Source organism: Myxine glutinosa, chromosome 13 (genome assembly GCF_964187855.1).
Source record: "Myxine glutinosa chromosome 13, kmMyxGlut1.1, whole genome shotgun sequence".
Classification (NCBI taxonomy): domain Eukaryota; kingdom Metazoa; phylum Chordata; class Myxini; order Myxiniformes; family Myxinidae; genus Myxine; species Myxine glutinosa.
This window is the reverse complement of record NC_136273.1, coordinates 14,831,573-14,955,293: the sequence shown is the minus strand read 5'-3', so window position 1 is coordinate 14,955,293 and position 123,721 is coordinate 14,831,573. Positions and strand designations below refer to the sequence as shown.

At 44.0% G+C, this 123,721-nt stretch overlaps 4 protein-coding genes and 1 long non-coding RNA gene across 10 annotated transcripts; 2 read left to right on the top strand and 3 right to left on the bottom strand.

Annotated features, from left to right (window-relative positions):
- Positions 1-2,406: 2,406 nt before the first annotated feature.
- On the bottom strand, positions 2,407-35,743 carry LOC137438619 (troponin I, fast skeletal muscle). The gene is made up of 7 exons (XM_078767115.1): positions 35,509-35,743; positions 31,059-31,087; positions 29,156-29,364; positions 28,827-28,958; positions 28,506-28,595; positions 2,971-3,147; positions 2,407-2,715 (listed from the first exon to the last, which is right to left on the bottom strand). The coding sequence occupies exons 3-7, from the start codon at positions 29,165-29,167 to the stop codon at positions 2,629-2,631; spliced, it is 498 nt and encodes a 165-aa protein (XP_078623241.1). The 5' UTR covers positions 29,168-29,364; positions 31,059-31,087; positions 35,509-35,743; the 3' UTR covers positions 2,407-2,628.
- Positions 35,664-39,489, top strand: LOC137438618 (uncharacterized). The gene is made up of 3 exons (XR_013621157.1): positions 35,664-35,825; positions 35,928-36,675; positions 38,848-39,489. It is a non-coding gene; the product is annotated as an uncharacterized LOC137438618 (long non-coding RNA).
- A 13-nt stretch (positions 39,490-39,502) lies between these two features.
- On the bottom strand, positions 39,503-58,879 carry LOC137438617 (uncharacterized). 2 transcript variants are annotated; one of them, XM_068133830.2, is made up of 3 exons: positions 58,772-58,879; positions 49,544-50,243; positions 39,503-40,245 (listed from the first exon to the last, which is right to left on the bottom strand). In XM_068133830.2, the coding sequence occupies exons 2-3, from the start codon at positions 50,234-50,236 to the stop codon at positions 39,928-39,930; spliced, it is 1,011 nt and encodes a 336-aa protein (XP_067989931.2). In that variant the 5' UTR covers positions 50,237-50,243; positions 58,772-58,879; the 3' UTR covers positions 39,503-39,927. The 2 variants fall into 2 exon arrangements, with proteins under 2 accessions (XP_067989931.2, XP_067989932.2); XM_068133831.2 differs by lacking the exon at positions 58,772-58,879.
- Positions 58,880-80,258: 21,379 nt separating this feature from the next.
- Positions 80,259-110,757, top strand: CNOT2 (CCR4-NOT transcription complex subunit 2). 4 transcript variants are annotated; one of them, XM_068133823.2, is made up of 16 exons: positions 80,319-80,521; positions 82,458-82,580; positions 82,692-82,758; positions 84,291-84,392; positions 86,129-86,255; positions 86,371-86,544; positions 86,820-86,896; positions 87,020-87,142; positions 89,385-89,491; positions 95,832-95,949; positions 96,072-96,228; positions 102,244-102,305; positions 102,527-102,576; positions 108,959-109,059; positions 109,331-109,475; positions 109,558-110,757. In XM_068133823.2, exons 2-16 carry the CDS (start codon positions 82,476-82,478, stop codon positions 109,642-109,644), a joined length of 1,602 nt encoding a protein of 533 aa, XP_067989924.1. In that variant the 5' UTR covers positions 80,319-80,521; positions 82,458-82,475; the 3' UTR covers positions 109,645-110,757. The 4 variants fall into 4 exon arrangements, with proteins under 4 accessions (XP_067989926.1, XP_067989928.1, XP_067989924.1 ...); XM_068133825.2 differs by lacking the exon at positions 86,371-86,544 and having other exon boundaries at positions 80,259-80,521; XM_068133824.2 differs by lacking the exon at positions 84,291-84,392.
- Positions 110,615-113,903, bottom strand: SDHAF2 (succinate dehydrogenase complex assembly factor 2). Of its 2 annotated transcripts, none has more exons than XM_068133828.2 (4): positions 113,841-113,897; positions 113,351-113,562; positions 113,149-113,258; positions 110,615-111,708 (listed from the first exon to the last, which is right to left on the bottom strand). In XM_068133828.2, the coding sequence occupies exons 1-4, from the start codon at positions 113,859-113,861 to the stop codon at positions 111,527-111,529; spliced, it is 525 nt and encodes a 174-aa protein (XP_067989929.2). In that variant the 5' UTR covers positions 113,862-113,897; the 3' UTR covers positions 110,615-111,526. The 2 variants fall into 2 exon arrangements, with proteins under 2 accessions (XP_067989929.2, XP_067989930.2); XM_068133829.2 differs by having other exon boundaries at positions 110,741-111,708; positions 113,834-113,903.
- Positions 113,904-123,721: the final 9,818 nt, after the last annotated feature.

Here is a 123,721-nt window from a genome sequence, read left to right as displayed (position 1 = left end):
AAGAGGTTCGAGGATGCAAGGCGAGGTTTATTAATAAATTATCCGTATAACATATGTTACTCTTGGTGTCAGAGATGGCAACTTGTTTTCTTATTCCTCTTTTTTAATGGCCACAATTATTCTCACTTTATTGTGGGGTTGACCTGGGGAAGCTTTGCCAACGTCTCTCATGATATGTTCGACTGAGGCAAGAATTTGGAATTTATTCAGGGTGCCGGAGATGGCTTGCCTCCTATATGCGGACACCGTGGGATCTTTAGCGTCCGCCAGCTAATTCTGGTAGACGGACCGCCGGTATCGCCCATCCGAGGGACAGACGGACCGCCGGTATCGCCCATCCGAGGGACAGACGGACCGCCGGTATCACCCATCCGAGGGACAGCACACACATTCATGGATCACCAGGATGGCGGTTTATAGCCGAGTCGGGAAGTAAATTGTGTTCCCTGTTTTTTTCAATTATTTGCACTAAAGCGCCCTCTGCTGTTTGATTCCCGACATTACATTTAATAGTTGCATGCCCCCATTGCCCCACATTGCTGCTGATGGCTTCTATATCACCGAAATTTGCATCTTGAATCACATGACTGTTGGTAATTTAATTCGGGAACATTATCAACTTTAAGATTAAAGTACCATCATGGTCTTTTTGGAGCGATTAAAAAAGACCTGCACTGGTACCCCAAGGAATTGTGGGTTTTAAATTTGGATAAAGGCAACAGTTTAACAATTTGAATTATGAACTTCTGAAAATTTAGCTGTTCTAATGGAAATTACCATTTGCTCATTAATACCCTTTGGAGAGCGTTAATCTGCCTGCCCCACCTGTTCTCATCAATATGTGATGCCAGTTCACACAGGTTTGGTTGACTCTTAATGCCCTCAGGGACAAGTGGGCGGCTGTGCCAGTTATAGGCCGGATCCTAAAACCGGGCAGCAGGTTTGGAATTTCTCCAGGGTGCCCACCCGAGAGGCCGACTCCATTGAGAGATACCACATGATTTTTGATATCCACCCAATTGCAGATGGTACAGCCAATTTAATATTCCCTCTGATGGATATAAGACTTTATGATGAAATGCCTCTTTTTGTCCTCCGTCGCACCGCGGAGCGAAAGGGGGACTATGGTTTTCCCCTCCGTCCGTGTGTGCGTCCGTCCGTCCGTGCGTGCGTGCGTCCGTCCGTCCGTGCGTGCGTGCGTCCGTCCGTCCGTGCGTGCAGACGTGCGTGCGTGCGTAAGCGAAGAACCGAATTCTAATTTCGCGTGGGTGCAACGAGGCATAAGGAAGAGCGCTATTGAAAATTGGGTCGCCACGTCAAACGCCAAGATGGCCGCCACCATATATATGTCTGAACCTTGTGAGCGAAATATCTTGAAAAATAAACGAACTACTAACTTCTAATCTGGTGTGTGGGTGTATCTCCGCATAAGGGAGAACGCTATTGAAAATTGGGTCGCCACGTCAAAATCCAAGATGGCCGCCACCATATATATGTCTGAACCTTGTGAGCGAAATATCTTGAAAAATAAATGAACTACTAACTTCTAATCTGGTGTGTGGGTGTGTCTCCGCATAAGGGAGAACGCTATTGAAAATTGGGTCGCCACGTCAAAATCCAAGATGGCTGCCACCATGTATGTCTGAACCTTGTGAGCGAAATATCATGAAATATAAATGAACTACTAACTTCTAATCTGGTGTGTGGGTGTATCTACGCATAAAGAAGAACCCTATTGAAAATTGGGTCGCCACGTCAAAATCCAAGATGGCCGCCTTGCGTCTTCCACTTTGTCAACTCACATCACTTCACCGACGGGGGACCGAGGCGTAATGCTTGTTAAGTTTAATTTTCACACCTGACTCCATTGTCTGTACAAGGTATAAACTTGGCTGCCCTACTTTTTACCTGTGCGTGTGGCAGGTCTGCAAGAGCTCCACATGGTTGTTGTTGTTGTTGCTTTTGGAGTTCTTGTTGAGGGTCGATTTTTGAAACGTGCACCCATTGGTCGACCAGCTGCCAGACCCCACCCACAACTGTTGCTTGACTCCACCCACCATGGCACCCAGACAAAATAATATGGCCGCCATCTTGGTTTTCTGGGGGGCTTAAGACATCAGGCCTGTCAGCTTCTGCTGAACTAAAACTCTTTCCATAGGCTTTGTTTGGGTCGAGTGTTACTCACGATAGTTTACTCACGATACATCATTGTTAACATTGTTGTTTACTCCCACATATTGGGGTTAAACAAATTGACCGTGTGACGAACCAGCTCGTTCTAAAATCGCCGGATTGAGGAGAATGCGGAAGTTGGTTACACAGGAAGGGGAGGGGAGGAAAAGGAGGAATGATTTTCTGTCTAAATGTGGACACATCACAAACAGCAGACAATTCCAAATCAAGTGGTAGTTTCGGAGCAGGAAGAGCTTTATTTTGCATCGTCACCGGGACACGAAGCACACAGGTGATCCAAAGTACAGGGGATACACCAGTACATGGTGATGGAGATGAGGGAGATGAAGGTTGAAGGATACCATTTTATATTCCATTTCAACCTGTAGCCGATGGTGACCGCTGCTTGCATATAGTCAGACGAGGGCCTTGCAACGCAGGCTTTGATTTAGATGTTTATGCACCCGCGTTAAACAGCTTCTTGCGGCCTTCCATCCCAGAAAGAGCCTCCACGTTCTTACGCCAGTCTCCAATTTCATCTTTCTGCAAAAGTGGAGGTGGCGGAGAGGGATAAATGTGGATGAGAAAAAGGGTTTGCAATCCAAGAATCTTTTAAATAGTCTTCCATGATTAAATCAGTAAGATGGTCGGCAGATTGAAATGCAAGCCTAGGCCTTTTCATTCCCTCAATCACCACCCCTTATTAGATGTGGGCATTAAGCCTAACATCCTGCATACTTACCTGCATTAACCATGTTTGCCCACTCGTATTAATGTTTCCTCTCCCACTATTTGTACCTTCTCTGGATCTTCCTTCTTCACCGACTTCAGGTTAGCACGAAGGTCCATGGACACCTTGTGCTTGGAGCCGAGCAAAGCGCGCAACATGGCGTCGGCGGACATGCGTACACGTTTCAGTGGTGGACGCTTGAACTTGCCCTTCAGGTCAAATATCTTCTGGTTCAGGTTTTCTATCTGCAGTGGGGTGAAATGAGTGAGGATGGAGTTAAAACCTCCTTTATTTCCCCCAAAACGACGGGGATTCAACTCGAAACCATCCTGATGTATCAGAGGCGGTCTGACACATCATGGAGTATGCAATCTGCCAGATAAACGGTTAAGCCGGTTATCTTGTATACTTGTAATAGTTTGTGGATGTTTCAGATCTCAAAGTGCATTTCTGCTTTCATGCTCTGTTCATTCTTTAGAACCGCTAGGATCTTACTTGCTGTACTATTACATTTATCCACCAATATTACATATATATATATATATATATACTAGCTTGGCTCGGCTCGCTCCGCTCGCCTCATCACGGGTCGTTACTGTGGAACGGGCCTATTTTAGCTGAGGATAATGACTGTACCTGAGTTGCTGTGTTGTCATGATTTACACCAATCATAATACAAACAATTACTTTGCACAAATGTATTTGTTGTGGTTGTGATATTACATTTTTATAGCAATTTAGGTTGAATGTTTTTTTTTCAAGAAAGAACCGCCCAGCACATACATAGGGGAGGGGTAGGTGCAGACTGGAAGTTTGGGACGATTACACCTCACCACCACGTAATTCAAAACATCTCACCACCAAGTAATTCAAAACACCTCACCACCACGTAATTCAAAACATCTCACCACCACGTAATTCAAAACATCTCACCAGCAAGTAATTCAAAATACCTCACCACCAAGTAATTCAAAACACCTCACCACCAAGTAATTCAAAATACCTCACCAGCAAGTAATTCAAAATACCTCACCACCAAGTAATTCAAAATACCTCACCACCAAGTAATTCAAAACACCTCACCACCAAGTAATTCAAAATACCTCACCAGCAAGTAATTCAAAATACCTCACCACCAAGTAATTCAAAACACCTCACCACCACGTAATTCAAAACACCTCACCACCAAGTAATTCAAAACACCTCACCACCACGTAATTAAAAACACCTCACCACCAAGTAATTCAAAATACCTCACCACCAAGTAATTCAAAACACCTCACCAGCAAGTAATTCAAAATACCTCACCACCAAGTAATTCAAAACACCTCACCACCACGTAATTCAAAACACCTCACCACCAAGTAATTCAAAACACCTCACCACCACGTAATTCAAAACACCTCACCACCAAGTAATTCAAAACACCTCACCACCACGTAATTCAAAACACCTCACCACCAAGTAATTCAAAATACCTCACCACCAAGTAATTCAAAACACCTCACCAGCAAGTAATTCAAAATACCTCACCACCAAGTAATTCAAAACACCTCACCACCACGTAATTCAAAACACCTCACCACCAAGTAATTCAAAACACCTCACCACCAAGTAATTCAAAACACCTCACCACCAAGTAATTCAAAACACCTCACCACCAAGTAATTCAAAACACCTCACCACCAAGTAATTCAAAACACCTCACCACCAAGTAATTCAAAACACCTCACCACCAAATAATTCAAAACACCTCACCACCACATAATTTAAAACACCCCACCACCAAGTAATTCAAAACACCTCACCACCACGTAATTCAAAACACCTCACCACCACATAATTTAAAACACCCCACCACCAAGTAATTCTGAACACCTCACCACCACGTAATTCAAAACACCTCACCACCACGTAATTCAAAACACCTCACAACCACGTAATTTAAAACACCTCACCACCACGTAATTCAAAACACCTCACCACCACATAATTCAAAACACCCCACCACCAAGTAATTCAAAACACCTCACAACCACGTAATTTAAAACACCTCACCACCACGTAATTCAAAACACCTCACCACCACATAATTCAAAACACCTCACCACCAAGTAATTCAAAACACCTCACCACCACGTAATTCAAAACACCTCACCACCACATAATTCAAAACACCTCACCACCAAGTAATTCAAAACACCTCACCACCACATAATTCAAAACACCTCACCACCAAGTAATTCAAAACACCTCACCACCACGTAATTCAAAACACCTCACCACCACGTAATTCAAAACACCTCACCACCAAGTAATTCAAAACACCTCACCACCACATAATTCAAAACACCTCACCACCACATAATTCAAAACACCCCACCACCAAGTAATTCAAAACACCCCACCACCAAGTAATTCAAAACACCTCACCACCACGTAATTCAAAACACCTCACCACCAAGTAATTCAAAACACCCCACCACCACGTAATTCAAAACACCTCACCACCACATAATTTAAAACACCCCACCACCAAGTAATTCAAAACACCCCACCACCAAGTAATTCAAAACACCTCACCACCACGTAATTCAAAACACCTCACCACCAAGTAATTCAAAACACCCCACCACCACGTAATTCAAAACACCTCACCACCACATAATTTAAAACACCCCACCACCAAGTAATTCAAAACACCTTACCACCACGTAATTCAAAACACCTCACCACCACATAATTCAAAACACCCCACCACCAAGTAATTCAAAACACCTCACAACCACGTAATTTAAAACACCTCACCACCACATAATTCAAAACACCTCACCACCAAGTAATTCAAAACACCGCACCACCACGTAATTCAAAACACCTCACCACCACATAATTCAAAACACCTCACCACCACGTAATTCAAAACACCTCACCACCACATAATTCAAAACACCTCACCACCACGTAATTCAAAACACCTCACCACCACATAATTCAAAACACCCCACCACCAAGTAATTCAAAACACCTCACCACCACATAATTCAAAACACCTCACCACCAAGTAATTCAAAACACCTCACCACCACGTAATTCAAAACACCTCACCACCACATAATTCAAAACACCTCACCACCAAGTAATTCAAAACACCTCACCACCACATAATTCAAAACACCTCACCACCAAGTAATTCAAAACACCTCACCACCAAGTAATTCAAAACACCTCACCACCACGTAATTCAAAACACCTCACCACCACGTAATTCAAAACACCTCACCACCACGTAATTCAAAACACCTCACCACCAAGTAATTCAAAACACCTCACCACCACATAATTCAAAACACCTCACCACCACATAATTCAAAACACCCCACCACCAAGTAATTCAAAACACCCCACCACCAAGTAATTCAAAACACCTCACCACCACGTAATTCAAAACACCTCACCACCAAGTAATTCAAAACACCCCACCACCACGTAATTCAAAACACCTCACCACCAAGTAATTCAAAACACCCCACCACCAAGTAATTCAAAACACCTCACCACCACGTAATTCAAAACACCTCACCACCAAGTAATTCAAAACACCCCACCACCACGTAATTCAAAACACCTCACCACCACATAATTTAAAACACCCCACCACCAAGTAATTCAAAACACCTTACCACCACGTAATTCAAAACACCTCACCACCACATAATTCAAAACACCCCACCACCAAGTAATTCAAAACACCTCACAACCACGTAATTTAAAACACCTCACCACCACATAATTCAAAACACCTCACCACCAAGTAATTCAAAACACCGCACCACCACGTAATTCAAAACACCTCACCACCACATAATTCAAAACACCTCACCACCACGTAATTCAAAACACCTTACAACCACGTAATTTAAAACACCTCACCACCACGTAATTCAAAACACCTCACCACCACATAATTCAAAACACCCCACCACCAAGTAATTCAAAACACCTCACAACCACGTAATTTAAAACACCTCACCACCACGTAATTCAAAACACCTCACCACCACATAATTCAAAACACCTCACCACCAAGTAATTCAAAACACCTCACCACCACGTAATTCAAAACACCTCACCACCACATAATTCAAAACACCTCACCACCAAGTAATTCAAAACACCTCACCACCACATAATTTAAAACACCACACCACCAAGTAATTCAAAACACCCCACCACCAAGTAATTCAAAACACCTCACCACCACGTAATTCAAAACACCTCACCACCACGTAATTCAAAACACCTCACCACCAAGTAATTCAAAACACCTCACCACCACATAATTCAAAACACCTCACCACCACATAATTCAAAACACCCCACCACCAAGTAATTCAAAACACCCCACCACCAAGTAATTCAAAACACCTCACCACCACGTAATTCAAAGCACCTCACCACCAAGTAATTCAAAACACCCCACCACCACGTAATTCAAAACACCTCACCACCACATAATTTAAAACACCCCACCACCAAGTAATTCAAAACACCCCACCACCAAGTAATTCAAAACACCTCACCACCACGTAATTCAAAACACCTCACCACCAAGTAATTCAAAACACCCCACCACCACGTAATTCAAAACACCTCACCACCACATAATTTAAAACACCCCACCACCAAGTAATTCAAAACACCTCACCACCACGTAATTCAAAACACCTCACCACCACGTAATTCAAAACACCTCACCACCACATAATTCAAAACACCCCACCACCAAGTAATTCAAAACACCTCACAACCACATAATTTAAAACACCTCACCACCACATAATTCAAAACACCTCACCACCAAGTAATTCAAAACACCTCACCACCACGTAATTCAAAACACCTCACCACCACATAATTCAAAACACCTCACCACCACGTAATTCAAAACACCTCACAACCACGTAATTTAAAACACCTCACCACCACGTAATTCAAAACACCTCACCACCACATAATTCAAAACACCCCACCACCAAGTAATTCAAAACACCTCACAACCACATAATTTAAAACACCTCACCACCACGTAATTCAAAACACCTCACCACCACATAATTCAAAACACCTCACCACCAAGTAATTCAAAACACCTCACCACCACGTAATTCAAAACACCTCACCACCACATAATTCAAAACACCTCACCACCAAGTAATTCAAAACACCTCACCACCACATAATTTAAAACACCACACCACCAAGTAATTCAAAACACCCCACCACCAAGTAATTCAAAACACCTCACCACCACGTAATTCAAAACACCTCACCACCACGTAATTCAAAACACCTCACCACCAAGTAATTCAAAACACCTCACCACCACATAATTCAAAACACCTCACCACCACATAATTCAAAACACCCCACCACCAAGTAATTCAAAACACCCCACCACCAAGTAATTCAAAACACCTCACCACCACGTAATTCAAAACACCTCACCACCACATAATTCAAAACACCTCACCACCACATAATTCAAAACACCTCACCACCACATAATTCAAAACACCTCACAACCACGTAATTCAAAACACCTCACCACCAAATAATTCAAAACACCTCACCACCACGTAATTCAAAACACCTCACCACCAAGTAATTCAAAACACCTCACAACCACGTAATTCAAAACACCTCACCACCACATAATTTAAAACACCCCACCACCAAGTAATTCAAAACACCTCACCACCACGTAATTCAAAACACCTCACCACCAAGTAATTCAAAACACCTCACCACCAAGTAATTCAAAACACCTCACCAGCACGTAATTCAAAACACCTCACCACCAAGTAATTCAAAACACCTCACCACCACGTAATTCAAAACACCTCACCACCACGTAATTCAAAACACCTCACCACCACGTAATACAAAACACCTCACCACCACGTAATTCAAAACACCTCACCACCACATAATTCAAAACACCTCACCACCAAGTAATTCAAAACACCTCACCACCACGAAATTAAAAACACCTCACCACCACATAATTCAAAGCATCTCACAGCCATAAAACACGTAACAAAAACACCTCACCACCACGAAATTAAAAACACCTCACCACCAAGTAATTCAAAACACCTCACCACCACATAATTCAAAACACCTCACCACAACGTAATTCAAAACACCTCACCACCACGTAATTCGAAAACACCTCACCACCACGTAATTCAAAACACCTCACCACCACGTAATTCAAAACACCTCACCACCACGTAATTCAAAACACCTCACCACCAAGTAATTCAAAACACCTCACCACCACATAATTCAAAACACCTCACCACCAAGTAATTCAAAACACCTCACCACCACGAAATTAAAAACACCTCACCACCACATAATTCAAAGCACCTCACAGCCATAAAACACGTAACAAAAACACCTCACCACCACGAAATTAAAAACACCTCACCACCACGTAATTCAAAACACCTCACAGCCATAAAACACGTAATAAAAACACCTCACCACCATGAAATTAAAAACACCTCACAGCCATAATACATGTAATAAAAACACCTCACCACCACAAAATTAAAAACACCTCACAGCCATAAAACACGTAATAAAAACACCTCACCACCACGAAATTAAAAACACCTCACAGCCATAAAACACGTAATAAAAACACCTCACCACCATGAAATTAAAAACACCTCACCACCAAGTAATTCAAAACACCTCACCACCAAGTAATTTAAAACACCTCACCACCAAGTAATTCAAAACACCTCACCACCACATAATTAAAAACACCTCACCACCACGCTATTATAAATACCTCACCACCACGCAATTATAAATACCTCACCACCATGTAATTCAAAACACCTCACCACCACATAATTAAAGCACCTCACCACCAAGTAATTCAAAACACCTCACCACCATGAAATTCAAAACCCCTCATCACCAACTAATTCAAAACACCTCACCACCACATAATTCAAAACACCCCACCACCAAGTAATTCAAAACACCCCACCACCAAGTAATTCAAAACACCTCACCACCACGTAATTCAAAACACCTCACCACCACATAATTCAAAACACCTCACCACCACATAATTCAAAACACCTCACCACCACATAATTCAAAACACCTCACAACCACATAATTCAAAACACTTCACCACCAAATAATTCAAAACACCTCACCACCACGTAATTCAAAACACCTCACCACCAAGTAATTCAAAACACCTCACAACCACGTAATTCAAAACACCTCACCACCACATAATTTAAAACACCCCACCACCAAGTAATTCAAAACACCTCACCACCACGTAATTCAAAACACCTCACCACCAAGTAATTCAAAACACCTCACCACCAAGTAATTCAAAACACCTCACCAGCACGTAATTCAAAACACCTCACCATCACATAATTCAAAACACCTCACCACCACATAATTCAAAACACCTCACCACCAAGTAATTCAAAACACCTCACCACCACGTAATTCAAAACACCTCACCACCACGTAATTCAAAACACCTCACCACCACGTAATACAAAACACCTCACCACCACGTAATTCAAAACACCTCACCACCACATAATTCAAAACACCTCACCACCAAGTAATTCAAAACACCTCACCACCACGAAATTAAAAACACCTCACCACCACATAATTCAAAGCATCTCACAGCCATAAAACACGTAACAAAAACACCTCACCACCACGAAATTAAAAACACCTCACCACCAAGTAATTCAAAACACCTCACCACCACATAATTCAAAACACCTCACCACAACGTAATTCAAAACACCTCACCACCACGTAATTCGAAAACACCTCACCACCACGTAATTCAAAACACCTCACCACCACGTAATTCAAAACACCTCACCACCACGTAATTCAAAACACCTCACCACCAAGTAATTCAAAACACCTCACCACCACATAATTCAAAACACCTCACCACCAAGTAATTCAAAACACCTCACCACCACGAAATTAAAAACACCTCACCACCAAGTAATTCAAAACACCTCACCACCACGAAATTAAAAACACCTCACAGCCATAAAACACGTAATAAAAACACCTCAACACCATGAAATTAAAAACACCTCACCACCAAGTAATTCAAAACACCTCACCACCAAGTAATTTAAAACACCTCACCACCAAGTAATTCAAAACACCTCACCACCACATAATTAAAAACACCTCACCACCACGCAATTATAAATACCTCACCACCACGCAATTATAAATACCTCACCACCATGTAATTCAAACCACCTCACCACCACATAATTAAAGCACCTCACCACCAAGTAATTCAAAACACCTCACCACCATGAAATTCAAAACACCTCATCACCAACTAATTCAAAACACCTCACCACCACATAATTAAAAACACCTCACCACCACGCAATTATAAATACCTCACCACCACGCAATTATAAATACCTCACCACCACGTAATTCAAAACACCTCACCACCATGTGATTTAAAAACACCTCAATACCAACTAATTCAAAACACCTCACCACCACGTCATTTAAAAACACCTCACCACCACATAATTAAAAACACCTCACCACCACGTAATTAAAAACACCTCACCACCACGTAATTATAAATACCTCACCACCACTTAATTATAAATACCTCACCACCACGTAATTCAAAACTCCGCACCACCACGTAATTCAAAACACCCCCACCACGTCATTTAAAAACTCCTCACCACCACATCATTAAAAACACCTCACCACCACGTAATTAAAAACACCTCACCACCACGTAATTATAAATACCTCACCACCACTTAATTATAAATACCTCACCACCACGTAATTCAAAACTCCGCACCACCACATAATTCAAAACACCCCCACCACGTCATTTAAAAACTCCTCACCACCACATCATTAAAAACACCTCACCACCACATAATTAAAAACACCTCACCACCACATAATTATAAATAGCTCACCCCACTTAATTCAAAACACCTCACCACCACATAATTTAAAACACCTCACCACCATGTGATTTAAAAACACCTCAATACCAACTAATTCAAAACACCTCACCACCACGTCATTTAAAAACACCTCACCACCACATAATTAAAAACACCTCACCACCACGTAATTAAAAACACCTCACCACCACGTAATTATAAATACCTCACCACCACTTAATTATAAATACCTCACCACCACGTAATTCAAAACTCCGCACCACCACGTAATTCAAAACACCCCCACCACGTCATTTAAAAACTCCTCACCACCACATCATTAAAAACACCTCACCACCACATAATTAAAAACACCTCACCACCACATAATTATAAATAGCTCACCCCACTTAATTCAAAACACCTCACCACCACGTGATTTAAAAACACCTCATCACCAACTAATTCAAAACACCTCACCACCACGTCATTTAAAAACACCTCACCACTACATCATTCAAAATACCTCACCACCACGTAATTCAAAACACCTCACCACCACGTGATTTAAAAACACCTCACCACCATGTGATTTAAAAACACCTCACCACCACATAATTGAAAATACCTCACCACCACGTGATTCAAAACCACCACATCGTTATTAAAAACACTTCACAACCACGGAAACAAAAGTTTGACGGAGTCGTTAAGTGACAACACAGACACTGCTCAGATGTGTAGATATATAGATAAATGACTGCATCCGAGTTGCCGTTTTGTCATGGTTTAAACCAATCACAATTCAAACAATTATTTTGCACAAATGTATTTGTAATATACGTGATATCACATTTTATAAACAATTGAAGTTGAAAAGTTAAGTTAAAAAAAAAAATTCCCCAAAAAATTCCTGTAAAAAAAAAAATTGGAAAATTGAAAATTGAAAAATTGGAAAAAAAAAATTTGGTTTATATATATCTATTTATCTATATAGCTATCTATATATATATATATATATATATATATATATATATATATATAAACCCCTATAAAAATATATGTATCAAATCTTTCATCCAGAGGAAGGTCGGGGGCTATATTTGGATAAAAAATTTTTTACCCCAGATAAAAACCAGATAATTGGCCTTCAGGCCTCAATCGTGTCTTGTGTTTATACACTGCTTGGATTTTTTCCCCGGAATGAACGAGTATAATGTACGAATAGAATGTGAAGATCACATGTTGAGGTTGTATATTGTGTTTGTTTTTTTGTATACAAAGTCGGGACTTGTGTGAGAGCGAAGAACAACAACAAATTTGTCAACAACTCGACTCTGATTCTGCAACTGGACCTGATGGCATCAGCCTACGGGTCCTAAAATTCTGTTCTTCCGCTCTTTCACTCCCTCTCTCTGTTCTCTTCACCCTCTCTTTTGCTCAAGGTCATCTGCCATCTGCTTGGAAATCAGCCAACATCACCGCTTTGCACAAAAAGGTGCAAAAACAGATCCTAGCAACTACAGACCAATCAGCCTTCTCCCAATTATCAGCAAAGTCATGGAATCCATCATTGCTTCGGATATGAAATCTTTCCTCTTCTCCAATGGCTTACTCTCTGATCATCAATTTGGTTTCAGACCAGGTCACTCTACTCTGGACATGCTGCTTCTGCTCTCTCAACAATGGATGGAGGTCCTCAATGCCAAACAGGAAATTACAGCTGTGTCCCTCGACATATCACCTGCCTTCGATATGGTCTGGCACCCCGCTCTGCTCACCAAACGCTCCTCCTTTGGTATCCTTGGAAATCTCCACGCATGGCTGGCGGACTTCCTCTCTAGTCGTAGTCAACGTGTGGCCCTGACTGGGTTTCTCTCATTTCCTCTTCCTGTTCAGGCTGGAGTTCCCCAAGGCAGTATTCTGGGCCCTGTGCTTTTTCTGGTCTTCATCAATGATCTCTCCGACTCTCTTGAAAATCCTCTCTATCTCTTTGCTGATGACTCCACTCTCTGTCACTCCATTCCTCATCCCTCAGATCGGCAGTCTGCAGCTTTCTCGCCCTCTGCAGACCTGGACAAAATCATTGCCTGGGCAAACAAGTGGAACATGTCTTTCATTCCTGACAAATCTCACACTCTTACTATGTCTCTCCGAAAACACCGACTGGACAACCTCCCATGCACTTTCTGAATAATCCTCCCCAAGAAGTTCTGTCACTCAAGCTTTTGGGTCTCACTATCTGCCATGATCTTTCTTGGGAAAACCACATTTCAAATATGGCCTCCAAAGCCAGTTGCCGACCGGGCATCCTCCGTCGTGCGAAGACCTTCCTTGGCACACCTGAGCTCCTCACCACATACAAGGCTTTCATCCACAGCTCAATGGAATACTGTTCTCCCCTCTGGCCTGGTGCTCTTGACTCACACCTAGCTCGTCTTCACGCTGTTGAAACCAAAGCGTTCAGAATCATTGGAATCTCCCGCGATGAAGCTAACTCCAAGGGGCCTTTCACTCACTCACCGCAGGCAGGTTGGTGGTCTTTCTGTCTTCTACCGACTCCTCTCCGGCCTTGCACCCCCAGCTCTCTCTGTGCTCTGTCCCCCAAATATTCCTACAGGTCGCACAAGATCTGCCAGGAACCCTCTGATGGTTAAACTGCCGAAATCTCGGCTCTCTGCTCCTTCACTCTTTCATTCCTCTTTTCTCCCACCTCTGGAACAAACTCCCCCATTCCCTTCAATCCCACTCCTTCCTCCAGGTCTTTAAAACAGCTGTTCACCACCATCTCTTATCTTCCCCCATCCAAAATCTTGATCTTTTCTACTCCCGCTAATTTCACCCCAAATCCACTTTTTTGAAATACCAACTTCTTTCCTGGAAGTCCTTGGTGTCCTTGTGTTTATACTTCTCCCACCCCCTGCCCCTTTCCCATGCCTCCTCCACGATGTCCCTCACAAATGTTGTGTTTGTGTGCTTCCCCTTCTCTCCCCATCTTGTCTACCGCTTCCCTTTTTATATACTTTGTTTGTTTGTCTGTTTGGTTTGTTTGTGTGATAAATGTTAGCTCTTTCACGAGCCTCGATTATGTATACAAAAAAGAAAAAAAAACAAAAAAAAAAACACAAATTTCCGTAGGAAACACCGGGTACTTCAGCTGTAGTTCCATGTATTATTAAAATCCCAAGATACTTTAACATCAATTGATGGTAATTTAAATTAGGGCCGGTACGTCTGACACGAATTTTTTGTGTTTGTCACAATTTTATACCCCATAATATCATCAAGTTATCGATTTAACCAATCACCCTATAAAATCGTTTAACTCGTACCCCCTCACTGTGGCCTTCCAGATGAAAACGAGCTAAAATGTAAACAAATTAAAACATGACGATATGGATTTATGGATTTATGGACTTCGAACTATTCCTTGTATAAACGAACAAAGATGCAATTCCAAGTATGATATGAAATTGTTTGAGGACACTCAAATAATTATTTATATGGAAGTGACTGCAGTTATTCGATACTTCGTGTCTGGTTGGTGTTCCCATCTGAGCACTTGGCTCATGCTGTGATCACGGTTTCAAATCCCATATGCTGTGTTGCTTTGTCCATCGTCTCCTTATGTCTTATATTGGTGGTGGTTCGTGTGCAGCCTGTGGCTGATTGGCTGCATCATTTTCTGGGTGCGGCTGTACCGCTGATGCAGTGCCCCCTATCACCAGTAAGCTGGTGCTCAATTTGCTGACCACGGAAGGATGACAGGCTGAGTCAACCCACCTGGTGTTAATTCAACGGATTTGACGGGGACTCGAACTCAGGGCCTTAAGATGTCAAATCTTGGCTTGTCCTATGTTGATTCGTACAATACAAGGCACTCGTATATGATTACATGAATGACCAGGTGAATACCAATATATAAGAGAACGAACGAAGAGACGATTAACAAATGAATAGAATACTGTATATAAAATATTTTTTGAACATGTTTGGATATTTTTGATTTAAAAAAAAAAAGTTTTATGGTTTTGTCTGAAGACTTGGACATGAGAACGCTCCCAAATGAGAGTTTTGAAAGTGTTAAATTCTCCGATTCTTTGTCCCTATTATCAGGATTTTAATGCTCGGGTGCAGGTGATTATGAGGAATTTCTAACTTTTATTATAACAAGAGATGTGATATGGAAGGAAAACCATTAGGGATAAAACCTCTTCCCTTTGCAATCTTCGTATTATGGATCTGACCTCTCATTTCATGACACCGATTCCCATTCCAATTCCTTATTACCTTGTTCATTGTGTTTCACAGACTGTTTGCCCTTTCTCCTTCATCTTACATATCCGCTCTGGTGTTGTCCATTTAAATCCTGAAACGTAACTGCTCGATTATAGAAGGTCCTTTAAAGAATTGAAGGAGGCAGTCTTCTTTAAGTAACATGTTTGATGAAAAATGTTCGTAACACTAATTTAGTCCCCCCCCCCCCCCCCCCGCTATCTCTTATTTACATTATTTTTATTTTTGTAACATGTTTACCAGATTTGGTGGAGTAATCGTTAGAGCATTAGCTCTGAGTCTAGAGGGTCAGTGGTTCGAACCTCACCCTGGCGTAGTCGTAGCAAAGACTTTTAAAATGGTATGTGCTGCTTGTCAAGTAGTAGATTTGTTATTGCCTAAAGTTCAGTTATAGACGTTGGGTGCTAATGTGTTGTGATTTGTATGATGTCTAAAAGTGCTGTTTCATAAAGTGGATAAAGGGTTTTTGCTTCGTTTTGGTTTTGGATGAGGAGGGGCTTGGAGTGAGGTCATGCTGAACGGGTTGTATACGTGTGCTTTTTTCGAGGCTGGTCGTAAAACCACGCCCACATGCGCTTGTTTTAGCGTAATGCAAGTAGAATGACATGAACCTATCGTTAACTATATATATTTTGTTTTAATCTCAGCAAACGCATGACTCTGTATAAACATGCTTTGGATTACTCATGTACACAAACCCATAAAATATATGGGTTTGTTTGGCTAAGCATACACTCTTCTCTTTGTGAGTTACAGTTCTGTTTTCTCGGAGCCCAGAAAAACAATTGATAAGGACGGGCTGACTCCCCCGAATGATAACGGTGGGAGGAACCTCCCCCAGTGTTGTTTGTTCCCTCGGAGATTTCCTGATAAAACGTGTCCCTATATAAATGGACTGGGAATCAATGTGTTTTCAGGAAGGCTTGACGTGGCATGTTCTTGCTGTAGATTGCTGTAGACGTCGGTCTCCTCCGGATCCGTATAAGTTGGTTATTAATAAAGCTGCGCCATTTTTCAGGCTATTTGTGGACTTCTTTTGCAAACGAAGAGCTGATTCTTCACAGATGGTACCAGGAGTGGGGTGTCAACAGACGCGGAGGACGGGAAACGGAGCCCGAGGGACAGGAGGAAGGCTGACCTGAGGCCGGCGCCGGCACGTTGATTTGAGTAAAGGTGGGAGTTGTTTTATATCAGAGGGCTATTATTCCAAATTCGTACCTTCCTCCCTCGCGCGGGTTCAGTCTCCTTGTCTTCCCCGCTGTCTGCACTCGAACAGAAATTGTAAGTAGAGGCTCATTTAGGCCTCAGAATGGCGTAGCTTTGTTAAAGCCAGGATAAACAAGTAAGGATAGTAAGAGTAACGTTACAATATTTGCGCTGGATAAACATTAAGGGTAAAAAGCTAAGGATAGATTTTGCGCAGGATATCAGTAAGGATTTAACAGGAAGCTTAAAGTTACAGTTAGCACCAGGAGGGGAAAATGAGGTCGGACAGCCATATAGGCTGAAACCAGGTGGCCAAGATTTTTCCAGGAAGGAACAGCCCAGAGACAAGATGGGGTATGCCATTGCATGCCAGGGAACGAAGGGCTGTGGCTAAACTTAGATAAAAGGCCATAGGTTAACTTAGAAGGCCAAAGGGACATGGCCAGGAAAAGGGAAATGCGCAGGTACCATAGGTTTGACAAGAAGGTAGTGACAACTACGAGGTCAAGCCAGGAAGTTCTAGACAAGAGGTCCAGATAAAGCAGGCCAGGACCTGGTGGACAAGAGAAAATAAATAAGCTCACAGGAAATGGGCCAGGTGAAACAATTAAGGAGGTAGTTAAGCAAGCAAATCAGCGGCTAATGCCGCTCGTCCATAATCCGGACCAAGACCCCGCGAAAGGGGAGGTAGCCACCATGCCCCCAACCCCCCCCCAAGACCTGAGCTCAGCCCCGGGGCTCTAGGCAACACCCCAACACCCCCCGCCCTGCCTCCCCTTTCCACCTCAACCCACCCCCCGTCCAAACCCGTCCCAAAAAATCCTTTTCCTTGAATGAGAGATGTAACATGAATGAGGAATGAATGTATATTGGGATGTTAATTGACGCGTGTGTCTGGCCAATGTGTTTGTCTGTGTGTCATGTGCAAAGCAGAGGGTTTCGGTGTGAAACTTTGTAAGCGATCTGCTCGACTTGGGGGAAATTCAGGCCGGGAATGTCCATTTTAACGTCTATCCGAGAGAACAGGCGAGGTCCTGAACTGAGTCCGGATTTTCATCTGTTTGGGAGTTGTTTGGGAAGCGAATTGATATAAATCGGGTCAGGAAAGCACCCGGAGTGCCCTTGTCGATCTACTGTTGATATGAAGCGGTTTATTGGAGATGGTTGCAGGATGGGCTGTTTTTTTTCGCTAAATGCAGAATTCGAATCAATATGTGTTCCGGACTCATTATGTGTTCCGGACTTCCGCACTCAATATGTGTCCTTCATCCTTCATCTTCTTGTCAGAATTAGACATGAGTCATGAGCCATGTCGGAATAGTGGCCGGCTGCGACATATATGCCAGGCAATGTCACAGGACGAATACGTTATTTAAGATGGATTTATAAGATGGATAGATGGATGGATTTATTTAGGATGGTTAAATTAAACGATTTCAAGACAGAGTAATTAATTTCCGGAGCCAAATTCCAACAGGAAGTCTTGTTCATACAGTAAGGTACAGTGCGGAGTGGCGGCTGGAAGATGCATCGAAGCATTTGGGATGATCGATGCGCCGGACAAAGGGTATGCTGGCGAACGATGCTGATAAGGTTAAGTTATTAAAACGCATATGGGTCTGGAGGCAGATAATGTGGGACAAGCTGCCTCACGGGCGCTGCAGGGAGAGTATTTGGAAATTCAATAATTTGAGCAGAAATGTCACGTTTTCAACAGAACGCTGATCCGAGGAAAGAGGAATATCGAGGTTTCAACTGTCGGTATGTGGTGTGGCTTGTGCCAAGGTGTGGGCGCGAGGAGGTGTGTTGATGAAGCGTTGTGCGAACGAGGAAGGATGTGCGAAAGGTGTGCACCAGGTAGAGAGGTGCTGCATTGTAGAGCACGTACGGAAGTCCCTGGACGGATTGTGACGGTTGTTGGATTCGTAGGAGCTAGCATTTTGCGATGTAGAGCCTCAATAAGGGTCATTTGTCTGTCTGGATGTGGTTCCTGCAGGGAATGACGCCGGACTTGTATTATTTGCGGAAAAATAAAGCGCTGGTTACCCCAATTCGAAGTTTGACCTTTTAAAGTTTAGTTGACCTTTGTTCGAGATATGCAAGGGAAAGGTCAGAGGTAATTCACTAACCTTGGAAGAACGACAGGCGGAGTCAGTCTACAGGGTGTTGCTTTAACGACAGGATATAGAACCTAAATCTGGGGAGAATATCGGGACATTATATTGTGGGTAAAACCAAAATCATGTACATAATTAGTGGACAGAGAATACAGTACGCTTGGAATTTAATTTAACCGGGCCGAGCGGTGAGGATGAAGAGATGCAAGTAACGTGGATTAAATTGTGGTATCACGAGTTGGGTGCCAGAGATATTGTGGTTATTATAACTCACTGATTATAGGGGGCGCCGGGCGCACCGAGTACAGATCGGGTTGCATGATGGAGCACGCAGGCATGGATTTTGGCTTTGCGAGGCCCCGGATAGAAATTGGCATTTCGATGCTGTGGATTATATTGTACCTGCCCGGAAAGGGGATGTCCTGTGCTGGGGCTGGCGACATGCCTCTGTTATTTGTCTGTCTGTCGGTCTGATTGTAAGTCTTTGGTACTGGGAGGGCTAATTGAGTGCTCAGGCGTCATTGTTCCATGGAGGCAGGTCCGGGGGTTTTGGTCCAGCCTGCAAGGAGTCCAGGGGCTTGTTTTAGGGCTGGGTCGCCAAAAATGGGATGCTGTGCCCATCTGGATGTAAAATTATCCATCAAGGACGGGGAATAATGTGCAGTGTGATTGGGTAAGAGGTAAAGGCCATAAAACACCAACCCCATGAGGAACGAAATAAATGGAGAGATGTTGGGATCACATGATGGTTGGGATTGAAGAACAACCTACTGGGATTTCAAACCTGTGTTTGGGTCTGGGGCAACTGGGTGATGGGCAATAGTGTATGAGTGAGTAATTATGATCTGTTTAAGTGTAAGAGGCGGTGGAGAAGAAAGGGGTGATGAAAAGTTATTTGTTTTAGATAAGTTATTTTATTATTTATTTGGTTTCTGTTTTATTTTATTTGGTTTGGTATTTATTTATTTGGTTTGGTTTTATTATTAATTTATTTATTATTATTTATTAAAAGTTATTTTATTTGTGAAGTAGGTTGGTTGCTTATTTGTCACAGTAAGATGAGAGTTGTGTTTTTAAGCTTGGTCTTTGAATGAATTGTTGCTTGGAATGTGTTGATTGGAAAAGTGATTTCTGATCGCTGATCCGATCTGGTTTTGAATTGGTTTGATTTAATTTTGAATTGATTGGAGGTAATAAGGATTTGTGTTGATTTCCTGATTTGAGTTCATCTGGAAACGAAGACAGATGGGATTAATGTGTATATCAGGAACAATTTGGAAAAGAAATATGGATATATGACATTACTAAAATATAACCAAGCAATTGAGAGTTCTTGGGTTAATGGGATATAAATAAATGCATCTACAAGTTGATGGTTTATAAAAATTTAGGTCTGGATGATACTTAAACGATGAACAATGTTGGCAATATACAAAGAATGTGACTTGTTTTTTGGGGGGAAAACATGTGGTTTAAATTTGGTTGGCTAAGTTTTAAAGATGGAGATGTTTCGCAGAACTCTTATGATTATTTACATGAGTGGTGGACTATTCCATGGCGAAGCATTTTTCAGTTTTTATGATTAAGGTTTAAGGTCTTTATGATCTGTTTAGTGTATTTTTCAAAGGAGAGGGTTTTGGTCAATGATGATGCCAAGATTCCGGATGTGGATACTGGGAAACCATCGATGTTGGGGGGAATGAAGATTAATTCAGATTTAGCGTAGTTAAGTTCGAGGAAGCTGATCTGAAGCTAGAATTTTATTTCAGTTAGGCAGTTTGTCAGGATAGAGTGGGTGGTGGTGGAGCACGATTTGGTGGAGATGAAAAAGCTGGATGTCATCGGTGAAGCAGTGGAATTGGAGACCATGGTGCATTGGCTATGGTGCATGACGGATTAAGTGACCAAGGGGGGATAGGTACAGGACGAAGAGGAGGGGGCCAAGAACTGAACCTTGGGGGACACCTTAAGGGGGAGTGAATTGTGGTGATTAAGCTGTTGTAGATGCTGTCAATTTTGCTTTGGATGAATGGTCCAGGAAGGAAGGAGGGTGCAGGTGGCACCAGGTGTGAGTGCACAGGTGTGCACCAACAGGTGTGTGGAGCAAGGTGGTGGTATCCAGGGAGCTGAGGAGTTTGTTCACGTTGTAAAGGTTGTTTATTTAGTTTGTTTATTGTAGAGAAGAGTGCTTTTGGGATTCCGGAGCCAGAGTGGATAATTTGAGGGTAGTAGGTGGAGTAGAGGACATCTTTGCAGTGCTGTAGGTGGTCCATGTGAAGCTTGGGAGTGAACTGATTTGGGTTTAATAGGCACAAGCTGGTCTAAACAGGGTGAGGAGGATGGTGTGATTGATGATGTCAAAGGAGGCGTTGAGGTGAGGAGGATGAAAATGTTGAGGTTGCCGGCGTCAGAGGAGAGAGAAGGTCGCTGGTGATTTTGAGGAGAGCAGTTTCAGTACTGTGGCTGGAGCAGAATCCGGATTGGGATGTTTCATACAGGTTATTGGCAGAGTGGTGATGTTTGAGTTGAGTGGCCACAGCACGTTCCAAAACTTTTGACAGAAAGGGTAGATTGGAGATGGGTCTGAAGTTATTTAGGGTGTCAGGGTTTAGTCTAGGGTTTTTCCAGAATGGGGGTGAAGTTTCACGAGTTTTTGGGGAAATCGGTATGTGAAGCTGGATTAAGTTGGAACTGCTTGATGAGCCATGGAGATGGATTGGGTTTTGTTGTTGGTTGTCTGGGAGTTCGGTTGTTGCATTGCCAAAGGTTTCTGTGTGGTGGACACACTCGTTGGCTGTTGTCTTGTGTGACGTGGATGGAGATGTATGTGGCTGTGTGTGGCTGCCTGGAGGGGAAGGCGGCTACAGTGGTTGATATTGGTTGTGGTTGTCCGGGGTGCTTCGATTTGCATAAAGGGTGAAGATTGGGATATTACATTATTTTAAGTAAGTATTAGTTATGAGTTCCAGGTGTTGAGCTAGTTATGCTAGTTATCCAGCTAGTTATGAGTAAGTGATTATTTTAGTAAATTTACATGTTTCGCTGTGTTGTGGATCTGGGGACAAGCTAGTTTGATGGGTACCCTGGGGTCTTCGGCGTGTCTATGTGTTTGGCTGTCTGTCACACCGGACTCTTGAATGGGTTTTCATGAGACGAATTTCAGACATAACAGTGAGAATCTATTTTGAGCGAATCACAGTGGGTGAGGAAAACATTGTGTGTGACCAGACACCAGAACTGACCAGAATTGAAATTGGAAGTAGACCAGGTTATTTCTATTATTTGTTTATTCGTGAAAATAAATAAATAATAGGGGGAGGTTCACGGAGGTTAATGGTGGTTTGTTTGTATTAATCGAGGTTAATGGTGGTTTGTGTTTGTGTTAATGGAGGTTAAAGGTGGTTTGTTTGTGTTAATTCTAGTGGAAACTCTCGCTGAAGTAATTTTCGTTTATTTTTATTTTTTGATTCGATTTGAGAGTTGAGATGATTGATTTTTTATTAATTTTATAATTTTATTTTTATTGATGTTGGAAACAGGTAATGGGATGCTGAGAGAAGGATGGAATTTAATTTGAATTGGACTGGATTAAATGGGATTGAATTTAAAAATTGAATATTGAATAAAATTGGATCCACTGGGAAAAAAAAGTGGATTAGGAAATTGGAGACCTGTAGACCAGGCGCTCCCAGGAGACTTGTGGATCAGGTGTTCCACCAGAGGAAAAAGACCAGGTGTTCGTGGAGCACTTCACCTGCAAGAACGCCTTGGAACCAAGGTGGAAGGGACCAGTCCAGGTGTTGCTGACTACACCAACGGCAGTCTTTTGCAAGGGCAAGACTTCGTGGATCCACGCCACGCACTGTAAGTTGGCCATACAAGCACCAGACACCACACCCCCAGAACACAGTAAGGATGGGCCTAATCATAGGTACAATACTATTGATAGCGACAGCAGCTAGGGGAAACTCCGATTCCAATAGATGCGAAAACGAAACCCGACACCTCACCGTAACATGGGGACAAAGAGTATCACTACCATGTTTCGAACAGAAAGCCCTGCACACAAATTGGGTGAACATAAATTGGCTAGCACTGTCGGCAGGGCCTGGACGCGTTGGCATGGTACTACAAAAGCAACGAGAGTTCCGGGAAGACGGGCAAGCTAGCATTAAGACCTTGGCCCAACCAGGATACAAATGGGGAACCCCTGATTTTAAGCTACAAACACGCACGCGCCTAGAGAAAGGCATGACTATGCAGGTCCGGTGCAGCGTCTGGACCCCTGGCGCGGCCGGTGGCGAAAGGAACTACATACCATGCATCGAATACATACTCACGCCACAACCCCAGGATAAGGCCCCAAAGAGGGGGGAAAACACATATTGGAAAGTGGCCAGGGAGGTGGCAACAATTCAAAATAGGACACACTGCTGGTCGTGCATGCGCTTTCCCCAAGCAGGCACCACAGGAATACACATGATAGTGCTACCTCTGTCCCTCAATGACCTCTGCTCACAACCTATCGATTCCCCATGTTTAGTCACCACGCTGGAAAGAGAAGGGGTTGACAACGGCAAGAGTTGCAATCGACAATTTAATTATCGCCCGTCAATGATTGCCCATGTGGCCGAGAGGCCTGCCCCCGTCTGGGTCAAACCACAGAAAGGGAGGGTCTGCCTCCAGGGTTCCGGCCACTTGCGTATGGGAGAATCAGAATGCGCCTACACTCTCCCCGGGAAGCTGGGACAAGGGAGCTCGGGGATTACATTACGAATAGTACTGCAAGATAAACACAACCACAACATAACGGCTATAACATTCTCTAGGGGGGTTAGTAGGATTAATGGGGTGGTAAAGGGACTCCAGTGCTTATCCACCCACCTGGTCCCACCCCATGGGACAATGTTTATATGCGGCGACAAGGCTTACCCCTATTTACCAAATAATTGGGGGGGCACATGTTATCTGGGTTCAGTCCTTCCTGACGTTGAGATACTGGATGAGCTAGACCCAAAGTCCTTGGACAGGCGTTATAAGAGGTCAGTCATGAACGAAGATGGAACCACTAAACTACACGGGAGCCTAGGGGAAAAGGTGTTTGGTTTCTTCTTCCCAGGAGCGGGCACAGTCATGGATAGTTTCCGGATAGACAAATTGGCTTTGGCCCTAGAAAAGGTGGCAAACGACACCGCTACGGCTCATGACATACTATTGGACACGGTAATTCACATGCGTACAATGGTGATGCAGAATCGGGTGGCTTTGGACATGCTCCTGGCAGAGAAAGGAGGGGTATGCGGAATTATAGAGGGAAAATGTTGCACTTACATACCCGATCCATCTGAAGGAGTGTCAGCCGCAATAGTGAGACTAAGGGAAACTAGCCACGCCCTGACGATCGATCGGATCGCGCGCGAAAATTCTTATACATTTAGCTGGCTCACTGACTGGTTCCAGGGATGGACGGGCACCATAGTGAAGTGGTTATTGACCGCACTGGCTGTGATAATCGGGGTAGTAATTTGGGGGGCACTAATGAAATCTCTAGTCCTCCTCTGTATGAGAAAGTATTTTACAGGATGGAAAGTGAAGAAGCCGCCGACAACAACTATGGCTCTGACCACAGAGGCCGTCGACCTGAACGGGTCCTTCAACAAGGCAGTTGCGACCGGCGCTCCAGAAAATTGCATTGAATTTTGTGGCAACTGTGATACTTGTGTGGATCCCATGTGGGAACTGGCTGCTGCCTGTAACGGTGTATGTGATGACTGTGATACTTGTGCTATAAACCCCTTGCGTGTACTGGCTAACGCTGCTTATGTATTACAAGCTGACAGCTGCACGCCCCCTTCTGACCCAACTATGGATCTGATTGCGACACTGGGTCTGGCGGTTGAGGGACCCGACGCGGATGTCCTAGACCCGCAAGCCGACCAGGCGCCCATGGGAGACTTTGACATAAAGGAAGTCCCTCTCTTTTCTTCAAATGTTTCGGATCTCTTTGATCCAAATGTTTCGGATCTCTTTGATCCACATGTTGCGGATCTCTTTGCTTCAAGTGATTCGGATTCGGATTTTTACGCTCTGTACCCTGACCAGGAAATTGAGACACAAGATACTGACGACATTTTGTATTCCCCAGAACAGCAACACGTGAGGGACCTCATGGGCATGACCGTTGATTAACTTCGAAGATCTGCAAGGACTGCGTCTGCAAAGGGTGGGGGGAGCCAGTTCCGCAGGGGAAGTGATGCACCCTCTGGCGGAGCAGAACCTCATCTGGACCAGACGTCTTCGTTGTGGATCCGAAACGTTAATGAACTTTCATGTTTTGAGCCCTCAGGCTCCAAGCACGCACCACACGACACGTTCGCCAAATGCACGGGCGAGGCGCTTTGGGCGCACGATATGCCCTTGGGAGATACCCGCATTACACAATTATTTTTTCAATACCCGCATTACACAATTATTTTTCAATAAAGCCCGATGTGGCACGTTGTCTCTTAAGATACTTTGTCTCGACGAGACAAGAGGAAGGAATGTCAAGTAGTAGATTTGTTATTGCCTAAAGTTCAGTTATAGACGTTGGGTGCTAATGTGTTGTGATTTGTATGATGTCTAAAAGTGCTGTTTCATAAAGTGGATAAAGGGTTTTTGCTTCGTTTTGGTTTTGGATGAGGAGGGGCTTGGAGTGAGGTCATGCTGAACGGGTTGTATACGTGTGCTTTTTTCGAGGCTGGTCGTAAAACCACGCCCACATGCGCTTGTTTTAGCGTAATGCAAGTAGAATGACATGAACCTATCGTTAACTATATATATTTTGTTTTAATCTCAGCAAACGCATGACTCTGTATAAACATGCTTTGGATTACTCATGTACACAAACCCATAAAATATATGGGTTTGTTTGGCTAAGCATACACTCTTCTCTTTGTGAGTTACAGTTCTGTTTTCTCGGAGCCCAGAAAAACAATTGATAAGGACGGGCTGACTCCCCCGAATGATAACGGTGGGAGGAACCTCCCCCAGTGTTGTTTGTTCCCTCGGAGATTTCCTGATAAAACGTGTCCCTATATAAATGGACTGGGAATCAATGTGTTTTCAGGAAGGCTTGACGTGGCATGTTCTTGCTGTAGATTGCTGTAGACGTCGGTCTCCTCCGGATCCGTATAAGTTGGTTATTAATAAAGCTGCGCCATTTTTCAGGCTATTTGTGGACTTCTTTTGCAAACGAAGAGCTGATTCTTCACACTGCTTACTTGCTTGAGGCTGAGTATTTAAAATGGATACAGCACGGAAAAACAACCATAGGTTGGCAATACTAGCGCATGCTTCAACGGACCCAATGGCCTTCTCCTGCATCGAAATTCCTTTTTAGGGAACTCGTATTATTGTAACAGGGAAGGGAGGTTTAGTATGTGCTAAGAATAGCTTCGTCCGTGTGTTCGAGTAGGGTAGAATTACGCCTGTATTAGGGATCTGTCAGAGGTAAGCCATATGTAATATGTGCACTGATGGACCAGTGACTGGAACCTTAGAAAAGAATAGGGTGAGGTTGAATTGTATAAAACCACCTGTACAGGTGAGGTTGTTCGGTGGAGGACCTGAGCGCAAAAGGACATGACAAGTGCTTCACCTGATAAATGGACATAATCATGAGCTGTTTGGCCAAATACAGCAGGCCATGGCAGTGCAGTGAGCTGCAGAGGGCCCTAGTTGAGGGCAGAACACTTTGACGAGGGGCTGCCCCGCATTGCGGGGCGGCCCAAAAGATTGCGCCCCTTACAGGCAATGGGCGGCCAATTGCGGGATGAGCCGCCTGCATGAAGGCGATCCCAGAGGAGGTGAAAGCCATGTCCGCACATGCGGCTGAAGATATCTGAGCTCTCTCCTTCTCTCTGCTCCCTTGCTCCCCAAGAGAAGGACCGCTTCAATTACAAATGCATTACCCCTCATTACTCCCAGCCAGAGCCACACTTCACCCTGTGCCTCACAAACCTGCATGTCATCGTTGTCCTGCAACCACGACCAACTCCGGCCCACTCTAGTCGTCACCTGTGATCCCCGTTGTTTGGTTTGAATCTGGTATTGTTGGCGCCCTAGTAAGGTATAGTTTTCTTATACTTAAGTGTGTGCGCTTCCCTTTTTCTTCCCTATCTGTGTCTGTTGACCTCCAGATCTGTTCCGTTATCTATCGTCCTGTTCTTCGTTATTCCCAATGTGTATTTTAATAAACCATTTCAGTTATAAGAAACGTTTTCTCGCCTTCCCGCCTTCGCATGTGAACACTTGCCAAATTCGGGTTATTTATCGAACAATCCTTGGGGGCTCATAAGTTGTTAATTCTGAACACTGTATATTCAAACATCGTTTCGGTCATTCGCGGACGTCTTTAGACTTTTGACACAGAGCATCTGCGTTCGCCGGACCTCTGACGCAACATTATTATATTAAGGCAAAGAATGTGTGGTTTCTGAATTGATTCAACAGTGTCTGACGATTGGCACCTTCAATTCCCAACCTCATAGGGAATGCAATGGCAAACTACCCAGTGCATTTCATTGCCCAGGAAGCTCATTTGGCAATGCTACATTCCTAAATGGTAGCCATGGCCCAAACAACTGTTTGTGGAAAGAATGGGAAATTATTGTACATGCAGGATGTCCATGGAAGTCCATGTATACATTGTCCATGTATATATATATATATGTTTTTTTGTTTGTTTAAAAAAAAAGTAATTAAATGATTTACAAATTCACATCATCTTGACATTGTTAAAGCAACAGGTCCTTTTTCTTTGACCCATTAAGAACTATCTCATGCTGAATAATGATTTAAGAAGAAGGCAACAGTTGTGTGTCCATTTTGAGCAAAATGGTGATGCATGACCGACGGTAATAGTGGAAAGGTACTGACGAAGCACGAGGAGTCAGCAAGAGGCAGGTGGGTCGTTACCTCAAGGGTTTGCTTGTGGACCTTCATGTTAGTGTCGTAACGTTCCTCATCAGCCACGTCGATGTTGTGGTAGAGATGCTTGCACTTCTCCTGAAGGAAGAAACTCGTTTATTTTTCTTTTCCATTTCACACTCAATTAACCCCTCGTTTGCTAGAGGCACAGGATTGGGGGTAAATTCGGAAAAGAAAAGTGAGGGGAAGAATATTTGTGACATACCGGGGGACGGGGATTTTTTTGGTGGGGTGCGAGGTTATGGGGGGCTGGGGAGGGGGCTAACATTCTACAGTTTTGTCTCTGTGTGCAGAAGGAAAACAAAAGACCTGTAGGTCTTGCATAGACATTCCTGAAAGCTCCAATGGAGGAACTCTCTCGCTCAACGCGTTCTGCTTGTCTTCTTGTTTCTGCCTCGTTTCCTGGTCCAACTCCTCCTTAGCTTTCTGAAGAATCATGCTCTGTGGCGCGCAAGGATCGGGGTGGGAAGGAAAGTGAGAGATAACATTTTCCACAAGGTATCTTTTTGGTTTGGCACAGGAAATGGATGTTCATCCTGGAATACTGAACAATATTTGTAAAAAAAGCCAGCACAATGTGGCTCTAGAAATGGGAAAACGTAGCCGTTGCTGGTCAGTGATTGTCGTGCAGCGTTTACCTTGAGATGCATCCTCCGTGAGGCCGTCACTTTGGACTTTTTCTGCAAAGCAAAATGAAATCGGTATTAGTATGAGTGTATCGGATTTAGAGAGCTGACAAACAGTTTGAGAAGGTGGTGGTTTTGGGGGTGGGAAGGTGTGAAGGTGGGAAGGTCCACGTGAGGTAGCTCGAGCAGCCCAGCAGGCCCATGACAAACTCACTTCAACGCTGAAACAGAGATAGGCGGGGCAGGTGTTAGAGCTCATGTCGAGGGCCAAAAATATGGTTCATATCATTAAATCACTTGATTGTATAAAAGTTTTGATTTTTAAAACCATAACACCTCGGATGCACCTTTAGCTTTAAATCATCTCCGCACCCAACTTTGGGTCCATGATCATGACTTGTGGAGATCCCTTAACTGCCAAAAATAATTTTCTTAGGAAGAAATGTGTTTCGTAAAATAAGAAAAGTTTTCTTGAAAAAAGAAAATCATGAGATAATAACAACAAGAAACATTTTTTCATTGTTTTCTTTTTTCAAGAAAACTTTTCTTACCCTTGAGAAATACATTTCTTACTAAGAAAATCATTTTTGGCAGTGGGTGTGTGTCATGGTTATGTAATCTGTATTTTAAAGGTATAGTCAGAATTATATTTTCTTATTTCTTCGTTGGAACATTGGCTGTATATAAAAATAAATATATCATAGAAATATGGGAAGAGCTCAAGGAAGACATTTTGATATTGATATGATTGTTGATGCTTGACCGAACATGAGTTGTCATTTACTATTTAAACGAGAGAGATGTGATCGAAGATCGCTGATCGTTCCCGGTATAGCAAACTCATAATATTTGCCAAACTCATAATGAAAACAAACGGGTATTTTCTTCTTCCAAAAACCAGGACACCACCGACACCAAAACTAATTAAATATAAAATAATGGAAAAATTAAGTAATTTAAAATATTTAAATAATTGAAGAAAAGAAAAGAATTGAAAATTGGAAAAAATTAAATAACTGAATAATTAAAACTTAAATAATCCCATAAATAAAATAATTGCAAGTTTAACAATTAAACAATCGAAATAATTGAAAATTATGGGGAAATAAATAAGTTAATACTTACAAAATGAAAATTAAATCATTTTAAAATAACAAAATAATTGAAACAATAAATAAATGAAAAATTAAATAATTGAAAATCGGAAGAAAAAAATAATTGAAAATTGGGGGTGTAATATTTTGAAACCGTAATTGAATAATTAAATAATTAATAAAAATTAAATCATGAAAAATATCTCAAACGCAGGGACACCACGGAAACCAAGACTAATTAAAATAAAATAATGGAAAAATTAAGCAATTGAAAAGATTTAAATAATTGGAAATTGTTCAAAAATATAATTGAAATTTGGGAAAATTAAATAATTGCAAATTTAATAATTAAACAATCGAAATAATTGAAAATTGGGGGGAAATAAATAATTTAATAATTGAAAAGGAAAATTAAATAATTTAATAATAACGAAATAATTGAAAAAATAAATAAATGAAAAATTAAATAATTTAAAATAAGATAATTAAAAATTGGGGGGAAAATCAAATACCGTAATTGAATAATTAAATAATTAAGAAAATATTAGGTAATGAAAAAAATCTTCAAAACACGGGGTAGGGGGGGGGGCACACCACGGACACCAAGATTAAACATTTAATGCCTCACTCTGGGATCCATAACAACCCTAGAGTAACAATTTAGCTGTAACTGGTCATACTTAGGATAGAAAAGTATTTTTCCACCCTTTGAACAGAATATTCAAAACATTTCAATAATACGCTTCCTTATTTTTGAGTGTCCTCAGATTTGCAAAGTATAAGCGACAACATTGTAAAACATATTGCGATCAGAAACTCACTCCGCCATGGTGTCTTCTTGTCTTGGGCCCTACGACATCAAAAACGAAACAAACGTCAGCTGACGCTTAGATATTCATTAAAAATCACGAAAAGCAATCTCTCAGAAACCTGGGCCTTCTGCGGTGAGCTCACGAACAACCCACAACTAACATCTCCAAACAGGCTTCAAGAACAGAAATATATGAGGAATACTGCTGGTGTTCTGTTGTTGTACCAGCATCGTTATAAAAGGTAATATTCTATCGAGTTTGATTACCTTACGATGATGTGGTTATCATCTTGTTAAATGAAGTCAGACCGATGGAGAAAAGGCTGATGTGGCTATCATATTAAAAGTCTGGATCTGGAAGTTCACCTAACTACGAAGCGACAGTAGGTCAAGAATAACATTTCTTGGACACAATAAGCAAGGCACTGAAAGAACAGGAAAAGAGAGAGGAGGAAAGTTAAAGTGTTGGTTAAGGAAGGGTTAATGGGGTAATAAAGGTTGTGGGTAATGATGGAGATTGACATGAGATTGCAATGCACAACCTGCTTTTGAAGCCCTGGAGGGAAGAGTGGGATATAGAGCAGTGTTTGGAAGGTGGTTCCATAGATGGGAGAAGCGAGGAATCAAGGAGTCGAGTTGTACCGTCAGCCGGGATTTTGAGAGTTTAACAAAGAGAGGTTTACTGTAAGAACAAGTACCGTACATACATCCTGGAATTGATGGGTAGGGTCCGAGAGCCGAGAGAGCAAGGGGACAGAAACCGGAGGTGGTTTCAAGAAAGAAAGAAAAAAAAGAGGCCACCAAATGCCTGCAACATGGGAGCAGCAAACCATGTGCTTCGGAGTCATTGCGAAATATTCCAATAAGTGTCCTACATTCCAGAGAAAACTGGTTTGATACTGGGGTGCCAGCCCACAATGGAAAGCAATACTCCATTGAGCTTCAATCAAATGCCTTATTGACCGAGTTGTTCTGATTTTTTGGAATGTCGGACAACGTCCAATCTGCAACTGGCTTTGGAAGCCATCTTTGCTAAATGGTCGGCCAAGTGGAGTCTTCCAGCGGCTGACCATGAAAATGTATAGTTGGGTTTGTTTGGCGATTCTTCCAGAGTGACGGGAGAATGGTCGGGACGGGTGCCTTAAGTGAGAGATTTGGGTGCTTGGGCCCTTAAGCACCTCCTATTAGTGAGAACCTTCGCTGCAAATGCCGCTGTGAGACGAGGGTTCATGGTCACCATTCCGGTGAAGAGGTACTGTTTGATAGTTATGTCATATGGTACAGCTTGCCAGTTCAATCTTGATCCATGCTGATGAAGGCCAGGGGTTCTCAAAGTTAAAGGATCCTTTGAAAGTTCCCACAAACGTAAGTGACAAAGTGGAAATCCAAAATTGTATAATGAATGGGTTTCCACTTGGGTGAACCTCTACACGCTCAGATGGACCCTTCCTGGTCTATAATTTCCACTTCTGCCCTCTGAGGTTCCATGAATTTGATGAGTCCAAAATGGGGTAGAAGAGAAAGTCACACGCTTGTTGTGTCGACATATTAGGATGATAATGTTGTGTAACAGGAACATGATGTGAACTCTTCAAAGTGCATATCCTACTGATTTATGTATTCACCAGCAGAAATACCTGGCATTGCCGGGCGGGGAGAGGAGGAGAGGGGGGTTGGAGGGGGTGAGGGGAGGAGGGGAGGGGGGAAGGGATGCAGGAGAGGAAGGGGGTTTATATATATGCTGGTGGGTGAATGTGGCGTTCATCACGTTTCTGGGTTAAGTTGTTGCCAATCAGGAAGAAGAAGAAGCCATACTACCAACTTTGTACACTTCCGGAATTGTTTGATTTATTTGTATTCAAATGTCTGGTGATTATTTTGTATTTATTTATGCGAATGTGTACTTGTATATAACTGTCATTAATTTTTAAAAGGTTTCGGCACTATCGAGCGATTAATTTTTTTTTTTAACTCCAAAAAAATGAACTTTTTTTTTCTTCAAATATATATATATATATATTGCCTAAAACACTCCCAGGCACTCACTGATGAACCTCTGAAAGTTTGATGAATATCCGTTCAGCCATCCCTGAATAAAACGCGGACACAAAAACTGGACACACACACAGACAACTCGGTTTATATATAAAGATTCAAAAATTGATCCAGACGTCTATTCTCTTTCAAACATTCAAACCGACAGAGGTAGTTATTTATCACAGCATCTGTAGAATTTTCACCCTTTTACTCAACTCCGTTTCGCTGTTATTTGGTGGAACAAAAAGTCAACTGAGCTTTATAGATATTTAGATTAAGCTGAACTTTTCTGCCAGCTTTTTGTCCAGTGCCTTGAATTCCTGTTCTCAAACTTCTTGCGCATCAGAAGAGTTAACGAGACTGCCCATAGCTCTTGATTAGGAATTTTATAAATGAGAAAGAACATAGAAGCGCTGATTATGGACGCCAAAACCAATGAGACCGAACACCATCCGTGGCAGGAGGCCAGAGCCAAGAGCTCATCCGACACTGCAACACGCCGAGAAGAGATGCTCGTCACTTGAGACTTCTTAAAAATATTCCCTGGACATGTTCTAGCATTCCCGAGCCACACAAGGCCACGCGGGTTTTAGACACAGCTGTCGTTGCTCGTCAGTTGACGCACCAGAACAGAATCTTACAGGGCACACCACTTTTCTGGAACAACTGCAAAAGTGACTCTCCACTTTTCCCAAACTCCTTTGTGGATTTATTTATTTATTTATCCCAAGCTTACTTCATCAAAATAGGATACCTTGTGTATTGAAGTCTTGAAGAAATTCCAACTGTCCTGGGAAATACTGTGCTGTTGGCAATGTCCTTCGAGACTCCCTGTTGCTGGGTAGAAGAAACAACCTTCGATGAAACTGTTCTGTGGGAGTTTTTTTTTGAAGGTTGTCGGATTTATTTTTGTTTTTAAGACTCGCATGTCCGGCTATTGTAAGCGAGTCCTGGGATCTGGCTTAGTCGCTGGTCGTACCACAGTGGGACCAAGGCAGGATGTCCAATCAACGGATGTTGTAAACATTTGTGACTTTGAACAAATTCGCTAAATTAAAGGGAAATCCCTTTACAATGGAGGAATGCACATCCAGGAGGAAAGAGGTGTCGAGATGTGTTATTGAAGAGGTTTAGAAAAGAAGAGATGAAAAGCAAATGAGGATTCGTTTTGGAGATGGCAGAAGGAATCGTGACCAAATAAGTGCCACAAGAAAACATTTCAACTGTTTGGAAACCCCACCTGCATCAATTTCCCTGAAATGGGGGATTGATTGGGGGATTGATTGGGGGATTGATTGGGGGAATGGCGAAATCGAATTATACAGAATTTCAACAGAGTGGGAAGAATGTGGACGGAGCAGGACATCATGTTGAGACGATGTCTAATTTAGAACGCAGGGCTCAGTTTCACATTTTTCCTCGTCGAGAGAAGTCATTTTCTCAGCTGTTCTTCCCCCCGAGCCCCTTTCTCCTCCCCCCCTTTTTTTCCCACTTCCACTCCCTAATCGAAGCATTGTTCAAGAAAAAAAATTATTGTACGATCTCTGTTCTTTCCCCCTTCTCCCATCACCACACACACTCTCTGTTCTCACACTCTACTCATCATCATCAATGTCTACCATATTCTTTAAGGAGCGTCGGTGCTGCCCAACGGTCTCCTGGCAAGGATTATGCTTTGTTGGTTGCCATTTTCTTCCCAGCAGTCAATTGGGGCAGGAAGTTGTAATTTGTTCAGGCAGTCGGAGATAACTCGCCGACTCTTTGCGAAAGACGTGGGATCTTCAACGTTCAACAACGACCGGTGCTTGCAGACTGGTCCTCCATCTTAACGTCCATCCGAGGGACGGAGCGCACACTGATGCATCACACTGCAGGTGAAACACCAGGACGCTGGGTCGAGCTGGGTCGGGATTTCGAACCCAGGTCTTACATCCAACAGGTGGTTGCTCACACCTCTTAGTTACCCTGTCAACCCTCCTCTACTCTCCAAAGTAGAAATTAAAGCTTTTCTTCAATAAACATCCATTCCTGATGTATTTACTTTTCCAACACAGAGTCAGTTCTTATCTGTAAACAACATCAATATTTGTTGAGATTTCCATTTTGAGCTTTGCTCTTGTCTTCAAGATTCCTCTGTCATTGATCTTTTCAATTTCATTAAAGAAAATCAAATTTTTCCAGAACCTTTGGCTACACAACACACAAAGATATTTGTTGAGCAATCTTCTTTTCCATTGGTCCATCAGCACATACCCCCCCCCCCCCCCCCAAAAAGACCCGCAACATGATCCTTCCTTTCCGATTCTACAGTCACTGCCCAGTTCAAATCAGGAATTTCCTGTAAAGTTCCTTAAATCCCAACAACACGATTTCCCACACAATCAAGTACTCCAAGTGCTATTCCGTATGCGGTACAACCTTACCTGGGCAGGATCAGGGAACAGGGAGACGCAAGATGATGGCTCGGGAGGGATTTTGGGGCTTATTATACCCAGGGGGAAAGGAGGAGGAGATGGATTGTGGAGGGGCAGAGGATGGGTGAAACGAGCTGTATTTGCTCCATCGGCAGAAATTGATTCACACACACACACACACACACACACACACACACACACACACACACACACACACACACACACACACACACACTCTGTGACTGTCACACTTTGATTTCAGGTTGGAATTCCCTAGAAACCAGATGGAAAAGATGGCTTCCGATACCACGATGGCATCTCTGATGGTGAGATGAGTTCTGCTTCAAGTGTATCGGAATAAACTTTGTTGATATGACGACTTCGAGGTACGGTGTGTCTGAAGATTTTTCATGTTTCCCCAAATCTAGATGGACCGGTACCTTCTACAAAAGCAACCGATGCCACAACAGTTGCACAGCACTTCCCTAGTTTAGCCGTTTCTGGCATATCATGTTTTGCCAATGACAGTCCCAACTGCAAACCTTGCAAGTCCAGACAAGTAATATGTCCACCCTATAATGCAAGGCCAGTTTTGAACAGGGTTGGCTGGATGTACCCAAACTCACCTCTAAGCTGTCAATCCTGGATTTTCATCCCAAACCTGCTATAAACTGCCATCCTGGTGTTTCACATGCAGGGTGGATTCATCGATGGACAGAAAACTGGACGTACTGTCTGCTAGCATTAGTTGGTGGACGTTAAAGATCCCTAGAGTAGGTGAGCTATCTCCGGCACCATGGACAAATTCCAAATTCCTTTTCTAACTACTGCTGGGAAGGCAATGGCAAACCACCATGTATAACCCTGCTCAGGAAGCTGTATGGCACATCAGAATTAGAATCTTTGCCCACTTAGAAGCTTCTTCTTCGTTGGTTTCTGGTGTAATTGCATCATTGTGACGTCATGCTCGGGGAAGGGTAAACAGGTATTCTCTCGGAGGCTCGGTGCTCATCAGCACCTGGGCTTCAAGCGGGACCAACTCAATATAGTTGGTTCGGGCACGCTGTTTGTACAAGACTTGTGGCCTCCTTCCAGGATTTTCATTCCGTCAATGATTTCCAGCAGCAAGGTGCAAGGCAGTGCTCCCAATGGCGGGGCTGACTGAAATCCAAAAAGGTATGTTTTGTGCAGGTACGCTAAACAAAGCACGGTTTCTTGTTCTTGTCATCACTGCGCGACATGGAACTTACAACGTTTATTTTTACTACTGCTTCATTTTAACGTCGTTACAATTGCCTCTACTGCTCACTGTACCGTCAGGTTAACCAAACACTGCTTCATTTGAGATGCAAATGCCTCAAGTGCTCTGCTCCATCAAATCGATCATCACGTGCTTGATATGTCTAAACGTGTTCATATACTGTCATTGATACCCTTGTTTCAGAATTTAGAGATTTTGTGGAACTGTTGCTTTTGTGAATTTGCTTAGGTTTAAACTTCAAAAGTAATTTTGGTAAAGTACAAAAAAACCAACAGTTACATAGTGTGTGTGTGTGTGTGTGTGTGCGTGCATGTGTGTGCGTCCCCCCCATAACTCCAAAACCATGAAACCTAGTGGCCCCAAACTTTGCATGCATACTTATCGAACTCTTAAAGGAGTGCATGAATGAAAACTGGGTGTTTGGGTTTGTTAAAACACCCCTTTTGATAATCATTAAACAGCTTATTTAATTAAGATAAAAACAGGCTTCATCCTTGGCCAGCCCGCTGTCCCTCGCAGAGGTCTTCAGCCTGTTCGGCCTGCTCAAAATGGCTTGCCTTGAAACAGTCAGCAACGGTTTCTGCATGATTAAGTGCTCGGCGTTTTTTTTCCCCCTTTCCTCACTCATCATCGAATGTCTGATCTTCACATCTACGAATCGATGTATCCATCACTTTTGCAGAAATCACGTTAGATAACTTTGTGGAGCATTTCATTCAGTGAAAAATGTAGTTTTTCTTCCTGATGGCGTCACACCCTCATTTTAACTCCAATTCAATTTTTGTTTTCATTTATGGGAGTCGCCAAAGTAGCTTTTTGGGTAAAATGCCAGGGGCATAGAAAAGGCACCTTTATATGGAATGTGCCATGTGGGAAAGTATAGAAAAGAAGGGACATTCCATAACTTGTAGAAAATTCCGAACAATACAAAATAAGGGACATTTAAATAATCTCGTGTGCATGCTGGACTACCCTTGTGTTCTTAGGAGGAACCAAGTAATGCTCTAGAAAAGTTCATATAAAGAGGCGCCAATTTGATTCAGACAGCTGCATGAAGTAGTAAATGTATTTTATTTGCCAGATGTCGGGCGTCCCTTTATATGAACTTTTCTAGAGCATTACTTGGTTCCTCCTCAGAACACAAGGGTAGTCCAGCATGCACACGAGATTATTTAAATGTCCCTTATATCAATATAACTCAATAATGCATGAATGAACGTTGCTGAAATTTGGAACATATTAGCTCAACGTATAAAGCATTTACTTCTGAAATTTGCAGTCGATTTCATCCAGTAGAAGCCGAGACACATATTTTCAGTCCCCATGTTAAAGTTGCAAACAGGGAAATGATCCCTTATATACAGGAGGGGCGCTTTGCGCCTCCCTTTGATTAAGAGCCGGTGTAGAAAAACTAGTTCTGTGAAAGTCCGTTCAGTTTTGATTAATTTCTGTCATGGTGATATCTTACAAGGTGCATGTTGTAGGCCTTGGCCACTGCTAGGCCGTGCCGTTTTGTGCTCATGAAGGTATGAAAATGATTTTTGTTTAAAGTAGTGTGAATCATCACATGCTTGAAGTTATAAGCTGTTGGATTATTTAAAGATTGTACATGCGTGGCTAAGAAATCTCATTATATCACTTTGTCAAGGAAAGCATATTTTTTGCTTTGAACGGCATCACAACCTCATTTTAACTCTGATTTGATTTCTGTTTTCATTTCCAGTAGTCGCTATGACAGACAAACCCTCGGTGAAAACAAATTTCGTGAAAATCCATTCACTTTTGATTGATTTACCATGTCGAATGACTATACATGGTGCAATGTTTAAATGTTCCTCATGCTTTTTGTATAGGCCTTGCCTCTTACCCTTCCCCTCTTTTCCCTTCCTCCCCCCCCCTCTCTCCTACTCTTCCCCCTTCCCTTCCCTCCCTTCACTCCCCCTTCCCTCCCTTCTCTCCCCCTTCCCTCCCTTCTCTCCCCCTTCCCTCCCCCTCTCCCCTCCCCCTTCCCCCCCCTCTCCCCTCCCCCGTCCCCCCTTCTCCCCTCCCCCTTCCCTCCCTTCTCTCACCCTCACCTTCTGGGTCAGGTCAGTCTTTTGAGACTGCCACTGGTAACATGTACCTGCCGCATGGTCGGGTTGTCGGAGACTAAATCGACACACCTCACTGGCTTTGCTAGTTTGGAGTGTGACTGTGACACCTTGCCAGGACTAAAATCAACACCTGGCAAAGGTCAGTTGAGCTCCATTTACGAGCTCCATCCAGGACAGAAATGGTGTCCCATAAAAACACACCATTGGGGTAGGAGAATGTATTTTCCTGCCTGACCTAGTTACCCCCTCATGCACACTGGTCCTGGGGAGAGGTTTCCTTGTTTCAACAGTCGATGAAGGTTTCGCCAGTTTTTCCTTTTCTTCTTTTTCTTTGTAGCCCTTATAAAATCAGTGGTTTTCATCCTTGTTTTGGGTGAATTTCAATGAAATAATAATTAAATAACTACCACGTTTTTTGATGAAACCCGGAAGTAAGAAACCACCGTTGCGTTTATTCCATGTTCATTGCCATGACATACGACTCGTATTACGAAGTGCGGTTTCTAAGAATGGGAGGTTTCCATGTTCCAAACATGTATTGATTTCTTGTTTTGAGAAAAAGGAAGTAATGTCTGAGCGAAACAGCGTCAGACATTTCAGAACCCCAGGTGACAGTAAATTTCCCACCTGTGCTGATGACAGTTTTGAGTGGTTTCTGAAACTCCTTTATTGCAGTGACAACAATGACAACAGACTTTCTGAAGTCAAACACAAAACATCAAATGGTGCAGGTTCACAGTTAGTGCATAATATGTATTAAACACTCCTGATCATGCAACAACGAAAAGCGAGCACGCTAAGTTTGGCAGAGGTCGGAAGAGTAGTTGTTTTTACGCCATGTTGCAACAGACCAGAACATGGCGGTAAAAACAACGTCTACTTACCATCCAGTCCAACTTCAGCCACATAACAAAAGCATTGGGACAATGGCTACCATTGGGTCTGCAATGGCGGTGCATTGATGTTGAGGTGACGTCGAGCCAGCGTTACAGCACCGCCAGCCAGCCGACATGATGCCATCTTTGGGGGCGATGGACTAAATTACATTAGGCCAACTACGGTGCTGGTGCAACGTCAAACGAATGTCAGTGACGTAGCTGGGACAAGCATCAAGAACCACCAAATCATGATGTTGGGCCTTTCTGCATGGTTTCGGAAGGAAGGTTGCTGCGATGGTTGTTCTTTCTTCTTTTGTTCTTCTTCTTTGTGTTGATGTGGTTCTTCTTCTTGATTTGGTTCTTCTTTTTGTTGACGTGGTGCTTCTTCTTCTTGCACTGATTGTTGCGGTACGGATTGAGTTGCTAACTTGCAAAAAGACTCATTGGTATCATTGATGGAAAGCTTGGAGATGGGTTTCAGAAGGTCAAAGCAGGTCAGAAATAGTGCATCAACCTGGTAGGCAGAGGTTTGGGGGGGGGGGGGGGGGGAAGTGGTTAAATATTATCGCCCATTGGTCATTAATATCCACAATTCCTCAATTTTCATATTGTGCTAGCGACTTGTATTCAACAATCTGCGCTTATAAAGTCTTGTAATCCCGACTGGGCATCCTCATTTACATCTGAGCCAGATGTAAAGAATAGAAAGCAGCTAGCCGACAGTCTGCCATCTTTGGGCGTCAAACATGTGTCGATGTTTACACATCACCTTTTGTTGGTCAGCCTTGATCATGTTTCAATTTGAACCTTGATCCTGTTCTTACATAAAATTTCCACCAACTGTAGATTGAGTAAAAATCATCATCATACTAAAATACGCAATTTGGTGTCTGTCTGTCTGTCTGGCTGTCTGATGATTTTTGACCGCGATACATTCGGTCGTTCATTTTCCAATCTCAACCAAACTTGACAGGAGGACTAAGGGTCAAACGATGGAGGTTGTAGCGAATTAATTTGCTCCCCCCCCCCCTCCCCAAGGGGTTTTCCCCGCCAATGGGGATGCGTGTTGAGGTGTATATCCGTGTTAAGCTAGCTTTATCGTGGCGTTTTACCAAAGCTGCTTATAACAACAAACGAAACAACAACACTTAATATGATAGCATAATATGAAAGTTATTACAAAACAATATTTATACTTATGATACCCCGTCTCCCCAAGGGTTTTTTCCTTCTTGAATTTACGGCGGGCATTTTTTCATCAATTTCTTGAAATGAAAAATGAAATTTTTCATCAATTTCTTGAAATGAAATTTCTTTAAAATTTTCATCAATTTCTTGAAACGGCGGGCATTTTAACGTGTATAAACGTTATCGTGCCGTTTTGGTAGGCTAGTATGGCAGATAGGTGAAATATTTGGGAGAATTGTGCCTTTGATGATGCAAGCACCAGAGTTGGCACACAGTTAGAGTATGCCCTAAGGAAGATATTTGGCTATGGGGCCATCGCAGATTTGTCCTGTGACAACAATGGCGGCCATTTTTCAAAAAAGGACAAATCTGCGATGGCCCTATACCCAAATAACTTTCTTAGGACATACTATGGCTGTGTGCCAAATGCCATGATGGCATCATCAAAGGCACAATTCCTGCACCTATCTGCCATACTAGGAGTACCCCCTACCAAAAGTAAAAAGTTTATAAACCACAAACACATTTGATTGCCTTTTTAAACAGTCACTAATGCTGTTTAACACTAAACTGAAAGGGAGGAAACCCGGGGTATGTTCAGTTACCGAGTAGCTTGCCAAGCCAGCCGTTCCTTATCAACGGTTTTGAATGGATGCTTTCTCGAATGCTTAAACCACATGGCGAGCGCTCTATAGGAAACTTGATAAATAAACACACCTTCGATGTTCTTGAGGTCTGACCCTAGATCTACTGTGATCTATATACACCAGAGAGGAATGACCTTCCTGCCGCTCCCATAGGGAACTGGTGTACTAGTACATTTAAACACAGGAAGTTAAAGGAGTGGATATATAGAGAGAAGGGAGAGTAGAAGACTTTTGGAGTAGTTGGGATGGGGAAAGGGAAAATATTTCTGTGGAATATAGGAGTAAGGGAAAGGTAGGGAAAGAAGATGTGTATGATATGTACAAAAAGGATTTTGGTACATCACGGGTGATGAAGGTTGTGGTAAAGTTTCATCAAAATTGAGTGTGTAGTTTCAGAGGAAAAAGCAAATTCCTATTTTGTGGGGTCAAATCTGGAACCACTTTGACCCCGGTAAACCCCCTTAGACCCCGATTTTTTTAAATGCCGTGAACAAACTTGTCACAACACAACAAGTATCATTTTTGCCAAATTTTTGCCAACACAACAACAACAACAACAACAACAACAACACAAACACACAACACAACAAGATACAACACAACAAGTATCATTTTTGCCAAATTTGATCGCAATCCCATCAGCGGTTTCGGAGAAGAAGTTTCAAGTGTTTATGGACGGATGGACAATGCGCCATCACATAAGCTCCCCTGAACTTCGTTCCAGGTGAGCGAAAAATAGGAACATGGGTCCTGAAGCTCACCTGAATCAGGAGCGAGTCGATGACCTCATAAAATATCGAAATTTTGTTCATGGGTAGAATCTGGTCACGTGATTGGGTGAATGGAAGCCCTCTCGATGCCAATTACAGCGATACATGCCGTTTTTTTTGCAGGTTACAGGTCATGTTTTTACAGGTTACAGGTCATGTTTTTACAGTTTACAGGTCATGTTGTTACAAGTTACAGGGAGTGTTTTTTTACAGGCCATGTTTTTTTTACAGGTTAGAGGTCATGTTTATTTACAGGTTAGAGGTCATGGTTTTTTTTACAGGTTAGAGGTCGTTTTTACAGGTTAGAGGTCATGTTTTTTTTACAGGTTGCAGGTCATGTTTTTAAAGGTTACAGGTCATGTTGTTACAAGTTACAGGGTGTGTTTTTTTACAGGTCATGTTTTTTACAGGTTAGAGGTCATGTTTATTTTACAGGTTAGAGGTCATGTTTTTACAAGTTACAGGTCATGGTTTTTACAGGTTATATGTCATGTTTTTTACAGGTTAGACATCATGTTTTATACAGGTTAGAGGTCTTGTTTTTTTTACAGGTTAGAGGTCGTTTTTTTACAGGTTACAGGTCATGTTTTTACAGGTTACAGTTCATGTTGTTACAGGTTACAGGTCATGTTGTTACAGGTTACAGGGCGTGTTTTTTTACAGGTCATGTTTTTTACAGGTTAGAGGTCATGTTTTTACAGGTCATGTTTTTTACAGGTTAGAGGTCGTTTTTTACAGGTCATGTTTTTTACAGGTTAGAGGTCATGTTTTTTTTCAGGTTACAGGTCATATTTTTAGAGGTTATAGGTGATGTTACAGGTTACAGGGCATATTTTTTTAAAGGTCATGTTTTTTTACAGGTTAGAGGTCATGTTTTTTTTACAGGTTGGAGGTCATGTTTTTTTTACAGGTTATAGGCCATGTTTTTTACAGGTTAGAGGTCATGTTTTTTACAGGTTAGAGGTCATGTTTTTTTACAGGTTAGACGTCATGTTTTTTTTACAGGTTAGAGGTCATGTTTTTTTTACAGGTTAGAGGTCGTTTTTTTACAGGTTAGAGGTCATGTTTTTTTTACAGGTTAGAGGTCATGTTTTTTTTACAGGTTAGAGGTCATGTTTTTTACAGGTTCCAGGTCATGTTTTTTTTAGGTTACAGGTCATGTTTTATACAGGTTACAGGTCATGTTTTTACAGGTTACAGGTCATGGTTTTTACAGGTTATAGGTCATGTTTTTACAGGTTATAGGTCATGTTTTTACAGGTTATAGGTCATGGTTTTTACAGGTTATAGGTCGTGTTTTTTTTTACAGGTTATAGGTCATGTTTTTACAAGTTACAGGTCATGTTTTTACAGGTTATAGGTCATGGTTTTTACAGGTTATAGGTCATGTTTTTTTATAGGTACCAGGTCGTTTTTTACAGGTTATAGGTCATGTTTTTACAAGTTACAGGCCATGTTTTTACAGGTTACAGATCATGTTTTTTTTACAGGTTCCAGGTCATGTTTTTACAGGTTCCAGGTCATGTTATTTTTTTACAAGTTAGAGGTCGTTTTTACAGGTTCGAGGTCTTTTTTTTTTTACAGGTTATAGGTCATGTTTTTACAAGTTACCGGTCATGTTTTTACAGGTTATAGGTCATGGTTTTTACAGGTTATAGGTCATGTTTTTTTTACAGGTTAGAGGTCATGTTTTTTTACAGGTTCCTATTCATGTTTTTTTCAGGTTACAGGTCATAGTTTTTACAGGTTCCAGGTGATGTTTTTTTACAGGTTCCAGGTCCTGTTTTTTTTACAGGTTACAGGTCATGGTTTTTACAGGTTCGAGGTCGTCTTTTTTACAGGTTAGAGGTCATGTTTTTTTTACAGGTTAGAGGTCATGTTTTTACAGGTTAGAGGGCATGTTTTTTTTACAGGTTAGAGGTCATGTTTTTACAGGTTAGAGGTCATGTTTTTTTACAGGTTGCAGGTCATGTTTTTAAAGGTTACAGGTCATGTTGTTACAAGTTACAGGGTGTGTTTTTTTTACAGGTCATGTTTTTTACAGGTTAGAGGTCATGTTTATTTTACAGGTTAGAGGTCATGTTTTTACAAGTTACAGGTCATGGTTTTTACAGGTTATATGTCATGTTTTTTTACAGGTTAGACATCATGTTTTATACAGGTTAGAGGTCTTGTTTTTTTTACAGGTTAGAGGTCGTTTTTTTACAGGTTACAGGTCATGTTTTTACAGGTTACAGTTCATGTTGTTACAGGTTACAGGTCATGTTGTTACAGGTTACAGGGCGTGTTTTTTTACAGGTCATGTTTTTTACAGGTTAGAGGTCATGTTTTTACAGGTCATGTTTTTTACAGGTTAGAGGTCGTTTTTTACAGGTCATGTTTTTTACAGGTTAGAGGTCATGTTTTTTTTCAGGTTACAGGTCATATTTTTAGAGGTTATAGGTGATGTTACAGGTTACAGGGCATATTTTTTTAAACGTCATGTTTTTTTACAGGTTAGAGGTCATGTTTTTTTTACAGGTTGGAGGTCATGTTTTTTTTACAGGTTATAGGCCATGTTTTTTACAGGTTAGAGGTCATGTTTTTTACAGGTTAGAGGTCATGTTTTTTTACAGGTTAGACGTCATGTTTTTTTTACAGGTTAGAGGTCATGTTTTTTTTACAGGTTAGAGGTCGTTTTTTTACAGGTTAGAGGTCATGTTTTTTTTACAGGTTAGAGGTCATGTTTTTTTTACAGGTTAGAGGTCATGTTTTTTACAGGTTCCAGGTCATGTTTTTTTGAGGTTACAGGTCATGTTTTATACAGGTTACAGGTCATGTTTTTACAGGTTACAGGTCATGGTTTTTACAGGTTATAGGTCATGTTTTTACAGGTTATAGGTCATGTTTTTACAGGTTATAGGTCATGGTTTTTACAGGTTATAGGTCGTGTTTTTTTACAGGTTATAGGTCATGTTTTTACAAGTTACAGGTCATGTTTTTACAGGTTATAGGTCATGGTTTTTACAGGTTATAGGTCATGTTTTTTTATAGGTACCAGGTCGTTTTTTACAGGTTATAGGTCATGTTTTTACAAGTTACAGGCCATGTTTTTACAGGTTACAGATCATGTTTTTTTTACAGGTTCCAGGTCATGTTTTTACAGGTTCCAGGTCATGTTATTTTTTTACAGGTTAGAGGTCGTTTTTACAGGTTCGAGGTCTTTTTTTTTTTACAGGTTATAGGTCATGTTTTTACAAGTTACCGGTCATGTTTTTACAGGTTATAGGTCATGGTTTTTACAGGTTATAGGTCATGTTTTTTTTACAGGTTAGAGGTCATGTTTTTTTACAGGTTCCTATTCATGTTTTTTTCAGGTTACAGGTCATAGTTTTTACAGGTTCCAGGTGATGCTTTTTTACAGGTTCCAGGTCCTGTTTTTTTTACAGGTTACAGGTCATGGTTTTTACAGGTTCGAGGTCGTCTTTTTTACAGGTTAGAGGTCATGTTTTTTTTACAGGTTAGAGGTCATGTTTTTACAGGTTAGAGGGCATGTTTTTTTTACAGGTTAGAGGTCATGTTTTTACAGGTTAGATGTCATGTTTTTTTACAGGTTCCACGTCATTTTTTATCAGGTTACAGGTCATGGTTTTTACAGGTTACAGATCATGGTTTTTACAGGTTCCAGGTCATGTTTTTTTTACAGGTTACAGGTCATGTTTTTTACAGGTTAGAGGTCATGTTTTTTTCTGCAGGTTACAGGTCATGGTTTTTACAGGTTTGAGGTCATGTTTTTTTTACAGGTTAGAGGTCATTTTTTTTACAGGTTAGATGTCATGTTTTTTTCAGGTTACAGGTCATAGTTTTTACAGGTTCCAGGTGATGTTTTTTTACAGGTTCCAGGTCCTGTTTTTTTTTACAGGTTACAGGTCATGGTTTTTACAGGTTCGAGGTCGTCTTTTTTACAGGTTAGAGGTCATGTTTTTTTTACAGGTTAGAGGTCATGTTTTTACAGGTTAGAGGGCATGTTTTTTTTTACAGGTTAGAGGTCATGTTTTTACAGGTTAGATGTCATGTTTTTTTACAGGTTCCACGTCATTTTTTATCAGGTTACAGGTCATGGTTTTTACAGGTTACAGATCATGGTTTTTACAGGTTCCAGGTCATGTTGTTTTTTACAGGTTACAGGTCATGTTTTTTACAGGTTAGAGGTCATGTTTTTTTCTGCAGGTTACAGGTCATGGTTTTTACAGGTTTGAGGTCATGTTTTTTTACAGGTTAGAGGTCATGTTTTTACAGGTTAGATGTCATGTTTTTTTACAGGTTCCACGTCATTTTTTATCAGGTTACAGGTCATGGTTTTTACAGGTTACAGATCATGGTTTTTACAGGTTCCAGGTCATGTTTTTTTTACAGGTTACAGGTCATGTTTTTAAAGGTTAGAGGTCATGTTTTTTTTTTGCAGGTTACAGGTCATGGTTTTTACAGGTTTGAGGTCATGTTTTTTTTACAGGTTAGAGGTCATGTTTCAAGTTACAGGTCATGGTCATGGTTTTTACAGGTTACAGATCATGTTTTTTTTACAGGTTCCAGGTCATGTTTTTTTGAGGTTACAGGTCATGTTTTTACAGGTTACAGGTTACAGGCCATGTTTTATACAGGTTACAGGCCATGTTTTTACAGGTTACAGATCATGTTTTTTTTTACAGGTTCCAGGTCATGTTTTTACAGGTTCCAGGTCATGTTTTTTAAAGGTTACAGGTCATGGTTTTTACAGGTTCCAGGTCATGTTTTTTTACAGGTCACAGGTCGTTTTTTTGTACAGGTTAGAGGTCATGTTATTATATAGGTTATGGGTCATGGTTTTTAGAGGTTACAGGTCATGTTTTTTTTACAGGTTAGAGGTCATGTTTTTTTTGCAGGTTACGGGTCATGGTTTTTACAGGTTAGAGGTCGTTTTTTTTACAGGTTAGAGGTCATGTTTTTTACAGATTAGAGGTCATGTTTTTACAGGTTAGAGGTCATGTTTTTTACAGGTTCTACGTCATGTTTTTTTACAGGTTCCATGTCATTTTTTATCAGGTTACAAGTCATGGTTTTTACAGGTTACCGATCATGGTTTTTACAGGTTCCAGGTCATGTTTTTTACTGGTTACAGGTCATGTTTTTTACAGGTTAGAGGTAATGTTTTTTTGCAGGTTACAGGTCATGGTTTTTACAGGTTCAAGGTCATGTTTTTTTACAGGTTAGAGGTCATGTTTTTACAAGTTACAGGTCATGGTCATGGTTTTTACAGGTTACAGATCATGTTTTTTTTTCCAGGTTACAGGTCATGTTTTTACAGGTTACAGGTCATGTTTTTTACAGGTTACAGGTCATGTTTTTTTGCACATTACAGGTCATGGTTTTTACAGGTTCGAGGTCATGTTTTTTTACAGGTTAGAGGTCATGTTTTTACAAGTTACAGGTCATGGTCATGGTTTTTACAGGTTACAGATCATGTTTTTTACAGGTTCCAGGTCATGTTTTTTTGAGGTTACAGGTCATGTTTTATACAGGTTCCAGGTCATGTTTTTACAGGTTCCAGGTCATGTTTTTTTTACAGGTTACAGGTCATGTTTTTTTTTACAGGTTAGAGGTCGTTTTTACAGGTTAGAGGTCATGTTTTTTTTACAGGTTAGAGGTTGTTTTTACAGGTTAGAGGTCATGTTTTTTTTACAGGTTACAGGTCATGTTTTTAAAGGTTCCAGGTCATGTTTTTACAGGTTACAGATCATGTTTTTTTACAGGTTCCAGGTCATGTTTTTACAGGTTCCAGGTCATGTTTTTTTTACAGGTCATGTTTTTTTTTACAGGTTAGAGGTCGTTTTTACAGGCTACAAATCATGTTTTTTTACAGGTTCCAGGTCATGTTTTTTCAGGTTACAGGTCATGTTTTTGGCTGAAGGTGTAGCTGTGCTGCTGATGCAACATCCCCTGGAGATAAGTGCAGGAATTCCATAGACGTAATCCTATCACATCACCCATGTCATGTAAGCAGATCCTTAGCTCTGATTGGTTTAGGTTTGTGAGGGACATACATACATACATACATACGGACAGACAAACTTCTCGACGGCTTTGCTCTACTGGCTACACCATGAAAAACAACACCTTTTTGATCATTAGTTAAATATTTTTACTCTGATTTTCCTGGTATCAAATTTTATGGATAGATTGTAGATGGGGACATATTTTATTAATTTACTCCATCCCTAAATGTTGAAGTTCAAGGTCATATGGTGGTCCGAAAAATATTTGGCCATCATTGGGTCATGGGCGACGGGGGAGACTTACCCTTGGCAATCTCTTCATGATCGCAGATATCTAGTTTATGTGTGAACGATCAGGATACCTGTCACACAAGGACCACCCTCTAAAAGGAGTATAATATAAAAAAATAACCACCTTTAGAGGCCATTTTTCCCCGCAAAGCGGGGGTTGGCCTTTTTCAGGGACCGTGGTTGTTGTTGTTTTTCGGTCCCCTTTTTGAAGCAATGTTTTACGGCCGGATGCCCTTCCTGACGCCAACCCTTTTTGCCGCCTTTAACGACAAGCAGGGAATTACCAGTGAACTGGTCCTCAATTAGCCGACCTCGGAAGGATGACGGGCTGAGTCAACCCCCCTGGCGTTAATTCGGCAATCGACCGGGATTCGAACCCAGGATCCTAGGATCCTAAGCCGGCACCCTAGCCGCTAGCCCAACACCAGGGTTACTACTCTCTCCTGGTTACTACCAGGGTTACTACAACACCAACTCCTCTAAAAGGAGTAGAGATAAAATTATGAACCTTGACAATAACATGCAGACACACAGACAGACACAGGGGCCACAGGGTAAAAAGACAATTTAATTATAAAACACAGAATTTATGTTCTCTAACTTGGACATAATGCACCAATTCAAGCTTTTGAACTACAACATAATGGTTGAAATTATACTATTTTGTCGAACCGTGACTAAGGCCTGTTGGCTACGCTAGCCAAGTTTGTAAACCTTGTAGCATTCCTCAAACCATCATGGGTGATGTGGGAAAACACCTTCGGTAACGGGCATGGACGACTTTAACATAATCCAAATGCAAGGTATAAAGGCTAAAGGCTAAAAGGTTACGGTTACAGAAGACAACTGAATCCTATGGACCTTTGCATTAAAAGGTAACAGCTATAGGTATTTATATATCTCACCTTTTCCTGGTTGTCCTTGATCCAAAGATGAAGCTTATGCATGCTCTGGCAGGAGCATATCCACTGGTTTCCATGGATCTGTAACCTCTTCAGCTTTTTAAGGCTTTTCACAATCTCACTGTCCAACTCATACATCTCATTATCTGCTACATTCAGGAAGCGGAGATCTTGAAGAGGTTTCAGCAAGTTGAAAGAGATTTGCTGCAACATGTTGTTGCTCAGATCCAGGGCCTTGAGGTTGGAAAGGCTCTCAAAAGCTCCTTGCTCAATATTTTGCAATTGAACATCGGATAAACGGAGAGTTATGAGACTCTTGAGTGGCCTAAAAAGATTGGAGGAGATACTGCCAAGGTGGTTGTAGCTGAGGTCGAGTCGCTGAAGAGATGTCAAAGGATCAAAAAAACCATCGTCAAGCTTGCTCAGGCTGTTGTAGCTAATCCAAAGAGACTTGAGGTGAGTGATATAGAGGAATGTCTGCTTGGACAATGTGGTAAGCTGGTTGAAGTCAAGGTTAAGATATAGAGTATCGTTTGGGATATTTACTGGGAATTCCTTGAGGTTCTGGTGGGGGCACGCCACCATGAATAAGGTCTGGTAGCAGTTGCATTCATCAGGACATGAGAGACACAATGGAAGAACAAGAAAAAAGAGAGCTACAATGCTGAGCTTTGGGTATCGGAAAGTGGTTGCCATGGTGAACCTGCAAAGGAAACAACATTGCTTTTTAATCACAAATAGTACACATCAAAAACAACATTCCTACATTCATGTTAAGGCATGTTGAGCCTGATGGAGCATCACCAAATACGTTATGGAATATCAGGTTAAGGTGCACAAATATCCCACTAAATGTGTGCGTAAAAGCATTATAGTGTTATATAAAACTAGCAATGGGACCCGCCCTATGGGCGGGGCTTCAATTGGGAGGCCCAAATGAAAAGGCAAAATATCAGGAATTGAAGGTTTTTTTTTATTTTAAACGATTTATATAAACATCCGTTAAATCATATCACACGCAAATCATCAAAATCTAAACAGTATTTGTAGAATTTCAACAAAAGCCACATCACTGTTCATATCGGTAAATATTATTCCATCGTGTTTGGAAAAACTGGAAAATTTGAAAAAAAATTGGGAAAACAATGTAGCCTATTTTACTCCAGGGGGCCCCAGGATTACCCACCCAAAATATCGTTGCGATCGGTTCAGCCGTTTTTGCGGTACCTGGAAACAGATGGACGGACAGACATTTGGTGAATTATAGTAAGATGACGTTTTTTAGTATAAGGAACAAAATGACTCGGACCAAGCTACAAAAGTGTTTCAACAAGTACATTTGCTCTTCCATGAACCTCACTTCTGGGAAGACAAAAACTAGGGAGTTAACACACCTTACCCCACACAGTCTTGAGAAACGAGGACATGGGCGGGGTCTGCGAGCGACAAATTTGATTGGTCGTGATGACGTAAAATGCCGTAATATTCTTTCCAAGGACTGATAAATGAAAGGTTTTTGAAAGTGCCAAAAAGGTGATTTGTGTTGTTCGGCTCATGTTCAAATATACATTTAAATTTGAAACAAAATAAAGATTTTAAAGGTGGGAGAGAAAAAAAACTTTTGGAAGTTTACCGCCATTGTTGCAGCATCTTTTACACCACCTTATTGAACACGTTACATTAGTTATTCATCCCTGTTGTTTTTGTCCTTTATCCTTAAAAACATTAAGTTTCCTGTTTAGAATGATTTCAATTTTGTTTCAATGCCAGGTAAGCAAACAGACTAAAAAAGATCACCTGACCCCTATGTGCACATGCACATTTGTTAAATGTCATACGCCATGTAACATTGTCATGTAACGTCATAGGTCATGTGGTTCGGCCGCCATCTTGGAAAAAACAAAAAACTTTGCACCTCATTATTTCCGATATTACTTTGCACCTCATTGTAAAGAACTCTCCATGGGGAATAAAATATGTTAATGATGATGTCATAGGTGCCTCCATTATGACGTCATAATTCGACAAGTTCAAAACTTTATCCGATCAAGATGAAATTTCTTGAGGATAATCTCGGGATAAATTGGTGGGGAAAAAAGAATGATGTCATCGGTCACGTGGTTCGCCCACCATATTTGTTTTAACACAAAAGCCTTAAATACCACTGAAAACACATCCTGGTGAGGGTTTGCAATCTCTGATTGCTCTTTCTTGTTTATATTGTAATTTGAATGCCATGCTGTGGAAGGACCTAATAAGCTGCCCAATACACCTTAACGTGGCGTGCGTTTAGAACATCGGAATTCTTCTGGCTTCTTTGTAGTTAATTAGCCTAATCAACTCAGGAGATCATGATAATCATTTTGGTGTGTCAAAATCCACAACAGAAAGCTCTCGTAGAACTCCACAAAAACATGCCTCTCACACACACACACACACAAACACATTGAGCGGGAGTCTCGTCTGCTCACATGGTGTCCTTCGGGAAGAGTGGGCGAGTTATCACCGGCACCATGAACAAATTCCTGCCCTAACCAGCAGGAGGCACTGCTTCAGCGGCATATCCGCGCCAACAGCCAATGATGCTACCCCGCAACCTTGTGCTGCACACAAACTAAGATTGGATTGTTGATGAAAACCTGAGAAAAAGGCTAATTAATCCACCTTCCCATTTCATCTGGTCTGCAGGTTCAGTCAAAGGCCCACATCCCACTCACCAGATTATTTATTAAAAATCAATTTCCGCAATATCTTGTCATAACAAAGTAAACATCGGCCTCTTAAAAATAAATTTCAACTGCATTCTGAAGAAAGAATCCACATGACCTGATGGGAAGAGATTAGTTGCAAGGAAAGTGATCATTTCCTTCTCTTGCTGAACACAATGGTAAAAGTGGTTATTTTCTGTATCAACATCCAATGGTCGGTGATGACAGTAGTTCTGGGAAAACTCATGAAAAACAACACTTACCGTCATCTTGTTCCTCTACTTTTTTTTGGCATTTTAGCCGCTTCATGTCCTCTCTTGATACATCTTCTCCGAGATGAACTGCCCATGAAGACTAATGAGCCCCATCTGCCCGAAGCAACTGGTTTTAAGTCGCCAGTGATCACCTTTCACCTCTACACCTTATATACCTTAATATAACCGACTAGCAGAAGTACCCGGCATTGCCGGGTGGGGAGGGGGGGAGGGGGAAGGGGAGGGGAGGGCAACGGGGGGAGGGGAGGGGAACGGGGGGAGGGGAGGAGAGGGGGGGAGAAGAGGGGGAGGGGAGAAGAGGGGGAGGGGAGTGGAGAGGGGGGAGGGGGAGGGATGGGAAGGGGAGAGGGGTGGGGGGGGGGGGGGAGGGTGAGAGGGGGGAGGGGGAGGGAAGAAGAGGGGGGGAGGGTAGAAGAGCCCTCTCCCCCTCCCTCCCTTTTTTTGGGCCCTCTCCCTTCCACACATCTCCCTGCTCTCGGATGTTGTGTTTGTGTGCTTCCCCTTTTCTCCCCATCTTGTCTTCCGCTCCCTCTTTTTGTGTATTTTGTTTGTCTGGTCGATTTGTTTGTGAAGTAAATGTTAGCTCTTTCACGAGCCTCGATTCAGTATACAAAAAAAAAAAAAGAGGGGGGGGAGGGGAGAAGAGGGGGGAGGGGAGAAGAGGGGGGAGGGAGAGGGATGGGAGGAGGAGTGGGGTGTGAGGGGGGAGGGTGGGGGGGAGGGGGGAGTGGAAGATGTTGCTTCTTCGCAACAGCACGAAGCGGATTTTGGAGACACCGATCCTGTGACGCCCTCCAGTACCGGCGTTGCCGGGCGGGGGAAGGGAGACCCGTACATTCCCAACCTGTACATTCGCCCTCTCGACTCAAGCTCACTCGGACAAAAGCCTCGCACAAATTACACCATGAAGGCCCAATGGCCATGTCTATGCCACAAATCAAGTACGTGAGCGAGTCGGGCGCACTGAATTGAAAATATATAGAACGCTCATACTCCGTGAAAAGTGAAGCCGCCGTGTCACCATCATGGTTAGCACGACTCGACCAACTCGCATCGCGGATCTCGTTTGTTTTGAACGTGTGAATTACATGCGAACGCGTAACTGAGTTTATGGCGGCAAGGAACATCACGTGATCGCTCTGAGCGAATCAGCGCGCTGCTCTGCCACCTGCTCAGATTCCGTGTATAATATTCCTCGCTGAAATGCGCTGAGGTAAATATGAATAAAAAATATGGATCTCGTAAAGATGAAAGAAAATAAAACCTATGTGGTGTGAATGGCAATGTTCCTCGCTGAAATGTGAAAAAACGCAATCTCTTTTCGCTCTGAAATACGTGCGAACGCGTAACTGAGTTTATGGCGGCAAGGAACATCACGTGATCGCTCTGAGCGAATCAGCGCGCTGCTCTGCCACCGCCTCAGATTCCGTATATATTCCTCACTGAAATGTGCTGAGGTAAAAATATGGTAAAAAAATATAATGATTTTTTTTTTTAGGTCGGCCATGTTCTTCCCAGGCTCAATGGCCATGTCTATGCCAAATATCAAGCACGTGAGCCTCTCCGTTTAGGAGTCTATCGGTAACATTACACACACACACACAAACTGTGTTTTATATATATAGATTTCACCTGTTTTATATACCTTAATAAATAATGACACCACATTACCATCACACCACATTGTATTACTTATTACTTGTAAAATCAAAGATTTTTCAAGTATATTGGTCGGTCGACTTTGTTATTCTGTCTCTTTGTCTGTCTGGTTGTCTGTTTGTCAATCGCCTACAGGTCACAATTCTAAACCGGTCATCATTAAATATTACCGAGTTGTAGATGTTGTCACAACTGAGAAGCCGATTGATTTTGGGGTCAAAGGTCATCTTGAGGTCAAATTTCTAAAATTGTCATTTATCATCCGATTGACTTCACAAGATTTGCAAATTGAGTCATTGAATTGGGAAACCAACCATTTTTGAGGTTAAAAGGTCAAATATCAACCCATGATCAAACTTCTAAAATCATCAGTTTTCATCTGAAAAATCGTCCATTTTCATCCAATTGACTTGAAAGTTAAAATGCAATTGCATAGTGCCTCACTGAATTGGGAAAGCAACTATTTTGAGGTCAAAAGGTCAAAGGTCAACTCAAGGTCAAACTTCTAAAATCTTTAAAAACCAACTGTATCCATCACCGAGTAAGAGCAGGAAACCTCACTTCACTCCCCGCCTCACAGAGGAAGATGAGGAAGGTCACCACCACCACTCGGTAGCAAGAAGAGGTTGGAAGGATACTGAAACTGTGCTCAACAAAACAGCCATCAAGCTGACCCACCGAATAAGGCAGGGCTGGAAAAGTAGGGTGGAGAAGGGTGTGAAAACACTAAGGGTGTGTACCATTACCAAACACCTTGTGGAGCACTTGCCCTACCAGCCATTCCTATCAACCCTTTGCTTGGAGTGCTTGCTTAGCGAACAATCCACAAGCTGATTGGTAATGGAACACACCCATCCATCCCAGAATAGATTAAAAAGCCGAGTTATGAACCCGTCCACCAGACCTCAAGTTCTGAGTCCCGGAAAGGTGCATCGAGTGAGAGAGCTCGATACGAAGTGACTCCTCTTTCCCTCTTCCATGCTTTATATAGTCGGGAGAACAATGGGCAGGTCATGTGATGTGACTGATTGATTGGCACATGATACAGTGGTGGCTACGTCCCCCACTGAATGTGACGTCACAGTGCTCCACGTTGGGACGCACACACACATTATGACGTCACTGTACAGGGTGTTTGCAAAGTCATGTTACCCCTTTATCAGAAGTTTATATAAAACAATAAAAGGCAATGTGTGTGTGTCTCTGTGTGTGTGTGTCTCCTCCATAATTCCAAAACCATGAAACCTAGTGGCCCCAAACTTTGCTTGCATACTAGGAACTCCACGGGAATGCGTACATGAAAATTGGATGTTTGCGTAAATGTAAACACCTATTTTTGAAGACAATTAACGGAGGTGTGCTCTACATGCTGATTTTGCAAGCCACGGTGATACAGTGGACAGTGCTCCTTTTTTAACCTACGCTTCTGGATAGACTCACACCCTCATCTTAACTCTGATTCATTTTCTGTTTTAATTTCTGGTAGTCGCTAAATTAGATAAAGACTCGGTGAAAACAAATTCTGCGAAATTTGTGAACAATTCAAATTTATTTTAAAACTAGATGGTATTCATAGAATACTTACCCTGCGCAGTCAACTTGTTGATGCAAGCCACTCTTCTGTTTTTGAAAGTTTTTTTTCCCTTTGATGCAGTATGGCTGCTAGACCACGTGAGCGATGACATCATAAATTTATATTTTCTAATATAATTGTTGTGTAGATCACGCTCAATAAATTTCAAACTGATCGGACTAAGCGTTGTCCCTGTTGTATTATTATGTCATAATTACGGCACCAATGACGTCATCGTTAACAACACCTATTCCCCATGCAGTTATTTACAATGAGCCATGTTTCAATTTTTTTCCCATGGAGCGGTTTTGGAGATAGAGGTGCAACGTTTTTCGGTTTTTCCAGGGTGGCACCTGTACCACGTGACCTATGACGTCATAATCATCATTAAAATATTCTACAGGAGGAGGCGCTCCTATCATACAAATTTCGTGTCCATCGGACAAACAGTTGCAGAGGATTTTTTTTTTTCATACTGATCAGGTCCAGCGTTGTACCTGTCGAATTATGACGTCGTAATGAAGGCACCGATGACATCATCATTAACATATCTTATTCCCCATGGTGAGTATTTGACAATGAGCCATGTTTCAACTTTTTCCATTGAGCGGTTTGGGAGATATAGAGGTGCAACGTTTTTTCCAAGATGGCGTCTATACCACGTGACCTCTAACGTCTTAATTATAAATTTTAAAAAGTAACATTTTGTGTCAATCTGACCAACTGTTGCTGAGAAAATGAATTTTGAGAACGCAGACACGCACGCCACATGCACGTACGCACCCGAATGCCAAACCCTTCTTTTCGCTTCACGAGCTCAGGGTAACAACCGTTGCGAAGCCATGAATCGCTTTTAAAGGGGAACTATATGCTATGTATTCTACCACTTGGCCTCGCACCACTTTGGGGACTCCTTTGTCCTGTGGAATCCTCGACTTGTATTTACATTTTTAGAGGTCCTTTGACGTGTTTCACACTAAATTGAAACAAATCTGGTGAAAAACGGATGTTTTAATATGAAATCACATCATTCTTTGTGCTCTGCAAGCAAAAGTAATCACGTGATACACTCGACTCCTGCTCCACTCTCACTCTTCCCCCTGATACCTGCTTGCCCTCTCCTGCTCCCTCCTCACTGTCCTACTTGCTCCTGCTCCCCCCTCACTGTCCTATTTGCTCCTGCTCCCCCCTCACTGTCCTATTTGCTCCTGCTCCCCCCTCACTGTCCTATTTGCTCCTGCTCCCCCCTCACTGTCCTATTTGCTCCTGCTCCCCCCTCACTGTCCTATTTGCTCCTGCTCCCCCCTCACTGTCCTATTTGCTCTTGCTCCACCCTCACTGTCCTATTTGCTCCTGCTTCCCCCTCACTGTCCTATTTGCTCCTGCTTCCCCTCACTGTCCTATTTGCTCCTGCTCCTCACTCACTGTCCTATTTGCTCCTGCTCCCCCCTCACTGTCCTATTTGCTCCTGCTCCACCCTCACTGTACTATTTGCTCCTGCTTCCCCCTCACTGTCCTATTTGCTCCTGCTCTCCCACTTCCTTGTCCCCCTGTTCGCTCCTGCTCCCCCCTGTCCCTGTCCCCCTGCTTGCTCTTGCTCTCCCTTGTCCCTGCCCCCTGCTCACTCTTGCTCTCCCCCTTCCTTGTCCCCCTGCTCGCTCCTGCTCTCCCCTGTCCCTGTCGCCCTGCTCGCTCTTGCTCTCCCTCTTCCCTGTCCCCCTGCTCGCTCCTGCTCCCCCCCCTGTCCCTGTCCCCCTGCTCGCTCTTGCTCTCCCCTGGCCCTGTCCCCTGCTCGCTCTTGCTCTCCCCCTTCCCTGTCCCCCTGTTCCCCCTCCCCATCCTTCCCCTATCCTCTCCCTTCTCCATCCGACCCCCTCCCCTCCTCTCTCCTCCAGTCCCCTACAGCCTCCTTCAGTTCTTTTGTTCATCTGTACCGCTGTTTGGATACTTTTACCTTTACCGAGCCCCATAATGAGTTGTCGCACGGTGACAGATCGGGACTCCTTGCAGGCCACTCTGGAGGTGCTGGTAAAATGTCTGATCCTCGGCCGATTGACGTATCAGGAAGCACCTCATTCCGGTATTCCTGAACTATAATGGTGTAATGGGCAGGTGTTCCACCTTGTTGGAACCAGGTAGAATTTATCATTTCCAAACGCTCCAGTTGAGGTGCAAACCATTCGCGTAACATGGTCAAAAGAGCACATACCTACACCAGGCTGAGCAGTTTACATTTTCCATCCCACTGATGGGCCTTTCGTGTCACCAAAGTAACTCATCCACCAAGTTTTATCATAATCCGTCCATAACGTTTTGAGATATCCTGCTATGTTTTGTTTTTGGCCCAATCTCCCAATGGTGAAGAATCACTTAAAAAATTAAATAATTCTCATATCCGAATCCATATTCAGATCTTCACCAAAATCGAACCGAATCGTTCTTGTCAGACACTCAACTGGTCCACCAAGTTTTGTCCAAATCCGTCCATAACATTTTGAGATATCCTGATATGTTTCGTTTTTGGCCATATCTCCCAATGGTGAAGAATCACTTTGGCCCAATCTCCCAATCAGTTCTTCAAGGGGCTCTGTATGCTCTCAGGCATGTCAGGATGTTAATCCAGTAAGGAAAGTAAGATATGATGAAAGAAAACAATTGTGTTCCTCAAATCAGAACCGGACAGAACTTACTCAAGACAAGTGCTGGATGAACAGATGTAGTACAAGTACAACATGTATCTGGGAATGATGGTCCTCAAATTAGAAACAAGAAAACCTGTTAATATTACATTCATCACAAGTCTGTAAATTCCATATGTACAGATTCAAACAAGTAATAATCTATACATTAATTACATCCATGATTTGTCCGCAAGTTTAACCCACCGGATCACCGGGCTGTTGGTTTCAAACTGGGAACCGACAAACTCGAGATGGGAAAGTTTAACAAGAGTTAGTGGAACAAAAAACCCGTCCGAACTTTCTAAATGACCAAATGTTAGTAAAAGCACACGAACCTGGACCAACTGTGTCTGCAAATGCAGCCTCTCCCTCTCTCTCTCCCTCTGTCTCTCTCCCTCTCTCTCTCTCTCTCCCTCTCCCTCTCTCTTCCCCTCTCTCTCTCTTCCCTCCTAATCCTCAGCCTGTTCCTCCATCTCCTCCCCATCACTCTCGCCCCTCCCATTGTGTTTCACCTATTTTATTCATGGTGGGAATAATCGGTAATATCAAAGAATGGTGTTTCAAAAGGGGATGGAGATTATCTGCCTGTATGTGATGTAATGTTATTTAATTAATTCTATTCCAAAGTTGGGTGATGCTCGTTTGAGTGCGACTCGCAAGAAAAGACCGGAACACCAACAAATGATGGAGTTATTTCATTTTCATCCTGGGTTGGTAGGATAGCTTAGAGGTATGCATCCTGTTCATGAAAAGTATGCATACCTGGAAGCTATCCTCCCATGTGCCCTCCTCCGCCATCCAAATTGCTTGCATATATATATATGTACACCCCATGTAAAGTTTTGACTTTTTCAACATATTTCAACATACAGCTTTTTGATCTTCATTTCAACAACATTGATAGATAAAGGTGATATAATATAACAAATATCATGAAACATTTACATTTTGTAGTTCATTGTATAATTTAAATAAACATAAATGCAAATTTCGCATGTGGAAAAAGTAAGTACACCCCTACATTTATCACTAATTTCCAAAGTAAATTGCTCTCTCTCATGCACAGATTTATCCCATCTCGTCTTCAGTTGTCATACCCTTCCTCCCGTCCATGGTACACGGAATCTTGTGGTGAGGCTGTTGCCCAGAAACAACTTGCCTTCGTCTCCTGGAAAGCAAATCCAACGGAAGGAAATCTCATTTCCTTTCACAAAGCCCGAAACAAGTGTGTGTCCACCCTCAGGAGAGCCAGGAAACAATATCTCTCCGTGCTCAAGACCGAACTCTCTTATCTGTCTCCCTCTTCCAAATCCTGGTGGCGTCTGGTCAAATCCGTTTCTGGTGTTTGTTCCCCCTCCATCCCCTCCCTTACCTCAAACGGCTACACAGCTGACTCCGCACGTGAAAAAGCTGAATGCCTCAACTCTGTGTTTGCCTCTAAATCTTGTGTCCCAAACCCATCCCTCTCTGTACCCACCATACCCAGTCGTACCCTGCTGCTCCTGGACTCCGTGTCCTTTCCTCCTGACAAGGTGGAAAAGTTTCTGTCAATCCTCGACTCTGATTCTGCAACTGGACCCGACGGCATCAGCCCACGGGTCCTAAAATCCTGCTCTGCTGCTCTATCTCACCCTCTCTCTGTTCTCTTCACCCTCTCTTTTGCTCAAGGTCAACTGCCATCTGCTTGGAAATCAGCCAACATCACCGCTTTGCACAAAAAAGGTGCAAAAACAGATCCAAGCAACTACAGACCAATCAGCCTTCTCCCAATTATCAGCAAAGTCATGGAATCCATCATTGCTTCGGATATGAAATCTTTCCTCTTCTCCAATGGCTTGATCTCTGATCATCAATTTGGTTTCAGACCAGGTCACTCTACTCTGGACATGCTGCTTCTGCTGTCTCAACAATGGATGGAGGTCCTCAATGCCAAACAGGAAATTAGAGCTGTCTCCCTCGACATATCACGTGCCTTCGACACGGTCTGGCATCCCGCTCTGCTCACCAAACTCTCCTCCTTTGGTATCCATGGAAATCTCCACGCATGGCTGGCGGACTTCCTCTCTAGTCGTCGTCAACGTGTGGCCCTGAATGGGTTTCTCTCATCTCCTCTTCCTGTTCAGGCTGGAGTTCCCCAAGGCAGTGTTCTGGGCCCCGTGCTTTTTCTGGTCTTCATCAATGATCTCTCTGACTCTCTCGAAAATCCTCTCTATCTCTTTGCTGATGACTCCACTCTCTGCCGCTCCATTCCTCTTCCCTCAGATCGGCAGTCTGCTGCCTCCTCACTCTCTGAAGACCTGGACAAAATCACAGACTGGTCAAACAAGTGGAACATGTCTTTCAATCCTGACAAATCTCACACTCTTACTATGTCTCTCCGAAAAGATCGACTGGACAACCCTCCCATCTACTTTCTCAACAATCCTCTCCAAGAAGTTCTGTCGCTCAAGATTTTGGGTCTCACTATCTGCCATGATCTTTCTTGGGAAAACCACATTTCCAAGCTGGCCTCCAAAGCCAGTCGCCGACTGGGCATCCTCCGTCGTGCGAAGTCCTTCCTCGGCACACCTGAGCTCCTCACCACATACAAGGCTTTCATCCGCAGCTCAATGGAATACTGTTCTCCCCTATGGGCCGGTGCTCCTGCCTCACACCTAGCTCGGCTTCACGCTGTTGAAACCAAAGCTTTCAGAATTATTGGAATCTCCCGCGATGAAGCTATCTCTGAGGGCCTTTCACTCACTCACCGCAGGCAGGTAGGTGGTCTTTCTGTCTTCTACCGACTCCTCTCCGGCCTTGCACCCCCAGCTCTCTCTGTGCTCTGTCCCCCAAATATTCCTACAGGTCGCACAAGATCTGCCAGCAACCCTCTGATGGTTAAACTGCCGAAATCTCGGCTGTCTGCTCACCTTCACTCTTTCATTCCTCTTTTCTCCCGCCTCTGGAACAAACTCCCTCACTCCCTTCAATCCCACTCCTCCCTCCAGGTCTTTAAAACAGCTGTTCACCACCATCTCTTATCTTCCCCCATCCAAAACCTTGATCTTTTCTACCCCCGCTAATTCACCCCAGATCCACCTTGTTTGAAATTCCAACTTCTTTCCTGGAAGTCCTGGCAGTGTCCATATGTTTTATACCTCTCCCACCGCCCCCTTCCCACGCCCCCCCCCCAAAGCCCTCGCCCTCTCTCAGATCTCTCGATGTCTCCATGTCTCTCGGTCCCTGCTCTCAAATGTTGTGTTTGTGTCCTTCCCCCTCTCTCCTCATCTTGTCTACCGCTCCCTATGTTATATGTTTTATGTGTCGGTTTGTCTTTCTGTGTGATTAATGTTCGCTCTTTCACGAGCCTCGATCTTGTATAAATAAATAAATAAAAAAAAAAAAAATGGAGAAGATTCCAAACAACTGCCAACTTGTTCAGGCCAGGCCGCCCCAGCAAGTTCAGCCCGAGAGCAGACCGCAAGATGCTGAAATAAGTCTCTAAGAACCCCAGAATGTCATCACGGGACCTACGGGTAGCTCTTGCCACTGTTGATGTCAAAGTGCACGAGTCTACCATTAGAAAGTGTTACGGATTCGTCACTTCCGTTGTTGTGGTTTTGCATCCACTGTAAATATTTCTGCTTCCATGTACTATTATTGTTTTCAAAAGGTTTGTTGTCCATGAACTGCTTTTAAAAGGTAAAAAAAAGTTAATGTTAAAAGAAACAGGAAACCGGATCGGGAACCGGAAGATGAAGAAGAAGAGGAGAGAAAAGAGGGCGGAGCGAAGTAAAGTCGGACAAGAATCTGGTTGCTTTGCGGTCTGGATCGAACGTTGTCGAGCAAGAGTCACGAGTGAACTTTGGGTTTCCTGGGAAAAGGGATTCCTGCGATTGAGTTGTTATCGCTGTGACTGATCAACCTGCGTGTCAGGTTTGGCGTTGGATTCCGAGGAATCATTGTCGGGTCATTGCATCTCGAGAACGAGCCGTCGGCCATTTTGACTCGCGCGCTTTGCTCATCGCAAAAGGTCTTTGCTTCGCGTCAGCCGTTTTCACCATTCAGACGTCTATCTGGGATGAGTGTGTGCAACGCGGATTTTGAAGGCAAACCTGAGGTTCGCCGATTAGGAGCTGTAAAACATCTATACCAGAGAGTGTGATTTCCCAGTCGCCTTGAGTGCGCTTTTCGCAGCTGTTGGCCGCGTGACTCTTTGCGCTGCTTTGGCCGCGTACGCCTTTGTGCAGTTTCGGCGGCGTGACTGGGCCCGTCATCTGAATGGGATTCTGGTTTCGATTCGACCCTGCTCTGACGATCACTGGAGGGGATCAACTTTGAGCTTGAAGACGGGAATATAGAGACATTGGGGAATGTTCTTTTTTCACTCACTTGGAGCACAGTGAGTTACCTTATACTAGCTGATGGTACCATCATAAGATATACATTGATTGTACTTTTGATTGCTATTATTGTTGTATTGTTATTCTTGTGTGATTTTTAATACAATATTTGTTTGTTGGTAACAATTGGTGTGGTTTCACCATTGCTTTTTGACACAGGATAACACACTTTTCTGCCGTGAATCCTCTCGGGGCTCAGAGGTGCACCGTAACCAGGGGGTCGGGGAGGAGCACGTAACAAAAGAGGCTGCACAAATTTGATCTACATGTGAGGTGTGCCAGGGGGAAACCTTTGCTGTCCAGAAAGAACATCAGGGCAAGACTAAAGTTTGCCAATGAACACCTAGGCAAAGACCAGCACTTCTGGATCAATGTGCTCTGGACAGATGAGTCAAAGGTAGAGCTATTTGGCCACAGTACCAGAAGAATGTTTGGCGAAAACCAAAGACAGCATTTGACCACAAGAACCTAATACCAACTGTAAAGCATGGTGGTGGAAATATGATGGTTTGGGGCAACTTTGCTGCATCAGGGCCTGGGCAGCTCACCATCATAGAATCCACGATGAATTCTTCATTGTACCAGAGGGTGCTTAAGGATAATGTGAGGCCATCTGTCGGAGAGTTGAAGCTCAACCGAAGGTGGGCCTTGCAACATGACAATGACCCTAAACATACCAGTAAATCCACCAAGGAATGGCTGAAAAGAAAGAAATGGAGGGTTCTGGAATGGCCAAGTCAAAGCCCGGATCTAAATCCCATCGAGATGTTGTGGGGGGATTTGAAACGAGCTGTGTATGCAAGAAACCCCATAAATATCGCACAGCTGAAATAATTCTGCATGGAGGAGTGGGCAAAAATTTCTCCCAGTCGATGTCAGAGACTGCTAGACAGTTATAAGAAACGCCTACTTGAGGTTGTTTCTGCCAAAGGGGGCAAAACCACCTGTTAGAGCCAAGGGTGTACTTACTTTTTCCACATGCGAAATTAGCATTTATGTTTATTTAAACCTTTACCTTTACCTTTAAGATTACCTTTATCTATCAATATTGTTGAAATGAAGATCAAATCGCTGTATGTTGAAATATGTTGAAAACGTCAAAACTTTACATGGGGTGTACTTACTTTTTCACGTGACTGTATATATGTCTATATATATATATATATATATATATATATATATATACACACATACAACAACAACAACAGGCATTTTAGGGCCATTTTCCCTGCTAGAGCCGGGGTTAACCTTGCGGGCCCCATGACAATATTCTCCATTTTGCCCTATTTTCTGCATCTCCCCTTGTTAACCCCGTTGCCCGCATTAACCTTGTTAACCCCCTTGCGCCTTGCCCGCATATGTTAACCCAATAATATGTATATATATATATATATATATATATATATATATATATATATATATATATATATATATACACAAAGAATTAAGTTAAGCACCCCCCCCCGTTTTTTTACAACCTCGCACATTACAAGTTTGTTGTCGTCAAAACAGTGTAATATACCCATGATATTGCTATATTTTCTGGAGAAGTGATATTATGGTCACATAAAAACATAACAATCATGCCGTTTTCAATATTTTATTCTGAATAATTTAAGGTGAAATTTTTTGGGAATTTTAGGCATATTTTCACCTCAATTTAAGTATGGAGCTATAGGTCCATCACGGACAGTGTGGATGACGTTTATGTTTTCTAACGTACAGTCATTGTTCTGAGAAGACCTCTAGCGATCTTTGCGTCAATAACGTGTGTAGGACCCACGTGATCGGATCACTGACTCAACCAATCACTTTTTTTCACTTTGATCACTCAATTTCATCAATGGATAATTGCTAATGTCATACCAATCATTATTTGATCTCACATACCTTAGAATATATGCCAATGTATACATATACACAAAGAATATATATTAGGGGGTGCTTACCTTAATTCGTTGTGTAGGGGTGCTTAACTTAATTCTTTGTGTATATATATATATATATATATATATATATATATATATATTGTTACAGACGCGGTTTTGGATGTTAGTTTACCGAGCGGTTTGGTATGACCGCGTCTGCACAGTTTACCCGATTCCACTCGAACGTTGACTAAGTCGCGCTATGCTAAATCAATTAAGGAAAGGACACAACGGCTGGGTTAAATGACACGACACCAGGGGTACAGTTCTCAAGACCTCCGGAGGAGGTTATAATATTTGTATGCAGAACGTTTAGATTACACGGACAAGAGGTACAGCATAGGAAGGTGGGCACTTAAACACGGTCTTATCTTAGCCCCGACAGACCACAGATAAACGGGACAAGACTGACTCACACAGGGATTGATGGCAAGGAAGGGCAGAATCGATGGCTCAAGGTGCACCTTGGCTCAGGGACAGGATCCACACGGTCCGGTCCAGATATGCGGGGAGGTATCGTCGCGCTGGAGGTGGCGTCTGTTTCTCCTCAAGCTGGGGGCGCATCTCACGTGACCTCCGGTAAGTGGATGCGTATATCCAGCGGGGAGTGACACGCCCTCGGCTCGTTAGCTCCGCCCCAGATGGAATCGGCCCGCCGCCTCTTATTGGGTGCGGGGGGTTACCGGGCTCCGCCCTTGACGAGGAGCTGACAGTGAGCCCCTGCGTGGTAACCCCGTCGGAGCACATGGGCAATGGCGGCTAACCAAGCCGGAGTGAGGACGCACACTCCCCGCGCCGCGCCGCGCCGCCCCCCTCTGTTGTTGTAGTTGTTGTTGTAGTTCCATGAGATGATGGGAGGATGCGGAGATGAGGTTGTGGGGAGGTATTGGGAGGTCCTAAACTCACTACTGGTGCCATACAATCACATTCTGGTGCAACGAAGAGTCAGAATTAATGGAAACGAGTCCTTAACTGACATAGATTAAGAATAACTAGCAAGATGTCCTATAGTTGTCTACGTGAGATGCGGTGAACCTGGGCACGACATTTAATGGGGGAAAAAGGGGAAGGTCGGTTCTACAGAGTGTTGTTTACAGACAATGGGACTAGGGAATGGGGGATTGGGGATAGTTGGGGAGTATTGGGGAAATAGGGGAATATTTACAAGCGGATATGGATGGAGGCCAAATCCCATATCCGCAGCAATATATAAATATATATATATATATATATATATATATATATATATATATATATATATATATATATACATATACATATATATACACATGTCCTTGTATACCCAGACCACAATTAATACACCAGCAATAGATAAATTGTGAGAACCGACCAATGAATGTGCACTCAATCATCGCGTACACAATATTAAAGGAAAGGATAAATGGAAAATAACTGACTCATGCATGAACTCTCCTGAGCCCGGTGTTGGCTTAGCTGTTAGGGTGCCGGCTTGGGATCCTTGGTTCGAATCCTGGTCGATCGCTGAATAGATGCCCGGTGGGTTGACTCACCCTGGTGTTGGCTTAGCTGTTAGGGTGCCGGCTTGGGATCCTAGGAACCTTGGTTCGAAGCCTGGTTGATCGCTGAATTGATGCCCAGTGGGTTGACTCACCCTGGTGTTGGCTTAGCGGTTAGGATGCCGGCTTGGGATCCTAGGATCCTTGGTTCGAATCCTGGTCGATCGCTGAATTGATGCCAGGAGGGTTGACTCACCCTGGTGTTGGCTTAGCGGTTAGGGTGCCGGCTTGGGATCCTAGGATCCTTGGTTTGAATCCCGGTCGATCGCTGAATTAACGCCAGTGGGGTTTGCATGAAAGTATAGCGCTGGTGGGGGGATAAAGGGGGGGCCTGGGGGTTATCTCCCAGGAAATTTTCAAAAATTGGTCGTCAGAAACGGCATCTCGTGTGTTCTTGGAAGTTTCTGCTGTTGCTTGTGGTTCAGCAGATTCGTACTGCTGGCACCCTCATCCTGGATTGAAGGGGGGGGGGGGTTGCGCATCCCCTGCACCCCCCCCCCTGGATCCGCCCCTGCTGGCTGCAAAACATTGCTTTAAAAAGGAGACCACGGTGCCTGAAAAAGGCCAACCCCTGCTCTGCAGGGAAAAATGGCCTCCAAAGGTGGTTCTTCAGGCATGAACTCTCCATTAACTCTCCATGTTTTTTTCTATCTCTTACACGAGCCTCGATCTTGTATACAAAAATAATTAAAAAATATATTACGAGAACTACACTCAGTAGAGCACAAACCTCCACCAGGCTGAACATTTTACGTTTTGTATCCACTGATAGGTCAGATCTGGATCCGGATCTTCACCAAAATCGAATCATTTCGTCCTTGCCATATACCCAACCTCTCCACGAAATTTCGTCCGAATCCGTCCACAATATTTTTGAGATATTCTGTTCACAAACAGACAGGCAGACAGACAGACAGGAGTGAAAACTTAACCTCGGTCCACATTCGGTGGACGGATTCAGACAGATATGGCTTATCACGTCACCGTATCCCTCTCACACGACAGATATTCAAACAGGCAGGTAAACAAGACACAAAAGAAACCTTGGCCCCACGAGATGTTTATGTGGGGTCAGTCCTGTGGTTCGATGGGGGACAGCTTTGGGGGGAATACATGGTCTGGCAAACTGTGTCTGGCTTCATTGTATCTCGGGGATGTGCATCTGTTCAGCACCGCTCAACCTCGTCACACTCTCGCAGTGCTGCACTCTGAGATGCTCATCTTGAACTCACTCGCTCATCGTCCTCCACTCTACTTGACTTCACAAGCTCATCTTCTCAACTTCCTTGTGCTCCCTCACTTGAGTCATCTCTCTCATTAAACTCTTCTCACCAACTCGACGCCACGAGCTGCCGTGGCCTGTCCCCGCCTCTCGAGCCTTGTGCCACGCCCACTATTGTGAGCGGTTTCATGCGGTTCTGGTGGTGTTGGTGGTTCTTACCTCAGCGCTCCATTGTGAGGCGTAACATGTGCTATCCTTGGGGTGGGGATTTTTTTTTTTTTTTGTATACAAGATCGAGGCTCGTGAAAGAGCGAACATTAATCACACAGAAAGACAAATCGACACAAAAACATATAACATCGGGAGCGGTAGACAAGATGGGGAGAGAGGGGGAAGGACACAAACACAACATTTGAGAGCAGGGACCGAGAGACATGGAGACATCGAGAGATCTGAGAGAGGGCGAGGGCTTTGGGGGAGCGGGGGGATGGGAAGGGGGGGGGGGGTGGGAGAGGTATAAAACATATGGACACGGCCAGGACTTCCAGGAAAGAAGTTGGAATTTCAAATAAGGTGGATCTGGGGTGAATTAGCGGGGGTAGAAAAGATCAAGGTTTTGGATGGGGGAAGATAAGAGATGGTGGTGAACAGCTGTTTTAAAGACCTGGAGGGAGGAGTGGGATTGAAGGGAGTGAGGGAGTTTGTTCCAGAGGTGGGAGAAAAGAGGAATGAAAGAGTGAAGGTGAGCAGAGAGCCGAGATTTCGGCAGTTTAACCATCAGAGGGTTCCTGGCAGATCTTGTGCGACCTGTAGGAATATTTGGGGGACAGAGCACAGAAAGAGCTGGGGGAGCAAGGCCGGACAGGAGTCGGTAGAAGACAGAAAGACCACCTACCTGCCTGTGGTGAGTGAGTGAAAGGCCCTCAGAGATAGCTTCATCGTGGGAGATTCCAATAATTCTGAAAGCTTTGGTTTCAACAGCGTGAAGACGAGCTAGGTGTGAGGCAGGAGCACCGGCCCAGAGGGGAGAACAGTATTCCATTGAGCTGCGGATGAAAGCCTTGTATGTGGTGAGGAGCTCAGGTGTGCCGAGGAAGGACTTCGCACGACGGAGGATGCCCAGTCGGCGATTGGCTTTGGAGGCCAGCTTGGAAATGTGGTTTTCCCAAGAAAGATCATGGCAGATAGTGAGACCCAAAAGCTTGAGCAACAGAACTTCTTGGAGAGGATTGTTGAGAAAGTAGATGGGAGGGTTCTCCAGTCGGTCTTTTCGGAGAGACATAGTAAGAGTGTGAGATTTGTCAGGATTGAAAGACATGTTCCACTTGTTTGACCAGTCTGTGATTTTGTCAAAGTCTTCAGAGAGTGAGGAGGCTGCAGACTGCCGATCTGAGGGAAGAGGAATGGAGCGGCAGAGAGTGGAGTCATCAGCAAAGAGATAGAGAGGATTTTCAAGAGAGTCAGAGAGATCATTGATGAAGACCAGAAAAAGCACAGGGCCCAGAACACTGCCTTGGGGAACTCCAGCCTGAACAGGAAGAGGAGATGAGAGAACCCCATTCAGGGCGACACGTTGACGACTAGAGAGGAAGTCAGCCAGCCATGCGTGGAGATTTCCATGGATACCAAAGGAGGAGGGTTTGGTGAGCAGAGCGGGGTGCCAGACTGTGTCGAAGGCACGTGATATGTCGAGGGAGACGGCTCTAATTTCCTGTTTGACATTGAGGTCCTCCATCCATTGTTGAGACAGCAGAAGCAGCATGTCCAGAGTAGAGTGACCTGGTCTGAAACCAAATTGATGCTCAGAGATCAAGCCATTGGAGAAGAGGAAAGATTTCATATCCGAAGCAATGATGGATTCCATGACTTTGCTGATAATTGGGAGAAGGCTGATTGGTCTGTAGTTGCTAGGATCTGTTTTTGAACCTTTTTTGTGCAAAGCGGTGATGTTGGCAGATTTCCAAGCAGATGGCAGTTGACCGTGAGCAAAAGAGAGGGTGAAGAGAACAGAGAGAGGGTGAGATAGAGCGGCAGAGCAGGATTTTAGGACCCGAGGGCTGATGCCATCTGGTCCAGTTGCAGAATCAGAGTCGAGGTTTGATAAAAACTCCTCCACCTTGTCAGGAGAGAAGGACACAGAGTCCAGGAGCAGTTGGGTTCGACTGGGAAAGGTGGGAACAGAGAGAGATGGGTTTGGGACACAAGATTTTGAGGCAAACACAGAGTTGAGGCATTCGGCTTTGTCACGTGCAATGTCAACTGTGTAGCCATTTGAGGTAAGGGAGGGGATGGAGGGGGAACAAACACCAGAAACGGATTTGACCAGACTCCACCAGGATTTGGAGGAAGGAGACAGGTTTGAGAGTTCAATCTTGAGTGTGGAGAGATAGTGCTTCCTGGCACTCCTGAGGGTAGAAACACACTTGTTTCGAGCTTGGTGGAAGGAACTGAGATTGCCTTCAGTTGGATTAGCCTTCCAAGAGGCAAAGGCAAGTTGTTTCAGGGCAACTGCCTCACCACAAGATTCAGTGTACCATTGACGGGAGGAAGGGTAAGACAACTGAAGACGAGAAGGGATAAATCTGTGCATGAGACAGAGCAGTTTGCTTTGGAAGAATTCCCAGGAAGAATTGATGTCAGAGGCAGTGGAGATGGGAGACCAATCCAGATGATTGATGGCTGCTTGCAGACCGTGCCAGTCAGCCTGAGTGAAATGCCAGACTCGTCGGCGCTGAGGAGGCTCTCTGAGAATGTCCAGAGAGATGTCCACTTTAACAAGCACATGATCAGAAGAACCGATTGGAGCAGAAGAAGAGCAGCAGACATTTGCAGGGAAGTTAGTCATAACCAAGTCCAGAAGAGAAGATACTCCATTGACTGAGATCCGGGTCGGGAAATTGACAGATTGTGTCAGTCCCAATGAGTCGCAGAAGTCCTTTGCTGAGGTGCCATGGCTGGTGAGAGATGAACCCACACCCAGCCAGCTGGCATGGTGACAGTTGAAATTATGGGAAATTATGCGTTCGTCTTCATCAGTGTTTGTCATCATCAGGGTTCGTGCGATCGTGCCATCCATCCGATGGACGTTTCACCGGACGTCCCGTCTACCACTGCCAGCATTAGTTGGACTTTAAAGATCTCATGATGTCCTTCACAAAGAGTGGGCACGTTATCTCCAGCATCTTCAACAAAGTACAAATTCCTGCCTTGATTGGATGTTGTGAAGGCAATGGCAAACCCCCCAGCATAACCCATTATGCCATAATTTCCCATAATGCCAAAAAACGGTTTCGGACACATCAATAGCTCTGTATTAAAGTGTGTGATACGTCGTATATCATTATCATTAATCATTATATTTGTACATGTTAAACAGTTTTTGTCTTGTCCTCCAATTACAAACCATGTTTCACTTCCTGTAATTATTTATTTATTATAGCCTTCACTCCATCCACGTTAGCTTCCATCTTCTTATTTACATTCCTGGCATTCCTGTTCAATGTTTTTTTCTAATTTCTCCCTTCCTGTAATTCTTTTTTCCTCTCAACAGTTGCACTTCCTCCCTTTGGGCTCTCCGCCCTTCCTCTCCTCTACACTAAATAAGCCCTAATTCCCCCCTTAATTCCCCATGAAATCCTCGTTATGCCCTTCTGTTTACCAGGTGGTCGTCATTCTGGAAATATTCCTTTCTTTGTCTCCAAAAAAATTTGACATTTCTTCCAGAACGCAAATCCTTGCTGCCAAACACAGATTGGCGTCTATCGCTTTGTTCATAAATTATATTCGCTTTCTTATTCTTAGAATTCCAGGAAACATGATCTCAGACCCCACACCTGCCATTCTTCCCGCCATGCAGCAACGCACCAATACGAGGGTTTATAGTCACACACACACACACACACACACACACACACACACACACACACACACACACACACACACACACACACACACACACACACACACACACACACTCCCAAGTCAGAGCCACTCCTTATCAACGATTTCGTTGGAATGCTACCTTGAGTGCTTAAGCCACTTGGCGAGCGCTCTTCAAGCTTATTGGTAATGCAACACACCTGTTCCCTCCTCCTGCCTCCTCGCCCACCCCACCTCCTGCCTCCTCGCTCACCCCACCTCCTGCCTCCTCGCTCACCCCACCTCCTGCCTCCTCGCTCACCCCACCTCCTGCCTCCTCGCTCACCCCACCTCCTGGGCCTCGCTCACCCCACCTCCTGGGCCTCGCTCACCCCACCTCCTGGGCCTCGCTCACCCCACCACCTGGTCCTCGCTCCCCCCACCTCCTGGTCCTCACTCGCCCCACCTCCTGGTCCTCACTCGTCCCACCTCCTGGGCCTCGCTCACCCCACCTCCTGGGCCTCGCTCACCCCACCCTCTGGGCCTCGCTCACCCCACCCTCTGGGCCTCGCTCACCCCACCTCCTGGGCCTCGCTTACCCCACCCCCTGGTCCTCGCTCACCCCTCCTCCTGGTCCTCGCTAACCCCTCTTCCTTCTGCTAATCCCCACTTACGTCTCCTCCTGCTCCTTTCAATTCCCTCCTGCTCCCTGCTCACCCCTCCTCCTGCTTCCCTCTCTCTTTCCTGCTTCCTGCTTACCCTTCCCCACCACCCCTCCTCCTGCTTCCTCTCTCACCGTTCTCCTTGTCCATCCTGCTCTCCCCCTCCCTCCTTCCTCCCCTCCTCCCACTCTGTCCCCTACCTCTCTCTCTCCCTCATTTCTTAATATTCCCGTCAGCAAAGGAATTCTGAGTTGCCTGGCTACTGCAGGTAACTTTGCGAGAATTTAATATTGCCGGATTTGTAGCTATTTTTTGAGTACAGAGTCAAGGCTCATAGAAGAGCGAGAACACAGAACGGATCAGGACGCACCATACCAAAAATAACATCAGAAAGAGAAGGTGGAAATGCCAAGAGTAGGGAGGAAGGAACAAGAGGTGCGGGTAACGATGAGGGGTAGGGGAGAACGCAAGGGGTGGACAAGATGGATTATACAGGAGGAAAATTTGGGGGTGGATAGATTGGTTTAATGGGTTTAGAAAATAACATGGTTTTGGATGGGGCGGGGGGGGGGGGGAGGGGGTGATCTAAGATGGTGGAGAACAGCTGTCTTGAATACCTGGAGCGAAGATTGATATTGAAGAGTGTATGGAAGTTTGATCCACAGGTGGGAAAAAGAGGAATTAATGAGTGGAGGTGAGCAGTGATTCTGGATTTTGGGAGGTTTACTCTAAGAGGTTTGCTGGTAGACCTCGTACACCCTGCAGATACCTGGGGGGGGACACAGCAGGGTGCAAGACCAGAAATGAGGCGAAGGAAGACATGGAGACCACTGACCTGTCGGCGATGGAGAAGTCATTGCCCAATAAACTCAGATTTTTTGTGGGTGATTCCATTGATCTTGAAGACCTTGGTTTCCAGGACGTCAAGCTGAGCAAGGTGTGAGGCAGGGGCGCCAGCACAGAGAGGAAAGCAGTACTTCATCAAGCTGCCGGTGAAGGCCTTGTATGTGGACAGAAGTTCAGGTGTGCCAAGGAAGGATTTTGTACAGCGGAGGATGTCCAGTCGGCAGCTGGCTTTGGAGGCCAACTTGCCCAAGAGGGATCATGGCTGAGAGTGAGACCCAGGAGTTTGAATGATTGGATTTCTTCAAAAGAGCTGATGAGAAAATAAGAGGGTTTTCATTGTGGTCCTTTCGGAGAGATTGAGTGTGTGGAATTTCCCACGGTTAAAAGATTGAGTGTGTGGAATTTCCCACGGTTAAAAGATTGAGTGTGTGGAATTTCCCACGGTTAAAATAAAAGATTGAGTGTGTGGAATTTCCCACGGTTAAAAGATTGAGTGTGTGGAATTTCCCACGGTTAAAATATATATTTCAAGTGTTTGACCAGTTTGTAATTTAACATCAGGATCTGAAGAGAGCAAAGAGGCTGCTGCCTGTCCGAAGGATGAAGGATGTCACAGAAGAGGGTGGAGTCATCAGCAAAGAGATAGAGAGGATTTTCCAGAGAGCCGGAGAGATCATTGATGAATGTGAGGAATAGGATGAGGCCCAGAACACTGCCTTGGGTATTCCAGCCTTGAGAGAGAGAGAGAGAGAGACAGAGACAGAGACAGACACAGACACAGACACAGACAGACAGATTCTGTTCAGAGCCACATGTTGGCTACAAGAGTGGAGGAAGTCAGTAATCCATGTGTGGAGCTGGCCTTGGGTTCCATAGGCAGAGAGTTTGGAGAGTAAGGCAGGATGGTAGATTGTATCGAAAGGTCGAGATATGCCGAGAGACGACCATGATCTCATGTCTGACATTGTTGGCCTCCAAACAATTGCTGGAGAGTAGGAGCAGCAGGTTCAAGGTAGAGTGACCTTTCCGGAATCTGAATTGATGATCTGAGATGAGGTCATTTGAGAAAAGGAATTATTAGGCCCCTTTGGACTTAATCCGAAACAGGGCTTATGGATTGGGTCTGGTCTGGTCTGTCCGTGTGTGCGTGTGTGTGTGTCCGCAACCATATCTCGGAGATGTTTGGACCGATTTTGTTCATACTTGGCACAAAGACAATACATGATGGTATACATATGCACATCATTTTGTTTCACAATGCGATCAAACATGGCCGACTTGGTTGTGGCCATTTTAGTTGTAAAAGCTCCCAATGTTGAACACATCCTCAACCATTTCTCAGACATGCATTTACCGATGTTGTTCAATCTTGGCACACAGATAATGACTGATCGCTTACATATGCGTGTCATTTTCTTTCGAGATCAGATCCAAGATGGCCGACTGGCAGCCAGTTTGTTACTTAAACATTTCCCAAACATTTATTGAACAGGCATGGTCCGATTTTGTTAAAACTTGGCACAAGCACTGTACACGAAGGCATGTACATGCGTCTCACTTTACTTTGCGATCTGATCAAAGATGGCCGTCTGGTAGATTGGCGGTCATTTTAGTTGCAAAAAACCCGATATTGATCACGTCCTCAACCATTTCCTGGAGATGCTTTTACTGATCTTGTTCAAACTTGGCAAAAAGATAATGAATGATGGAATACTGTTACGGGTTCGTGACTTCCGTTATTGTGGTTTTCACCCACTTGACGTAGTGCTGATATTTTGTACTATTATTATCTTCAAACGGCTTATTATTCAGGAACGATTACTTAAAGTTAAAAAGGCTAACTTTAAATGATACAGGACACCGAGCCGGAAGACGAGAAGGAAGAGGAAGAAGCAGTGCGCAAAAGTCGGGTAAGACGGTGACGTCAGCGCTCCGTAACGACAACGAGCCAGGTCTACTGACACTCTGACAGCCGCGAGGGGATTTTGAGTTCCTGGAAGGGACATCCGGCGATACGAATATTCGCTGGAGGGGAGAAATCTGCGTAGACAGATTTGGGGCGCTGAGATTCCGACGAATCCTCGCCTCGACGCATCGGCAAGCCAGAGCCATCAGCCATCTTGAACCCCGTGCTTCGGACCTGTGAAGGTTTGCTTCGTGCCGTCTTCTCCCCAACATCCCACCGTATGTCGGGGATGAGTGGGTGAGACCGCTTCGTCTCCAATTACGTTGCGGTTTGCTGAGGGAGCGGTGGAGGTGCGTCTCTGGAGGGCGCCGTTGTACAGTTTGGCGGGAAGAGCACCCTTGCCCACTGTACCCGCTTCGTATATCGGCGGGAGAGCGAGATTCGGGCTTCCACCGCTGGAGCGAATCCCATTCGCCTTGGGAAAAGCTGTAGAGACATTGAGGAGTGTCCGTTCATTGGCTGGCGGAGCCGTGAGTCACTTGACTTTATTTATAGCCGGTGAAGCCGGTGTTGTCAATAAACGCATACGTATTATGTCGAAAACCAGATTATGCTGTATCCCTTGGCTTGAGAATTCCGAAGCGCAATGGAGGCCGCCATCTTGCGGATGCGGAGGTATGCATAACAAATTGAAAAACGTTCAATAGGAGTTTCTTTCACCCGTCTTTGTTTGATTCACAATCTTATGCACCTCTAATTTATAATTAAAATACTTTAAGACCAACCTCGGCCTGCCCGGGCCTGGTTATCTTCAACGAAAAGCGTCACCAAACACCAGAACCAATGAGATTCGAGCATTTGAAAAAGTATTTCTAAAACCAAATCACGCAATGGAGGCCGCCATCTTCCGGATGCGGAAGTTTGCATAAAACAATTGCGAAAAAGTTCAATGGGAGTTTGTTTCACCCGTCTTTGTTTGATTCACAATCTAATGCACCTCTAATTTGTAATTAAAATACGTTAAGACCAACCCCGTTATCTTCAACGAAAATCGTCACCAAACACCGGAACCAATGAGATTCGAGCATTTTAATGCATAAAACAATTGCGAAAAAGTTCAATAGGAGTTTGTTTCACCCGTCTTTGTTTGATTCACAATCTAATGCACCTCTAATTTGTAATTAAAATACGTTAAGACCAACCTCGTTATCTTCAACGAAAATCGTCACCAAACACCGGAACCAATGAGATTCGAGCATTTGAAAAATATTTAAAAAAAGCTTATTACGTGTTTCGGAGGGTGAAAACGGCGTCAAATATTCTAAAATTGATGAAGAATTATTTTTTAGAAATCTCGCGGCCGTCGGGGATAGTTTTTCACGGCCGGAAATATCCGAAGTTGAGACGGAATTCACCGAATTAATCAAGAAGTAAATTTTATAAATTTTAATCTCATCCAGAATGCAAATGGTACCTACTACACCTACTACACCTACTACACCGACGGTACCTACTACACCTACCTACTACCAACTACCTAACCTACTGATGCCACAGAGATGGGTAAAATAGTGGCAAGAGGCTTTGGCTTCGCCGGCTCATTGTGGCTTTGCAGTCGGGTACTAGTATAAGATATATGTATATGGAGTGCACTCTGAATGGCCATTTACTGTACCGTATTACCTGGGTGTGATTTATAATACAAGTTTGTTCATTTATAATCATTGGTGTGGTTTCACTATTGATTTTCAACACAGGGTAATATATTTTTCTGCCGGGGTTCCTCTCGGGGTTCGGAGGTTTACCGAGACCAGGGGATCGGTGAGGACCCCGTAACAATACATATGCACGTCATTTTTTTTCAAGATCAAATCCAATATGGCCGACTGGCAGCCATTTTGTTACTTAAACGTGTCCCCATCCATTTCTCGGACATGCATGGACCGATTTTGTTCAAACTTGGCATAAAGACAATACATGAGTATACATATGCAGAAGATTTTGTTTTGTCACCCAAAGATGGCCGACTGGCGGCCTTTAACTCCATACCGCAAAATTTCTAAAAGCACCGGGACTATGACATTTTATGGCTTTTTCTCCTTTTTTTATGTCCACAGTGATGATGGAATCGATGACCTTGCTGATCTGATTGGAAGTAAGCTAATTGGTCTGTACTTAAGGGGATCCGTTATTGCACCTTTCAATGTAATGCTGTGATGTCTGCTGATTCCCAAGCAGATGGTAAATGTCAGGGTGAAAAGCAAAGAAGCACAGGAGCAATAGAGAAGGGTTTAAAAAAATCTTTTTCGTCACAGTTCTGGACAAAAGAGTTTTCACGTGCTCTTCGAGCTGTGGCCAACCATTGGTTTGCTTGTCCTATGCCAGAGCACGTAGGCTAGGCAGGTCTCAGTGGGCCTTGTTGTCATACATAATTTTCTTTTTTTGTATACAACATCGAGGCTCGTGTAAGAGCTAACTTTAATGACAAAAAAAAACCGACACATAAGACAAAATAAAGGGAGCGGGAGACAAGATGGGGAGAGGGGGGAAGCACACAAGTACAACATTTGAGAGCAGGGACATCGGGAGATCTGTGGGAGGTAGAGGGCTTGGGGGGAGGAGGCGTATGAGGAGGGGTTGGGGGGGGGGCGGTGGGAGAGGTTAAAAAAAACCACATGGACACTGCTAGGACTTCCAGGAAAGAAGTCGGTATTTCAGAAAAGTGGATCTGGGGTGAATTAGCGGGGGTAGAAAAGATCAAGGTTTTGGATGGGGGAAGATAAGAGATGGTGGTGAACAGCTGTTTTAAAGACCTGGAGTGTGGAGTGGGATTGAAGAGAGTGAGGGAGTTTGTTCCAGATTTAATTCAGCTCTAATTTCCTGTTTGACATTGAGGACCTCCATCCATTGTTGAGACAGCAGAAGCAGCATGTCCAGAGTAGAGTGACCTAGTCTGAATCCAAATTGATAATCAGAGATCAAGAATCAAGATTGATCAACAGATAAATCAGAGATGAAGAAGAATTTTAATAAGAATGGAAAGATAAACTTACTTCTCTGGATGATTATCCAAATATCGAATAACACTTGATGGCATTGAAGAACCATCAGATATTTTTTGGGCCAATTTAGGCACACGGGGCTTCTTTTTGTGGCTGAATTCTCATAATTGATATGTCCGAATGAGACCACTTTGGGAATGTTTGTGGTCTTCATGAAGATATTAAAAACACTCAAATGCAGCCTTATAAGCCAGTCTGGTGATTGGACATCAGTACATGTATGAAAGGAAGGAACAAGTAAAGATATTTTAATAATTTACTTGTATATTTATTACGTACATTAAAATGAAACATAACTTGTTAACCTCATTTACTGTCTTTTTGGATACAGTAATTTTTATGTTTTCCTTTTTAAAAAATGCCATGATATACTGGAATGCAGTTATTGATGGCGTTCAAATAATCCAAGTCAACTGCCATATTTCAATCATCATGAAATATTTTATCAGGTCTGGACATGCACAGGGTTACAGACCAGGGGCTAAGTTTCCCTGACAGCGACTCAGCACAAATGTGTGACATGGTTTGAATAAAGTTGTTTCCCACTTTTGGTAAGACTGGTGCTTGCCACTTGGATGTGGTGAGCTGTCTGGAGAGTGGACACTCCTTTTAACCCAACTGGTGAACGGTGTGCGACTGAGCGCGTGAGTGCTGGCATGCTGCACATGCACATGTGCACGGTATATGCCATCACTATCAAGATATATACGCCGAAAACTGATACACCGAATGATAAAAGGGCATGGAGATGCACAAAAGAGTTGGACAGATTGGGAGTAGACAAAGAAGGCTCTTTGGAATAGCTAAGAAGAGGTCAGCTCAACTGAGATGGAGAACAAATCATAATAAATTCCCAACACCAAGGACACGACACCATTGACTTTACGAAAATGGCAGGACTGAGTCAATCAGAGAAGTGTACGTTCTGCAAGGTAGAAACCGAAAGTACGAGCCACCTCCTATCAGGATGTAAAAAAAACTCATGTCAAATCAGCTGTACATCCAAAGGCACAACAAAGTATGTTGAGTAATCCAATAGCACATCTGAAAAAGTCTCAATATCCTAGTTCCAGAAAATCCGTGGAAACATGAACCAAAAGCAATCACTGAAAAGAAGGAAATAATGCTCACTCACGTACGACCTTGTGATCCCATCAAGTGTGAACATAGAGACCAAATCATTGTGACAGAATATAGTACTGAGGCACAGAAAATAAAAGACAGCATTGCTAATTTAGGTTTCAGTCCCCAGCTATTTTGGCCTAAACAACACAGAAATCAAGAAAATGAACAAATACTGGGACCTTAAAAATGAAGTCAAAATATCTTGGAGGTTGAAGAACACTGAAATTGTACTAGTGATAATTATTGGAGTAATGGGAACGACGATGAAGAACCTCATGGATATATTCAGAACCATCACTGGGAATATTAATACAGACTAACACGACAGTTGGAAGCTGTTTTGGGGCTCGGTGCCGATCCTGAAAAGGGTCCCAGGAACAAAACTTCGAGAAAAAGAAAACTTCAGACCTTGGTCCATGAATCGATGATCCCTTAGGGAAACGGGGTCGGATACTTCAAGACCTGGGAGGACTCTGTTCCATCTTCTGAAACCTGAATACGGAAATAACAATCAATCAGACACACACACACACACACACACACACACACACACACACACACACACACACACACACACACACACACACACACACACACACACACTCTCTCTCTGTCTCTCTGACACACACACACACACACACACCCCAAACGTCCGTTTATGATCGAGCAACAACTAAATTCATATTTAATGTTATATTTTGAGCACGAATCAGAAAAGGAACCTGTAGGTTCACAGTACTTTAGCACTGAATTTGTCCCGATTGTGCATGTGTAGAGCGGAGTGAGATTTTTTTAGTCTGTCAGTCAAACAAATTGAAAATCATTCCAAACAGGAACCCTACGTCACCAATGCAATGTGTTAAATAAGGTGATGTAAAAGATGCTGCATCAATGGCGGTAAATATCCGAGTTTTTTTTTTTTTTACAACCTTTAAAATCTTTATTTTGTTTAAATTTAATTCCATGTTTGAACACTGGAGAACACAAATTGCCTTTTTGGCACTTTCATAAACCTTTTGTTTAGCAGTGTAGCAGAGAAAATATTATGGCATTTACATCATCTCGACCAATAAAATTCACCGCTCACAGACCCCGCCCATATTATTTTTCCTCTCAAGTCTGCGTGGTGTAAGATGTTCGATGAACTCTCTCGTTTATATATTTAAATCGCTCTAATCGGGACTATTCCCTCTATCTTGGTCATTAATGTTTCTGATCTATTTTCTTTTTTCCTTTTATTCTCCGACAGGATTTTTGCGATGGGAGTTAAATTACAACAAAATCAGCTGTGGTAGTATTGAAGGTATATAATCGGATTTAGTAAAGTGTGGCTGTTGTTCCACCTTATTTGTCACTGCGTTCTGTGATTCATGAAAAGTGATAGCCAATGGTCGATCTCAAGCTCTGTGTTGTAAATGTTGTCAGACTTGAAATAAATGGCATTTCATTTAGCAACAAAGGACATAATTCTAAGTGTATGATTTGGCTATCCAGAGAGAGAGTGCTTCGAGGTGGTTCCATTTTGCGGCCTACCAGCTTAGGTCTGGCCTGGAACGGTATGTTATTTTTCTGATCTTCTCTTATCTTTGTTCTTCATTTTTTTTTTTCCTTCATTTTTGTCTGCAGTCCTAATTTTGAATTTGCTCTCGTCCTCGATTTTGTTATTTAATGCTGCTCTCGGTGTGTGTTCCGTTCGCTTCAGTCTGTTTACCACCTCGGGTTGTGTAGTGCGTCTGTTCGTGTCCAGACGGATTTGTCAACTGATAGGTCGACCATGTAGGAAGGACGTGGATGGTTACGGACTTTGTTGTGAAGGTTTACTTGCATCCCCTCGTGTTTTGGTAGAACCTTGAGAGTAAAAGACACGTGTTTTAGTTGCGCGCGCGCACGTCTACCTTCAAATTTCGTTGAAATGTATAATATAAATAGTCGGTGCTGTGCGTTACCTGATACCCAAAGCTGTGCGTTACCTGATACCCAAAGCTGTGCGTTACCTGATACCCAAAGCTGTGCGTTACCTGATACCCAAAGCTGTGCGTTACCTGATACCCAAAGCTGTGCAATACCTGATACCCAAAGCTGTGCGTTACCTGATACCCAAAGCTGTGCAATACCTGATACCCAAAGCTGTGCAATACCTGATACCCAAAGCTGTGCGTTACCTGATACCCAAAGCTGTGCGTTACCTGATACCCAAAGCTGTGCATTACCTGATACCCAAAGCTGTGCGTTACCTGATACCCAAAGCTGTGCAATACCTGATACCCAAAGCTGTGCGTTACCTGATACCCAAAGCTGTGCAATACCTGATACCCAAAGCTGTGCAATACCTGATACCCAAAGCTGTGCAATACCTGATACCCAAAGCTGTGCGTTACCTGATACCCAAAGCTGTGCGTTACCTGATACCCAAAGCTGTGCGTTACCTGATACCCAAAGCTGTGCGTTACCTGATACCCAAAGCTGTGCGTTACCTGATACCCAAAGCTGTGCGTTACCTGATACCCAAAGCTGTGCGCTACCTGATACCCAAAGCTGTGCGCTACCTGATACCCAAAGCTGTGCGATACCTGATATCCAAAGCTGTGCGTTACCTGATATCCAAAGCTGTGCAATACCTGATATCCAAAGCTGTGCAATACCTTGTATCCAAAGCTGTGCGTTACCTGATATCCAAAGCTGTGCAATACCTGATATCCAAAGCTGTGCAATACCTTGTATCCAAAGCTGTGCGTTACCTGATATCCAAAGCTGTGCGTTACCTGATACCCAAAGCTGTGCGTTACCTGATATCCAAAGCTGTGCGTTACCTGATATCCAAAGCTGTGCGTTACCTGATATCCAAAGCTGTGCGTTACCTGATATCCAAAGCTGTGCGTTACCTGATATCCAAAGCTGTGCGTTACCTGATACCCAAAGCTGTGCGTTACCTGATATCCAAAGCTGTGCGTTACCTGATACCCAAAGCTGTGCAATACCTGATACCCAAAGCTGTGCAATACCTGATACCCAAAGCTGTGCAATACCTGATACCCAAAGCTGTGCAATACCTGATACCCAAAGCTGTGCGTTACCTGATACCCAAAGCTGTGCGTTAACTGATATCCAAAGCTGTGCGATACCTGATATCCAAAGCTGTGCGTTACCTGATACCCAAAGCTGTGCGTTACCTGATATCCAAAGCTGTGCGTTACCTGATATCCAAAGCTGTGCGTTACCTGATATCCAAAGCTGTGCGTTACCTGATATCCAAAGCTGTGCGTTACCTGATATCCAAAGCTGTGCGTTACCTGATATCCAAAGCTGTGCGTTACCTGATATCCAAAGCTGTGCGTTAACTGATATCCAAAGCTGTGCGCTACCTGATATCCAAAGCTGTGCGCTACTTGATACCCAAAGACGCTGTCCTGCGGGCCACGTCAGGCTGTGCATGGAGTTGGTTTTCGGTGTGTCACTGAAATGTTGCTTTACACCTGCATGCGACTGGCACAGGCAGGTAACGGTGGAAGTATGTTCACACTACCGAAGAAGCGGTTTGGAGATGAAGGCGAAGGCGACTTTGAGCCAAACCTCTACTTCAATCAGTCTTCTGTGTTTCACCGGCCGGACAAGGAGGTGTGAGCTGTGCTGCTTTGTTTATTTATTTCCTTGCGCGGGGATTTTGTTTATTTAATTATCCAGGCATGACTAACTGTATTTTGTTTTTATTTCCCCTTGTCACCTCAGATGCTGGGGTCGCCGTCGCCCTCTGGTCAATTATCGCAGTTCGGTGCAAGTCTTTATGGACCACAAAGTGAGCGAGCGCTGCAAGCTCGGTGCTCGCGTTTGCTCTTTATTGCTTTTGCTTTGCTGCAAGCTCGGTACTCTTTATATCGCAAGATAATCAAGCTCGGTAATCTTTATCCATCTGTCCAATGAGAAGCGAATTCTTGCAGAAATTCTTCTGTTATGTTCACTTGGCTGCACCTGGATGGGTTTGAGGGTCGTCGAGTAACGGCTGAAACCTGAATCCTATCCAGGTTCCTGCTGATGACTCCATCTTTACTTCTTCGGGTTCCTTCTAATTACGCCCATGCAGTATTTGTTTTTCTGTTTTTTCACGGGTCGCATCACCTGTGTCGCGTGGCCGCTCCAGTCGAGCAAGAGTGTCCTTTTGATACCTTGCTCTGACTGTGCTGTGGAGGTTGCCACGATGGTAAGATTATTTTAATTTTGTAAAGCTCTGTGCACAGATTGTTTTTGGTGCTGATGATGGCAGACACGTGCATGAGTGACAGCATCGGTAGATTTTGTGGTGATACGCAACTTTCAAAATGGCGTACGAATGTCAAACGGGGCCTTTTGTGCATGCGCTGTGATTGTGTTTACAGTGAGTCGGTTCTGCTCACGGGTACGTTTAACCTACCGATGCTGGCACGAAATTTGTCTTTTGAACATAATTTTTGAGCATTTAGACTAAAGAGTGGCAATTTTGCAATGGTTAAACATAATTGTTCGGTTCCTGAATGAAAATCGGACTGAAATGATCAATATAGGTTTTCCCGGCCATTTTTATGTTTTGGCATTCAATTTGACTGCATGATCATTCCATTTCATTTGAAAAGGAATACTCCTCGATGCGATCATGCAAATATCTAAAATGGTTGTTCAGTTTCATTTTATCCGCATTTGACTTCCTTAAACGTAGTCGATTTTAAGGTTGCACGAACTGCATTCAATTTCACTCGTCAGCAGCTGTTGGTATTTGGGCATTCAAATTCATGAATGTGCACTGGAATTCACAACATGTGCTTTCAAATTCCAACCAAAGGTGCGTACGCGTCATTTGCGACAGCAGCCAGCTCGAGCACATTGTCTTTCCTCACCAGCCCCGATCAGGCAGTGTTGAAGTCAGATATTTATGACATGGTTCATGAATGCCGTGGCAGTCTAGCAATGCAAATGGTGAGTGTCACCCACCATACAGTGTATATATGCATGTATACAGACTATTGGCTGAAGACAGAGGGAAGTGGAGAAATATTGTGGTCAAGGCAGGGCAGAGAGGAGAGGAGGTGTGCGTGTGTATGCACACACTATCCAGTGGTTCCATATTAGGATAAAAGGCATAACGTGAAGTAATTCTAGAATGGCACTCGGTAGAGCACATACCTCCGCCAGGCTGAACAGTTTGTTTTGTATCCCAATGATGGGCCGGATCTGGATTTGGACCTGAACCAAAATCTAATCGGCTTGTTCTTGTTACTTTCCCAACCCATCCACCATATTTTTCCAGAAGCAGGCCACAACTTTTTGAAATATCATGCTATATATCGTTTTTGGCAGCTACCAGTGTGGCAGCTACATTCAAGTGTAAGGTGTGCACAGAGGGAGCTGCAGATGGAGGAAATGTTGAGTTGGATCTTGGAGACGGCATGAAGCTGGAAGGTGTGAAAACATTTTGTTACCTAGGAGACATGCTGAATGGAGAAGGTGGATCAGACTCGGCAACGGTTGCTGGAGTGAGATGTGCATGGAAGAAGTTTCTGGGACTGAGTGGCGTGCTGATGAGGAGGGGAGTGTCGTTGAAGCTGAAGGGAAAGGTGTATGCTGCATGTGTGAGAAGTGTTATGATTTATGGGAGCGAGACATGGGTAATGAATGTAGAGCAGCAACGAAGGGTGGAAATGCGAATGGTTCGGTGGTTGTGCGGAGTATCGTTAAGAGAGAGGAAGACAAATGATGAATCGCTAAAGATGATGGGAATAGATCCTGTGATGGATGCTGTGAAGAGGAACAGGTTGAGATGGTTTGGTCATGTGTTGAGGAAGGATGAAAGTGACTGGTTGAGAAGAGTGATGGAAATTAATGTAGAAGGAAGTAGAGGATGGGGAAGCCCGAGAAAGACTTGGCTAAAGATGGTGGAAGAAGAAATGCGGGCAAGGGGGTTAACAAGGGGAGATGCAGAAAATAGGGCAAAATGGAGAAGATTGTCATGGGGACCGCAAGGCTAACCCCTGCTCTAGCAGGGAAAATGGCCTTAAAATGCATGTTGTTGTTTTATGTATGCTATATATCGTTTTTGGCCATATCGCTCAATGGCGAAGAATCACTTAGATTTTTAAAAGAACTCTCATGGCCGGATCCGGATTTGAATCGTCACCAAAATGCAATCAATTCTTCCTTGCCACACACCCAACCTGTCCACCAACAACCGCCTTTAGAAGTTGGCCTTTTTTCAGGCACCGTGGTCCCCTTTTTTGAAGCAATGTTTATGACCAGATGCCCTTGCTGCCGCCAACCCTGTTGGTCGCCTTTTGCGACACGCAGGGAATTACCAGTGAGCTTGTACTCAATTTTCCAACCTCGGAAGGATGACAGGCTGAGTCAACCCCCCTGGTGTTAATTCAGCGATCGACCGGGATTATAACCTAGGATCCCCGAGCCGGCACCCTAACCGCTAAGCCAACACCAGGCTAACCTGTCCACCAAGCTTTGTCCGAATTAATCTACCTTTTGAGATATCCTGGTCACAGAGCCAGACAACCAGACAGATGTGCGTGAAAACATAACTACTATCCGCCTTCGGTGGCAGAGGTGAAGAATATTGCAACCGTTTTGATTTCGAATTCACCAAGTCAAGCCTGACGTCGCTGCATAACATTTAGTTTGAAATTGAATGGCGTGACTGGGAATTTGTGTTTAAAAATTTGAAATTGAATGAGGCGAACATAAATGTGACTGGCAAAATACAATGCACTCCTACCCATAAATGAGATGGAAGGCTTCAAATTTGAAATTGAAACAGTAATTCGTCCAGCAGGTGTGAAAATGCATGAATATGAGCATTCTGAGGCGGATTACGTCATTTTGAAAGTCGCAAGTTGTCATGGAATGTTGAAATGTTCTAACAATGGATGAAATCGAGGATTGGGGTTGAGGTATGCTAATTGTTATAGGAACCAAGGAGAAGCTGACGTTTCCGGTGTTAACGCTTCGTTGGAGCAAAAGAGGGGTAACAAAGTGCTCTTATTGCTCAGACGAAGGGTTATCGCCTGAAACATGGGTTCTCCTTGCTTCCCGCATCGGTTAGCATACGTCGATCAACGTGCTATTGATTTAGTCCATGTTCTACCTGTCTGTCCGATGATTATTAGGATTGTAATAATGCATGTCAACTACAGCACCGTTGAGCCTGCAACTGCGTGGAATGGGGGCACCACCGCTTACCCGAGGACTTAACCCAGGCCACGTGACTCCGACCAGTGCCGTCACTCCACTTCCGCTACACACGGCGACGTCTCCCAGCCGGTATTTGAACTCGGCTTCCCGTCAATCACTGAGGCATAGATTCTAACCAGCAGCATAGTGACTGAGGCTCAGATTGAACTCGAGCCAACCTGTTCGCTTTTTCCTTTTCCACCAGAGGGATTCTCACCATGAACCCTCGTATTAACCCCTCGGCCACCATTGGTATGCCTGGCCGAGGAGCAGCCGTGGGTTCCACCGGGTTGACTAGTCCCAGCCGAGGCTCACCAAACCTGCTCCCCCTGCAAAAAGCTGGGCCTCCCGCACCCACACGCAACTCCTACCTTGGGGGGTAAAAGCATTGGGGGCTGGGCTGAGGAGATGAGGTTGCAAAAGGGGCTGTGCAGGGAGGAGGTATTTTGGGGTGTCAGGTCGAGTAGGGTTTTCCAGGGCAGTAGGAGTTGTAGCGTGTATTGTTTTAAGGAGGATAAGTTTCTCTTTGCAACTTCGAAAATGTTAAATGTTGTTGTCACTCGAGTTTTTAAAGTTGTGCCTGTGACCTTTCATATCCCTAATTGCAAGCATCCGTTTCAGTAATATTCTCTTCCACAATTGTATTCCCCACAGCATGGCGGGATTTGGCTTGAGTCGGAATCAAAGCTATGGCTTGAGCAATGTAATTAACAACTCGTACAACAGCCCAGGTATAAAGCATACTCGCACGTACAACTCTTTGGGCAATTGTTATGGACAAACCTCTCGCAGTGCCCTCGTATGTCTGTGGATTGACAGAGGGGTGGGGTTAGGAGCGTGATGATCTCGTGCAGGTGGAGACAGCGTACCAGGCTTGGATTTGTCCGATTTCCCTGCCCTGGCCGATCGGAACCGAAGGGAGAGCAATGGAAACTCTGCACCGCCACCTAACCCGATGGCTGGGCGAACGCCTTATGGTGGGTCTGCTGCCCCCTTTGGCCTTTCGCTTCTCGTTCATAACCGGTTGTTCTTTATTTGCCATCACCGTGTAACCATCGGGGAACCTGTACCTTGATGGTCGAGGGGTAAAGGTGATGTTGAGTTCCGTTTCCTTATCACTTACAAGTACCGTATTTTTGTCGGCGTACAAGTCAAATTCCCTTATTTCCCCATTTTTATTTTCTTCATTTGTGAATGAGTCGATTTGGAGTACAATATGAACATAATCAACGACGGTAGTTAGCAAAATTGTCAGCCAGAACAATACAAGTGTTAATTCCTCCGTGACACTCAACACATCCATTGTTGCTGACAGTACTTCCAGGGTCATGAATATTAATGAGCTGCGTTGTGTACTGTATGTTATTTAAATTACCTTGTAGGATGACCTTTCAGATTAATTAGGAATGTAAACAGTTTTTAAAGAGGTACCGTATTTCAAACAACCTACAGAATTGATATCAGCACCGGCTTAAGCCATAGATTGGTCTATTTATTTATTTATTTTTGTATACAAGATCGAGGCTCGTGTAAGAGCTATCGTTAATCACAAAAATTTTTTTAAAAAACGGACACAAAACATACAATAAAGGGAGCGGGAGACAAGATAGGGGGAGAGAGGGAAGCACACAAGCACAACAGCAGAGAACAGGGACATAGAGAGGGTTTTCCACAGAGTCTGAGAGATCATTGATGAAGACCAGAAAAAGCACAGGGCCCAGAACACTGCCTTGAGGAACTCCAGCCTGAACAGGAAAGGGAGATGAGAGAAATCCATTCAGGGCCACATGTTGACTACGACCAGAGAGGAAGTCCGGAAGCCATGCGTGGAGATTTCCATGGATACCATAGGAGGAGAGTTTGGTGAGCAGGGTGGGGTGCCAGACCATATCGAAGGCACGTGATGTGTCAAGGGAGACGGCTCTAATTTCCTGTTTGACATTGAGGACCTCAATCCATTGTTGAGACAGCAGAAGCAGAATGTCCATAGTAGAGTGACCTGCTCTAAAACCAAATTGATGATCAGAGATCAAGCCATTGGAGAAGAGGAAGGATTTTATATCCGAAGCAATGATGGATTCCATGACTTTGCTGATAATTGGGAGGAGGCTGATTGGTCTGTAGTTGCAAGGATCTGTTTTTGCACCTTTTTTTTGTGTAAAGCAGAAATGTTTGCTGATTTCCAAGCAGATGGGAGATGATCTTGATCAAAAGAGAGGGTGAAGAGAACAGAGAGAGAGTGAGATAGAGTGGCAGAGCAGGATTTTCAGATCCGTGGCTGATGCCGTCTGGTCCAGTTGCAGAATCAGTCGAGGTTTGACAGAAACTTCTCCACCTTGTCAGGAGAGAAGGACACAGAGTCCAGGAGCAGTTGGGTTCGACTGGGTAAGGTGGGTACAGAGAGAGACGGGTTTTGGGACACAAGATTTTGAGGCAAACACAGAGTTGAGGCATTCGGCTTTGTCACATGCGGTGTCAACTGTGTAGCCATTTGAGGGAGGGGATGGAGGGGGAAGAAACACAAGAAACAGATTTGACCAGACGCTACCAGGATTTGGAGGAAGGAGACAGGTTTGAGAGTTCAGTTTTGAGAGTGGAGAGATAGTGCTTCCTGGCTCTCCTGAGGGTAGACACACACTTGTTCCGAGCTTGGTGGAAGGAACTGAGATTGCCTTCAGTTGGATTTGTCTTCCAAGAGGCAAAGGCAAGTTGTTTCAGGGCAACTGCCTCACCACAAGATTCAGTGTACCATGGATGGGAGGAAGGGTATGACAACTAAAGACGAGATGGGATAAATCTGTGCTTGAGAGAGCGATTTTGAGAGCAAATTGAGGCCCAGACTTCCGGAAAAATAGCATTGCCTTGTACGCCAGAAACATACGGTATTCCCTCATGCCACTCATCTACCTGTGTGTATGTTATTCGCAAGTCAGAAGCCGATTACCGCGTGCTGAACTGTTTTGAATTCCCACGTAAAACCTCAAACTTCCGCATGTTTCTTTTCACGTGTTCGACGAAACCTTTACATGTTTTGTGACGAATTACCGATGCACCTTTCCAAGTGCTGTCTCGCATGCACGTCATCTGTGGCTTCAACATTTTGTGCTTGAATTTTTTTTTTCTCAATCGTTTGAAAGTAGCTCTATCGCCGGGGTGGTGGCATTTGATGACATCAATGACCCGCTTGGTTGATGTTGACTTTTTATTGTGCCATGACAGTCGGCATGGTGACAAAGGTGAACACTGAGCAGCCTCAGGATTTCTCGATTCACAACGAGGACTTTCCTGCCTTACCTGGTGCTAAAGAGGGCTCGGAGGAAAACAAGGTCACTTCCTCATTGACACAAAGTGTTGCAATATCACGTTTAATGAGATTGTTTAATAGATGTTCCTTTCTTTTTGTTCGTTTTTCCCCCCACCCCCTCCTTTTCTCCCATGATCAACTTAGTTACCTTACTTCAAATTCTCAGCAATTTTGTTTGATAAAAAATGTTTCGTCAAAACAAACGGATACCTTAACATGGACCGGTCGTATAAAAAATACATTAACCTGGGTCTGCACCCACTCCCCACAAACAATCATGAGTACGCAGTGCACGAGCGACAGGTAATGTGTGGCACGAGCCAAGAGAACATCGACGTCTCACCTGCACTTCCTGTTTGGCCGTATTGGTGCTTAAAGACCTGGTCTTGAGAGCAAAGTTTCCTTGTTTTTCTTTTTCCACAAAGGATTAAGAGAATTTTTTTTTTTCTTTCAGCAAAAAGTATAAACCATAATGGGTTTGTCCACCACATGTACCATATATGTTAGTGTGTCTTTTAACACAACTTTACTGAATCCATTTGTTCGACAATAACTAGCCAAAAATTAACTCCCACCTGTCGTTTTGAGACCTGTGACTACTTAATTGGAAAGTTGATCAAGTCGGGTGAGAAGCTTGTTTGTTTGACTTTGGGTAGCACAACCAAATAGCAGTCCAACTCGAGCTTATTGTCCCCCGTCGCATCGCGGAGCGAAAGGGGGACTATGGTTTTACCCTCCGTCCGTGTGTGCGTCTGTCCGTCCGTGCGTGCACTGCAATATCTTTATAAAAGTAAGCGAAGGACCGAATTCTAATTTGGTGTGTGGGTGCAACTAAGCATATGGAAGAACCCTGTTGAAAATTAGGTCGCCACGTCAAAATCCAAGATGGCTGTCACCATATCTAAACCTTGTGAGCGCGATATCTTGGAAAGTAAATGTCTGAACCTTGTGAGCGGAATATCTTGAAAAATAAATGAAGTACCAACTTCTAATCCGGTGTGTGGGTGAATCGAGGCATAAGGAAGAACGCGAGTGAAAATTGGGTCGCCACGTCAAAATCAAAGATGGCCGCCACCATATATATGTGTCAACCGTGTGAGCGAAATATCTTGAAAAACAAGCGTTACGCCTCGGTCCCTTGTCGGTGAAGTGATGTGAGTTGACAAAGTGGAAGACGCAAGGCGGCCATCTTGGATTTTGACTTGGCGACCCAATTTTCAATGGCGTTCTCCCTTATGCGTAGATACACCCACACACCAGATTAGAAGTTAGTAGTTCGTTTATTTTTCAAGATATTTCGCTCACAGTGTGTACCCTGGATTTAGAATAGGTACACCGTGTCCATGCGTGTCATAAGGCTGCTGGGCCATAGAAGTTCACGGTTCACGTTTCACGGTTCACGCGTGTAAAGAAAAGTGGACAAACGTAGTATGACTTGCTCTGGGCCATAGAACGCCTTTCATGTTTCACGTTTCACGTGTCACGTTTCACGCGTGAAAGGCGGAATGAACATGCACACTTTTTCTATGCGTGAAAACGGAGATCTCGGTCGACCTGATTATTTTTAGACTGACATCCGGGCAAAACTTCCGAAACAAAATGGACGACTACCGAGAACAGTTGATCGAGTTAGTGAGAGCAAGGCCCCTGCTGTGGGATCCGCGTGTGGCGGATTACAAAGACAAGGACCAGAAGGCACAAGTTTGGGAGAACTTGAATGGGCGTCTGAATTCACCGACAGGTTAAGGTTTATTGTTTTCGGGTGTGTGCGCGTGTGTGTTTGTTTAATTGTGTGTGTGTGTGTGTGTCAATGTGTGTGTGTGTGTGTCAGTGTGTGTGTGTGTGGTTGTTTAATTGTGTGTGTGTGTGTGTGTGTCAATGTGTGTGTGTTTGAATAAATTTTATGTGCGTATAAATTAATTACATTCCAGCTTATTCTTCTTCTGCTTCTTCTTCTTCTTCTTCTTTAAGTCGTCATTTTATGTCTTTTGGAAAAAAATTAAGACTGAGTTTATGACAACACAAATCTATAGATTGAATTTAATGAAAACAAATATAACTTTGTAAGCGCAAGAGAAGAGAGGTCTCACCACCCAGTCTGAACGTTTTCAAAAGTAGACTCGCTAGACTACTAGACAAATTACCCTAGCCTAGATCATCACGACCAACACCACATTATCCAAATTAATAGGTACCAACCTGAGAGTAATGATGAGCTTTTGTTCTGCTTCGATCGATTTTCTCCAGTTTGTTTGACCTGGCTGTAGATGTTCCAGGACGAGGGTCTTCAAGGCATCATAAGTCCTGTATGACATCCTGGTATAATTGAAAAACAGTTCTTCATCGGGATTGTCAAGCAGATAACGGAATGTTCGGTGGAATTCACCACGGGTTTCTCTCAGAAGGAAGTGCTCTCGGCTCCAAATTCTGTGCCTTTTTCTCTTCCTCCGTCTTAGTAGAAGCAGAATGAGGCAATCTTCTTCATCCGAAGAGTCCATGTTGACGGTTACTCGGCCAAAGCAGAACTGGCGCGCAACACGTGAACAGCCAAGCGTGAAATCCTATGGCCCAGGGTCCGATTGTTCACGTGAACGTGAAACGTGAACCGTGAACTTCTATGGCCCAGCAGCCTAAGAGACGACTAAGAGGGTTGGTGTCAGGAAGGGCATCCGGCCATAAAAACATTGCCTCAAAAAGAGAACCATGACAATTACAACTACATATGGGCAGGGTACAGCCCGAAGTGGAGATCGGTTTCTGAGGTTTGGGACATGGAATGTAGGGACAATGACAGGGAGATCAGGAGAAGTGGTGGAAGTATTGGTCAGAAGAAGAGTGGACATATGTTGTGTGCAAGAGACGAGATGGAAGGGAAGTGGTGTGAGAATGGTGAAGGGTAGGCAGGGACAGAAATACAAGTTTGTGTGGCAAGGGTGTCTGGAGGGCGTGAATGGTGTTGGTGTCCTGTTTTCTGAGGAGTTTGTAGACAGTGTGGTGAGTGTGACGAGAGTGAGTGATAGGTTGATGATGGTGAAAATGATGATTGGAAAGCTCTTGGTGAACGTCATCTCGGGATATGCTCCGCAGGTTGGTCGGAGCGATGAAGAGAAGGACAAGTTCTGGTGTGCGATAGAGAAGCTGATGGAAGACGTGAAAGATGAGGAAGTTGTTGTGGTAGGAGGAGACCTAAATCGACATGTGGGAAGGAGTATGGATGGTTTTGAGGGAGTTCATGGGGGTTACGGATATGGTGTGAGAAATGGAGAAGGTGAAAGGATTTTGGAGTTTGCTGATGGAGCTGATTTGTTGAATTGTAATACTCAGTTTCAGAAAGAGGATAATAAGCTTGTTACATACACGTCAGGTGGGTCGACGACAACCGTTGACAACCTGATGGTGCGTAGGCGAGAAAGGGGGCACCTCCGGGACACAAAGGTGATCCCGGGGGAGGAGGCTGTTTCACAGCACCACTTGGTTGTCTGCGACATAAGGGGGAAAGGTCGGCTCGGCTCGAGAGCTCGGGAGCGAGAGCTCGGCTCAGCGGGTGAAGTACCAACCGAGAATGAAGGTGTGGAGGTTGAAAGAGGTGACAGTAAGGGACGCATTACAAGAGAGGCTGAGTAGGGTAGAGGATGATGTGGTTGAGCTTGAAAGTGGTTGGATGTCAATGAAAGCTAGTCTGTTGGGAGCCGTTGGTGAGGTATGTGGATGGACAAAAGGACCACCGAGGCACTCGCAAACATGGTGGTGGGATGATGAAGTTGGAAAGAGGATTGACGAGAAGAGGAAGAAGTTCAAGGAGTGGCAGAAGGCAAAGGGTACGGGAGCAGAAACAGCAGAGCATGAAAGTTATAAGGCAGCCAAGAAGGCTGCAAAGAAAGAGGTGGAAAAGACGCAGGAGGCATGTAGGAAAATGTTCGGAGAACGCTTGGATTCGGAAGAGGGTCAGAGAGCAGTATTCAGGATTGCAAAGCAGATAGCGAAAGAGAGGTGTGATGTAATGGGGGTGAGTTGCTTGAAGGATAAAGTGGGACAAATCGTTGTGGACCCAGATGGAATTAAAGGAAGATGGAAAAGATATATGGAAATGCTGTTGAATACAGAGAATGAATGGGATGGCAACATAGAGAGTAACCCAGTTTTAGGACCGGCAGAAAAGATAACTGAGAATGAAGTTGAGGAAGCCATAAAAGCAATGAAGAGTAGAAAAGCGGGAGGGCCGACGGGAGTTGTGGGAGATATGTTGAAGGCAGCAGGAAGTTGGGGTGTGAAGAGAATGACAGAGATCTGTAATCTGGCGGTGAAAGAAGGCCGCATTCCAGTGGATTGGGAACTGAGTACCCTCGTCCCTCTATGCAAGGGGAAAGGTGACCCTCTAGAGTGTGGCTCGTACCGAGCGATAAAGTTATTGGAGCATGGAATGAAGGTATTGGAAAGGGTGTTGGAGAGCAGGATAAGGAAGAAAGTGAAGATCGACGAAATGCAGTTTGGATTTATGCCAGGAAGAGGAACGACAGACGCGCTTTTTATTGTGAGGCAGTTGCAGGAGAAGTACATGGAGAAGAGGAAGAAGAAGAGGACGAAGGGCGGGAACAGTGGTGAGTTTGAGGTGAAGGGAGTGCATCAGGGGTCGGTACTAAGTCCACTACTATTTGTAGCTGTGATTGAGGTGCTGGCTCAACGTAAAGGAGGGTTTACCGTGGGAGTTGTTGTATGCAGATGATCTGGTGTTTGCAGAAAGTATGGATGGACTGAAGAAGAAGATGAACAAGTGGAAGAAATGTATGGAGACAAAAGGTCTGAAGGTGAATATAGGAAAGACGAAGGTGATGGCAAGTGGTAAAGCATGTGGTGAGGTGGAAAGAACTGGGAAGTGGCCATGTGCTGAGTGCAGGAAGGGTGTCGGAGTGAACTCCATTCAATGTACAATGTGCGCTGAGTGGGTTCATTAAAAATGTAGTGGTTTGAGAGGGTCATTAACCAGTGTGGCAGCTACATTCAAGTGTAAGGTGTGCACAGAGGGAGCTGCAGATGGAGGAAATGTTGAGTTGGATGTTGAAGACGGCGTGAAGCTGGAAGGTGTGAAAACATTTTGCTACCTCGGAGACATGCTGAATGGAGAAGGTGGATCAGACTCGGCAACGGTTGCTCGAGTGAGATGTGCATGGAAGAAGTTTCAGGAACTGAGTGGCGTGCTGATGAGGAGGGGAGTGTCGTTGAAGCTGAAGGGAAAGGTGTATGCTGCATGTGTGAGAGGTTTTATGATTTATGGGAGCGAGACATGGGTAATGAACGTAGAGCAGCAACGAAGGCTGGAAAGGGTGGAAGTGTGAATGGTTCGGTGGATGTGCGGAGTATCGTTTCGAGAGAGGAAGACAAATGATGAATTGCGAAAGATGATGGGAATAGAGCCTGTGATTGATGCTGTGAAGAGGAACAGGTTGAGATGGTTTGGTCATGTGTTGAGGAAGGATGAAAGTGACTGGTTGAGAAGAGTGATGGAAATTAATGTAGAAGGAAGTAGAGGACGGGGAAGATCGAGAAAGACTTGGCTAAAGATGGTGGAAGAAGAAATGCGGGCAAGGGGGTTAACAAGGAGAGATGCAGAAAATAGGGCAAAATGGAGAAGATTGTCATGGGGACCGCAAGGCTAACCCCCGCTCCAGCAGGGAAAATGGCCTTAAAATGCATGTTGTTTTGTGTATATTCTGCTCACAAGGTTCAGACATACAAGGCGGTGGCCATCTTGGATTTCGACGTGGCGGCCCAATTTTCAATAGCGTTCTTCCTTATGCCTAGATACATCCACACATCAGATTAGACGTTGGTACTTGGTTTATTTTTCAAGATATTTCGCTCACAAGGTTCAAACACATTTATGGTGGCGGCCATCTTGGATTTTGACGTGGGTTGCACCCACACCAAATAAGAATTCGGTCCTTCACTTACACACGCACGTACGCCGTACGTACGGACGGACGGACACGGACGGAGGGGAAAACCATAGTCCCCCTTTCGCTCCGCGGTGCGACGGGGGACAATAAACGAACGACTAACTTCTAATCTGGTGTGTGGGTGTATCTACGCATAAGGAAGAGCGCTATTGAAAATTGGGTCGCCACGTCAAAATCCAAGATGGCCGCCTTGCGTCTTCCACTTTGTCAACTCACATCACTTCACCGACGGGGGACCGAGGTGTAACGCTTGTTTTTGATATTTTTGGTGCCAGTCGTTAGTGTGTTGTTAAAATTTAGGAATTCAAAGGCCTATCATATGAAAGAGTATGATGGAGCAAATTGTAAAGCCACAAGTTGAATGGAGGTTGTTTTTTGTTTTTTTTTGTTTTTCTTTTCTTCCTGCAGCTAAGTAATCAAGGTTCAAATACAACCGGCAATGAAGGCCCCAAGTTTCCAGGAGACAAGGCCTCAGTATCGAGCAATGCTAACTTGCAAAAGAAAGGCATTCAGATCCTGGCAGATGGTACGTCTTGTCCACACTTGATCATCTCTGTTGCAATTTGCAATCGTGCTTCTTTGGCACTCAAATCGGATTTTGATCCTTCAGTGCGGATCTTGATCGAGTGGTGCCCATATTATTTGCAGGACGTGTAACCAACATTCCAGCGGGAATGGTAACGGACCAGTTTGGAATGATCGGATTGCTGACCTTCATTCGAGCGGCGGAAACTGAGCCGAGTCTTGTGCACCTTGCACTGGGCAGTGACCTCACGACCCTTGGACTCAACCTTAACTCTCCAGAGTGAGATTCACGGGATTTAGGGGAATGAGTACTTTGTACTTATCTACAGTCACGTGAAAAAGTAAGTACACCCCATGTAAAGTTTTGATTTTTTCAACATATTTCAACATACAGCTATTTGATCTTCATTTCAACGATATTGAAAGATAAAGGTAATATAATATAACAAATATCATGAAACATTTACATTTTGTAGTCCATTGTATAATTTAAATACACATAAATGCAAATTTCGCATGTGGAAAAAGTAAGTACACCCTTGGCTCTAATAGGTGGTATTGCCCCCTTTGGCAGAAACATCCTCAAGTAGGCGTTTCTTATAACTGTCTACCAGTCTCTGACATCGACTGGGAGAAATTTTTGCCCACTCGTCCATGCAGAATTCTTTCAGCTGTGCGATGTTTGAGGGGTTTCTTGCATGCACAGCTCGTTTCAAATCCCCCCACAACATCTCGATGGGATTTAGATCCGGGCTTTGACTTGGCCATTCCAGAACCCTCCATTTCTTTCTTTTCAGCCATTCTTTGGTGGATTTACTGGTATGTTTAGGGTCATTGTCATGTTGCAAGGTCCACCTTCGGTTGAGCTTCAACTTTCCGACAGATGGCCTCACATTATCCTCAAGCCCCCTCTGGTACAATGAAGAATTCATAGTGGATTCTATGATGGTGAGCTGCCCACGCCCTGATGCTGCAAAGCTGCCCCAAACCATAATATTTCCACCACCATGCTTTACAGTTGGTATCAGGTTCTTGTGGTCAAATGCTGTCTTTGGTTTTCGACAAACATGTCTTCTGGTACTGTGGCCAAAAAGCTCCACCTTTGACTCATCTGTCCAGAGCACATTGTTCCAGATGTGCTGGTCTTTGGCTAGGTGTTCATTGGCAAACTTTAGTCTTCTAAAGACTAAAGTCTTTAGCAAACTCATCCATGCAGATTTCTTTCAGCTGTGCGATGTTTGAGGGGTTTCTTGCATGCACAACTCGTTTCAAATCCCCCCACAACATCTCGATGGGATTTAGATCCGGGCTTTGACTTGGCCATTCCAGAACCCTCCATTTCTTTCTTTTCAGCCAGAGAGCACATTGTTCCAGAAGTGCTGGTCTTTGCCTAGGTGTTCATTGGCAATCTTTAGTCTTGCCCTCATGTTCTTTCTGGACAGCAAAGGTTTCCTCCTGGCACAGCTCCCATATAGATCAAATTTGTGCAGCCTCTTTCTAATGGTAGACTCGTGCACTTTGACATCAACAGTGGCAAGAACTACCTGCAGGTCCCGTGATGACATTCTGGCGTTCTTAGAGACTTCTTTCAGCATCTTGCGGTCTGCTATCGGGCTGAACTTGCTGGGGCGGCCTGGCCTGAACAAGTTGGCAGTTGTTTGGATTCTTCTCCACTTGTAGATGATCTTCCGGACAGTTGAATGATTGATTTCAAATTGTTTGGAGATCTTTTTAAATCCCACCCAGACTCGTAGGCATCTATAACCTTCTTTCTGAAGGCCTCAGAGAGCTCTTTTGATCTAGGCATGGTGACGCTGCACACTTCAACAACAAAGAGCAAACCAAACTAAATATCTGAGGTTTAAATAAGATAGGTTCCTCCAAGATCTTCTCTAACGATGTTCTAATCATTTGCACCTGAGCTGGTGCACCTGATTCTAATTTTAGGTATTTGAAGTAGTGATAAATGTAGGGGTGTACTTACTTTTTCCACATGCGAAATTTGCATTTATGTTTATTTAAATTATACAATGGACTACAAAATGTAAATGTTTCATGATATTTGTTATATCACCTTTATCTATCAATATTGTTGAAATGAAGATCAAATAGCTGTATGTTGAAATATGTTGAAAAAGTCAAAACTTTACATGGGGTGTACTTACTTTTTCACGTGACTGTATGAATCGTCTTGTCTATGAATGATCGGAAGTGCTGAGTGTGTTGACCAAATAAATAACGGTCCCCAAATTATTGTTTTTTTGTGGTTGTGTAAGAAAGTGTCAGGGTTTAAGGACAGGTTGATCCCATCAAAATGATCTTTCTCACAACCCCCAACCACAATCCCCTAGTTCAGTCCACCTCCAGGGACCACGTATTATATCTCACAGAAGGGAAAGCATGTTTGCAAACACTCAAATGGCAGTTGTAAAGTATCTGTCAAGTTGGCTCACACAATGGAGATGGGAGTTATTTAGACTTCAGCAAAGCATCAAGAAGGTTGATGTTTTCATCTGCAGCAAATTTAACTCAGGAGTGCAACACGGCAAGGACGGGCTAAATTGCCTTATTTCCTTGTTTAAGGTTGTACAGGATTGTGTGACCACTCGTTGACCCTGTGTGTGGTCCCACAGAGACCGGAGGACCATTTGTAGATTAATTTTCATTCTGCACATGGAAAACAAATATTTGACCTTCGAATGTGCAGAGAAGAAGCCAAAGCCCTACTGCTTTCCCCGCTGTGGGGGGCGTCCGACAGACGATGCTCGATTGCCCAAAGCACCATTATTTCTTGTTTTACCTTCAACGTGTGAAAAGAATGTGGTGGAGCATTTTTCGGCGAACTTGCTGTCGGGGGTTGGAAACTAATAAGTAACAAACAAACAAATTCGCATAGGGATTGCTCACATTTTAATTTTAAAAAAAATCAACGAAGTCCAAGCCTCCAAAATGCAAAATTGATACTTTGAATGCACCAGCCGATACAAGTAAAACCTGAAAGATTTGAACATTTTGTGAGCGAGGGCCTTCTCGGCCTTCCCTCCACTCAAGGGGAAATCCATTCCCACACTCATTTCCGGCTAATCACTGCTTCACTTGGGTATATTTGTACTCCACCGGTAAGATCTCCTGAAAGACATTCTCTGCACCTTGACAATTCTGTTGAGGACGTGTTTATTCCTAAGTGCCAAACATCTGGTGTATTTTGTCTTCCCTCCCTGCGAGAGGGGACACATTAATTTTATCGTACGGTTCTATTCTTCGCAACAATTACAATCGCACACCATTCCTTCATTTATTAACCAATCCTCAAATTTGGAATTTTGGTACCTTCCAATACCTCCATTCCCCCATTTATATTTTAATTTGATTTTGGCTTCTACTCCAATTTTAAGAGGGCAAAGGTGAAACAAAAATCGCATTTTGCCTTGCCATTCCGTTGCATACGAGTCGGAGATGAGATTTGGCACAAAGCTGCTTTCAAAAAGTTCCTTTTGGGATGCTTAGAAGAATTTGGGATTAGATTTGTTGTTTTTTTGGAGGGGGTGGGGGAGGGGGATGGAAGGGGTTAGGGTTAGGGTTCGGGTTTCTTTTGAGAGAAATGCACGTGCAAAACACACACATATACACACACACACACACACACACACACACACACACACACACACACACACACACACACACACACACACACACACACACACACACACACACACAACCAACTCCCAGGGTTTTCCATGGTGATAGTTGAGCGAGGAAGCAATTAAGCAGGGGCAGAATCAAATTCTGAGCAGATGGGCCAATAACCATGCCGTTTCCACTTTTATTGGTTAATTTCCCCTCCTTTTTGATGCCATTTTGGTTAAAATTGAAATTGAGAGAAATAAGAATTTATGACGGCTTTTGGAGAGAATACAGGTACATTTATTATGTGGGTATCAGGGCTTGAAGAGCAGAACACAAGGGTGGGAGAAAGAGAGGGACAATGGATCAAAAGACCAGATGAGGCAAATGGAAGTGGTGATGTTTTAATAAAGCAAATTGTCAAAAAGTAGAACTTTAAAATGTTTGACATTTTAAGTTATTTTAATTTTGTTCATGAATGTGTTGAAAGTATAGTTACTTCCCATTGCTTCCCAGTATATTACAGTGCCTTCAGAAAGTTTTCACATCCTTTGACCTTTTTCACATTTTGTTGTGTTAGCCTGAATTTAAAATGGATTAAAATGAGATTTTTTTTTGTCACTGATCCACACATAATACCCCATAATGTCAGTGGATTTTTTAAAATAGAATTTTCTGCAAAATAATTGAAAATGAAATACAGAAATATGTCATTTACACAAGTATTTAGTCCCCTCGGTCAGTACTTCATAGAAGTGCCTTTAGCAGCAATTACAGCTCTTGGGTATGTCTGTATTAGCTTTGCACATCTTGATTTGGGGAGTTTCTCTCATTCTTCTTTGCAGATTTGCTCAAACTCTGTGAAGTTGGATGGGGAGCGTCGGTGAACAGCAATCTTCAAGTCTTCCCACAGATTCTCAATGGGATTCAAGTCTGGGCTTTGGCTCGGCCACTCAAGGACTTTCACATTCTTGTGCTGAAGCCAATCCAGTGTTGTTTTTGGTGTGTGTTTGGGGTCATTGTCCTGTTGGATTATAAATATTCGCCACAGTCGAAGACCTTTTGCACTCTAAAGCAGGTTCTCCTCAAAGATTTGCCTGTATTTGGCTCAATGCATTGTTCCCTCGATGCTTACAAGTCCCCCAGTCCCTGCCACTGAAAGCATCTCCATGGAATGATGCTGCCACCACCATGCTTCACGGTAGGGATGATGGGCAATGAGCTGTGCTCGGTTTCCGCCAAACATAGGTCTTTGCATTCAGGCCAAAGAGTTCAATATTCGTCCATCAGACCACAGAATATTTTGCCTCATGCTCTGGCTTTCACTTGCCTTTTTGCAAACTCCAGGCATGCTGTCCTGTGCCTTTTTCTCAGGAGTGTCTTCCATCTGGCCACTCTCCAATAAAGCCTAGATTTGTGAAGTGCTGCAGAGACTGTTGTCCTTCCGATAGGTTCTTCCATCTCAGCCGAGGAACTCTGTAGTTCTGTCAGAGTGGTCATTGGTTTATTGGTCACCTCCCTGACAAAGATCCTTCTTGCCCGGTTGCTCAGTTTGGTCGGACGGCCAGCTCCAGGAGAAGTCTGGGTAGTTCCATATTATTCCCTTTTCCAAATGATGGAGCTCACTGTGCTCTTGGGAACTTTCAACACTCTAGAAATTGTTTTATACTCTCCCCAGATCTATGCCTCCTCACAATTCCATGTCTGAGTTCTATGGACAGTTACTTGGACTTCATGGAAGAGTTTCTTCTTTGACATGCACTGTCAACTGTGGGACCTTTTATATAAATTTTTTTTAAAGATGTGTTTCTTTCTAAATCATGTCCAATCAATTGAATTGGCCACAGGTGGGCTTAATCAAGTTGTAGAGAAATCTCAAGGATGATCAAAGGGAATTGGATGCACCTGAGATCATTTTGGAGTGTCCTAGCAAAGGAGTTGAACACTTATTGACTGAAGACATTTCAGCTTTTATTTACTCTGAAGTAAATTCTAAAAATATTCTCCTTCAACATCATGGGGTTATTGTGTGTAGATCAGTGAAAAAAAAATCTCATTTGAATCAATTTTAAATTCAGGCTGGAACACAACAAATGTATTGAAAAAAGTCAAGTGGTGTTGATACTTTCTGAAGGCACTGCATACTGTCACACAAATAGCTACTGTGTGTCGCTTCTGAAAATCACTTCCAACCAACATTTGTTTTTTCTTTCTTTTTTTAAATCTCAAATGTAACTTGGAAATTTAAGTTAAATATTGTGTGAAGGCCCCCTTCCTCCTTTTAACCCCCACCTCCCCTCTCCCAGTCAAGTTGTGTGCACTTTGGAGAAAATAAATATGTTCAATGTGATTGTCATTATAGGTACATATTAATTAGTCTACGTATTCCTCATGTGATTGGCTACATCCTGTTGTTTTATCACGTAACATCTTTCCTTTTGTTTCACATCAGTTTGATTTTCCTTGTTTTCATTGCGTTCCTTCAAATGGCATATTTACCCAATTGGAATGTTTATACTTTTATAAATATTCAAATTATTGCGCTCACCACCCAAGTAACCCTTTAAACTAGTTGCACATTTAGTTCTGTAAGTTTTATATGTCGTGCTTTGTTTTTGAGATACCGTGAGAATATAATTTATGAAATGTACAAATTGTGTTTCATTTGCAGGAACCTCTATCCAAAGTTTGCTTCTCCTTGGGCAGAGTCACCATGTCGACCGCAGGACATAGGTGAGGCATTTTCACTAGCAGTTAAAAATTTTCAGTTTGTGGACTACCCCACCCGCAATCAGTTTTATGAACTCCGCCCTCAATTCGCCCATTTTTGAAGCCCGCCCCTTGTGCTGCTTCCCAACCCCTTATACCCCTCCCACCCGCTCTCCCCATCCACTCCTCCGTCCTTCTAGATAACTTGCCTCCTATTTTTCTTCCTTTTTAACCCCCTTTTACAGATTTCCATGTTCCCTCTGAATATCTCACAAACATCCACATTCGGGATAAAGTGAGTGTTGCACTACCATGCCTGTTTATGTTAAAACTAGGAAGAGTACCCATCCCAAGTGAAGGGCTAAAGCTAGCAAAAGTATCCCACTCCTCTCTCTCCCTCCCCTTATCCCTCTCCCACCTCTCTCCTTCCTCCCCCACTCTCTGCCTGACTACCATGTCCTTCCCCCTCCCATCCCCTCTTTGCTTTCTCAACTGCTCCCCTGTTATGTCTCCCAACTTGCCTCTCCCTTTGCTTGTCTCCCACTCTCTCTCCCCAAGTCCTCTCTCCCTCATCTCACGTCCCGCTCCCTCTCCCCCACTCCTCTACATGTCCATGCTCTATACTTTTTAAACGGCTTCAATCTCCTTTTTAATTTTATTTTTTCCTTTCGCCATTCAGTTGTCACTTATATTTGATATCTGATGTGTACCATACTCGTTACAGAACTTCTCTGCCGCCAAAGTAGCTTCCTGAGCAATGGTAATATTGGGTGGTTTGCCATTGCCTTCCCAGCAGTAGTTAGATCAGGAATTTGTAATTTGTTCAGGATGCCGGTGATAACTCACCTACTCTTCGCAAAGGACACCATGGGGATCATTAACATCCACCAATTAATGTCGGAAGATGGGACGCCCAGTTTAACGTTGATGATTCGCCGTGTCTGAAACACTGGGATAATAGTTTGTAGCTGGGTCAGGATTCAAACCCAGCCGAGACAGCTTAAAGGAGAGTTTGGGTACCTCTAGATCATGTCTTAACGCACTGTTGATAATCAAACTCTGATTCCATGTTGTACCGGTATGTATTACTATACGTTATAAAAGTAGAATCCGAATCCAAAAAGATCACGACTGATGTCCCTGGATGGTGTAAAATAAAATTAGACATACAATAATTACCTTTAAAAGAGTGAAAAATGAATTTTGGAGGCATTTTACCTCATGCTGGGGGAGTGTATTATTTAATTACCTTTATTTTTTTGTCTCTCTAATTTTGTTCCAATTTCACTTGCGATTGACATAATTATATTAAGGCCATGAGTTCCAATTGTGCAATATGGAATCAGATTTTGAATATCAGCTTTTAATAAGCCTATGCGATACATGATTCAATCTTGCCAGGAGCCAATCACATTGTACCTAGCCTCACACCAGCCAATCAGCATAACCGTGAACGGACAGCCATCTGTTTTATTACCCTCCCCTGGGTAAAAAAAAAAAAAGATGCCATCGGTTTTGTGGTTCGGCCGCCATATTGGTTTTAACACAAAAGCCTTAAAAACCACCGAAAATACATCCTGGCGAGGGTTTGCGATCTCCGATTGCTCTTTTTCTTGTTTGTATATGTTATACTCGTCTTACTCAACTTGGGTTTCTCGAGACCCAAGGGCACTTCTATTTTTTAAATCTGTAGTTGGTCCAATGGACAACTTTTCACTGGTCTTCACGGCCTTGTAGCACACAGTACTTTCCTGCTGTATACTGCTGGAGCATTAATTAGCTTGCCTTTGACCACACCTATATGTGCTTGGGCCAGGGGGGGGATTATCTGTTTGTTATTATTGTTGCCAAATGATACTTTTTTTTTTTTTTTGTATACTTAATCGAGGCTCGTGAAAGAGCTAACATTTATTTCACGAACAAATCAACCAGACAAACAAAATATATAAAAAGAAGGAGTGGAAGACAAGATGGGGAGAGAAGTGGAAGCACACAAACATAACATTTGAGAGCAGGGAGATGTGTGGGAGGGAGAGGGCTTGGGGGGAGGAGGCGTGGGAAGAGGAGGGGTTGGGGTTGGGGGGGGGTGGGAGAAGTATAAAACACAAGGACACCAAGGACTTCCCGGACAGAAGTTGGTATTTCAAAAAAGTGGATTTGGGGTGAAATTAGCAGGGGTAGAAAAGATCAAGGTTTTGGATGGGGGAAGATAAGAGATGGTGGTGAACAGCTGTTTTAAAGACCTGGAGGGTGGAGTGGGACTATTACTGTTCTATTATTAGTATTAATTAATATATGTTTTGTTACAATGTTATCCTTGTTTTTGTTATTTATTTTGTAATTAGAATGCCATACCATGGAAGGAGGACATATTGCACTGCTTGATACACCTTAACATGGCGTGCGTGTAAAATATGAGAATTCTTCCGGATTATTTGTCGTTGAACAGCTTAATCGACTCGAGAGATCATGACAATCATTTCGGCAAATACCAGGACCTCAAAAATGAGATGACAAGATCTTGGAAGCTGAAGAGCATCGAAATTGGAGCAACAGGAATGATAAATAAGAATCTCACTGAGATTTTAAAAACCATCCCCGTGAATATTACCACAAATTAACTACAACAGGAGGCAATCTGGGGTTCGGTGACCATTCTGAAAAGAGCCCTTGGAGCAAAACTCTGAAAAAGTTGAACGGCTTGGTCCACGAATCGTGATCCCTTACCGAAGCGGAGGTGGATACTTTGGGTCCTGGGAGGACTCAGTTCCACCTCATGAAACCCACAAATGGAGACCACAACCAATGACGCACACATATACACGCGCACACACCTCATCCATTTATGGTAGATATGGTGTTGAATGACAGGCTTTTGTTTGCAATATGAACAAGGATAAAATTTTTAACCCTTTTTAAACCACAGTAGATCTATGGTATTTTTGCTTGCGTTGTCTGGTTTTGTCAAACCAAACTCTAATATAAAATCATGCAAGAGATTAAAAAAGCCAAACGTACTTATTACACCTTCACACTTCATTCCTACTTTTAAATTATTCACTTCTAAAAATGCACTTCATTCCATTACACCTTCACCTATTTGCAGTCCACAAACATGGGATTTATAATTGCCATGTTCACATAGGTTGCAGCGTATTTCATGTAAGGGGTGTGGAGTGTTCATGCATGCTCATGCATGGTGTACATGTGGTGTACATTTCATGTAAGGGGGTGTACATGCATGCTCTCATCTTGCTGATTGTGGGTACTGCAAGGAAGGGAAATTGCATGTCCTGTCGACAGAATTTCCACCAACACGTGTTCCAAAAGGAAGTGATGTGTGACGTTTCCCTTGTGCCTGGTTGATCTATCTTTAGCTGAATTGTTCCTCATTTCTCCATTAGCATTGTTGTGCAAAGTTCAGGGACACCAAGTGGTCTCCACTCTTATTATTTTTATTTGGCAAGGTGGCCCCAGCCATATAAATAAATAAATAAATAAATATTATATATATATATATATATATATATATATATATATATATAGTTGATAGAGCACCTTGCCCTGCACAGTCTTGAGGAAAAGGACATGGGAAAGGTCTTTCAGACTATTGCTTTGCATTTCTGAGAACGATCTATATTTCATACGAGCCACGTTTTTCCTGAATCTTGATATTCCCCAACAATGAGAGGGCAAGCGGCAAATTTGATTGGTCGAGATGGTGCAATAGCTTGTCCAAGTACTGTTAAACTGGAAGCTTTTGCAAGTGCTAAGAAGGTGATTTGTATTGTACAGTGCTCGAGTATATAATTAAATTGAAATAAAATAAAAGTTTCAAGGGTTGTAGGAAAAAATATAAAATTGGAAGTTTTTCTGTCGACGCAGTCGATTTACACCACCTTATTTAACAGATTAAATTAGTTATTCGTACCTGTTATTTGTGTCCTTTATGACGTCCTTAAAAACGGCAACTTTTCTGTTTGGAATGGTTTTCAATTTTGTTTGACTGCTAGATAGGTGGACAGAATTTAAAAAATAATAATTACCTTTATGTGCATGCGTGATACAAGATTCTGTACAACCTTTGACATCAAATCAAATTCTTCCTCATTCAGCTAGGCCTTATCAAATCAAACTCAAATAATTTGACATCAAATCCTTCCTCTTCTCCAATGGCTTGATCTCAGATCATCAATTTGGATTCAGACCAGGTCACTCTACTCTGGACATGCTGCTTCTGCTGTCTCAACAATGGATGGAGGTCCTCAATGCCAAACAGGAAATCAGATCTGTCTCCCTTGACATATCTCGTGCTTTCGATATGGTCTGTCACCCCACCCTGCTTGCCAAACTCTCCTCCTAAGGTATCCATGGAAACCTCCATGCATGGCTTGCAGTCAACATGTGCTTCTGAATAGAATTCTCTCATCTCCCCTTCCTGTTCAGGCTGGAGTTCCTCAAGGCAGTGTTCTGGGCCCTGTGCTTTTTCTGATCTTCATTAATGATCTCTCCAATTTCCATTAATTCATTAAATAACTTCAAATCCATTGATCTCTCCAATCTCCATTAATTCATTAAAGATCTTCAGAATTGAGTACCAGTTCACTGGTAATTCCCTGCTTGTCGTTAAAGGCGGCAAAAAGGGTTGGCGTCAGGAAGGGCATCCGGCCGTAAAACATTGCTTCAAAAAGGGGACCGAAAAACAACAACAACCACAGTTCCCGAAAAAGGCCAACCCCCGCTTGCGGGGAAAAATGGCCTCTAAAGGTGGTTTTTATTAATGATCTCTCCGACTCTCTGGAAAATCCTCTCTATCTCTTTGTTGATGACTCCACTCTCTGCCGCTCCATATCTCACCCCTCAGATTGGCAGGCAGCAGCCTCTTCACTCTGCAGACCTGGACAATATCACAAACTGGTTGAACAAGTGGAACATGTCTTTCAATCCTGACAAATCTTGCACTCTCACTTTCTCTCTCCAAAAATACCGTCTGGACAACCCTCCCATCTACTTTCTCAACAACAACAACATGCATTTTAAGGCCATTTTCCCTGCTAGAGCGGGAGTTAGCCTTGCGGTCCCCATGACAATCTTCTCCATTTTGCCCTATTTCTTATATCTCCCCTTGTTAACCCCCTTGCCCGCATTTCTTCTTCCACCATCTTTAGCCAAGTCTTTCTCGGTCTTCCCCGTCCTCTACTTCCTTCCACATTCATTTCCATCACTTCTCAACCAGTCACTTTCATCCTTCCTCAACACATGACCAAACTATCTCAACCTGTTCCTCTTCACAGCATCCATCACAGGCTCTATTCCCATCATCTTTCGCAATTCATCATTTGTCTTCCACTCTCTCAACGATACTCCACACATCCACCGAACCATTCGCATTTACACCCTTTCCAGCCTTCGTTGCTGCTCTACGTTCATTACCCATGTCTCGCTCCCATAAATCATAACACTTCTCACACATGCAGCACACACCTTTCCCTTCAGCTTCAATGACAGCTACAGCTTCAGCTACTTTCTCAACAATCCTCTCAAATAAGTTCTGTTACTCAAGCTTTTGGGTCTCACTATCTGCAATGATCTTTCCTGGGAAAACCACATTTCCAAGCTGGCCTCCAAAGCCAGTCACCGACTGGGCATCCTCTGTCGTGCAAAGTCCTTTTTGGTCACTTCTGAGCTCCTCACCACATGCAAAGCTTTCATCCGCAGCTCAATGGAGTACTGCTCTCCCCTCTGGGCTGGTGCTCCTGCCTCACACCTGGCTCGGCTTCACACGGTTGAAACCAAAGCATTCAGAATCATTGGAATCTCCCGCGATGAAGCTGATTCTGAGGGCCTTTCTCTCTCTCACCGCAGGCAGGTTGGTGTTCTTTCTGTCTTCTCCTCTCTGGCCTTGCTCTCTCTGTGCTCTGCCCCCCAAATATTCCTGCAGGATGCACAAGATCTGCCAGCAACCCTCTTCTGGTGAAACTACCAAAATCAAGACTCTGCTCACTTTCACTCTTTCATTCCTCTTTTCTCCCGCCTCTGGAACAATTCTCCCACACTCTCTTCAATCCCACTCATCCCTCCAGGTCTTTAAAACAGCTGTTCACCACCATCTCTTATCTTCCCCCATCCAAAACCTTTATCTTTTCTACCCCCGTTAGAACACCCCAAACCCACCTCTTTCAATCCCTAACTTCTTTCCTGAAATTCCTAGTCGTGTTCATTTGCTTTCTACCGTGTACCTCTCCCTCCTCCCCCTTCCACAGATCTACCGAAGTTACCTACTGTTGTTGTGCTTGTGTACTTCCCCTCTCCCCCTCTTGTCTCCTGCTCCCTTCATTGTATGTTTTCATGTCCCAGCTCTTACACGAGCCTCAAATCTGTATGCAAAAAAAAAGAAAAAAAAAACTTGCTAAATTAAGAGCCAATGTCCTGATAAACTGCAGATTGGTGTTCAAAATATAAAATTAAGTTGAAATCAAGTTGTTCGTCGATCATATATTGACAGACAGACAAACAACGTGAACCAAATAAACCGACAGACATACGTGAACCAATTGCATCACTGAGTGCACCGTCCTTTGGATGGAACATTAACATGGTTCTGCCAGCATCGGTTGATCTGGACTGGAAGTTTGTGCAAACTTTTTAATGTTCTTTTTTTTACCATCTTCTGCCAGCTCGCCCCCATTAAGCTGCCACGGTATGGTGAGGATCTACTCTTCTACATGTACTACACCAATGGCGGAGACATGCTCCAGCTTGCTGCCGCTGCAGAACTGTGGGTCTGCTCTTATCCCGTTCGGTTTTGCTCTGGTTGTGGTTCAGAAATGTCAGATCCAATTTTAAAAACCCTTCCATTGTACTTTTTCTTTTTTTAAGTTCCTGCTTTTTTCCTGGCACTGTCCGCTCTTATCCCGTTTCATGCCTCAATTTGCCTTTCTTATCCACAATTCTGTCGCTTGATCGAAATTGCAATCCAGTGGGTTTCTCTGGATAAAGTCCCGTTCACTCGGCCTGATGTCTTTCTCCTTGCGCTCGGTCCCCTGCAGCTACAATCGCGACTGGCGGTACCATAAGGAAGAGCGGGTATGGATTACGCGCGCACCTGGAATGGAGCCACAGGTGAAAACCAATGCATATGAACGGGGTACTTACTACTACTTTGACTGTCACAACTGGAGAAAGGTGGCAAAGGTGAGATTCGGGACGAGTGAACTCGGCAGGACGCTGTGTTGGTGAGCCGACCCGACTAACAGTGAAATCTGCCTGCCATCAGGAATTCCACTTGGAATACGACAAGCTCGAAGAAAGGCCGTACCTTCCCAATCCGCTCAATTACAACCCAGCACAGCAGGCGTATTAGAGATTCTGCCTCCACTCCAGTTCCATCCTCCTCGCTGCAGCAATCGGGTTGAAGACCCTTGCCACAGAACCTGCCTCTTCTTTTGCTTTCACTTTCATGTCCACCCACCTCTTATCTTCTGTCTCATGCTGTCCTTGTCCCAAAATGCACTGCAAGGCAAGGTTTTGTTTAAAAATTGGGAAAAGCAAGCTTTACCAGCTTATCTTTTTGTCCTCATTTCCTATGCTTCTCTCATTCGTTCTCCATCTTTCTCTGTTTCTGTCTGCAAACCAATGATTCGCAAACAACGAAGCTGGCTTGGCTTCTGTCATGAACATTTCTGGAGGGAAATCCACCAGAACTGCCAGGCCAGAAGTTTATCCTGCTGTTACAAAGGCCTGGACACAACTGTCCAGTGGACTGTCCTAACCTCATTGGCAGTGCTGTAGAAATGACTTGTTTTATATTTTATTATTTTTGCAATGTGGTGACGCATTCACTCTTTGGCTTAGCTCTTCCCACGGTGATGCAGCCACCAGGCTGTTAACCAGCAAGGCCTAGCTGATAACCCGGCAGGCCCGGTCAGTCGCTGGGCTGGTTTACCTAGGGGACCCGGCCGCACAGCTGGCTCGGAGAGGAACCGCGAGGGGAGGGAAAAATTGTATTTTGTCAAAACTTGTAACAAATGTTCGTTTATAAAATAAACCAAACCCAGCTGACCTTAATGCGTGTCTTTTGTTAAAGGTCAACTGTTTGCATTTGGATTACACTTTTGTACAAAACAAAAAGCATACAAACCTTAATGGTGTTATTGCAGGAAGTTTGCACAAACAAGAAGGATTTCTGAGATCCAATAGGATGATCCCACATGCCCTGCCTCCACCAAACCGCACTCTCATTGGTGTACAAAGTGTACATTACATTACTACTGCGCATTGTGTAAATTGCATTACCCGTATACATATTGCAGATTATAATTCCAGTCACGTGACTCGAGTAAATCTGTATTACTGCTTTCAATACTATAACCAGGTTTCCAAAATTTACATACACAGTGATTTCTTTCTCTTTTAAAGATTATGGGATTTGGGTTTTTCAAAACTGTATTTTGGAAATAAAAGTTTCATAAATGTTTTTATTGTAATATAATTTTTTTAATTTTTATATTGACACTTTATTATTCATACGGACATGAAACCTTGTTTTGGGAAATGCCAAAAATCTATATTTAGTATGATGTGGGTTGTTAGGATAAGTTAGACTTGGTATGCACACACTTGACGCTGCCTAGTTTGGGTTTGAATCTAGATCTAGCCATAAACTGCCATCCTGGTGTTTTGCATGCAGCGTGCTTGCCATCCCTCAGGAGGACGTTGCGTCGGGGGACCCGTCTGCCAGCACTCGGGGTGTTCGTGGATGTTACAGATCCGACGGTGTCGTTCGTGAAGAGTAGGCAAGTTATCGTCTGCACCCTAAACAAATTACAAGTTATTGTTAGTCAAATGTTCGACCTGGTTAGCTGGTTCCATAAAGAAATGGGTCAGGATCTTTTTCCCCCAGCTGATCTCAAGGTGAGAATCGGAGGCCGTGAAAGGTTGAATTTTTCGGAGCTTTGGTTCTTTTTCAGACTCGCACAGTTGAAGGGCTCATTTGGAGACTTAGCATAGTGATTGCACCAAACCTGAATCGATAGATATCATAGTCCGCAACACTGAGTGGAGCCTCAAGTCAGTCTTGTGGAAAGAATTACTCAAATGTCATCATAAAGAACATCCACTGTGTATGCACCTGTCGTCGTCGTCTTAATGCAGCAATAGGAAAATACCAGAATCAGTTTTGATGATAAAATCGGTCACAATATGCTTGAAGTAATTCAAAGATTACCATTGGTGTACCATTTCAGTCATTCGAGGTCTTCAAGTTGGTTGTTTGTTTTGCTGTCATTTTGCTTTCCACGCTTGCTCTGGGTGTTCAGGTATTCCAAATCTGGTTGTCTCAGTCGCTGCTCCATCCTGCTGTTTTTAGCAAAGTCTTGGAGAAGGTGCATCACCTCATTGTCAAATTCTGCTGGAGGTGACTGAGCACCTGTGGACAGTCATGCAATGTAAAGGATCATGCCATGCATTCAAATCACCATATCATTTACTTTGATCTCTGTAGTCTATGCTCGAAACAGAGTGTCGGTTCGTCCAAAGCAGTTTCTTGGCAGCCGGTGTACGTGTATATGGAATGTTTTTTCAACGTTTACAAAAAAAAAATAATCTGAAAATGCGTACATGTCCCATTCCTAATCTATACTATAGAACGAGCCAGCATCTAAATAAAGTCTCCCTCCATCCATCTGTTCAGAGCGGGATTTATGCCACCAGGTTAATTTTTTTTTTTGTCCCCCTTTTCCCCCTTCCCCCATCACTGTTTCATCTGAATCTGTGTGCAGTACTTTCTGATAACTTTTTCCAATATAAATATCTTTGGAAAACAAAAACATTGATGGCAATCAAAACTAACTATTAGACACCACTACCAATCGACAGGGAGACATAGAATTGGGCTAAGGCTGTCGGGGGATTGGATTAGAAAACAGCACAAGTACAGGGGGGGCACCTGTATTGCCATCCACATGCACTTTAGGCCGTACCAGTATGATTTCTAACATTGTTCGCCTTGTCATTGGCAACTGTGACATCCAATCTCAATTTGAATTACATCTAATCATTGACCAAAATGAGATTTAAAAAAAGTTTTTCACAAATGTTGATGCTTTCTTTTGTTCAGGCCATGGATCCAAGGAAAGCACAAATTTAATCAGAAGCTGCATTTCAAATGTGAAAGGATGCCTTTGTGAGACAGAGGAGCAAAAAGAAGCACGATTAAGGAGAAATTGAGAGCATAAGGCAAGAAGAAGAGCAGGTTTGTCTGAGACTGATTTAAATACATTTAGAGCACAAAACAGAAGCTCAGCAGGGATTTGTTAGTGAACAACCGGATGATGAGAGAACACCAAGACAGACGCAGGATTGGCTCCGTCTGGCATTAGGGAAAGTGCCGTCTGTGGAGACAGCGAGTTGTCTGGCAGGCCTCTACTGTATAATGTGTATGTGGGATGATAGGAGTGCCTAGAAGGAGGTACACACCTCTAAGCCGTCTATCCTGGGTTCGAATCCCGACCCGGCTAAAAACTGTCATCCTGGTGTTTCACAGGCAGAGAGATTCATCAATGTGTGCGACGTCCCTCGGACGGACGTTAAACGGGCATCCCACCTGCCGGCATTCGTTAGTAGATGTTATTCGATTCCACAGGGTCCTTCGTGAAGAGGTGAGTTATTGCCGGCATCCCAAACAAATGACATTCATGCCCTACTTACTGCTGGGAGAGGGATGGCAAAACGGGCAGCATGCCCCTCGGCCAAGAAACTGCTTCGGTGAAACCAACACCCTGTAACAGGGTGTGGTACATCCGATCGGATGCGTTATCATGTATGTGTGTGTGTGTGTGTGTTTGTCTCCCATTTTCGTGTCTCGAACCTGTAATCCAATAGAAGAGATCCCAATCATTACTGGGCGTGTTGATGAGGTGATCATACAGGTCCACTTGTGATGGATTCAGTTTGGTGAGGAACTCCTTGGCAAAAATACTGCAAAAACAGAGAGATACAGTTTGCAGTGTTAGTGCCATGTAACATGGCGTTAACCTTAACCACTTTACATGTCTCTCCGGTCGTCTCACCTGAGCAGAAGACAGTTTTCCAGGGTCCCCCGTTTTCTGCTCTCGTAAAGGAGCCGAGCCCGCTTTTTTTCCAGGGCTTCTCCTGGACGTTCCTTCCATGGTGTCATGACCCGGTCATCAGATCCATGACCCCCATGACCCCGACTTAGAATTACCCAAGGCTGCGATACGTGCCTCGTGGGTCGACGACACACTGCAGGCCACAGTGTAACCTACAGTGATACGACACCAGTCGTCCAAACATGATTCGCGAGTTATTAAACATATTTGAAAATCATATCGTCTTCAATCGTCATAACTTTCCACTTCGATACGTCATTTACCCACGTGACCAGTCCCCCCCCCCCCCCAGGTTTGAAAGGGTGACATTGTTGTTTTATCCAAAGCTGCTACGTTTGTTAAGCATTATGATTAATGGCACAGTAAATGTTCAAGCTATCGATATCATACGTGACGCCCTCTGGAAAATACTTTAATACATACATCTTACCGCAAATCGCAACATGCTCATCGAATATCGCGATAGCGCGCGCCGAATTTTTCTACTTCCGGTGTTTTTTTTGGGGGGGGGGGGGGGGGTTATCGATTTCAAGGTGTTATTAAAGTGTACCATTAGTTGTGTATGTACTTTCGTCTGATAATCGGGACATCTGTTCCTATTTAAATAACACCACTCAAGAGTCCACAGAAAAAAGAAAAACGTAGGTCGTGTACCAATACACCGTCCAAAGTAATCTGCAGTCAAATACTGAGAAACAATTCATTTATCTTCCAACCATATAACTCCAATGCACACGGAAAAAAGACTTAAAAGTATAAATCTCAGACTTCAACTCTTTACATGTTTAAATATTTATTTTCTCATAAGTACAGTATTCCTGTTTCATAACGAAAGAGCAGCTTCGGAAAAGGCAACCATGATGTTTCCGAGATATATAAACATTTCCAGTTAATTTTTTTCGCTTCAACTTTGATCACCCCACTCCTTATCCTTGTCGATCCATGATCGTCCAAACTTTAATAAAAATGTGGTATTTGATAATTTGAACTTGTCATTTTATGTAATCATTGTTCTCATTTTCTTCACAAGTGCGTTTCCTGTATTTATGAACGTCATTTCCTGCATGAGCTCCATCTTACAACGACAGAGTTCCAAATAGAAGCTTTTGAATAGAAATAGCCTCAAAATCAAAAAGATAAAACTTAATTTGTAACTTCAGAAAATAATTCTCACAATGTGTTCTCTGAAATAACAAATTATTTAGTAATTATAACATTTTCAAGGTTATTAAAACACGGTTTCTATTTTAAACTCCCCAATGAAGCCAGGCTGGGTGTTCCCATTGACCCTTCATTTTGGGATTTAAAAAAATATTTCTAGTTATTGCTTCTTGCCTTCTCAAAGCTAAGATCAAGGTACACGTGTGTGGGAGCTGTGCTCGCACGATAAAGCCAGACAAAATGGACGACACAGGAACGAAGTGCTTTCTTCCACATCATGAGCATCCATTGATTTGTCCGTAGGTTTGTTGTCCGCCTTTTTCGTGCCTCCCCGGCAGACATGTGCAAAATGGCCGCGAGTGGCGCATTTACTGCATGTTTTCCCGTAGGCATTGCAGAATTGACGCCTTTGGTCGATGTTCGGCTGTTTGCCATGACCAGTTTTGCCGCAATAACTACAAATGGCCGCCTGCTTGTCGGTAGTGATCAGGGCTCTTTTGTTCTTCCAGTTTTTGTATTGGCTTGCGCCATGAGCGCCTTCACTATCGAGCAAGGCATTCTGGGAACGTTTCGCTGCTTCCTTGGCCTCTACGAAAATGAGAACTTCCTCCAAGCTCATGTTCTGATTTTGATCGCCAAGAATGTCCTGTTGTATATCTTGATCGGCGAGTCCCCGACATAGGACATCGCGAACCATGTCCTTGGTGTAGTTGACATCAGTAGGGGGATTGCATGAGCATACAACAGAAAACTTGCAGATCTCAGCTTGACCAGCCAGACGGGCTGCGTAGGTACGAATTGGTTCTTCTCGGTCCTGTCGCATGTTGTGGAGGTTTACGCGGGACACCATGGTATTCTCCACTCGGACAGCAAGGGACCCAATGGCTTGTAGTATAGCTGCCTCGTCCTTGATTTCAATGCGTGGGTTGCTGCGGTGGAGGTCACGTCGTAGGTTATCATCACAACATTCAAGGAGTTGAACGCGAACATCATTGCCGATTATCTGGGTCGCTGCCTTGTAACCATCCCATCTTCTGGTGAAATATTGCCAATCTTCGCTGGTACCGCCGGTTTGGATACGAGGACGGCTGACTTTGTCCGGTTTGGCTGGTGCAATGGACGTGTGAGTCATGGCGTGGATGGAGAGCTGGATAGCAGCAACGGCATTGTCAGTGCTGTCAGTAACGTAGACACAGCTCGGGAAGGGGCAGACTGCAGCAGGCATCTTCAGATGAGTTGATTGTTCATAAACAAGAATGTATCAATTGAATGCAGGTTTATTAGCAACAACGATGAACAATCAATCTGCAAGACAAAGAAAGCGATGGTAGATATTAGAATAAGATAATAGATACAGAATATGCAAATAACAATGCGCAGTATTACACAAGATGAGAACGCAATAGAGAACAGCACCATACAAGAGTTGTCTATCTCCCTTTCCCAAAAACGTTCAATTGTGACACAGAATAGAACGAAACTGGAGACCGAGAAAAAGGATCACATGAGTTTATAATTGATATTCTACTGAATTGAATCGGGCTGGTGGTTTGATAATTCGCTTCGGGCGGCCCGTCACCACCCGATCAATCGTCGGAGTCCTCTGAGGGCAGTTCGTAATTTCCTGGTCCATTGTGGGAGTCTCCGGTGGGTGGTTCACTATCGCCCTGTCCGACGCCGGAGTCCCCTCCAGCTGGTCCATCATCACCCGAACCGTCAAGGGGGCAGAAATAGGCAGTGACCGTGGAGGTGTGGCGGTGGTCTGCACATGTGGTTGGTTAGCGACTCTCGCGGGTGGTGTCATCGCGGTGGTGGAGCGGAGTGTCTGTGATGGTAAGCCCGGCGCAATGACATGTTGGGGTTCACCCTTCTGGGGAGTGGTAACAGGATTGAGACAGACTCTTGGAGCGGCGATGGGTTGGGTACCAGACATTAAGTATTTCGGTACAATTGGCATAACACTTGGCATAACGGTTGGCAGCATGCCACTTTTGCCAGTCGTAGTGGGAGTTGTCATGCTGAAAGGCGTAAAACGTCGCAGGAACTTACGATTCCGGAGAGTGATTCTTCCGGAGCCATCCACCTTGACAACGTATTGATCGAATTGTTTTACCTCAATCACGGTTCCGGTCCGGTCCCATTTTCGTGGTTCCAGGCCGGTCTGGTTCTGGATCCGGACATGGTCCCCGACGGCCAGTGGAGGTAGTTTTGTCGTGTGTTCAGAGAGTCTTTCGATCTCCCTGGCATGCCGAATGCGCAAAGCTTCCTCACGATTGTTGCGTGTTTCCCGCCAGGTGTCCGATGGCAAGTATCTGCCTGGGATGATGGGTATGAAGTCCTTGACTGGCCTCTTGAAGATGATCATGGCTGGAGACAACCTAGTGTCCTGATCCGGTGCATTCCGGTACTGGAGTATTGCACGTTGGAACCGATCAGTGTCTAGTTCACCATTGGAACCAGTGTTATCGGTGATCAATCTTTTCGATGTTTTGACTGCGATCTCGGCACGACAGTTGCTGTGTGGGAAGGCAGTGGATGACAACCGATGGTTAACGCCCCACCGACGCAAGAAGTCTTGGGTGTCATGTGCCGTGAATTCTGGCCCACAGTCAGATGCCAATTCGTCGGGGATACCATAAGTGGCGAAGTTCGACCGCAGACATTTCACTAGGCCTTGTGCCCCGCCAGTTGTTAGCTGAATGATTGGCCAATTAGAGTAACGATCAACGGTGACCAAATAACTCCGACCCTTGTGATGAAAGTAATCTGAACAAACGTACTGGAAAGGGTAGGCAGGTTCAGCTGAGGCTGTAGGTGGAGCGCTTGGTTGCGATGGGGCCATCCGATTGCAGTGTGAGCAGCGATCGCGCATCTCATGAATCTGGGGAGTGATTCCAGGCCAAAAGATCGAGCTGCTGGCCCGGGTGGTCATAGCCGTGACTCCTTGGTGAGCAGCATGAAGATTCTCAAGGACAAGCTTCCGTAGCTTCGGTGGGATGATAATCCTCCCCTTGTAGACCACTATGCCATCAATAGTGTAGAGGTGTTCACGGAAGGGAAAGTATTCCAAAATGGACACAGGGAAATCGTCCCGACTGGCAGGTAGACCCTGCTCAATAGAATTGAGTAACTGCAGCATCTGAGTGTCACTTGCTGTTTCGTCCCGAACATCGTCCCGAACATCGTCCCAAGTGACGGACCGCACAGAATCGAGTGTCTTGATGGCTGCCATAGAAATAGCCATTTCCATGCCAGTGTCGTCATCTGTGGTCCACAGCCCAGTCAAGGTGTGCTGTCTTAGTGTAGTCGATGTGGCCACATCCATAATGGAGGAAATGTCATCCACCAGTGGCAGTCGTTCCGATGGTCTGGCACCCGACGGATGTCGTGAAATCGCATCTGGTACGCAGTGTCGTTTTCCCGGGATGTGGATAATTCGGAAACGATATGCTAGGGTCCTTTCTTTCAAGTTGGCAAGCCGCGTGTTATGGATGTCCTCTAATCGTCTGTCACCAAGAAGCTTGATTAAGGGCTTGTGATCGACGGCAATAATCAGGTTCTTGCATCCCAACACAAAATACTTTACTTTTTCCAGGCTGTCCGCCACTGCTAGAGCTTCACCCTCTATCGGAGCATAGCGCGACTCCGCTGCATGGGTGAAGCGGCCTCCAGCAAGGGTGATTTTCCAGCCATCGGGGCAGCACTGTGGGGTTTCACCAGGGCATCTGCAGTGTTTTTGGAGGAGCCAGAAGCCAATCCCATCCTTCGACCAGTCAGTTGCGAGACATGTTGTCCGTTCCTTGTCAAAGATCCGTACCCCATTTGCGACTTCAGATATGATGAGTCGTTTTGATTCTTCGAATAGGGATTGTAGTGTTGCATCCCAGTAGAAGGGGGTGCATGGTTTTAGGAGGTCCCGAAAAGGTCGCATCCTCTCGGTCATGCTGAAGCAGTATGTTACCTGATTGACTAGCCCAAACCAGGAGCGAATGTCAGTAATTGTTTTTGGTGTGGGGAAGTCCTGTATCGCTTGGAGATACCTTTGGCATGGTCGTACACTGTCCATGGTGATCTCGAATCCAGCGAATTCGACCGTGTCCTGACCAAAATGGAATTTCGTCGGATTTTGCGTAATCCCATTACGGCCGCACAGGTCGAGCCAGTTGCATGCCTGAAAAAAGCTCTCTTCCAATGTGTCGCTCCACATGATGGTATCATCAATACATTTGGACTTGTTTTTGAAGTCCGATACAATTTCGTCAAATCGTCTGGAGTATCCATCACCTGAAGCGATGTAACCTTGGGGAGTCGTGCGTAGGTGTGGCAATCATGGCTGCTGTGTGTGAGGAGCTGTGAGTACTGTGTTGGGTTGTTGCCTTTCCCGTCCCCCTTTTCACTCCCTCTGTGTCCTTGTACGTGTTTGTGAAGTTTTCCCCGTGTTTTTCCTTCTTTGTTGAGACAGGAGAGAGAAAGAGAGCGCGCATGATTGATTGTTCATAAACAAGGATGTATCAATTGAATGCAGGTTTATTAGCAACAACGATGAACAATCAATCTGCAAGACAAAGAAAGCGATGGTAGATATTAGAATAAGATAATAGATACAGAATATGCAAATAACAATGCGCAGTATTACACAAGATGAGAACGCAATAGAGAACAGCACCATACAAGAGTTGTCTAACAAAAGCCACGCCTCTCAGGCGGGGCGTGGTATGCAAAATAGGTAAGTCACGCCTCCCGACGGGGCGTGGTATGCAAGGCAAGTGTTCGCCCGAGAAAGGCAAGTCTGGACACGCCCGGGCGAGTCCGGACACGCGACCGCTCGCCGGTTGCGTCATCGGCCGGTGCACGGTAATTGTGTCATGCTTCCGGTAACCGCTACACGTGTACCTTTCATGTGTCTTTCACTGAGGAGGGGCTTCCGTCTGGCCACTCTGCCATAAAGCCCAGATCGTTGGAGTGTTGCAGTGATGTTTGTCCTTCTGGAAGTTTCTCCCATCACCACACAGGATCTCTGGAGCTCAGTCAGAGTGACCATCGGGTTCTTGGTCACCTCTCTTACGAAGGCCCTTCTCCCCCGATTGCTCAGTTTGGCCGGGCGGCCAGCTCTAGGACGAGTCCTGGTTGTTCCAAACTTCTTCCATTTAAGAATTATGGAGGCCACTGTGCTCTTGGGAACCTTCAATGCAGCAGAGTTTTTTTTGTAGGCTTCCCAGATCTGTGCCTCGACAAATCCTGTCTCTGAGCTCTGCAGACAGTTCCTTCGACCTCATGGCTTGGTTTTTGCTCTGATATGCATTGTCAGCTGTGAGACCTTATATAGACAGGTGTGTGCCTTTCCAAATCATGTCCAATCAATTGAATTTACCACAGGTGGACTCCAATCAAGGTGTAGAAACATCTCAAAGATGATCAAGAGAAATGGGAGGTACCTGAGCTAAATTTCAAGTGTCATAGCAAAGGGTCTGAATACTTATGTAAATGTGATGTTTCAGTTTTTTCTTTTTAATAAATTTGCAAAACTTTCTAAAATCCTGTTTTCTCTTTGTCATTATGAGGTATTGAGTGTAGATTGATGGGGGAAAAATGAATTTAAACGATTTCAGTATAAGGCTGCAACATAACAAAATGTGAAAAAGTGAAGGGGTCTGAATACTTTCTGAATGCACTATATATATATATTGTTACGGTTTTTAGAACCTTCACTTTGTAAATTTAGTATTAAATTTCCTGTGTACATTTCCCCTTTTAATTGGCTGTTAATTGAAATGAGTGCACCGTAGCTAGTCCATGTACAAGCACGTAGGCCACCATAGAACCTCTCTATAGTTATTTCTTTATTCTATGTCAGTATAAGGCTCTGTTGCCCATTAGTTGACACAGCATTGCACCGAATCAAATAAGATAGGATCCCTCCGACACCCCCATGGCCTCCTAAAAAGCGCCAGTATGGCGGCGTTCGCCACTACTGCTTTGGCTTATTGTCAACGCCTCAGATTCCATTGAACACGAGGTCATCTCGGAGCAGAAGGTGGGAGGAGTCAGCCAAGCGCCAGGAACAAGGCGTGGCATTGCCAACGCCTCATCAAGGGGCGGGTTCGGTGAGCCCTCGCGACCAATCAAGGCCGAGGCGAGCTCACCGATGGGCGTTTCCAAAAGGCCGGCGGCTTGATCGCCATGCGCCTCATAAAAGGAAGTTGGGAGGGAGTGCTTAAGCAGATGAGTAAGGAGTCCACCGCAGCTGAGTCCACCGCAGCTGAGTCCATCGCAGCTGAGTCCATCGCAGCTGAGTCCACCACAGCTGAGTCCACCGCAGCTGAGTCCACCGCAGCTGAGTCCACCGCAGCTGAGTCCACCGCAGCTGAGTCCACCGCAGTTGAGTTGAGCTTTGACGGCAGTTTCGACCCGCTGCTACGAAGCAACGCCGCCGTGCGAACCAGATTGGGGAGGGTCGGCGGCCGCTCACCTCGAGCCTTGCCGTTTACACGAACTGGACCCGCATGCTTCCAGGTCTGTGGACCACCTGAACCTTCTCATCCTTCCAGCCATTCGTTCCTGCCCTCATTCATCCATTTGTGTACGTGAGTTTGTTTTGTTTGTCTTGTCTGGGGAATAAGTAAGACTGTATAGATAAGTAGAATTGCACTGTGTCCTCCTCTTCTGTAAATTACTTTCGTTTTCTTTCCTTCTCCTTGGTTTCTTTGACTTGTACATAATTAGTAATAAATTCCTGTTCTTCCTACCTTTGCCTTCTTTCCTTCACATTCGGTCGCTTTAGAGGTTTCCACATTGAACACCTGTGGCACGATTTGGCCAACCCAAAAGAATCGGGTTTAGTATTTCCTAATGGTTCTGACTGCGGGCTGGTAACCCGCTCGGCAAATAACATCTTGTCCGCGGTCTCAAACGGGGTTGCCCACCTGCTTTGTGGAGGGCTCGGCGGGGGCGTACGGGAATCCTTTGACCGATCGCCTCGGCCAATCCCACCCCACGGAGGAGCGAGGTAGCTTCAGGAGCGGAGACGGCAAGTGAAAATAAAAGGGGGATTAACCCCCCCACCCCCCCGCTAAGGGGAGTGCCGTGCTCCGTTTCCGCAACAATTGGTGTCGGGAGCGAGATTCGGACCTGAAGTGCGCTTGGTGCACTCAAAATTACCAGTGGCCAAAATTTTATTTTAACATTGTAAATTTAAATCGTGCCATGGATAATCAAGGCGACCGGATGCCGGTGGGGGTAGAGTTAGAGGGTTTAGAGTCGACCCAGGACCAAGGGGAGGATTTGGGAGTAATGGAGGAGAGCAATGAGAATGTGGTAGCGGAGGTTTCAGGCACACGAGATGGCGGCGCCTCGCATGAGGTGGGAGGCGCACAAAATGGCGTCCTCGCGCAAGAGGTGGCAGCAGCACCAAATGGCGCGGCGCACGTGACCGCAGCAGCGGCGCCGATGGACTGGGGTCTATTTATGGAACAAATAAGGGCCCTTATGGCCGAGTCGGGGGACAAATCAAGGGCAGAGATGAGGGCCGATAATGAGCAATTGAGGATTGAGATGGGGGGCCAAATTGGAGCAATGAGGGACGAAGCAAGGGGTACTAGTGCCCAAATTGGGGACTTGGGCAATCAAATCGGGGGATTGAGAGACGGGTTAAGTGATATGGGAAACCAAATCGGGGGGCGAGAAGCCAAATTTGAGGGTTTAGACAACAAATTTTAGGGGTTAGACAATGGGATGAAAGAGGTGAAGAATGGGTTAATGGGGTTAGAAAACACCATGGAAGGCAAATTGAGGGAAATAGGGGAGCAATCCGCCCGGGAAATTAAACAGATGGGAGATCAGATAGAGGAGGTGAAAATCGGGTTGGAAACTAAATTGGACGCCCAGAAGAATGATTTGGAACAGATGAGGGCAGCATCTACCAAAGAGATGGGAGAAATGGGGGAGGAGATCAGACTAGATGTGGGCGAAGAGGTCGCGGGGGTACGCGAGGAGGTAAAGCGGGGTGAGGAGCGTATGGAGAAAGAGGTGAGAAATAGTACGGCTAGGTTACAGGGGGGCATAGAAGATCTGACGAGGAGAGTAGAGCAGCTGACGGTGGGACAAAAGGAATTAGGGGAGCAAGTGGAGAAGAACACTGCGGTAATCGGGGGGTTGAAGGCGACACAGAAAGAAATAAAAAAGGAACTGATAGCGACGAAGAGGGAATGTCAGATGGTACACGAGGGGTTGACAAAGAGGTTGGACGAGGTGACAGAGGCAATGGAGACAAAAGAACGGGAAGTAAGAACACACATAGAAACGACCAAGGTGGCCTTTGAGGAAGAAATTGAGGGGGCGCACCGGGAAATAAAAGAGGTGAAACAAAAATTCGAGGAAGTGGAAGAGGGGGTGAGTGAAATTAAGAAGAGACAGAGGGAAACTCAGAGGGAGATAAAGGAGGAAGTGATGGAATATGTACAAGGTCTGTGCTCAAATCGTGATGATGTGCTTACTGACCAAATAAAGAGTTTGCAGGTGGTGGAGGAGGAGCGAAGACAAGGTGCCGAGGTGAGTGGCGATATAATCGGAAATGTATATGGTGTGAGGGGAGATTCAGGGGGCTTGGGTGTTGGTTTAGACCCGGGTGTTCGTGAGAGACAATGGTAAGGTGTATGACTGGTCCGGAGTGTATGGAAAGAGGAGGTGTGCAAGGAGGTCCGACTTTGGGGAATGCGGAAGGTATTCGTGAGCCAGCGTGTGCGGCGGTGATCGGGTGTGTGCAAGAATGCACCCCCATGAGTGGTACGGAGTATGTACCGGGAGAGAGTGTGACAGGTGCACGAGAAAGGTGTGGAACGGATGTGTGTGTGAGGAAAGAGTGTGCGCCGAGGAGTGAGTGTGCTGTCGAGAGTGAGGGTGAACGCACGACAGAGTGTGGTAGTGAGAGTGACACGGAGCACGAGTTGGTTGTGGCAGGTGAGAGAGAATGTACACCTGGAATGAAAGGATGCACACCTGGAATGGTCGAGCGCGTGTGGGAATGCACACTTGAGTTTGTAGTGAAGCACGTGATTGGGTGTACAGAAGAGTGCACACCCGTGGTTGTCACAGAGGATGTGACCGAGGAGTGGGCGCGAAGAGGTGTGTTGATGAGGTGTGTGAACGATGAGT

Bases quoted from the DNA above. Each gene is read 5' to 3' on its own strand.
- SDHAF2 (XM_068133828.2), bottom strand. From the start codon at position 113,861: ATGAGCATGTTGCGATTTGCG. The intron at 113,563-113,840 runs GTAAGATGTATG...GTATCACTGTAG, and splicing joins TGAGCATGTTGCGATTTGCG to GTTACACTGTGGCCTGCAGT. The intron at 111,709-113,148 runs GTTCGAGACACG...GACTGTCCACAG, and splicing joins TCTCTTCTATTGGATTACAG to GTGCTCAGTCACCTCCAGCA.
- CNOT2 (XM_068133823.2), top strand. From the start codon at position 82,476: ATGTTCACACTACCGAAGAAGCGGTTTGGAGATGAAGGCGAAGGCGAC. The intron at 86,256-86,370 runs GTATTTGAACTC...CTTTTCCACCAG, and splicing joins ACGGCGACGTCTCCCAGCCG to AGGGATTCTCACCATGAACC. The intron at 96,229-102,243 runs GTGAGATTCACG...TTTCATTTGCAG, and splicing joins CTCAACCTTAACTCTCCAGA to GAACCTCTATCCAAAGTTTG.
- LOC137438619 (XM_078767115.1), bottom strand. The intron at 28,596-28,826 runs GTCTTTTGTTTT...TTCTTCCTTCAG, and splicing joins TGTCTATGCAAGACCTACAG to GAGAAGTGCAAGCATCTCTA. The intron at 2,716-2,970 runs GTACAAATAGTG...CCACTTTTGCAG, and splicing joins AGAAGGAAGATCCAGAGAAG to AAAGATGAAATTGGAGACTG.
- LOC137438617 (XM_068133830.2), bottom strand. From the start codon at position 50,236: ATGGCAACCACTTTCCGATACCCAAAGCTCAGCATTGTAGCTCTCTTT. The intron at 40,246-49,543 runs GTGAGATATATA...TCTGCCTACCAG, and splicing joins TCAAGGACAACCAGGAAAAG to GTTGATGCACTATTTCTGAC.